The 144179-nt window shown below is 44.4% G+C and overlaps 2 protein-coding genes and 2 long non-coding RNA genes across 13 annotated transcripts; 3 read left to right on the top strand and 1 right to left on the bottom strand.

The window, feature by feature from the left end:
- Positions 1–41668: 41668 nt before the first annotated feature.
- KLF9 (KLF transcription factor 9) lies at positions 41669–66743 on the bottom strand. Its single transcript, XM_058695721.1, has 2 exons — positions 66239–66743; positions 41669–45190 (listed from the first exon to the last, which is right to left on the bottom strand). Exons 1-2 carry the CDS (start codon positions 66741–66743, stop codon positions 44961–44963), a joined length of 735 nt encoding a protein of 244 aa, XP_058551704.1. The 3' UTR covers positions 41669–44960.
- LOC131492086 (serine/arginine repetitive matrix protein 3-like) lies at positions 66742–98744 on the top strand. 10 transcript variants are annotated; one of them, XR_009251837.1, is made up of 5 exons: positions 67679–67793; positions 88638–88751; positions 93374–93704; positions 95024–95302; positions 98542–98744. XR_009251837.1 is itself a non-coding variant. In XM_058695724.1 (2 exons), the coding sequence occupies exon 1, from the start codon at positions 66742–66744 to the stop codon at positions 67102–67104; it is 363 nt and encodes a 120-aa protein (XP_058551707.1). In that variant the 3' UTR covers positions 67105–67793; positions 98542–98744. The 10 variants fall into 10 exon arrangements, 3 of the variants coding, with proteins under 3 accessions (XP_058551707.1, XP_058551705.1, XP_058551706.1); XR_009251838.1 differs by lacking the exon at positions 98542–98744 and adding an exon at positions 97016–97571; XR_009251840.1 differs by lacking the exon at positions 93374–93704 and having other exon boundaries at positions 67622–67793.
- Positions 98745–104873: 6129 nt separating this feature from the next.
- On the top strand, positions 104874–106792 carry LOC131490902 (uncharacterized). The gene is made up of 2 exons (XR_009251256.1): positions 104874–106277; positions 106559–106792. It is a non-coding gene; the product is annotated as an uncharacterized LOC131490902 (long non-coding RNA).
- Positions 106793–114153: 7361 nt separating this feature from the next.
- Positions 114154–121399, top strand: LOC131492083 (uncharacterized). Its single transcript, XR_009251835.1, has 2 exons — positions 114154–114273; positions 121199–121399. It is a non-coding gene; the product is annotated as an uncharacterized LOC131492083 (long non-coding RNA).
- The last annotated feature ends 22780 nt before the right edge of the window (positions 121400–144179 follow it).

The raw sequence follows: 144179 nt of genomic DNA, 5'->3' as shown, positions 1-144179 counted from the left end.
CAAAGGAAACCATCATTAAAACTAAAAGGCAGCCTATTGAATGGGAGAAAATATTGGCAAATAATGTATCTGATAAAAGGTTCATATGTAAAATATATGAAAAACTCCTACAACTCAGCGTCAAAAACAAACAATCCAATTAAAAAAAGGGCAGAGGACTTGAACATTTTTCCAAAGAAGATAATATAGTTGGCCAACAAGCACATGAAAACGTGCTCAACATCACTCATCATCAGGGAAATGCAGATCAAAATCACAATGAGGTATCACCTCATACCTTTCAGAATGGCTAAAATAAAAAAGACAGTAACAAGTGTAAGCAAGGATGTGGAGAAAAAGGAACACTTGTGCACAGTTGGTGGGAAGGTAAATTGGTGCAGTCACTATAGCCTCTCTGTTTTGGAGATTCCTCAAAAATTAAAAAGAGAAATACTCTATGATCCAGTAACCTCACTACTGGAAATTGACCCAAAGAAAACAATAACACCAATTCAAAAAGATATATGCGCCCCCATCTTTATAGCAGCATTATTTATAATAGTCAAGATATGGAAGCAATCCAGGTATGCATCAATAGGTGAATTCATAAAGAAGAGGCAGTGTGTATATCTATATCTACCTATAGATATATAGATATAGATATATAGTAATATTCCAGAATGAAAATTAGTAAAATAACAACCTGCAACAATAGATAAAAGTCAATGAAACTAAAGCCGATTGGATTAGGAAAGAAAGCAATTCACCAGTTACCAATATCAGAAATGAGCAGAATGACATTACTAGAGATTCCATAGGTATTAAAAAAAATTAGAGTATTTTCAACAATTTTATGCCAATAAATTTGACAACTTAGATGAAACGAAAAATTTCTTGAAAGACTTAAATTACCAAAACTTCTCCAGGAATAAAGATAGGATCTGAAATGTCCTGTATTGATTAAAGAAATTGAATTAGTAGTTGAAAATTTTCCCACAAAGACAATCCCATGCCCATATGGCAGCACTGATAAATTCTAAGTATTTACAAATTCTTCACAAAGTCTCTCAGCGAATGGAAAAGGAGGGTATACTTCCCAACTCATTCCAGGAGTCCAAAGATGACTCACATACCAAAACCAGACAAAGATATTACAAAGAAATTGTATACCAGTATCTTTTGAAGTTTGTTTGTTTGTTTGTTTGTTTTGGCAGAGGGAAGGGCTGAGAGAAAGAGAGAGAATCCCAAGCAGGCTCTACACTGCCAGCACAGAGCCTAACATGGGGCTTGATCTCATGAACTGTGAGATCATGACCTGAGACAAAATCAAGAGCTGGATGCTTCACCAACTGAGCCACCCAGGTGCCCCTGCAGACCAGTATCATTATGTAGTAAGTATAGATAACAAAAATCCTAAATAAAATTTCTACAAATGGAATCCAATATATGTTAAAGGGATAATCTATTTTGATCAGGTGAAGTTTATCCCAAGAATGCAAGATTGTTTTGCCATTTGAAAATTCATCAGGGCAGGCCAGTGGCACAATTCATCTGAATACAAAAAATCTATCATTGTAATTTATCCTATTAACAGGCTAAAAATATGTATCTACAAATATATAAATTATATGTGATCATCTCCATAGATGCAGAAAATCATTTGAGAAAATCTAATATCCATTCCTGATTAAAAAAAAAAAAAAAAAACTCTGATAATGAACAGAAGGAAAATTCCTCAACTCAACAGAGGGCATTTACTTAAAATCCTCTAACTGGCATCCTACTTAATGGTATAAAACTAAATGATTTTGCCCTAAGATCAGGAACAAGGCAAGAGTGCCTACTCTCAACATTGAAGATTCTAGTCAATGTGATAAATCAAGCGAAAAAAAAAAAAGCATCCACATTAGCAAAGCAAAAAGTAAAACTGTCTTTTTTCACAAATGATGTAATAATCCCTTATGTAGAAAATCTGTTGAGATCTATAAAAACCCTAAGAACTGGGGCGCCTGGGTGGCGCAGTCGGTTGAGCGTCCGACTTCAGCCAGGTCACGATCTCGCGGTCCGTGAGTTCGAGCCCCGCGTCAGGCTCTGGGCTGATGGCTCGGAGCCTGGAGCCTGTTTCCGATTCTGTATCTCCCTCTCTCTCTGCCCCTCCCCCGTTCATGCTCTGTCTCTCTCTGTCGCAAAAATAAATAAAAAACGTTGAAAAAAAAAAAATTAAAAAAAAAAAAAAAAAACCCTAAGAACCAATAAATCAGCTTTCAGAATACAAGATGAGTATACAGGAATTGTGTCTACATACTAGCAATGAAGATTCAAAAATTAAAAATGATAAACACTATTGCCTACAACGGTACCAAAAAACAGGAAAACTCAGGGGCAAGTCTAACAAAAGGTATGAAAGGCTTACAAAGAAAACGATGAAACATTGCCGAGTGAAATTAAAGAGGACTGAAGTAAATGCAGACACACCTTGTTCTTAAGTTGGTAACTCAGTATTGTTTTCAGTTCTCCCAAACTGATCTCTGGTTTCAACAAAAGCTCTACCGAAATCCTAGCAGGCATTTTTTGTAGAGATTTTGACAAGCTGATTCTAAAATTCACATAAAAATTGAAAAGATTCAGAATAATCAGAACTTTGAAAAAGGAAACAAAATTTAAGGTCTAACACGGACACATTTCAAGAATTATTACAAAGCTAAAGTAATCAAGTCAGTATGCCATTAGCATACATAAATAGATTAATGGAATAAATTCATGAAATTAAAGGCACTAGAAACAGACTTTTTTTTTTAACAACTAATTTTTAACAAAATTGTCAGTACAAGTTAGTGGAGAAATGGTAGCCTTTTCATCTGACACAACCTAAGATCCTCACGTTAAAAAATAAAAATAAATAAATTAAACACAATTTTGATCCATATTTTGCAACATATAAAAAATCAACTTAAAATGGATCATAAGCCTACATAAGCTACATGTAAAACCTAGCATTTCAAAACTTCCATAAGGAAACAGGGGAAAACTTTTGTGATCTTGGGTTAGGCAAAGATTTCTTAGATAGGACACCAAAAACACAATTCATATAATAACAAATTGTTCAACTAGACTTCCTTAGAATAAAAAAAACCTTTTGCACAAAGATATTGGTAGAGAGTAAAAAGTAAAAACAAAAATCAAGCCACAGATGGGTAGCAAATAATTTCAGAGCATGTATCTGACCAAAGATTTGTATTCAAACTATATAAAGTACTCTCAAAACTCAGTAACTAGAAAATAATCCATTTTTTTTGTAAGAGCTAAAAGCTTCGGCAGTAAATTCGGCAAAGAAGATCTATAGATGACCAGCACGTTAAGGAGTACTCAATATCATTAGTCATTAGGGAAATGCAAATTAAAACCATAATACCATACCCCTACACACTCAGAAAGAAACCTAAAATTAAAAAGATATTAGAAACAAGTGTTGACAAGGACAGGGAGGAACTGGAGCTTCGAGGCTCACGGGAATGCAGAACGGCACCACCACTTGGGAAAACAGTTTGCCAGTTTCAAAAAAGTTAAATAGACACACAGCATATGATACAGCTGTTCTACTCCTGAGTATTTGCTCCAGAGAATTATAAGCATGCACCCATGCCAAGATTTAGAAAAAAAAAAAAAAAAAAACAATTGTAACATTTATTCATTTTTGAGAGACAGAATGTGAGAGGGGGAGGGGCAGAGAGAGAGGGAGACACAGAATCCCAAGCAGGTTCCAGGCTCGGAGCTGTCAGCACAGAGTCCAACACGGGGCTCGAACTCACAAACTGTGTGATCATGACCTGAGCCGAAGCGGATGCTTAATGGACTGAGTCACCCAGACACTCCCATGCAAAGATTTTTATAAGGTTTATAAAAGCTCTCTTTGCTAGCCTCAAACTAGCGACTACCTAAACATCCACAATAGAGAAGAGGGTAAGGAAGCTACCATATATTCATACAATGGAATTCTGCATGGATAAATCTCAAAATAATTATACTGAGCAAGAGAAGCCCCTCCCCCTCCCCCCCAATAGAACACACTGTGTTTTTCCACTCATATAAAATTCTAGGCAATTCAATTTAATTTATAGTGACAGAAAATCGATCACTGGCTGTCTGAGTGTGGCAGAGAGGGGTGGAAAGGAACAAGATATTGTAAAGAGGTATGGGCCACGTTTGGGTCTGACGGACATGTTCATGATCTTGATTATGGTTTTATAGGTGTTACACAAGTTAAAACTTCTATTGTGTACTTTAAAGATGTGCAGTTTCTTGTGTGTCAATTATGACTCACCAATGCTGTTAAAATCATTAATCTGATAAAATATGGAGAACTTAAATCAATCTTATCATTCTTATTAACAGATGGGGGCAAAGAAGACTTTCATAAGAAACTGACTCTCATTCCAGAGCAAATCATAGCATGAAGACGGTTTCTTGCAAAGGTTTGCTTGTTTGTTTTATTACTGTTGGCTGTCTTATCTTTCACCGATACCAGTTCCTGGGAACCCTGTTAAGACTTTTGATATAGGGGTGCTGGGTGACTCAGTCAGTTAAGCATCCGCCTCTTGATCACAGCTCAGGTCTTGATCTCAAGGTTGTGAGTTCAAGCACTGCACTGGGCTCCACACTGGGTGTGGAACCTACTTTAAAAAAAAAAAAAGACTGTCTTGATAGAGAGTAAGCAAAACCCATACCCCAAAACACTTGAGAATATATCCTCTCCTTTAAAATTCAACATGATCTATTTGTCATCGTTATACAGGGAGAACGGCTTCTCAGCTGATTATAACCCAAACTTGTTATCAAGTTATAGCCAACATCCAGTCTTACAAGTCACTACCTTCCAAATGTATAATAAACCAAGAAAGTAGAACGGCCAGCTTAATGAATTGATCACCATCCTGTGTCCTGAGGCAGAGGAGGCCTGTTTCTTATCTTTTTTATTCTAACGTGCAAATATAAATTCACCTCGTGTAAGGTTGGATTCAGTTTACAGAATTTGGCAATGAATCTTCGGAACCTACAGAGCCCAGGTGGAGAGATTCTGTTCTTTATCTGTCCTCCTGCGTCAGCTAGCTATAGCTTGTGAATGGATGACAAGCTTTTGGAGAGGCGGTGTCCTCACCAGAGTGGACCACCTGTTGGATCTTGGTAGAAGACAAACACAGCATTGGGACAAAGGGAGAGGACTGAGTTATGCATCAGCGTGCATCACAAAAGACAGATCAAACGCAGGACTCCAAAGCCTTGCTCTCCTGGAGTTCACTCTCCGACTGTTCCTTCTACCCTTTCGAAATGATGATACACGGCTGTTTTCATTTTGACAGAGTCCCTTCACGCTTTCTTGCCGATCCGAGGTTCCAAACCTTGGGGCTCTTCAGAAACGAAATGTGGAGAAACTTCAAGCACCTTAGGAGATGGCACGGAATATTATGAACTGTTGAAAAACTGGCGTTGGGATTGGTTCCTACGGCCTAAGTGTTGTATGTGTACCCACAGAACGCCATCCTTTGAGACGGTCTTGGGCCAGTCATTTGAAAGGACTTGGAAGGCAAAACAAACAAGAAATCAACAAAACCACCAGAAAGTGGAAATGAAGTGGCGGTGAAGTGGGGTTTGGGGGATTAAAGTCATTTTTCCCATTCATCATGCACCTCCCTCTCCTTTAAAAGATTTTGGCCATAGAAACTGCCTTGGTTAGAACATTATCAAAAACCATTTCAAGAATACCCCATTTCTAGACTATCTTATTGGTGAAGTCCTTTTTATTTTGCCAAAACAATTTCCTATCTCTTGCTCACAGGTTTTAATTATAACAGCTATCTTAACCACTTACACATTTGCATACAATTTTCCCAGTCACTTGGCCAAGAATTTTTCCATACACACTGCATATTTTTCCCACACCATATCCATATGGACATTATTTTTTCCTCTGTGGGTTTTTTTATCCTCAAATGTATTTTCCATTCTGCTTCCATTCTTCTGACTCACACACATTTGCAGACTTCTACATTTCTATTCTTTCTAAGACCCACTGCTCTTCCTCTCTCCTCCCACTTGAAAAATATCCATTAAAGAGTAGCAAAAAAAAAAAAAAAAATCATCTTGGTACAGGACCGCCCAGAGGCTCTGGAACCATGCAGACCCTTGGATGATGGCTCCAGGTATTAATATGTTAATACCAACAATAGTTGAACTTTTAGGCCCTGTGTTCAGTAGGTCATACAAAGCTATATATACTATCTCATTGAACCATTATCATCACTGTATCAGTCCTGGTAATACCCCAGCTTGCGGAGGAGGTGACTTAAACTTACAGAAGTGACGTCACTCAGTTACCCAAGGTGCACTCTGAGCCTGAGCTCTGGTCTTCTGACCTCCTTCTTGTGTTCCTGTTTCAGACCTCCATAACTTTCTTTTGAAGAGATCCTATTTTCTTTCTTTTTCTTTTCTAAATGTATCTTCTAACTTTGATTTTATATTGGTCTTATCACCTAAAATATTTTGCCAAGCAAAATAGATATGAAGAAAAAATTTAATACTGTTATTTTTAATGGGGCTTGAGCCTGTGAACCCAGAGATCATGACCTGAGCTGCAGTCAGATGCTTGACCGACTGAGCCACCCAGGAGCCCCTGATGTTTGACTTTGTTTTTTTTTTTTTAATGTTTATTTTTGAGAGAGACAGAGCATGATTGGGGGAGGAGCAGAGAGAGGGAGACACAAAATCTCAAGCAGGCCCCAGGTTGTCAGCACAGAGCCTGACGCAGAGCTCAAACCCACAAACCACGAGATCATGACCTAAGCCAAAGTCTAACACTTAACTGACTGAGCCACCCAGTCACCCCTCATGTTTCACCTCAGAAGTTTTAAGCCTCTTCCCCTGGTGCCCCACATGTGAACAAGCTGATAGAAAGCAGGAGAGCTCCCTCCTTGGATGGCAGCTTTGTCCTTTGAGGATGTTCAAACGTTACAGGTCCCTGGCCACCTGCAGGAGCCCTCACCGTGGCCTGACCCCTTCTCCACATCGGTCTACTCTCCCTGTCCTCTCAAGCCATTCTGGATAAACCTGGGAAGCCTGCCCTCATCGTCTCAAAAAGACTTGTTATGTGAGGAATAAGCCTCTTCGTACCTCTTGGTGTGTGTATATGTGGGATCATTAGTTTTGACATCTGAACCAAATTGGGGGTGGGGGGAGGCCCATCCTGTTCCTGAAGAGCGTCCCCAACACCCGGCGTTGAAGGAAGTCTTGTTCTCTTCCCTCTCGAGGGGCTGAGTTTGCTAGCAAACTAATGGCTACTGCTAATGGCCCCCACACACCGCTTGGCCCACCTCACCACTGTTCTAACCCTCCCTTTGAGCTCAGTACCTGTCCTGATTTTCTATTTTCCTTTTCCATTTTCTATTTTCCAACTCTCACCAGCCCACCCTTTATTCATATTTACTTAAAATTATTGTAGTGTCCTGTTTCTCCTATGTTTATTCTCTTCCATTATGGGTTCTCTATTGCTTCCATTTCTATAGCATATTCTTTATTCAACTCAACGAGACTTACTGATCAGTCATGGGTCAAACAAAAGGTTTGTTGGAAAATGAGTATTTCCTGTCATGTTTTTGCAACTTTTCAGCCAGCAAGGAATTCTTAAACAGTGCTTCTACATTGACAGTGAAGATTATAAATACTACTTATAACTATTGGAATGTTCATTTTGAAAGTAATATGTTTTCTTTCTTAAAAAAATTTTTTTAATGTTTATTTTTGAGAGAGACAGGATGAGTGGGGGAGTGGCAGAGAGAGAGGGAGATACAGAATCTGAAGCAGCCTCCAGGCTCCCAGCTGTCAGCACAGAGCCTGATGTGGGGCTCGAACTCATGAACTGTGAGATCATGACAATCCAAAGTCAGATGCTTAGCCAACTGAGCTACCTAGGTGCTGCCAAGCATCAACACTTTTTAAAAAACCTCACACATGGGGGTGCCTGGCTGGCTCAGTCAGACGAATGAGCAACTCCTGATCTTGTGGTTGTGAGTTTGGGTCCCGTGTCAGGTGTAGAAATTCCAAAATAAATAAATAAACAAACTTAATTTTTTAAAAGCCTTACAAATAGAAATAGGATATATCGAAGTAGGCACGTGAATTAGAGGCCTTGTCTGCCTTCAATTCAGGGTCTCCAATGCTCAGACAATAATAAATAGCTTTTCAATCAAGGTAGGAATACCATTCACAGAATTTATCTTGAAAAGTGCCCCTTATTACCTATGTTCTACCTCATTCTTTTTAAGAGCAAATTTTATTCCATTTTCCTACATTTGTTATTAATTTATTTAACTGAGGCCCTATGCTGGGCATTGAGGTTGTTTCTAGTCTTTTCCACTTAAAAGATTAATGAGAAGTAACCTACCCAAGATCTCTCACATACTCCTTCCCACTCTGATGTTTATAAAAAGTTCTTCCATCTTTTCAGGAGTAGGTCGTAAAAATGGATCATCCTGATAGAGGTTTTAGGCTTTTCTGGGGTTGGGGGGGGGGGGACTATGAAAGCTTCCTAAATATAAGAGAAATACTCAATTGAAAATGTAGAAAGTGTTGAGGTGCCTGGGTGGATCAGCTGGCTACACATCTGACCCTTCATCTCAGCTCAGGTCTTGATCTCAGGGTCATAAGTTCAAGTCTCTCCTTCAGCTTCACACTGGGTTTGAAGCCTACTTAAAAGAAAAAGTACAAAGTGTTGACAAACAGGCCAGTGGCATCTCTGACTGAAACAAGTATTTCAAGTAACTTACAAAAAAACTGGCTGCTTAAAAAAACAAAAAAACAAAAAAAACTTCTAGAAAATTTCCAAGAGTTTCCTGGGGTAAACAGATGTTATCTACCTTTGAATTAATTGTAGCAAACATTGTTCCTAACAGTGTGCTTGTGGGCAATTTACTAGGAATTGGTGATTAAAAACTTTAAACAATGTTAGTATTGCTCAAGTAGGAGAGTATAAGCAATTTAAGACAACTCAAATATTTCAGACACAAAAACAAAAATGTCTAGGTCAGGGGGAACCCTTGGTTTAATTAAAATTACCACCTACGTTCTCTACCATCTTATTCCAGAAGAATAGTCCCAAAAAGGACTATTGGTCAATGAAACATTGCAATGCTGTTTGACTTATAATAAACTACATATAGGCACACCTCATTTTATTGTGTGTTGCTTTATTGCACTTTGCAGATAATGCCTTCAATTCCCAAATCGAAGGCTTTTGAGTGGCAAGTCTACTGGCACCATTTTTCCAACAGCATTTGCTCATTTTATGTCTCTATCATTTTTGTGTAATTCTTGGAATATTTCAAACTTTTTCATTATTGTATGTATTGTGGTGATCTGTGATTAGCAACATTTGATGTTACTATTTTAATTGTTTTGGGGTGCCTTGAACCATGCCCATATAAGACAAAGAACTTAATTGGTAATTATATGCATTCTGACTGCTCTACAATGGGCCATACCTCATCTCTCCCAGTATCTCTATTCCCCGAGAGAAAACAATATTGAAACTAGGCCAATTAATAATTGGCCAGTAACTACAAGGGCCTCTAAGTGTTCCAGTGAAACGAAGAGTCATACACCACTCACTTGGAATGAAAAGCTAGAAATGATGAAGCTTAGTGAGGAAGGCATGTCCAAACCTTGGCCTCTTGTGCCAAACAGTCAAGTTGTAAAATGCGAAGGAAAACCTCTCGAAGGAAATTTAAGTGCTATTCCAGTGAACACACAAGTGATAACAAAGTCAAGCAGGCTTATTGCTGATATGGAGAAAGTTCTAGTGGTCTGGACAGAAGAGAAAACCAACCCCAACATTCCCTTAAGCCCAAGCCTAATCCAGAGCAAGGCCCTGACTCTCTCCAACTTTATGAAGGCCCGGAGATGGGAGGAAGCTGAAGATGAGAAGTCTGAAGCTAGCAGGCATTGGTTCATGAGGTTTAAGGAAGGAAGGCACCTCCGCGACATACAAGGGCAAGGTGAGGCAGCAAGTGCTGATGTAGAAGCTGCAGCGAGCTCTCTGGAAGATGGAGCTGAGATAATGAGGGTAGCCACACTAAACAAATTTTCATCGTAGATAAAACAGCCTTCTCTTGGAAGAAGATGCCATCTAGGACTTTCACAGGGAGAGGGGACAATTCAATGCCTGGCTTCAAAGTTTCCAAGGACAAGCAGACTCTCTTGTTAGGGGCTAATGCAGCTGGTGACTTTAAGTTGAAGCTGATGCTCATTTTATCATTCCAAAAATACTAGGGCCCTTAACAATGATGGTAATTCTACTCTGCTTGTGCTCTATAAATGGAACAACAGAGCCTAGGTGAAAGTGTGTCCATTTACAATATGGTTTACTGATTATTTTAAGCCCACTATTAAGACCTATTGCTAGAGGGTTTTGTGTTTTTTTTAAGATTACTGCTCATTGACAATGCACCTGGTTACGCAAGAGATCTGATGGAGATACACAAGAGATTAATGTTTTTTTTTCATGTCTGTTAACCCAACTTCCTGTCTGCCACCCACAGAACAAAGAATAATTCTGACTTGCAACTTTTATGATTTAAGAAATACATTTCATAAAGCTATAGCTGCTCTGGATAGTGATTCCTCTGACTGATCTGGGCGAAGTACATTGACATCTTCTGGAAAGGATTTGGCATTCTAGATGCCATGAAGAACATTCACGACTCATTCGGAGAGGTCAAACAAATGAACAAGAGTTTGGAAGAGTTTCATTCCAACCTTCATGGATGATTTTGAGGGGCTCAAGACTTCAGGGGAGGAAGTAACTGCACATGTGGTAGAAATAGCATGAGAACCAAGATTACAAGCAGAGCCTGAAGAATTGAGTGACTTGTGGCAACCGCATGATAAAGCGTTAGTGGAGGAGCAAAGAAGGTGGTTTCTTGAGAGCTCATCTACTGGTGAAGATGCCGTCAAGATTGTTGACCTGACAACATAGAATTGAGGCTATTACATAAACTTAGTTGATAATGCAGGGGCAGCATTTCAAAGGATTGACTCCAATTTCGAGAGAAGTTCTCCTGTGGGTAAAATGCTAACCAAGAGCATTGCACATTCAAGAGAAATCATTCATGAAAGGAAGAGTCCGCGGACTTGGAACACTTCATTTTTGTTTTTGTTTGTTTGTCCTTTACGGAATCACCATAGCCACCCCAACTTTCAGCAACTACCACTCTGATCAATTGGCAGCCCTCAGAAAAGAGATTAAGACTCACCAAAGGCCCAAATGATTGTGAGCATTTATTTTTAGCGGAAGTGTATTTTTCATTTTTTTTTTTTGGAATGCATATGGCTGTGTTCCAATAAAACTTTATTTACAAAATGAGCAGTGGGCAGATTTGCCAACCCCTGGCGTGGTGCCTCCCCCTTCGCCCTCAGCCACCCCGGAGTCCTTGAGAGCAGAGGCTCCCTGAACCAGTTTCTCCGGTGTGGGTGTGGGTGTGTTTGGCGAGTAGGTGCCAGTACACACAAGCTGAGGGAGGAGAGCCAGGAGTTCCTGTTAACACCCAGGCTGCTTCTTCCAGACGGTGCCTCCAGATCTTAAGTTCATGCACCAGCCTGCTCTGCCGACTCCCATTCAGCAGACTTAGCGTAAGCTTCCTCTAATCACCAAGCCATGTGCCACTCACCCGTCTACTTTCCTTCCCCCCAAATTCTATCATCACTTTATGGGGTCTATTTTCTATTTTCTTAGAGGAGTTTGTAACCGTTTTTTTTTTCTCTTCTGGTCTTTTTTTTTTTTTTTTTTTTTGGGCATGAAGAAAGCTATTTATTGCTCTTGATGTAGCAAGGATATATAAATATTCGATTTTTTTCTTTTTTTTCTTTCGCCAAGTTTATTCAACATTATGTTGGAGGTTGTCGTCAGTACATTAAACAAGAAAAAGAAAGGCATATGACTGGAAAGAAATACAACTTTTTGAAGATGACATATGAAAAGAATCTAATAATAACTATTGAATTAACAATTAGCTATGTCCCCGGATCCCAAGTCGGAGTATCAGCTTTGAGTATATGGGCTTAAAAAAATGTATATATACCTTCCTCTTAAAAGGAAGGTATATATACATTTTTTTAAGCCCATATACCTGCACACGTAATAGACTGGAATATAGTGTGAACATCACTTTCATAGGCACTGGGAAACCAAAAATTTCATTTGGCTCCTTATTATGATATTCGCTTTATTGTGGTGGTCTGCTACTAAACCTCCAACATCTTGGGGGTATGCCTGTCACTGTCCTTAAAAAATGTGAAATTAGAAATTTGAAAACTCTTCTTTATTGATTACTTTGTCGCTTTACAACTATTTTTTCGCGATGTTGTGCTGGAAAGTTTGACCAGGTCTATGGAAGAGTTCTTGGTTTAAAGTCATGAAAGGATTTCAAGTTAAAAAGGGAACTGGCGAATAGGAAGTGGAAAATCTCACACATGCACCCACAGAAGAACAGACCGTAAGGACTGAGAGACCGATTTCCTGTAAATGTCTCATTTACAGAAAACCAAGACTTGCCTCCTGACCAATGAACATCCACCAAGAACTTCTCCTCATCCTCAAGCCAATGAGCTTACTGCTTGAACTCTGTCTGGCTTCCCCTCTTGGAACACCTTGGCCCATAAGTACAGTCTGCTTCAAACCCTTCCTTCCTCCTTCTTTGAGTTGACACTCTCTAGTATAAGAGGAATCTGAAGGAGACAACTCCCAGAAGGACAGGGACCCTGAATTCAGGTACACTTGGGTTGGATTAAACCTATGGATTTTCCTCAGGGTAAAACTGTAAGTGCTAGACAGAGGTTGAGCACCTAAATACAGCTAAGAGCCCTTGCCACCTTCACGATAGAGACAACGGTCTCTGAGGCCCAAGAATCCCACAGAAGGAGATGGGCATGAACAAGTTTCACAATTGGTTGCTTGTCACCTACAAGAAAATTCCATGCAACGAGGGATATCTGGTCAAATCACACAAGGGGCGCCTAGGTGGCTCTGACTTTGGCTCAGGTCATGATCTCACAGTTCATGGGCTTGAGCCCCACATGGGGCTCTGTGCTGACAGCTCAGAGCCTGGAGCCTGCTTCAGATTCTGTGTCTTCTACTCTCTCTGTCCCTTCCCCACTCATGCTCTGCCTCTCTCCGTCCCAAAAATAAATTTAAAAAAAACATTAAAAAAAGTCAGACAATTTGGGCATGGACTGTCAGTCAGGAAAAACTGACTGACAGAAAAAACTTTAAGTATCCCTTAAAAGGCACACCATCAAACAAAACCCAAGTCCCAACCCTCAGGCTATCTAGGATTTTTCTTTCCCCTTGAGCAAAGTCCAGATGCAGGACCCTAGTCATTGAAATGCTCACAGTGAGCCACCCACCCCAACCCTTCAGGAAACCCAGCTGGTTTTATGTTAGACATTATGGTCTCTCTGCATGTACACTTTTTACAAAATGGATCGGTCTGATGAAGACAACCTAGAATTACAACAGCCATTATGAAAAACATCCCAATTAGACAAGATCCTTCCTTTATCAAGTACACTTGAACAGAAGGGTTCTCCCCCAAACCAGAATGGGATACCTATTTTAATTGGCCTGCAATTCAAGGCTTCAAGATTTCATGATAGCTCCATTGGAAGATTCATTGCAAAAGGGTAATGAAAAATTATAACATAAGAGGTACCTAAAACAAAGACTGTAAGACTCAAGTGACTGCCACTGCTTTCTCCTAGCCTCCTTTACTTGAGTATTCAGTCTACTAATCCTCTAAATCATCTTTCTACTATGAAGAGACTATAGGATCATAAACAAATGTCTGCCAAGTTTGTGGCCTTCAGGACCTATCTACCCTCAAAGGAGGGCCCCCTATGAGCCTCTCCTGGAGTTGACGGGACTCTGAGGTGTTCTCCTGTAAGTGCTACCCATTGTTCCCTTAAACAGCCAAGGGAAAAAAAATTAACAGAAAGTCTTGCCAGATTCTGGTAGATCCTGGAGCTGCACCTTCTACTTGAAACCCCACTCACTCCAGAGCCTGTGGATGGGATCCTGGGAAAACCAGAGACGTTGGTCAAGACTTAGCTTTCCCAAATCTGTCTCAAGTGCCCAGTTGAAAGAGGAAAATCAGTTTTTATGTTGTCCCTTCCTTTCCAAATCCAAACCTATTGGTTTCTTATCCTTTATCTCCCAGGAACAGATGTTGCCTTCTTGATTGCCTCATTTTGGGCCAGAGAACTCTCCTTGGCAACCACCAGGTTGGGGGTGCCAAAATACTTCCAGACAGTAATGTGGGTAGAACTCCATTTTGGGGTAGGGTCCTACTGACTACTGCCTGCCCTCCGGAGAATTGTCCAAGTCTTCTTTCCTTTGGCTATCTTTGGAAGTTGCTCTGGATCTTGGGAGTGTAGTATCATTTGCACCCTCTTTGGGAATGCTTGTGTCCAAGGGGTTGTTCAGTATTACCAGAAATATTTACTCTTTGTCTTGGCTGAACCCTGACAAGATAGTTGAAAGGATTTTTCTTAGGTAGCTCTATGGTCAGAAGTCAGCATAATTGAAAGCAGTTATTTTTTTTCAAGGCCTTCTCTCCTAATTTAAAATGAAATTATGTACCCAGAGGCAAAACAAACAAACAAACAAACAAACAAACAAACAAAAACATTCCAAAGACAACCAGCTCCAAATCTAGAACACAGGCATCTTTTGATGTCCATCTTGGTTGGGTATCTTCTCCCTGATCTAAAAAAGAAAACTGAAGGTCATGTCATAGGATAACATCAGCCCATGATGGCATTCAAGTTGCAACCCAATTCCACGAAGAATTAAAAGAACCATCCTGGTCTTATAAAATGTCATCTTTATAAGAACAAGAATGCAGCTCTAGAAGCAGTTCCAATCTCACCTTTTTTTTTGTTTTGTTTTTTAACCCATCCCCAAACTTCACCTTTTCATCCTGAAAGGCCTGCCGATACCATAAAAGATCTAGTCTTACTTAGGAAACAAAGGACCCTCTTGGGGGAACTTGCATCACTTCCCTGTGCCTCTGAGATTTCAGTGTCCAGTTTTCCCCTAGAAACTATGAGGCTTATCTCTTTCAAGTTCAAATTTCAGGGGTGTCATTCTTACCCAAAGAAAAAATGGCAGGGGGCGGGTGTAGCGGAAAGTTTATTTGGAACTTTGGTGAATTTTCTCAAGTGTCTTGTCCACAAGTATCAGTTAAAAGCTTTAGCCTTCTGAGCAGCTAAAATTTATTCCAATGTCCAGAAACACAATTTGGATTCAACTGTGCTTTCATAAACTAGTGAGTTTTATATTGTATCTGATTCATGGCTAAAATTTTAACAACAAACACTGGAAAATCTCTGTTGTGTCTGCCTATATTTTTATATACATCTATGCATGTATCTATGTAGCAGATAAATGTGTGAACTTTTTCTACCTCTGGATGGTATTGCTAAAATTAATCTTTTTTTTTTTAATTTTTTAAACATTTATTCTTGAGAGAGAGAGACAGAGAGAGAGTGCACAAGAGCTGGGGAGGGGCAGAAAGAGAGAGAGAGAGAGAGAGAGAGAGAGAGACACAAACTCCAGGCTGAGCTGTCAGCACAGAGCCCAATGTGGGGCTCGAACTCACAAGCTGTGAGATCATGACCTGAGCCAAAGTCAGACGCTCAACCCACTGAGCCACCTGTGCACCCCTAAAATTAATCTTTATAAGAGCTCTATTTATTTGGCTTAAAGAAAAATAAACACTACCAAAGTATTCCTAAAACTCTCAGAAGTATGAAAATGAACCCAAACATTTTTCAAGTTCACATGACCTAAGATAAATCTTTAGTAAATAAAAGCTAGTTTAGGTTTGTTGGTTAAATCAAAACAGACCTGTCTTCAGAGTTGTCAGCATTAAATGTTAAAATTTTGTTCTTCCTGGGATTACTGAAAGCTGCATGCCCTCATGTTATCCCTATTACAGAATTTCTCAGCAAGAAAGAGTATTTGAGATGATGGCCACCTGTTTAAGGTCTCATGAAATTTTCAAGAGTAATCTAAGCCTAATTGTTAAGAACAAGTGAGTAGGACAGATGTAATAAAAGTTGATAAATGAACTTTTCAACAATAATTTCACTTAATGGTAGGTGCATTTCAAAATAGTTTCCTAGGGGTGCCTGGGTGGCTCAATTAAGTGTCAGACATCAGCTCAGGTCATGATCTCATGGTTTGCGGGCTCAAGCCCTGCATGGGGCTCTGAGCAGAGCCTGGAGCATGCTTGGGAATCCATGTCTTCTCTCTCTCTCTCTCTCTCTCTCTCTCTCTCTCTCTCTCTGTCCCATTCCTGCTTGTGCGCCCCCTCTCCCCCTCCCTCCCCCTCTCCCCCTCCCTTCCCCTGTCCTTCTCTCTCAAAAATAAATAACCTTAATAGTTTCCAAAATCTTTTCGATTACTTGAAACCTTAAAGTTATATTGAGAGAAGTTAAATGATGGGTATTCATTCAATATTTAAATGATTTCCAAATGAAATAAGATATTGGAAACAATTGTTGAACGCGGGTTTTTCTCCTTCAGGCTTCCCATTTACAGAGGAACTAATGATACTTGTCCCATGTTGGTCAACATGCTATACATTTCAAGAAGTGTATACTTCTAGGGATTATGAGATGTTTTTATACATTTGCAAGTGATACACAGTTCACAATTGTTTACCTAAGTTTTGCTAGAAATTCACATTTAAAAAATCTGAATTTCTAGCAAAAATTAGGTAAACATCTATGTATGCCAGGAAAGTAGGACTTATATTTTCAGCAAGAAAAAAAGTGTCAGGGATGGAGGTACATTTCTGTTAAGGGAAAACAAAATAATTTTGTCCCAGAGTAAATTTGGTTATTTCAGAACAGGGAAAAGATGAATACAGGGCAAACTGAATGGATTTAGAAAGTTGGGAAGAAAGAGAGGGGAATGGGCAGGGTAGTGAATTTCTTATTGAGTGAATTTCTTTTAATTAAAAAAAAAAAAAAAAACCCGAAAAGCTCTAATACGAATAGTACACTTATGTAAAACTCAACCTTAATTTTCTTTCATCTGCTGAAAAGAAAATTTTTCTTGGGCTATTGGTCTGCTCCTGGGAAGAGATTGTGAAGGGTTTTTCTTTACCTTTTAGGTTACCTGCCTGGACAGCAAAGATTTTGTATCTTAAATTAAGTAAGCGTGCTTTATGTTGTCCTTATGAGGTCTTCGTTTACTCCAGGAAAGCCATCCTTCTCAATATCAAAAGAGCTAAATTTTGTTCACAGCTATATCAGCTTCCATGTTTGCCTTTACGATTTTGTATTTTACTTCGGTTAAATAATGAAGTATTATTTCACAACCATCTGTGATCCTATTTAGTCAAATGTTCAAACCTTTTGACATTTTGGTAACTTCCCAAGGTCAAATTCTAAATGGAGTCTTTTTTTTTTTTTTTTTTTTTTTAAATCTCAGAGTAACTTTGAAATTTCCCACAGGGTCACACACACACGCACACACACACAAAGTCTCAAAGGACTGTGTCTCATTTGGTAAAAGGTTAAACTAATTAGGTTTATTGGACATGTTAAGGTACACAGTAAGTGTTCTCAAGTAAGAAGTGATGCTAAACCTTCTTAGTTTATATTTATATGGATACATGTTATTAATACAAGTCTCTTGGAAATTTGTGGAATTCCTAGAAACCTGCTTGCTATGTTCTGGTATAATTTTATCAGTCATAATTCTAGTTATCTTAAAATGTGGGGACAATTTGCCACCCAAAGTTAAGTCTTTGGTAAAATATTGTTTTAGGCTAGTTATTTTTAAGAAGTAACAGACCTAGGGGCACCTGGGTGGCTCAGTCAGTTAAGAGTCTGACTTTGGCTCAGGTCATGATCTTGCAGTTCATGGGTTCAAGCCCTGTGCTGACAGCTCAGAGCCTGGAGCTTGCTTCAGATCCTATGTCTCGCTCTCTCTCTGCCCCTCCCCTGCTCACGCTCCCTCTCTCTCAAAAATGAACAAATGTTAAAAAAAAATTAAAAAGAAAAAGAAGTAACAGACCTAGAAAAATCTTTGAAAACTGAGTAGACCTTCTCCTTTTCTAAGAAACATTTACATTTATAGGGAACATCTCCATTTGTAAGGGGGTTTCCCATTTTGTAGCAGAAGAGTAGGAGGAGGTCTCTAAATCTCTACAAACTCTCATCAATGGAGAAGGCAAAGTTAAATCTGCCTAACTACCTACCCTTGTTTCCGTGCTTTTCCTGGTAACCTCCCACAACTTGACCCTCCCCAGCATTTTCTCTTGTCTTTAGCTGGAGATGCTATTTAAGGTGGTGGTGTATGCCACTTCAGGGAGTTAGTCGGTTTTCCTGTCTTCCATGAAGAAGGGAGGTATACAAAGTGGTTATTAAAATTGTTTTTTCTTCTGTCAATCTGTCTCTTTAAAAAAATTTTTTTTAAGTTTATCTATTTTGAGAGAGAGAGAGAGAGAGAGAGAGAGAGAGAGAGAACACAAACAGGGGAGGGGCAGAGAGAGGGAGAGACAGAGAATCCCAAGAAAGCTCCACACTATCAGCACAGATCTGATGCGGGACTGAAACTCAAACCATGAGATCATGACCTGAGCTGAAACCAAGAGTTGGACACCTAACTGACTGAGCCACCCAGGCTGCCCATCTGTCTCTTATCATAGGGTAATCTCAGCAAAGATCCTAGAAGGGTAAAGGGCAAATTATGTTCCCTCTCCCTCAGTGATGTGTCACAGAAATAACCAAATTTCCTTGTTAATTACATTTCAACAGACTGTCATCAGATCCATAACCACAGACATTTCAAAATCTTTGGTCATTACAGGCACTGTTTTATGGTTTTTGCAAAAGTGAGATTCATAGAAAGGACCTTTCCAAGTACTCTTGACCCTGACTCTACTGGTAAATCACAAAGGTATCAAACCTTGGGTGCCTATTTCACAAATGTAGAAGCCTCCAACACACATCTAGTCCTGTGCAAAACTCTGAGACCTCAAAATCGAAATGACTAATAAAATATCAAACTAGACTGCTTCCTTCCAAGTCATTGGACCAAGGGCATTTCTCTCCATTTCTCCTTTCCTCTTTGACCACGCTTTTCCTGATTCATACACCATGAAGATCTTTATGATTCTTTTGTGTGTCTGTCATCTTGCTCTGGACTGGAAATGCCATTGTTCACAAATCTCAGGCCATTGCAAAAAGGGGTAATCCAACCTCCAAGTGACTGTTGGATCTGCCCCAATGCTAGTGATCCTGTGGTTCTGTCTGTCACAAACTTTTCCCTCATTTCCAAAGCCTCAGTTTCTCTTGGAGCAAACTCAGCCCCATCTTGATCATGTCTGACTCCCTAACACTAGGGGTCCATTTCCCTGTCCTCAGTTAATAACCTCTCATCTGAAGAAACTTGCATCCAGACTCTGTACAAAGATAGGGAGGGACACAAGGGAAGGGTAACAGTAATGAAACCACCTGTGTGGTCCACAGACTTGTACATTTTATTGATCTGCCAAGTCCTGAGCCACAGACTCAAATGAATTACCAGGAGGCATTCATTATTCAAAACTCACTTCTTTTGGCAGACCCCTACTCCTTTGCCTAGGAGTATGAACAAATGATGCTATAATTGGGAATCTTTCCTCAACTCTTGAAGGTACTGAAGAATCTGCTTCTCAAGAAATGGCTGCCCAACAAAAATTCCTACACTCTGGCCAAAGCTTTTCTTTTAAAAAAATTTTGTTAACTTGTTTTTTGAGATGGAGAAAGACCAAGCACAAGCAGGAGAGGGGCAGAGAGAGAAGAAGCACAGAGTATGTAGCAGGCTCCAGGCTTTGAACTGTCAGCACAGAGCCTGACGTGGGGCTCAAACTCACAAACCATGAGATCATGACCTGAGCTGAAGTCGAATGCCGAACAGACTGAGCCACCCAGGCATCCCAGCTGTTCTTTGTAATTCGATAGATTTTGATTATCTTTCAGCAGAGCAAGGAGATGTATGGTCCTGCCAATACAACTTGATGCACTTAGATGGATACTTTTGGCAAAGTTGAGACTCAACTGCACAAGATCACTGAACAAACCAGTTGTCTTAAAATGACTCCTTCAATGAGGAGCTGTCTTTCACTTATTTGATTCTGATTGGTTTGGGTCTTGGAGACCATGGTCCCAAAGTACACTCTAGACAGTGGGGATTATCTTGGTGAGCTGTATTAACAATACGGTTTTTAGGAGCTCCTTGTGGCTCAGTTAAGCATCCAACTCTTGATTTCAGCTCAGGTCATGATTTCTTGGTTGTGAGATTGAGCCCTGCATCGGGCTCCACACAGGGTGTGGAGTCTTCTTAAGATTCTCTCTCCCTCTCCCTTTGTCCTCCTGGCTCACACTCTCCCTCTATCAAAAAAAAAAAAAAAAAAAAAAAAAAGAATATGGTTTTTAGGCTTATGAATTGACCATGGAAATTGAGCTAACCATCCTAGAAGAATACGACTGAGATTTTTTCATTTCTTATTCCTTGTGTTGTTCAAATGAAAACAATGATAGCCACTTGCCCTTTCCCTCCCACATGTGACAAGACTCCTACTTGAGGATGGTTATCCTCAGCTCCAAGGGACATGCACTCCATCTAACAATGTTTTTGATTGAGGAAAATAAAAAAGGAAAACAATGCCCACATGACATGGTTGATCAGTCATGCTTTCTGTGGAAGATCTTGAATGAGAGAGGTAAACATGAAAGGATTTCAATCTAAAATGGAACCAGAAGATATGAAATGAGTAATATCACATATGTATCCTCTTAAGTATGAAGCTTAAGAACTGAGAGACTGATTTCCTGTCTATTCCTCATTAATAGAAGACCAAGACTTATCTCCTGACCAATGAACAGCCACCAAAAACTCTCCCCTCAACCAATGAGCTTCTTGCTTAGAGTGTGGCTGGACTTGCCCCTCTTTGCACTCCTTGCCCATAAATACAGCATGCCCTACTCTCAGTGGATTAGCCTGTAGCTTTCTACAGCATGCATTTCTCAAGAAGCAATTCCTCTGCTCTTCTGAAAAAACTCAATTTCTGTTAATTTGAGCTTGCCTCAGTGCACCTCTTTATGGAGGGTGATGATGTAATAGAAGTCAAATTCAAAATAGCTTCAACAAAATACAAAATTCACTTATACACATAACTGGGAAGTACAGGCATGGAACTAGGATTCAGGTCTCCAAATACTGATTTTCAGGACTCACTGGTTCCAAAGCTCAACTTGCCTCCCCGTTACGTTTTCCCCTCCTGTACACATACTTCTTTCAGGTAGCCAGGAGAAAATGGTCTTTTGTGGTGCCAGACTCATGCAGTCCAACTTGGCAAATGTAGCAGACAAAAGCACTTCTCTTCCCAACATTGGTTTGGCCAGTGGGAGAGACAGGGTGTCGGAGTCCCCAAAGGATGGAGTGTGAGCATGCTACCCCAAGGTAAGTAACAGTAAAAAAACAAACAAACAAAAAACAAAAAAAACAAAAACAAAAAAACAAACAAAACAAACAAACAAACAAACAAACAAAAAACTAAGAGTCTAGTAGAAAAGTTAAGCGTGAATCCATTGGTAAAATTTCACAATGTTGTATGCTATTGGAGCCCCAAAGAATGAGTGACCCAATCTTTCTTTTAAAAAAGACAACCAACCTTCCATGATTAATATCAGTGTTGCTTCTGAGTAAATGCACAGAATCCTTCGACCTTTGTGTCTCATTTGTCTTCAGTGCAGCATTTCCTCATCAATAGCCTACAGCTTATTCAGCCCTCTACTCCCCCTTCACTCCCAATAGCCACTCCATCTTGAGAAGAGTGACTTATTCCAACTTTAAAATGAGCAACACTTTTTACTTACAATATTTTCCCCGAATACGTTGAGCTTATTTTTCAATTGTGTTCTTAGATGCATTATCATCATTAAGATTTCAAATGGGAGTGAGGTGGGGTAGGTGAGAAGAACCTGGAAAATTAAATGCCAGTTTCAAAAGTAAACTTCAGGCATCCTCATTCTGAAATTCCTTTTAGAGTACATATAAAATTTCAGATACTTAAATTGGAGGATACTTAAAAATATTTGAATGTTGAGACGTTCCTTCATTGAATCCTTAAGAGGAAAAAATGTAAGTGATAAGCCCTGATATTAAAAATAAACATAACTGAAACATGCATAAGTGTTGACTCATTCAGGTAAATTCCCCAGAGGCCAATTGGCATTTCCATGGGTAGGGATAACAGAAAAAACTATTTTGCAATCCCTATCAAAGTAACACCAGCATTCTTCACAGCGCTAGAACAATCCTAAAATTTGTATGGAACCAGAAAAGACCCGGAATAGCCAAAGCAATCTTGAAAAAGACAACCAAAGCTGGAGACATCACAATCCTGGACTTCAAGCTGTATTACAAAGCTGCAATCGTCCAGACAGTATGGTACTGGCATAAGAACAGACACTCAGATGAATGGAACAGAATAGAGAACCCGTTAATGGACCCACAAATGTATGGCCAACTAATCTTTGACAAAGCAGGAAAGAATATCCAATGGAATAAAGACAGGCTCTTCAGGAAATGGTGCTGGGAAAACTGGACAGCAATGTGCAGAACAATGAACCTGGACCACTTTCTTACACCATACACAAAAATAAACTCAAAATGGATTAAAGACCTCAATGTAATAAGCAGGAAGCCATCAAAATCCTCGAGGAGAAAGCAGGCCAAAACCTCTTTTACCTTGGCCACAGCAACTTCCTACTCAACAGATCTCTGGAGGCACAGGAAACAAAAGCAAAAATGAACTATTGGGACCTCATCAAAATAAAAAGCTTCTGCACAGTGAAGGAAACAATCAGCAAAACTAAAAGGCAACCAATGGAATGGGAGAAGATATTTGCAAACGACCTATCAGATAAAGGGTTAGTATCCAAAATCTATAAAGAACTTATCAAACTCAACACCCCCCCCCAAAAAATAATCCAGTGAAGAAATGGGCAAAAGACATGAATAGATGCTTCTCCAAAGAAGACATCCAGATGGCCAACTGCACATGAAAAGATGCTCAACATCACTCATCATCAGGGAAATACAAATCACAACCACAATGAGATACCATCTTATACCTGTCAGAATGGCTAACATTAACAACTCAGGCAACAACAGATGTTGGCAAGGATGTGGAGAAAAAGGATCTTCTTTCCACTGCTGCTGGGAATGCAAACTGGGGCAGCCACTCTGGAAAACAGTATGGAGGTTCCTCAAAAAATTAAAAATTCAACTACCTTACAACCCAGCAATTGTATTAGTAGGTATTTATCCAATACCAATCCTAGGTATTTATCCAAAACAGATGTGCTGTTTCTAAGGGGCACATGCACCCCAATGTTTATAGCAGTGCTATCAACAATAGCCAAAGTATGGAAAGAGTTCAAATGTCCATCAACAGATGAATGGATAAAGAAGATGTGGTATATATATATATATATATATATATATATATATATATATATGGTATATATATATATATATATACACACACACACACATATATATACATACATACAATGGAGTATTACTCAGCAATCAAAAAAATGAAATCTTGCCATTTGCAACTATGTGGATGGAACTAGAGGGTATAATGTTAAGTGAAATTAGTCAAAGACAAATATCCTATGACTTCACTCATATGAGGACTTTAAGATACAAAATAGATGAACCCAAGGAAGGGAGAAAAAATAATATTAAAACAGTGAGGGGGACAAAACATAAGAGACTCTTAAATATACAGAACAAACAGGGTTGCTGGAGGGGTTGTGGGAAGGGGGATGGGCTAAATACCCATTTAGGGGGTTTAAGCAATCTACTCCTGAAATCATTGTTTTATAATTTATTTTTTAATTTACATCCAAGCTAGTTAGCATATAGTACAACAAACAAACAAAAAACCCAAAAACTATTCTTGAGGATGCCCAAAGCTGATTACCTATGACCAGCACCAAAGCATAGAAGGTGAACATATGCTTTTCAAAAGGGACTTTGGTTTCTAAGGAAAACCTATTTTTAGTCAGTATCAGAAGTATTTAGGAACAGTAGATTGCACATCAATGCTGATCTCAACTCAGAAAGAGAAATACATCATTTACAATGTACTTATTCATGGCTCCCTTAAAAATGGGGGAAGATACTGAGGAAGGAGGGGTTTAAGCCCCACATCGGTACCCATTGCCTTGGGAATCTGCACCAGGAAGATGAGCTCTCATAACATCTATGAAAAAGATTTGTTGACTCTCTTTAGGTTGTGGGCTGGGAGGGGCAGGGATACATAGAAGCTTTCTCTAGGAATGGAAGCACTGCCAAGTGCCATTTTTCTTGTCCCCCTTCAGCCTAGCTCGATCTAATGCTGGCAGGTACCAGTTCTGACATTCTCCGTCTACATTGCTATCACTGTTCACCCAGCCCCAGTGTTCCCCTGCTGACCTGTCACACCCAACCCATCTGCCCCAGCAAGGCCCCTCCGAAGCAGCTCCCACCCCACCACAACCAGCCAACACCCTCAGTTGGGGCCAGTGTCCCTTCAAACTGTCACCTGTCCAGCCCCACCACCAGCATGTCCACAGCAGCTGCAGCCAAGTTTTGCAGCCAGGCACACCAGGGGCTAACCCCACCCACCAGTATGGCTGCAGCAGCTGTAGCTAAGCCTCTCAGCCAGCTGTGATGGGGGTTAGCCCCAGCCACCAGTGCACCCACAGCAGTCATGGCCCAGTCACAACAGGAGAGCACATGCAGCCTCTACAGTGGACACTCCTGGAGCATCTGGTTCTGGTGACTGGGGAGATTGCATGTCTTGGGACCCACAGGATTTCTCCTACCTAAGACCACTGCCTTCAAGACCAGGAGATATAATTGACTTACTTAATAGATAGCAACAGAGAGAATCAGACAAAATGAGGAGAGAGAAATATGCTCCAAATGAAAGAACAAGACAAAAACCTCAGAAAAAGAATGGAATGAAGTGGAGATGAGCAGTAAGGAGTTTTTAAAAATGGCCATTAAGGATGCTCACCCAACTTGGGAGAAGAGTGCATGAGCTCAGGGAGAAATTCTACGGAGATAGAAAATATTGAGAAGAACCAATCATAACTGAAGAATAACAAATGAAAAATAAACTCTCTGGACTCTCTAGCAGATTAAAGAACTCAGAACAGACCGATGATCTGGAAGACAGAGTGTGGAAATCATCCAAGCTGAACTGAAAACAAAAATTAAAAAACAAATTTTTAATGTTTATTTTTAAGAGAGAGAGAGAGAGAGAGAGAGAGAGAGAGAGAGAACACACACAAGATGGGGAGGGGCAGAGAGAGGAGACACAGAATCCAAAGCAGGCTCCAGGCTCTGAGCTGTCAGCACAGAGCCCGACGTGGGGCTTGAACTCATAAACCGTGAGATCATGACCTGAGCTGAAGTCAGACGTTTAACCAACATAGCTACCCAGGCACCCACCCCCCAAATTTTTTTTAAATGAGGATAGGTTAAGAGACCTTAGGGACAACATCAAGCATACCAACATATGCATTACATAGGGATACTGGAAGGAAAAGACAGAAAGGGGAAGAAAGCTTATTTTAGGGAAGCTTTCAGCTACTATTTCTTAACTTTGAGAAAGAAGCACACATCAAGGTCCACAAACAGAGCTCAAAAAAGGATAAACCCAAAAAATTCCACACCAAGACACCTAACAACAATGTCAAATTAAAGATGGAGAATCTTAAAAGAAGCAAGAGAAAAGCCACTAGTTACATACAAATTAACACCTTTAAGTCTATCAGCTGATTTTTCAGCAGAAACTTGCAGCCAGAAGGGACTGGCAGGATATATTCGAAGTGCTGAATGGAAAAAACCTACAACCTATATTCTACCCAGCAAAGTTATCACTTGAAATTGAAGGAGAGAGTTTCCCAGACCAAGAAAAATTAAATTCATCACCACTAAATCGGCCTTACAAGAAATGTTAAGGGAACTTCCTTAAGAAAAAAAAGGAAAAAAGGCCATAAGTAACAAAATTATTTAAGAAAAAATTTCACTATAAAAACAAACGTATATTAACGGGCAATCACTTATAAATCTAGTAAGCAGTAGGTCAACTAGATCTATGATAATTAGGTAAGGGACACACAAAATATGTAAAATGCAGATGTGAAATAGGACAGTAAATACATAAATCATGGGGGTGAGGATGTAAAAGTGTAGTGCTTTTGGAACATTTTGAAATCAACTTCAAGACTATTATATTCATACTATATATGAATCTCATGGTAACCACAAACCAAAAACCTGTAATAGATACATAAAAAATAAAGAGAAAGGAATCCAAGCACAACACTCAAGAAAAACAAAAGAAAAAAGCGAGGTTAGGACAGAGAACTACAAAAATGGCCAGGAAATAATTAAGAAAATGGCAATAAGTACATATCTATCAACAATTACTTTAATGTAATTGGACTAAATTCTTCAACCAAAAGATAGAGGTTGGCTAAATGGATAAAAACAAACACATGCACCCAAAACCAGCAATAACTCATCTCTATGCTACCTGATACTCACTTCAGACCCAAACACACATATAAGACTGAAAGTGAAGGAATGGAAAAGATATTCCAAGCAAATGAAAATGGGGGAAAAGGGATAGCAACACTTTTATGAGACAAAATGGACTTTAAAATAAAGACTGTAACAAGCAGAAAGGGGCATTGCATAACGACCAACTGATCAATCCAACTAGAGCATGGAACAGTTGCAAATTTGTATGCACTCAACAGAGGAGCACCTCAATACAGAATACACTTTCTTTTCAGGTGCACATGGGATTCTCCAAAACAGTTAACATGTTAGGCTATAAAACAAGTCTCAACAAATTAAGATGCTGATATCATATCAGTCATCTTCTTCAACCACAACACTATGAAACTAGAAATAAGGGAAAATACTACAAAAAATACCAACACACAAAGCTAAACAACATGCTACTAAACAACCAATGGGTCTATGAAGAAATCAAAGAGGCAATATTAAAAATACCTGAAGACAAACGAAAATGTAAACACAAGGTTCCAAAAGCTTTGGGACAGAGCAAAAGCAGTTCAAAGAGGGAAGTTTATAGCAATATAGACCTACCTCAAGAAACAAGAAAAATCTCAAACAACTTGATTGTACACATGCAGGAGCTAGAAAAAGGACAAGCCCAAAATTAGTAAAAAGAAATGAAAAATATCAGAGCAGAAATTAAAGAAATGGAGACTAAAAAACAATCAAATTATCAATGTAACTAAAAGTTGGTTCTCTGAAACCAACCTTTAGTTAAATGCATCAAAACCCCCCAAAAACCTCACACAAATAAAGAGAACTCAAAACCAGAAATGAAAGAGAAGTTACAGCCTAAGAAGTACAAACTACAGAAATACAAAGGATCCCATGAGACTACTACGAAAAATTATACACCAACAAACTGGACAACCTAGAAGAAATGGATAAATCCCTAGAAACTTAATTTTCCAAGGCTTAATCAGAAAGAAATAGAAGGCACATTGGTGGCTCAGTCAGTTAAGCGGCAGACTCTGGATTTTGGCTCAAGTTACAATCTCACGGTCAGTGACCTCAAGCCCCACATTGGGCTCCTCGCTGACAGTGCAGAGCCTGTTTGGGATTCTCTATCCTCTCTCTCTGCCCTTCCCACTTTCTCTTTTTCTCGCTCTAAAAATAAATAAACCTAAAAAAAAAAAAAAAAAGAAAAATAGAAAATCTGAACAGACTAATCAGCAGTAATGAAATTGTATAACAAAAACAAAATCCAACAAATAAAAGCCAAAGACCAGAAGTCTTCACAGTTAGATTCTACCAAACATTTAAAGAGTTATTGTCATCTAGACTTCTCCAAGTATTCCAAAATATTGAAGGAACACTTCCAAATTTCATTACCCTGATACTAAAACCAGACAAAAGCACTACAAAATAATTACATACCAACATCCCTGATGAGCATAGATGCAAAAATCCTCAACAAAGCAATAGCAAACCAAATTCAACATTATACTGAAAGATTCATTCACTACAATCCAGTGGAGTTTATTTCAGGGATGTAAGAATGATTCAATATTTGCCCATTAATCAAGGTGATACATCACATTCACAAAATGAAGAATCAAAATATGCTGTCATCTCAGTAGGTTCAGAAAAAACATTTGACACAATTCGACACTCATTTATGACAAAAACTCTCAACCAAATGGGTATAGAGGAAGTATACCTCAATATAAGGAAGACCATCATGACAAACCCATAGCTAACATCATACTCAATGGGGAAAAGCTGAAAGCTTTTCCTCTTAGATCAGGAACAAGACAAGGATGTTCATTCTCACCACTTTTATTCAACATAGTGCTGGAAGCCCTAACCACATCAGTCAGACAACAAGAAGAAAAAGCTTCCAAATTGTTAAGAAAGTAGTACAATTTTAACCATTTGTGTTTAACATGATACTTTACATAGTAAATTGTCAAGACTCCACCAAAAAAAAATTATTAGAATAAATGAACTTCATAAACTTGCAGGATACAAAATTAATCTACAGAAATTTGTTGCATTTCTATACACTAATAATAAAAGGGAAATTAAGAAAACAATCCTATTTATAATTGCATCAAAAAGAATCAAATACCTTGGAAGACCTTTAATCAAGGAAGTCAAAGACTTGTATTCTGAAAATTCTAAGACAATTATGAAAGAAATTAAATATGACATAAACAGGGTTGCCTGGGTGGCTCAGTGAGTGGCCCTTTGGCTCAGGTCACAGTTTGTGAGTTCCGGCCCCACATTGGGCTCTGTGCTGATGGTGCAGAGGCTGCATGGGATTTTCCCTTTCCTTCTCTCTCTGCCCCTCATTCACTCTTGCTCTCTCTCAAAATAAATACATAAACTTAAAAAAATATAAAGATGACATAAATAGAAAGATATCCCATGCTTGTAGGTTTGAAAAATATTGTTAAAATGGAGTATTATCTAAAGTAATCAACAGGTCCAGTGCAATCTCTATTGAAATACTAATAGCATTTTTCACAAAACTAGACTAATCCTAAAATTTGTGTGCAATTATATAAGACCTGTAATAGCCAAAGCAATCTTGAGAAACAAGAAGAAAACTGGAGGTATCACATATCCAGAGTTCCAACCATACCACAAAACAGTATGGTACTGGCACAAAAATAGACAACATAGATCAATGGGACAGAATTCAGAGTTCAGAAATAAACCCATCCTTACATGGTCAATTAATCTAGGACCAAAGGAGGCAAGAAGATACAATGGGGAAAAAACCATCTTTTTAATAAATGATGATGAGAAAACTGGACAGTACATGCCAAAGAATGAATCTGGACCCCTTTCTCACACTGTACACAAAAATAAATCCAAAATTTAAAGACCTAAATGTGAGACTTGAAACCATAAAACTCCTAAAAGAAGCCATAGGCAGAAAACTCTTGGACAACCATCTTAGCAACTTATGTATTTTTCATCTGTCTCCATAGGCAAGGACAACAAAAGCCAAAATAAACAATTGGGACTGCATCAAACTCGAAAGCTTTTGCGCAGTGAAGGAAAACAACAACCTGAAAGGTGACCCCTGAATAGGAGAATATATTTGTAAATGACATACCTGATGAGGGTTAATATTCAAACTATAGAAAGAAATCGTACAACTCAAATTAAAATTTGATTAAAAATGGGCAGATGACCGGAATTGGCAATATTTTCTCAGGGAGGAGATACAGATGGCCAAGAGACACACAAAAAGATGCTCAACATCACTGATCATCAGGGAAACGCAAATCAATTAGAATTTGATTAACAATGGGCAGATGACCGAATCGGAAATATTTTTTCAGGGAAGAGATACAGATGGCCAAGAGACACACAAAAAGATGCTTAACATCACTGATCATCAGGAAAACGCAAATCAAACCCATAGCAAGATACTACCTCACGCCTGCCAGAGGCTAGTGTCAAAAAGACAGGCAGTAACAAGTGTTGGTTAAGATGTGGAGAAAAGGGAATCCTTGTACACAGTTAGTGGGAATGTAAATTGGTGCATCCAGTATGGAAAACAGCATGAAGTTTTCTCAAAAAATTACAAATAGAAATACCCTATGATTCAGCAATTCCAGTTCTGGTTATTTACTCGAAGAAAATGAAAACACATTCATTTGAAAGGATGTATGCACCCCTATGTCCATGGCAGCATTATTTACAATAGTCAAGGTATGAGAGCAAACTATGTGTCCATCAGTTGACGAATGGAATACTACTTAGCCATAAAAAAAATGAAATCTTGTTATTTGTGACTACATAGATGGACCTAGAGGGGATTACACTAAGTAAACTAAGTCAGGTAGAGGAATATAAATACCATACGATTTCACTTCTGTGTGGAATCTAACAAAACAAAACCAATGCACAAACACAAAAAATAAACAGACTCATAAATACAGAGAAAAAACTGGTGGTTGCTGGAGGAGGCAGTGGTGAGAGAATGGGGATATAAAGTATAGCGCAGGGAATATAGTCAATAATATTGTAATAACTGTGTGTGGGGATAGATGGTAACCACACATCGTGGTGAGCATTTTGCCATGTATACAAATGTCAAATCACTACTTGCACACCTTAACAGCAGGGTATTATGTCAGCTATCATTCAATTGAAATAAATAACCCTGAAAGAATCCATTTACTCATTAGTCTCAGAAGAAAAAAAAAAAACAAAAAACAAAAAAAACGGAGGAACTTAGCTGACAGCTTGGCCAACGTAAACACAATATAATGAAATTATATAATGAACATATCCTAGAACATACTACAAGCTTAGCAAAGCTTAGAAAAGCTGTAAAACTTGGCACTTCCTCTAGAAGAGACCCCTGTCGGTTTTTGAGTTGTCTTGGTTTGTCAAGCAGGTGTTTAAATATGCAGAAGGGTAAAGAGATTGACCTAGGCAGCAGTCTAAAATCTGCCCGAACAGCTAGGGAAAGACCCCAATGCAATCGAGGCTCCAAACCCTTTGGGAGACTGAGCAGGAGGCAGTATAGGAGGGCTGGTATCCTGCTGCTTTAGGAAAATGGAGAAACTCTGCAAACATTTGACAGTTCACAGCTTAAAAATGCAAAGGAGGCCTAAGACCCTAAGGTTTTTCCTAGGATTAACAGAAAGCAAGCATAGTTCCTTGGGTAAATAGGATTGTTTTGAGCTGGTATCAGAATAAAACCTGCATGCTATGGGTCTCCAGAGGGTGTGGGGTTTCTGCCTGAGAACAACATCAAGGTGTTTTTTAGAATAAGCAGAACTGAGTTTGGTTTGGTGTGTTTATCCTCATTCTGAGGGCTGTGGACCTTTAAATCCCTGCTCTTGCACGTACGGCTTTTAGTCTGAGTTTCGCTTAATAAAGATTTTTACTTTTACAGAAAACCTGTAGAAGAATGGTGTGCTAGATCACCCTCCAATTACTTATTACAGTGTAGCCATAATTTAACGCTGCCAGTTTTGACTGCATACTGATCATCTCCACCAAAATACCCATTATCTGAGAGGAAAGGAGGGGAAAAAAAAAAAAAAAAACCAAAAACACCCTATCTTTCTGCAGAGGCTCTACCAGAGACACGCTACTGTCCGGCTCAGGGAATTGCCTTTTGCAGGATAAAACAGATTTTTTACCATTCGTGTCTGATCATCTCTCATCTCACCTACACAGCAATGAGAAGGTCAGAGGCATCACACTGCACATGAATCTTCCCATTATAAAGGGATTTCGGGGTCCCTTTCAAGTAGCATCTCCTCAGATGCTTGTTTATAAATTAAATAACAAGGGAGGCTGATGAGGAAGGAAGGCATTGCTGGTCAAGTATCAGTTAGAATGTATGATAAACACAAATCTAAGATAATATTTTAAAATAGATCTACAACCTAACAGTTTACCCGAAAAGCTTGTCTAGACCACTAAGTTGGTAGCTTCTAACCAACAGGTTGAGTATCTGGAAAGAAACTTGCAGTCTTAGCTGTGCCAGGCTGGCAAACCCAAATCTATCACAGACTTTATTGAGCTTAAGAAAATGGATGGACATTTAAAAAATTAAGCCTTCAAATTACATTTATTTTAATGTTTACAAATGCAGTCCAATGAGCAACACCTCTCATATTTAATGCTTGCCTTCAAGAAATACGTAGATAGGAAGAAGCCTGGAGCAGAGGGCAGCCAACACTTAACATAGAGAGCCAGATAGCAAATATTTCAGGCTTTTTAGGCTGTACAGTCTCTGCCACAAATACTTATCTGTCATTGTGTGAGAGCAGCCATAGATAGTATGTAAATAAGTGAGTGGCTGTGTCCCAATAAAGTTTTTTTTTTTTTTTAATTTTTTTTTCAACGTTTTTAATTTATTTTTGGGACAGAGAGAGACAGAGCATGAACGGGGGAGGGGCAAAGAGAGAGGGAGACACAGAATCAGAAACAGGCTCCAGGCTCCGAGCCATCAGCCCAGAGCCTGACACGGGGCTCGAACTCACGGACCGCGAGATTGTGACCTGGCTGAAGTCGGACGCTTAACCGACTGCGCCACCCAGGCGCCCCATAAAGTTTTATTTATAACCACTGAAATGTGAATTTCAGGTAAGTTTCATGTGACTGGTGTAACATCCTTTTTGATTTGTTCAACCATTTAAAATTATAGTAACCATTCTTACCTTGCTGGATCTATAAAAAACAGGCGGTGGGTCAGGTTTGACCAGGGACCAGAGTTTGCCCCCACCCCCCAACACACACACACACACACACACACACACACACACACACACACACTCTCTCTCTCTCTCTCTCTCTCTCTCTCTCTCTCTCTCTCTTCAGGCTCTTTCTATAAACAAAGGCTAACATAAGAAAACTGTACCTGCCCATGAGGGAGAAATGGGGCTGGAACTCCTTTTATTAATTGAAAGCTATTTTAACTCTAGGGGTGGGAGGGGGGGTGTGGAAGGAACAAGTATTTGTTGAAAACCTAGTACTGTGCCAGGTACTATCCTGAAGGGTTGCTGATTTCATTCAAACAATACTAGGAGATGTTATACATGCACACTTTTCACAGATGAGGAAAGAGACTCAGAGAATAAACAGCTTTGCCTAGACCTGGTTCCCGGTGAGGATCTGAACACGGGTCAGTCTTCAGAAAACCCGTAATTTTTAATGTGGTATTTCGATGAGGGAAGAGCAGAGTTCATAGTAAAACCAGGAGGAGCATTAGCTGCACTGAGAAGAAACTCAAGAAGCAGGAGCTTAGGGGCACCTGGGTGGCTCAGTCGGTTAAGTGTCTGACTCTTGATTTCAGCTGAGGTCATGATCTTGAGGTTCGTGGGCTCTAGCCTCACCTGGGGCTCTGCATGGACAGAGGGGAGCCTGCTTGGGATTCTCTCTCCTTATGTCTCTGCCCCTCTCCCATGTGGGCACACGTACACTTTCTCTCAAAAATAAATAAACTTAAAAAAAAAAGCAGGAACTTCAGAGCTTCAGGGAACAGGTGGCTTGAGCTGGAGCACAGATCAGAGAGTGAGAGTTTGCTGTTCTGCTAATAGAGCAGACCCACAGGCCACCCTATACCAATCCAAACTGACCGGACAGTGTGCCCCCCAGACTGGCCTGTTGTGTGGGACAAGCACTCCAGAAGTGCACTGTTAAAACACTTAATTTAATTAACGCCAGACTTTATAGCAAGTCAACTCTCACACGAGAGCGGGGGGTTTACCACTGCTGTTCTAAGAGACGGGTATTTAGATCGACTTCTGGTGTTTCTTTTTCTCCCCTTTTAACAAATGTAATACATAGCCACTTTGTAGAGACTTTAGAGAAATATAGATAATAGGAACTAAAAATTATCCATCAGAATAATCACAGTTAATACTTCTGTGTAATGTTCTTTAAATCTTCCTGGTCTTTTTTCGAGCAGGGACTACGCTATTAATACTGCTTTCCGCACCAAACAGATCACAGACGTGTTTCTGTATCATTTCCCCAAGTCACATTTACCAAATGTCCCCCCGAGACAAATCCAAGCGGCCATCATCAGAAAGGCTGGTGTAGGCTTGCATTGTGTCAGTGCCTCAGGCGTTCATACCTATCACATAAGAGTGAGGTTTGCAAAGAGCACCCTGCCAGCCTATCTCAAACTTACTTAGTCATGGGATCCTTCCGTAATGTAACATTTGGAACACTACTGTTCTACAGAATGTCCTTGGTCAAAAGCTTCTACATCATTTGTAACAGGTGCATAATATTCCACTGTTATTTAAATGATCCATTGTAACCTACTATATAAACAATACCATGTACATTTTTGCAGCTAAATCTTTATGAAACATTCATGGTAACTCCCTGGACACTCAATTGCTTTGTCAGGGATGTGACCATTATTTATTTTTTCTAGAAATGGATATTATAATTAAAATTTTCTTTGTTTTACAGGAGAACTGGAATGTGACATTTCACTTTTAAATTTATTTCGTTAATAATTAACACTTGGACACTTCATCAGGCAAGTCTCTACTAGATGCTTAATATTCCACGTCTACACTAAGAGCAACATGAAAAAGCAACCGAAATTCCTATACTGCTGGTGAAAATGATACTTGGTACTTGGAAAAATGGTGGGCAGCATCTACAAAAAATGAACGCACACACACTCTGCGTATTAGTTTTCTATCGCCGTATAACAAATTACCACAAACTTAGTGACTTAAAACAAAACCATTGTTAACTCACAGTTCTGTAGAGCTGTAGTCTGACACGGGATGGTTGGGTTATCTGCTCAGGCACAGGGCTGAAATCAGGTTGGTAGGAGGACTGAATCCTCATCTGGAGCCCTTGGGGAGAAATCCACGTTCTAGCTCCGTCAGGGTGTTGGCAAATCCTGTTTCCTTGCTGGCTGCCAGCTGAGAGCCACCCTTAGCTCCTGGAAGCCACCCCCCAGTCCTTGCATGTGGACCCCAGGATGATCAAGCCACCAGTGATATGGCTAGAACCCCTGACGCTTCAAACTTCTCTGACTTCCTCTTCTGCTCTGGGCTGGAGAGGTACTCTGCTTTTTAAAGTGGCTGGTGTGATTAGAGTAGGCCCACCTGGATAGCTCCCTATCATAAAGCCCACCTGGATAACATCTCTGTCATCAGGGCATGGAAGCTCTTTTTGTATTTTGTATTTTGTATTTTGCCTGCCGCCTCCTTTGACTCAACTCCAGTCCTCGATGTATACCCAACAGAAATGCATGCATAACGTTTTCCAAAATACATGCATCGAATCCTAATAGAAACACGATTCAGTAGCGAAAAGCTGGAGAAAGTATTTAACGACAATAATGGTATATTTTTATAATTGTATATAGAAACGAGAATGAACAGACCACAGCTACTTACTTACACAAATGAACCTCACGCACACAATGAAGAGTCGTGAGGCCAGTGTTTTACAGGACCAAGTTGGGGGGAACCTAACCCAGCCTAGAAAGTCACAGAAAGCTTTCTGGGGAAGGTACACCTTTTACTGCAAAGAATTAGAGCGAATGATGAGCGAAGGGAGGGCAGGACTGATTTTTCTATTGAAGGATTAATGGGAACGGAAGTAACATACTGTAAAAATTATAAGCAGCTGGGTATTATGAATGGATGGCAAAATGGGGGCGGGTGGAAATGGAGGCGGGTGGAAAATGGGGGCGGGTGGAAAATGGGGTGCCTAGAGAACTGGATGAGGATCAGAAGGTTGGAGAACTTTGCAGGCCATACTGAGAAGACTGACCTTAATCCTGTTGGTGATGGTGACAGAAGAGGTCCTTGCAAGGGGATGGGCATGGACATATTTATAGTGGGGATCAGTGATACTGCAAAGTGGAAGGTGAAATTTCAAGAGGAAAATGAGGACACTGGATTAGTTAGGAGGTTGTTTAAGGAGCCCAGGTGAGAGCTGATGGGAACCTGACTTAGCTGGAGGGAAGAGGGGAAGGGACAGTTTTAGAAGCCTGGATGCCTTGTATCCACTGCCCTTCCCCAAATCCCCTCTTAAAGCCCTACCAACATTTTTGTAGTTTTGAATCCTATTAGCTCTCAGAAGGTGCGTCTGGAATCCAGTCTGGATTTCCACCAGCAATATGCCCATCGCCCCTCAAGTCCTGCTAGAATGGGAGATTTTTAGACATTTTCTGTATAGGCAAATAACTGTACCTCATTATTTTACATTGTATTTCTGACTGAAAGCATTAACATTTTTAAAATGTTCACTGATTGTCATTTTGTAAAGTGTCAATTCATATTGTTTGCCAGATTTTTCTAAATGTGTTCATTTCTTCATATTGACTTGTAAGAAGTTATGTATGAAAGATGCTAACCCTTTTGATATGCATTTTTCTGTAGCCACACCTTTTAATTTTGTTTAGTCTAATTTTTCATTGATAACAGTCTCACATTATTGAATAGTTAAATCCACTGGGGTGCCTGGGTGGCTCAGTCAGTTAAGCGTCTGACTTTGGCTCAGGTCATGATCTCATGGATTGTGAGTTCAAATCCCACATGGGGCTCTGTGCTGACAGCTCAGAGCCTGGAGACTGCTTCAGATTTCATGTCTCCCTCTGTCTCTGCCCCTTCCCTACTTGTGTTTTCTCTCTCTCTTTCTCTCTGTCAAAAGAAAAAAAGAATGAAACATTAAAAAATTTCAAATAATTAAATCTATTAATCTATTATTTGTTTCTACCTTTAGAGTTAATGCATTTAGTGTTCTTCTCTAATCATGATTTGTGAATATTTGCCTATATTTTCTTTGGGTGCTTTACTGATTTTATTTAAATCTTTAATTGACAGGGGCTCCCGGGTGGCTAAGTTGGTTGAGTGTCTAACTCTTGGCTTCAGCTCAGGTCATGACCTCCCGGTTAGTGGGTTCGAGCCCCACATTGGGCTCTGTGCTGACAGTGTGGGATGCGCTTGGGATTCTCTCTCCCTCTCTCCCTGCCCTTCCTCCCCAAAAAGAAATAAACTTAAAAAAATCTTTAACATAGGATTTATTTTGGTATATAGTATTCTGTATCTTAATGTTTTTCCAGATAATCAGTTGGCTAAACCAACTGGATAATTCATTCTTTCCCTATTAGTTTGGAATGCCACTCATAAAATATATTAAATTCTCATGTCTTCAAAACAGGCTGTAATTCGTGGTAGGCCAAATTCCCCTACATTAATTTTCTTTTACAAAATATTCTCAACTATTCTTGCAAGTAAGAATTAAATTAGCTTCTCAGAGTGAATTGAAATGTTTCCCATTCTTTTCTATGCTCTATATTCTTTTGTTTTTAAAATTTTAAAAATGTTTTATTTATTTTTGAGATCGAGAAAGACAGAGCATGAGCAGGGGAGAGGCAGAGAGAGAGGGAGACCCAGAATCCGAGGCAGCACCAGGCTCTGAGCTGTCAGCACAGATCCCGACGCAGGGCTGGAGCTCACAAACCGCGAGATCATGACCTGAGCCGAAGTCGGTCACTCAACTGACTGAGCCACCCAGGCACCCTGCTCTATATTCTTACAGTTTAAAATCTAAAGGAGATATTGGTTCCTTAAAAGTTTGAGAGATTTTGCTTAGAAAATTTTCCGGGTACTGAAGTTGTCTGACATTTGTCAACTTCTTTTATAGTTTTTGGTCCATATAACTGTACCACCCATCGGAACTGTTCTCTGGGGAGCCTGGCTGGCTCAGTCGGTAGACCATGTGACCCGTGACCTCAGGGTTGTGAGTTTGAGTCCCAAATTGGGTGTAGAGAGTACTTAGAAATAAAATCTTAAAAAAAAAAACAAAAAACAACCCTGTTCTTTTACTAAAAGAGCATTTAATCAAAATGTCCAAAATATTAATGTATTCTACCTACAGTTAATTTATCTTTTTATTCATAATATGCATTCAGATTTTCTTTTTCTTGTCTGGCTGTGTCAAAATTGTTTTATTGGTCTTTTCAAAGATCCACCTCTTGTCCACTTCTTGGGTTAATCCCAATTTTATTCTTTCCTCATGCATTTCCTAGATTTTTTTTTTTCTTCAGTTTTTGGCTTCTTGAATTGATTGCTTGGTTTATTTTTATTTGTTCATGGATATAAGCATGCAAGGCTCTAAGTTTTACTCAAGGTACAGCTTTGGGGTTTATTTTGGTTGAATAATTTTTCCTAGTGTCACAGCTCTGACTCTAATTTGTATTTTCTGTGATCTATGAATTATTTGACAGTATTTTAATTTCTAGTATTTAAAAAAATTATCCTTTTGTTATGAATTGCTCACTCTACTGCCTGGTGGTCAGAAAACGTGGTCTACAATATGTTACTTATAGTCTTACTATATCCTATATTTTTGTCCAGATTCCATGGATATTTGAAAAGAAGATGCATATTATTAAAATATTTTTTTTGAGTAAGACTGGGGTTTTCATGACATTGCCTTTTTTGCATTTTTGCTTTGCATATTTTGATGGACTATTACTAGGTACTGTTACCTTTTTAATATAGAATGTGCCCATACAGAGCAATTTTTTCCTTATATCCTATTCTTTTCTGACATCAATATGATTACTCCTGAATTGTTTTGGAGTTAACGCTTTGCCTTGTCTTTACCACTCTGTTTAACCTGTGTCATTTCATTTCAGGTGAGCCTCTAGTGAAATGCATGCATGCTTTTGGGGAGTGTAGCTGGCTCCGTTGGTAGACCAAACTGATCAAGAGGGGGTAGACCCTCTTGATCTCAGGGTTGTGAGTTCAAGCCCCATATTGGGTGTAGAGATTACTTTAAGTCATCTTAAGTAATGACTTAATGACTTCATTTCTTTGATCCAAATTGAAAACCGAGCTTTAAACATTCTTTTTCATGTTTTATTTTTGAGAGAGTGCAAGGGGGGAGGGGCCGAGAGATGTCAAAAGAGGATTCCAAGTGGCTCCTAGACAGCAGGGAGCCCCATGCAGGGTTTGAACTTGGGACCTGTGAGATCATGACCTGAGCTGAGGTCAGAAACTCAACCAACTGAGCCTCCCAGGTGCCCCACAAATCTAACTTTAAATAAGGATGTTTAGGTGACACGTGGATTCTATTTTCCTTCTTATTGTGTCTGTTTCTTGTGTCTCCCTTCTTTGGCTGTACATTGATTGATCAAGGCTGTTTTCCTAACTTGTCTTCACTTTCTACAAACCGTGCAAGAATTGATTATACTTCCCTTTTGTTTTCTACTTCCTGATTGCTCCTCCCCTCCCCAACCAGCTGGCTATTTTTGCTATTCTAATGTAAAGGCTCCAATAAGCCACCAAGAACTTCAGATTCCTAAATACAGCGGACATGTTACTTTTCACCAAGCACCAGTCTTACTAAGCCCTCCAGTGACGTTCAACACGACTGATTATTCTGCCTCCCCCACTGCCCCTTATTCTATGACCCTGCACTTTTCTAGACTTTTTTAATTTTTAATTTTAGAGAGAGAGAGAGAGCTTGAGCAGGGAAGTGGGGCAGAGAGAGTCTTAAGCAGGCTCTGCACTCAGCGTGGAGCCCGATGCAGGGCTCCATCCCACGACCCTGGGATCATGACCTGAGCCAAAAATTAAGAGTCGGTTGCTCAACAAACAACCACTCAGGCGCCCCAGGACTTCTCTAGATTTTGTCTTGATTTTTGTTATCTTTCTGTCTCTCTCGTCTCTCTCTTCCCTCCCTCCCCCTCCTGTCTGTGATCTCATCCACTTGTGGCTTCGCTTACCATGACTGACTTCCAAATCTCCAGTCCTTTTTGAGCTCTAAACTCATACCATCGCTCTCTTGACATTTCCACGTGATGTCTGACAGGCACATCAACCCTGACATGTCCAGACACGAGTGCAGGACTTTTCCCTCGTGACAACGCTCTCCTTCCCTCCATCTTCTCAAATGCACTGACAGTAACCTGCTTGTTGCCCACGCCATAACTCGAGTGTCGTTACTGGACCTTTTTATCCTCTACCCCTGACCCCTCACATCACTAAGTCCAAATGATTCTACCTCCAATGTGTTTTTTGGAATTATTTGCTTCTTCCTACCTCCACTGCTAACAACCTGGTCCAAATGACCGTCACCTCCTGCCTGGACCATACAACAGTTTTCTTGCTACTTGCCCAGCTCCATGCGAGCCTCTCTAAAACCCATTTTCCACCCGGCACCAGAAACAGCTTGCTGAAATACCTATCTGAAAAGAGCATTCTTCCACTTTAAACCTTCCCAAAGATTCCTTTGGTCTTCGAATCAAAGTCAAACACTGTACTACACTGCAGTACAAGCTCCCCACCCCCATGATCCGACCAATGCCAACCACCCCAGCTTCCCATCCCTTCTCCTGTTTATATTCCAGACGCCTCCCCTTCCTTGGGTTCCTCCAAAATGAACTCATTCCATGGGCTCTCCTCACTCCTTCCACACTTTTGCAGGCCCGGCTCATCCCTGTCATCCAGGTCCCAGCTCAAAGGTTTAAGTCCCCTCCAAGAGACTCATTCTGATGTAGCCTTTCCTCCACACCCAAGTCACGTGACTCTATTTTCATCGTGCTTATCACTATCTCAAATTATACAGAAATGTTGTTTCTGTGTTTCCATCCATGGACATATAAACCCCTTGAACGCTTTTATTTTTCCACCTTTGTGTCCTCAGTGATGATCATGCCTGGCATTAAATAGGTGCTCAATAAAATGGGTCAAATGAAAATGACTCTCAGTAAATCCCACTACCCTGATGCAGGCATAGAATGATGGAGAATTGGATTCAGCAGATCCAATACTGTCTATACCACTTACTACGTGTGTCTTTTAGCAAGTTATCTGACCCTCAATTTCCTCATCTGAAATATGTGGACAACAACAGTATTGACTCTAAGGAGCTGTACAGAGCTACTATCTGGATTAAATGAGAAAAAACACCTAAGCACTTGGCATTATGACCACCAGATGATAAGAGCTTAATAAATTATAGTGAGCTAGTATACGTTTATAAATAACTCTCTCTCTCTCTCTCTCACACACACACACACACACACACTTTGGTGTTCATCTTCGTTTGCCTTAATGGTTCTACTGTCCCACCTTTGAGACCCCGTCTTGTGTGTTCTCATCAATATAACCTCTCAGGAGCAGAATCTGAGTCACTAACATTCTCTGACCAGTTCCTAGCCCACCCCAGCATGGTTGTGAGCTTTTATAAGCCTCTTTAAGTGATTTACCTAAAAACATAAACATTCTCCCTCCAGTATAATACAGCGAGTTCAAGCAGCCTACATTCTGTGTACTTCCTCAGAGGTCCGTGAATAGTAAATATACCCAGGTCTATATAAATATCACGCAAGTTGGAAGACATAGAGTAAAATCATCTTTGCACTTACCATAAAAATCCTGTGAGTGCACGTTAAAGGGGTAACCTGCATTAGAACAAGATACGCCCCTTTTACAACAGGTACTGGCCGGGACAATTCAGTCTTTGTCATTTATTACTTTTATTTGGACAACATATATACATATGTACAAAATACCAACTGTCAGAATCCTCTTTTATAATTTCATTTGATTTACAAAAACGGGACAGCAAAATAACTTAGGTCACTAATACTGTACAAAAATAAAACTGATTAAACAGTTGTAAAGATCAGTATCTTACAGTGTTACAGATCATTCATCTGTTGTGAAAGAACATCTCAATCTATCCAGAGTGATGGGCGCTGTGCGAAATCTACCTGCAAACTGACAACTAATCAATTCCTGTAATATGACTACCAAATGTAATTCTCAAAAGAAGCATGATGTAGAGTTAGACCTTAAAGCTGGGGCATCATTCCACAGTGGTGAAGGGCTTTCTTCTTTTCTAACCAAGGAGAGGAGTTATCGTAACTCTAAAACTATTAAATTTTCCAAAATATGACAATTACTTACAGTATTAGATAAAACGACGTTTCTTTCTTTTTAAACACCTGCAACAGTCTTTCGAAAAATTCAGTTTGGTTAAAAAAGTAAACAAAAATTACTATCCTGCATTTGGATTTTTATACGTTAAATCCATGGTCTTTTTAATATAAAAAGTAATTCCTTCATAGTTTGAGTGTTCAATGAACTGTAGTAGTCCTATTTGAACCATATCTTGACATAGTAAATCTAATTAGAATGCTGGTTCCTGTTTTGTGGCATGTTAAAACAGGATTTATCACGAAGAATAAAAAGCCTTGAGTTTATACGTTACATTACTATAACATGTAAGAGAATATCAAATGTGTGTTCTTCAACAACTTGAAAAGGCAAGTAACAACTTTTTTTGGGAAGTAAATTGTGCAATTTTTTTTTTTTTTTAAAACAAGTTGCTGCATTTATATCCGCCTAAGTAAGTGCTGGACGAAAGCCACATATAGATTTACTCCTGAAACTACAAAGATTGTCTTTCACTGACTTTGCTTGGTTTTCCTTCATTTCTTTCTGCGAGGGGGAAGATGAGTTTGTCCAAGTTAGCAGGTTGCTAGGCAACCCCAAACTCCTCACTCACTAAAAGGCAGCCTGTAGAGGGTCACAGGCAGAAACATTCCATGAGCTCAGTTAAGAAAGAGACAGCCTAACCTATTTCATATGGGAGAACAGATGTCCTTAAAACTCATTTTGGACACAGAAATTAAAATTTGGTTTAAAATAAGCGTTTCAAAAATCTGAAACAGAGGTAGAAAGTGTTCTTTATTTTTCCTGACATGTTTTCCCGTGAGAAAACACTTTCCTTTTTATCTCAATGGACCGTTCCCAGTCCCTAATGTTAAAAGCAGTTCTCTTTACAGAACTACTAATACGACTACATTGGTGAAACAAACAAAAATAAAACACACCATGCTAGTGATGGCTATTGGATTGGACGTCGGAGTCAGCCGTGACCCACGCCGGCTGTAGGAACCCACACTGGTTCTAAACTGTCAGGTGAAGTAACAAGTTCGCGGACAGGGAGGCACCGTGCGTTTGCGTGACACATCTCATAGCACACGTATCCACGAGAGTGCACCGGAGCTCCGTTTGAAATATCAGATAAAATTGCCAGAAAAGCACGATTTCTGACAAAAGAAAATGTAAACATTTCTCCCACGATCACAGCTGACTCCCCTACTTGAGGTTTCTTCTTAGCTATGAAAACAGTTCATTTTTCTGGCCACGTGACGGCCAAAATTAAGTTTGCAGGTAAATGGCGGATTACGGATGCAGTGGTTTAGGCCATTGTAGACACCTGGATACAAGACATATATAGTGGTGAGGCTTCTGATGGAAAAGATACAGTGATGTGTTTTCCTTCGTACGTATGGAAGTGTGCCTTTCGTTCTCCAAAAGGGACAGTTGTGAAGTCACCTTGGAAATCATCAGGGTATTTTCCCTCGGGACTCATTCCTCACAGGGATGTGCTTTTCTTTTCACAGGTCAGCTCCCTTTTCCTTTCACACAACTCTTGCACCTGTTAATGGGAGTTTGTGGGAACATGGGAAGGAGACTGACAAATCTTTTCTCCACAAAATAGGTGTTTCCAGAGCAACTTAAGGTCATGCACCCACTCAAATAAAACCCAACAGAGTCAAAACCCTCTCCCTTCGTGGCATTAGAACAATAAGATGACGTTAACTAAAAGGATCAGAAAATTTGGAAAAGTTAATAGAGTTAAAATTCTGTTTGTTCTTTTTGAAATTAAAAAAACAAAAATACTACCCTCCTTCTCCTTCAGCATCTGTTGTATATATTCTGCCCTCACATCTCTGCCATGATTTCATAGGGAAATGTGTATACTGTAAAAAAAAATAATAATAAAAAATAAAAAATAAAAAAAAAGCAGATTATAACGTGGTTCCAAACAGAATGTCTGCTTCTATCCTTAAAGCATGTACTGAACTTCTTCATACTCTGCATTAAGAAAATAAAAGTGCAGCTTATGTTCAAAAAGTACGAGTCATACAAAGCAAGGTTTCAAAGTTCTGTACTTAGTGTAACCTTTTGAAGGTTTGTCTTGATTAGTATGAATTCAGACTGCTTACCCATTGACTACAAGTAACTTTTTTTTGTTTTGTTTTGTTTTCGAGTCTTTAGATGACAGATCATGCTGGAATAGGTGCGCTCTTGCTTGCGTAAAGACAGCTGTGCTATGGCGTGGTGGGTGGGTGGGTGGGCGGCTGGTTGTTCTTTGTCTCAAAGGTTAACGTGATTCAAGAGAGTGGTTTTGCTAAAGAAACCGAAGCACACTCGTCATTACATCGAAGAGGGTAAGAAAACAACTCTGAGAGACAGCAAGCAGGAAGGGCCCAGGATCACTGTGTGATGCCACAGGTCAGCTCACCCAGTCCGACATATGTACACCAGTGTTGAATCTTTAAAAGTCTACCCCGCTCCTGGCCTTATCCCCCCCTCCCCCCGCCCCCCTCCGCCCCCCACCCCACCCCCCCAAAAAATAAAGGAGAGAGAGAGAGAGAGAGAGAGAGAGAGAGAGAGAGAGAGAGAGAGAGAAAGCATTTGCCTTCCCTCCAACAGAGACGGTCAGAGTGCCTCTGCTTGGGGACCAAGTGTGGACTTTGATCTCAGGCTACGCTGTGCTTTTTAGAAAACCAGGCGGGGGACAGGGGGCGGAGGGTGTGACCGCGGGGCGGTGACTGGGGGGGGGGGGCGGGCGCGCCCCTCCCGGGGTGGAAGGGGGGGGTGGTGGTGGCGGGGTTGGGAGGGTGCTGGGGGGAGGGGAGGTGACAGTCCTGTCCGGCGGGCGCGCCCGACCCTCACAAGGGGTTGGCCAGCGCCTTTTTGGAGCGCTTGATCATACTGGGGTGGAACTCGGTGTGGCGCCGGGCGTGCTTGGTGAGGTGGTCGCTCCTCATGAAGCGCTTCTCGCACAGGGGACAGCGGAACTGCTTCTCGCCCGTGTGCGTCCGGTAGTGGCGCGTCAGCTCGTCCGAGCGCGAGAACTTTTTAAGGCAGTCTGGCCACGTGCAGGGGAAGGGCCGCTCACCTGCGAGAAGGGAGGCAAGACAGGGCGCGGTGACACAGCACATCCCAGGAGTGCGCGCTCCCAGCCGCCCCTCCCCACCCCCGGGACGCGCAGGGGGGACCCCGGGACCTCAGACAGTGACTGCCTTGGGACGGGCATTAAGCCGCCCGCCCCGGGGGGCACCGAGCAGACGGTTCCGAGAAGGTTCCGAGAAGCGTCTTCTCGGAGCACGTGAACTTGCTATTTTATGCCCCAGGGATCCCTGAGAGCCTTGGACATTCTTATTCGGTTGCTCAGTTTCTCTCCCAGAATCAAAACCCTCAGCTCTTGGCACTGTGCCAAGCACTATGGACCTCAGGCCGCACGTCCAACCAGCCCCCCACCCGGAGCTGCGACCCCCCTCCAGCTGCTAAGTGCCCTGGCCACCCAGCATCTATGTCCCCAAGCCTGGTGACAGCCCCCTCCCTGCCCCCAACAGGAAAGCTGGCTTGCTCCTGAGCACCTCGGCCAGGAACACTTTCAGGGACATGAAATCTGCTTCCGTGCAAAAGGCCTCGCTTTAAGTCCTATTGCCTTAACACAAAACAGCTGTGTGTTCCCTCCTTTGGGTGTCCGAAGACAGCTATCGTGTCTTTTTCTGATCTCTTGTTTAGACTCAACAATCCCAGTTTCTTCCATAGAACAATGAACCTCATTCTAAACTGTTAAAAGAGAAGGGCTCTGCGTGAGTTAACTCACTGAATGCTCACAGGACTCCCCGTGCAGGTGGCCCATTTCACAGATGGGGAAACAGGCTTTTAACACCTGCCAGGTGTTTCCAGGGCGCCCCTCCCACCCCCCTTGTGGTCGCTTTCCTCAGATTCAGCATATTGTCTGCACGTCGCACCAAAAATGCAGCGAAGCCTCACCCTCCAGACGTGAGCAGGCCACCTCCTGGCCCCGGAATGGCAGGAGAGGGCCTGTGCCCACATTTGCCCGGGTTGCGCGCAAGCACAAAGGCGGAATGAGCTGTTTAAGACGAGAGTGTTGTGTGCTCCTCTTGTGAGCGCGCCTGCCTGCCTGCTTCTCACCTCCTTCTAGCAGAGCCCAAAGTGGATGCTTCACAGACCCAGGGCTACAGGCTCCTGCCCTCCACAGAACTCTCCAGAAGAGTACATGTTTTCTCACTCCCGTCCCCACCTTCCTGGCTGAGAGCTGTCCAGAGTGGTGCATCTGAGTCATCCAAATATTATTCATCCTTCCCCTCCCCCCGGGCCAGCTTCTCCTACCCGGTGCCAGAGATGTAGACATACTGATAATAACCACAAAACCAAACCTCTGTCAGCTTTGTGACAATTTCCACATGGCTAAGGTTTTATTTGCTAGTCTCTCCGCAGAACAATGGTCCTCACACCCTGTGCGACCTCCTTGTTCTTATGGGAAGCCCGGCATGGGCACAATGAATCTGTGTAAGTAGATTCATTATATGTGGGTCTGTGTGTAAATCCCCACGGAGACGGGGGCTGAAAAGCCACAGCAGCACAAGGCAAGAGCAAACCAGCGAATGCCGAACCAAGGTGGACACAGGTGCTGGGGTGAATGAGGCATGAGGATGCTCGAAGTCTCCAGGAGGGCCCCCAACCCCCCAAAACAAAACAAAAAGAAACCTCGCTTCAAACCCAAACCCTGTGAAACACTCAACGACGTGGAATCCAAAACTACACTTTCACGTCTTCTGCTGGACCCAACGGCATCCTACCCGGTTCAGAACTTTGGAACAAAAGGTGGAATGCAGTTTGCCACAGCCCAGCAAGGTTGAGCCTCCTAGGACAAGGACAACATCATGTGTGGTCGTGTGCTGTTTATACTGCCGTGCATTGAGTAACTGCCCATGCGCATGCTACGTATGTGTGTGCATGTGTGTGTGCAGAGCTGAGTCTGTTCCTCCTCCAGATCGCTCACATGACCAAAGCCTGCTCAGAAGTTCCCGGATCGCTGGGGGGAGACAACTTCTGCCTGTTGCAGAATGAGACGGCCACCAAGTCCTCTTAATCCCGTGAGGAGTCTATGGGAGAGATGTTCTCTTAAATATGTTCTGTTAACATATACAACAAAGGGTCAGAATTCACACAGCAATGAATTTTATAACTATAAAAGCAAACCAACCGAGACCGAAGTGAACAACCCTCTCTTATCTCTCCGTCCGGGAGCTGTTCTCTCCACTGCTTTATGATTTGGTGGTGAGGGAAGCGACCGAAAGGAAAAGCTCAGTGTTTTCTCAGTGCTTGTTAGGACAAAAACTCATTGGAGGGATTTTCTCGGAGGAGTGGTAATGTGGGTTAGCTTACTCACTGGCACATGTTTCTTTCAAGTGAGTCAGGAGAGGTTAATTTATTGGAAAGGATCTGTGTCCACTGTGGGGAAAAATGGATCAGAAGACATCTCTGCTGTGGGCTGGATTGGAAAAGAAAGAAGGCACTCCTCCTGTTTTAGGAAGATGGCTTTGTGGAAGCGATACTCAACGGAAAATTGTCATGAAGCCTGAATCGGCTGTAAGTACAGAACTTACAAGCATTTATGCTTACAATTCACAATTCACGTATGTTTCAAGTGTAATCAGAGTCCCTTCCCATTGAATTCACCTTTGGTCTAGCTTATGCCTACCCTGTCTTCACTGCCCTCCATGGTTGTCACCACATGACTGCTCTCTTCCTTCTAACCCAGATGCTGCCATTGACCTAGCATCTTTATCCCTGTTGCAGAGAAGAGGGGACCACCTAGTGAGCCCAGAGCAAATCAGAGCCAACAGCAGCGTTTGTTAGACTCATATTACTTGTATAATTCAACCTTACAGTTTCTAAGCATTTAAAAAAAGATCTACTTGTCAGTGACTTCCTAGTGTAAAGGCTCCAGGATCATTTTGATTCTTCTTGGATCCCTTGGAAAAACATTAGGAGATTTTTGGTCAGCGATCTAAATCAGGGGTTTAGCAAACTACAGCCCACAGGCCAAATCTGACCTGCCATCTATTTTTGTAAAATTCCATGAGCTAAAAATGGTATAAACACCATTCTTTTATTTGGTTTTTACCGAATAGTTGGGAGGAAAAAATCAAAAGAATAATAATATTCTGGGATAGGAGAAACCTTGATGGGATTCAAATTTTCACGTCCATATACAAAGTTTATTGGGCCAGAACCATGCTCATTTGTTTCTGTATTATTATCCCCGGCTGCTTTTTCACTATAACAGCAGTCTCACATGGTTGCAACCGAGACTGTATGGCCCATGAAGTCTAAAATATTTGCTATCTGGTCACTCATAGACAGTGGGCGGACACATGATCTCTGTCTGAAAATCTGAACTTGTAGCTGGTGTGCACCAGAGTTTGCAAATCCAAACATCTTCAGGAGTCAGACACATAATAAAAATGGGTGTGGCGCGCGCCTGGGTGGCTCAGTCGGTTAAGCGTCTGACTTCAGCTCAGGGCATGATCTCATGGTTCATGAGTTCGAGCCCGGCGTCGGGCTCTGTGCTGACAGCTCAGAGTCTGGAGCCTGCTTTGGATTCTGTATCTCCCTCTCTCTCTGCCCCTCCTCTGCTCATACTCTGTCTCTCTCAAGAATAAATAAACATTTTTAAAAAATTAAAAAAATAAAAATGGGTGAAATGCCAGGTGTATTAGAACATGGATTGTAGTGGAATCCATGGCCGACTGGACGGCTCTTTGTCCCCTCAAAGGCATTCACATTCAACACTTTATAAAACACTGTGCCAGTCAAACAATGCGTGCGTGCAGGAAGCCTGGATTCTTCTTGGAGACTTACAATTTGTATCCCTTTGAAACCACCTACCTCTTTAACCCAGTGAAGAGTTTGCACACAACCTACTTTGGGATACATTTCAGCCTGTTAGCTAATAATAGACACATAATAAGGTATCATCCAGAAAATGATACACGTTTTGCACCTAAGAAAGTACGGAATGGAGAAATCGTAGGTAGAGAAGGAACAGAATTTAAGGCTGCATGGGACCAGAGATGGAGGGCAGAGAAGAGAGGCCTGCCTGTCATCTTGCAGCCAAGAGGAAATCAAATCAGGCCTTTCTTTCAGCTCAGCGCTAAGGCCCACAAAGAACAGGTAGCCTTCTTCACACAGAACGAATCATATGGCAAAGCAACTATCAATTAAAGAATCTTTAAACTTGTCTTTAGTATTAATGAGCGAGCTACCATCCTCCAGGGGGGTTGGGGAAAAGGAACAGACATGTACTAGTGTTTTATTTCTGGCCTTTACAGGAAAACATAGCCAGAGGCAGTGACACAATAAACTCTGGCTTTACTGGAGCAGAGCTGTTAACAGCACAAGTTCCTCTGCGTTCTCATTATTTATACACCACTCCCCTCCCCTTTCAGCAACGCGCTAAGCACCTCTCGCTGACAGACTCCGCTCAGAGTATAAAATAAACTTGATCAGAACGGCTACTGAATACTGCACCTGGTGTGTAAAAGACTTCCTTTGCAGAGGCAGGTCAGGCCTCCAGAAGGTTCCTGGGCCTCCAATGGGTTCAAGAGAAGTGGAGTAGAGCCTGCTGGCTACGTGCTTGCCTGCTTAGCACAAAGGACGGAGCCTCCACCCCGCTTCGTGATTAGTCGACAAGCCAAGTGGGGAGTTCTCCATACAGAGGGAGAAAGACTACAGTGGGAGGACTGCTAACTGGCTATACTCAACCCCCCTCCAGGCTCCCCTGAGTTCAGACAGGCTGCCCCTGGGGTACTGGCCTGGGGTCCAGGAGACCCCTGCGCTCAATGCACTGCTTTCCCACCTGGTTCTCCTTCCCTTCCACAATGCCACAGAAGGACCTAAAATGGGCTAAAGCAGGAAGGTTAAAAGTACAAACTCTGAACCTCCCAATTGCTTCTGACAAACGTAACTCCATCTAGTAAAACCAGAAGGGATCTCTAAAAATGCCAATGAAGAAACACAGCTTCTCGCGGATATACAAAATCAGGGCCACTTCTTCAGGAAAAAGTAGTGTTTTTTGATCGAAAAAAGCAAGTAGGATTCCAGAGATAAAAGGATAATTTGATATTAGAAAATCATATTGATATGGTTCCCTGTTTGAACGGACTAATACATCCGCTCCTACCCTCACACACAGAATCTCTTGAAAAATGCAAAATGGCGTTTGATAAAATTCAACATCCATCCCTAATAAAAAGCTTTTAGGAAAATAGAATGATTCCTTAACAGGATAAAAAATATAGATCTGAAACCTTTTCCTAGCAAGGTCAATAGTAAAATAAAGGTAGCATTCTATTAAAGTCAAGCTCAAGGCATGGATGGACACTGCCCCCATCATTATAGCTACTTAATGTTGTTTAGGAAAAGTGAGTGAGCACAATTAGATAACAAAATAAGACGTAAATCACTGGAAAGAGAAGGTCGAATCAGAATTATTTACAGCTGATACAACTTTCTATCTGGGAAGTCTCAGAACAATAACCAAAAAACTAATATAAATTAAAAATGCATTCACAGGTGTAAGTATACGAAAGAACAATGGTTTTCTTACATGCTAACCACAGCCAATCAGGATAAGCCTACGCTAAAAGTTCAGGACCTGCATGAAGAAAATCATAAAACTCTGATACAAAGGAAAATGAATATTGGAACATTTCTCATGTTCTTCGATGGTAGGACTCAATGGCGTGAATGTGGCAATTCTGTGCAGATTCATCTATGAATGTAACACGTACCATAGAAATTCTTTTTTCGTGAACCTGACAAAATTATTCTAAAGTTAATTTGGAAGACTAAATACACTCAACTCGCCAAGAAAATTTTGCAATAGAACAACAATAAGTGAGCACTTGCAATACCAGTGATTAAAATGTATGATTAAAGCTGCAATAATTGAGATAGCACGAGACCAGCACAGGAAAAGACGAATCAGTGGAACAGAGTCAAGTCTGAAAATAAACCCAAGACTCGACAGGGATGGGGGTCTTTCAAATTAATGGAGAAATGAATGTTTAATTCAATAAATGGAATAGACATCTGGTTAAAAACATTAAATCTGGATCCCTGCCTCATACCTTTCCCTTCAATAAATTCCAAATGAGCTCTATACATAAATGTAAAAAATAAAACTGCAGAGGTGAGAGAAAATATAGGCGACTATTTTTAGAATCCTGAAGTGGGGAGAAGACTGTATAAATATGAAACCAAAGGCAAAATCCTATTTGAAGCATAGTTTTGAGATACAATAAAAAATTTTAAACTTCTGCATAGTAAAAATATATATAGGTGAAAAATTTTAAGAGCCAGAACACTGAACTAGTAAAGGAAATTCCAGCATAAGACAAAAAGTTAGAATCCGTAATATGAAATGGACACTGAGAAATCAAAATTAATAACCCAATTTAATAAAATTGGGCAAAGATGCAAACAAGTAATTAATAAAATAAGAACTACCAATGGCCAATAAGTAAATATATGGCAATATATTCAATCTCACAAGTAACCAAAACATGCCAATTAAGACTCCAATGAAATACACATCAGGCTGGTGAAAATGTAAAGAAGTGTGTTCACAGACCTATTGCTGATGGAGGCATCAGGAAACTGACCTTTTACTGCATGAGTGGGACTTATAACTGATCTAGTGCTATCTGGCAATGTATTCATCTAGGAATTATTTTTGGTAATAATAAAGAACACGTAAGTATACAGGGATACCAGCATTGTTCATAAAAGCTAAAACTTGGTAACAACTTAAATGTCTGACAATAAAGAACGGGTTTGATACATTATAGTGTATCCATAAGGTGGGATAATATGTACTTGTTACAAAGATACTAGATCATTACAGAATGAAATGGAAAAATGTTAGCAATACACCACTAAGTGAAAAGGACAGAGTATTATCTGCTGTATAGGTATATGGAACATCTATGGAGAGAAAAAATCCTCGAAGACTATACACAAAATAGGAGCAGTAGCTATCTACAGGTGGGGCGGGGGGGGGGGGGGGCGGGGAGGGGAGGATAAAGAATAACATTTTCTTTCTGTAATTTTCCAGTATTTTCTGATTATTTTTGTAAACAGTTAAGTACAAATTTATGAGACAAAGTCAGAAAAAAGTCAACAGAAAACAAAGGAAGCATGCATTTGAGTTTAAATGTTTCCACAAATGGGTGGATCTTTGATCAAGAATATATTCTACCTGGAGAAGTGGGGGCCGGGTATTTATTTTCTATTGAGAAATTAACACTCCCGTGTCCGAGACCAAAGTAAGAAGGATCATTCTGTTTCCTTCTCAAATTGTTAGAAAGTGAGAAACTTTCAGAACGTACTTCGTGTGTTTTTTCTCACTCTTCCTTCATCCCCTCCTCTCCTCCCTTTTCTATATATGAAGGGAAAACTGCCCTCCAAGGACAGACGAGAAGGCCCCTCCAGATGCAGTGTTAATAGGACAGTAATGGTAAGGCTGCCCCACGGACGGGTGAGTTTGTTGGGAAGCAGGGCAGTGAGCGTGTGCAGAGGTACAAAGCCCGGGGTCCAATACAGGGTTCATGGGTGAGACTGGCTGGCCGCATACCCACACAGACCTGCCCAGATCCCAGGCCTTCGGCACCCCCATCCAGTTGTCCACTATCATCTGTCCTCATTCCCCACGGGAGAGTCAAGTTGACTTGTGGGTATAAGATGGGAGCCTTTGCTCTATTGTTTTTCTTGTGTGCTACCACCAAGGGTGGAAGTGCCCATGGATTTGACAGAGGAGGTATGTAGGCCATCTTTGGGAGTAGACAATTCTATGCTTCCCTGCGTAAATCGTTCCAATTAATTATGACCTCAAAAATCAAGAAACCAAAAGCCTCTTGTTTGCTCCAGAAAATATTGCTACCTACATATGCATATGTAGATGTTCTGAAAACACAAAAGCACTTGACCAGGCCTAGAAGCATGATCCTGCCCGAATGCCATCCCATCATACTGCCATTTGCTCTCGGCCCCTCTTTGAATCCCTCTTGTGATCTGGTTTCTTTTTATATTTTATTTGTTGCTACCACAGAGTCATTTTAGAGTCTGAATGTGAGATTTTACTTCCCGGCCCCTGTGTTTTTCTGTGGAGGGAAGCTTGCCTCATTCTTTAGGTTCTGAACTGGGAAGTGTGTCTGTAACATCTGTCACATGGCACTTCTTCAATGCAATGTGTTGGCGTCCAGGAAGCAAGCCCATCCGAATATTGTGTGTGTGTCCCCAGCCTCAACTGATCTGTCAGACAGCTCATGCGCTGGGACCTCAGACGTGGAGACGGCACACAACAGATTCGGGACTCTAGGCAAAAGGTATGTCCCGGCATCTCGGTGATACAGTCCCGATCTCAGCAACTCTGCATCGGCACAGGTGGAGTGACCTCCCCACAACCACACACACCGAGGTCCAGGCCCAGATCTGCTGGTTCCCATGCCCACATCCTTCCTGCCATCCCAGAGCACACCGCTTCTGCCCAGTTGTTTGTGGGAAAGAGAACTAATAAATGAACCCACTAAACATCGAACAGGATGTAAGTGTTTAATGGCAAAACTATCCTGAGAACACAGATCCTTGAATCTTTGCATTCTGGGTGACTTTTGTAACCATCGAATTCAAACCTGTCATGTTTCAGATCACACTGACTCAGGACAGATTACTTGTCCAGAGATGAGAACCGGTTTTCTTTTTCTTTTTTTCTTTTCTTTTCTTTTCTTTTCTTTTCTTTTCTTTTCTTTTTCTTTTCTTCCCTTTCCTTTCCTTTCTTTTTTAAATGTTTATTTTTATTTTTGACAGAGAGAGAGACAGAGCATGAGTAGGGGAGGGGCAGAGAGAGACGGAGACACAGAACCCGAAGCAGGCTCCAGGCTCTGAGCTGTCAGCACAGAGCATGACATGGGGCTCGAACTCACAGACCGTGAGATCATGACCCGAGCCGAAGTTGGACGCTCAACTGACTGAACCACCCAGGGGCCCTGAGAACCGGTTTTCAAATTCCTCCTTCGGTTTGGAGCACAAGACAAGATTGGATGCAACACAAGAGCAAAGGCGCTAACTCAAGGCAGAGAGAGCCTTCTAGTACGTGATTCTCTCATTCTCTTATTCCCGGGCTCTTCCTTCCAGCTGGATTGGCTTGAGGGGCAGGGGTGGGGGGGGGGGGCAGGCATTTACGGGTTTAAAACAAGTAAGTGCTGCTGAGCTTTAAGTTTCAAAATAGGGTCTGAAAAATGGAAAGCAGACCTTGAAGTCCTTAAATTTAAAGTCTCTTGATTGGCCAGTGCTTCCTACCAAGACCTGAGCTATACAGAGAGGCTGGAGGGGCTGAGTTTGGAGAACAGACGTAGAGGTCTCTAAGAAGTGCCCCGCATTCTCTATTCTGCTAATAACAGGGGTGGGCAGTCCCAAGGGGGCCGATCACTGCTGCCCGCACCAGCCCCTCTGGAAGGTCCCCACAGGCCAGGACACCTGAGGGATCAGGCCCACGACCCCACGGTTGGGAGAAGGCCACAGGGGTCCTTAGTCACAGAATGCAAGGATCTATCACCTGCAGCCATTGTACAGCGATCCTCTTCAGCAGAGGAGGCCAGTGCATGAGGACCAAGACCCAAGCTAGAGCATGACACCCCAGGGGAGACCAGGACGGTGCTCAGCGGACGGTGTGCAACATCGACAGCCCTTTCCTGATGCCAAGATGCCAAAAAAAGAGGTGGGCCTCTTACCGACCAAATGCTAGATCACTCCCAGGAGAAAGAAAGGCAAAGGGAGAGGGAGAGACAACTTTGATTTTGCAAACACTTACCCAAAGAAGAACACCATTCAATAGAGAAGTGATGGAGACACGCTGAATAGGATCAAGAGGAAATTTCTCAACCAACAGCACAGATGGGTGGGGGTGAGGGTGGGGCTCGAGAACCCAGTTCTGACTGCGGACAGTTACACTGTGCACACCCCGGGTTTTAGTGGGGAATTCGTGCCCAGTGCACACAGGCGCTTTGGAAGGGCCCCTGAGACTTTCGGCATCCTTAGCGGACACAAAGATAACCTTTCTGTTTGTGCACTTAGGTGAAATCATGTGGCATCCACCGCTTCCGGTCTGGAGTGGCCGCTATCCAGAGGGCCGGATCTCTGAGAATACCATGGGCCGGCGACAAAAAATACAGGAGATGAGACTGCCGTCTTGTTAGAAAACTGTCTGGTCTACCTGCCAGCCAGGCTGTGGCACTCGCCACGACTCAGGGGGCCTAGTGATGCTGTGGCACTGTTGTCAGCCTCTTGTCCCTGGGCTCAACCACTGTAGGACACTGCTGGCCCCACAGGAGGGCTGCGATGACCACAGGCCATGTGGGCCACTGTCAAATCATTTTTCAAGCTTTAATGGAGTGAGCCATTAATTCATATTGCCTGGGCCCCTGGGTGGCTCAGTCAGTTAAGAGTCTGACACTTGAATGTGGCTCAGGTCATAATCTCACGGTTCTGTGGGTTCGAGCCCTCCACTGGGCTCTGTGCTGACAGCATGAAGCCTGCCTGGGATTCTCTCTCTCTCCCTCTCTCTCTGCCCCTCCCCTGCTCATGCTCAGTCTCTCTCTCTCTCAAAATAAAAAAAATTCATATTGCTTGGTGTTTGGTGACCACAAAGCTTGGAGGGACTCAGCCATCCGAACTTCCCCAAGGAGTCCCCCTGCCCGGCTCCCCCCACATCTTCCTCGGGAAGAAATAACTCAGGTTAGAGGGGGAGAGCCCACGTTTCTGTATGCTGGGGACCCCCTCCTGCCCCCCACCACCCTGCCTTCAGAGGGATAATGCACACCAGACAAGCCTCTGGTGGCTGGCCACTGGTAAGATTTATGACATGAAAGAGAGGAAGCCAGCTCTTTCTGCTTATTTTCGTTAGAACAGCAGTGGTACAAAACTACCGTAGAATTATGGCAGCATAGGGATTTAAGTCATTTTTATGTGTTTTTTGTAAGTTATTTTTAAGAGCTAATTTTTGCCTCTTACAATTTATTATGGTGTTTTTGTTGGGCATCACACGCTGAATAGACTCCTGAATCCCAACGGGAACTGTCGTATAAACAGCCCATCTTTGTAAAGATGGGGCCTTTATCTATTAACACACAGGGTGACAAACGTTCACGTAAGCACAACTCATTTCTCTGGGCATTAAAACAGACAGACGGCTGGAATTCAGACCAAGCAAATGGCTCTGCTTTTCACACTGCTGCTGTTAACCTTATTCCACGAGAGGCTTTGGGTACTGGCTTCTAGAATATCCAGAGAAGAGGACATACAGGTATGAGCCTGAGCACGTGAAATAACATGTTGAAATAACCTATTTCCTGCAAAGACCATTTAGTACATGCACTGGTGGCCTATCTTTTAGGATGAATTCCAGAGATAGTTCAGAGTCCTTTCTGTTCAAAGAGGAGGGGAAAAAAGTGCTGTCATACTAATCTGTCCCTCATTTTGTCAAACTTCTGCTCTTTGGACCATCCTGTCTATAGTTCTACGTGGGCAGACAGAGTGGGTATCTGTTGGTTTTGCCTGTCTGGCATGCATTGCCTCTTTTGGGTACTAAATAGCACACCTTGAATTTCCTTTTGGAAACCATCCCTTCCCCACTCTAAGTCTATGTGATTTCGGGGTGGGGAGTAACCCCACACCCCAAAGCTTGATTGAGTTCAGGGACAGACACAAGGTTCTGACTCCACTGTGAAGACTGAAGCCTGTGACTTTTGCTGGAATCATTTGGGAAGGAGAACTTTCCTTCCACAGGGCTTGCTGAATTGGCAGGATGGGAGTCTGCTGATGGCCACCTTACCGCCGTCCAGAGACAGGCTGCACACGGATGAAGCCAAAGCAGAGGACAGCAGGGCTGAGCCAGGGAGGGAGCTAGACACTGAGTAGTCGAATCCAGAGATACCAGAAACTAGAGCTACCCCAGATGTGTTGGCAATTTGAACCCGTCAAGTTTTATTTTTTATCGAGCCAGACCAAGATTGGATTCTGTTGTTTGTGACCAAGAGTCCTAAGACAGCTGCAGACCCAGGACGAGGTTCTTTTTCCACTGGAAGGAAGAAGGCTCTGAATAACTACTGGAAAGTATAGGATAGGTCTGGTCAGAGTCCAAGACTTCTACAGAGATTTCTAACCAACGTTCACAAATATCATCCATGAGCCAGAGTCAGAACACGAGAGTAGAGAGCTAACCACTGGTAGCTTTGGAGCCAAGTTCAGGAGAGCCATGCAAAACACAGGGTTGCTTCCCACCGGTGGAAGGAAGCCCCAGGGGTCCAAGTGAACAATTCGGGCGTGACTCCAGCAGCTAGAAACATGCTAGGAAAATTCCAGAGTAACCTTGGGGCTAAGGTAACTAACTCCAACTCTAATTCCTCCTATAAAATGGGAGTAAGAGTACTTTCCTATCTCATAGGACTTCTGTGAGTTTATACAGGACAATGCATGTAAACTATTTGGCTTAGAAGTTGGTATATAATAAATGCTGGATGTTACTGCTATTACTGATATTATTACTAATAGGACTACTACTAATATTAATAATTTTCTACTATTGCTGTTATTCACAACATTGGCAGTGCCTGCTTTCTGCATGTAGCCCAGCTCTACGGGTGGAGTGGTCGCTCAAGAAATAAGTATTATTCAAATAAATGACCTGCTGCTGGACAGATCTGGAATTGTAAACAAAAATTCTAGGAACATCCAGGGCTTCTGGGCAATACCTGTAACTTATTTTTTTACTTTTTCAATACATTTTATTTTTATTAAGTTTATTTTGAGAGAGGGGGAGTGAGAGAGAAAGCATGTGCGGGGAGGGTTGAGAGGGGCAGAGAGAGAGGGAGACAGAGAGAATGCCAAAGAATCCCAAAGAATCTGTGCAGTCAGCACGGAGCCTCCCACGGGGTTAGATCTCACAAACCACAATATTATGGCCAGAGCTGAAACCAAAGGTCAGACACTTAACTGACTGAGCCACCCAGGTGCCCCCTAAATTATTTTTTAATTATAATTCTTGATGTGTGGAGACAGTGTCTGAAATGTTTTAAATACCTCATGTGATTTAACTTGCAGAGCAATTTCATGAGGATAGAATCACTGAAACCCATTTTACAGATGGGAAAACTGAGGCTCAGAGAGTTTTCGCTGTACCAGAGTGGCAGAGGCGGGACTCAAGCCCAGGTCTAAAGGCCCCGAAGCCCATGCTCTGCTCTCCCTACTGCAGGAGAGCCCCCTCCTGGAGCTGCCCTGCATGCTAACTCTCTAGGATGGACTGGTCTCCCACCTACTCTTCTGACTACCTTCATCCCATCGGAGCTGGCCCCCTGAAGGGAGGGGGTGAAACCTTCTTTTCTCTTTCTTTGAACCAAGATGATCCATACAGTTCTTTCTAGTTCTGAAATGTCCATAAAGCTTTTTTTTTTTTTTTTTTTTTTGTCCGTTGCCTGCCCCTGGGACTCTGGGAGGCACTCACTTCCAAAACAACAGAGACTTGCCTTGGAAAAATGTTCACACTTTGTTTCAAACAAAACACTGCTGCCTGCATTTCAAATCTCTGTCATTAATTTTGCATGGCTTAAGCTCCTGTCTCTTTATTTTCATCTATGTAAAGAATGTCCTCACTTTTTAAAAAGGCTCAATCAGAGACGAATTCCATTCTCCTGTTCAAATCTGTGATCATTCTCAATTTTATATTAAAAAAAAAAAACAAAAAAAACAAGCAAAGACCCACTGGCCCCAGGCATAGATAGCTAGTGAGCTAGCTGGGTCTTGCAGTTCTAGAATCTTTAGATTTCAGATTCAGACGTTCATTTCCAGGATCCCAGAGGCTCACATACCTCACGATGAACCGAGACCCAAAGGGAAGCCTGTAGGTAGACCCTCGTGGACATGGGTTCTGAGCACAAATGGAAATGAACGGCTGGTAAGATCCCACGCCTAAAAAATGGATGCACCTGACTCCCTTAGAGGGGAAAGCATTCTCTATGAATAATAATGCGAGTCCTATTATTTGCTGAGGGGACTGCTTGAGGCCAGGATAAGACAAATGTTTACTCTTGGCCTTAATGCACCAAAAAGGTATTAAAGTTTCAGGAGGGCTCCGGGAAGGGCGGAGTAGGAAATCTCACTGGCACTTGGCCGTAAGCTGGTTCACACTGTGCGGCTCCCATAATAAAAGGGCAGAGGTCCCCAGGCTGACTCCACCTCTGCCCTTTCGCTGGGTTAATTTGGCTAATGCGAAGCAGCTCTTTAAACCAAGATTTAAAAAATGTTAACCGCAGATTGAAATTCTCAGGAGACCGTGGTGGGGGTGGGGGTGGGAAGAATCAAATCAAAGAACTGCAAAGAATTCACAGCGAGGGAAGGTCTCCACGTGGGCCATGCTCGGGCCTTCCGCACTCGTCTTAAACAGCCCTTCAGAGTACGTGGCGCCCTCTTGTGTTGCTGAGGAAACCGAGGTTCCCGGAGACCTGGCCGGCCGTGAGCCCAAAGTCACGTGCCTGTCAAGGCAGCCGGCTAGCCTCCCAACAACCGTGGGCTGAGCTTCCAACCCCCTCAAGGTCCCCAACATGCTGGCATGGAACAATCCCCGTATCTGAGAGGGTGGCCATACCCTCTTACACAGGCCACACGATGGATGTGATGCCCTCTCAAGGTCACTTCCAACCTCCAAGTTCTATTCTTTTGATACAGACAACTGCTGCCGTCAAGTGCTCTGAGCTAGGCCTGGGCCTGTGACTAACTTCCCAGCAAAGAGTGGGGCGGAGCCAGAGAAAGGACTGCTCAGAGACCACTGCAGAAGATCCCATTTCTTTTCTTTTAACCATCTGTGGGTTTTTTTTTTTTTTAATTTCCCCTTCCTGTTGCCCCTCCTTTTTGCCTGTGTTGCATGGAAACAGAAAGTGCCTTTGTACCAATTACTAGGCACTAATTTACGTTGTTCAGTGGGCGCTGGGCTTGCTGGAGAAACACTAGGATAAGGTGGGAGGGTCGGATGTGGGGGAGGACGGAAGCAGCAGAGGCCTGGAATGTTGCTAGCTTTCCCTCCGAGCTGGAGAACCGGCAAGGGGAGGGGGGGAAAAAAAAAAACCCTGAAAATTTGGAAGTCAGGACTAACGAAAATGATAAAGCTGTTTTTTTGTGGGTTTTTGTTGTTTTTTAAATCAAGGACGCTAGTGATCATAAGGCATTCAGAAGTCCAAATAGAGGGGCTAGAAAGCCAACTCTAAGCAGGGCTCACCAGCTTGCTTCAGGGGCTCTTGGAAACGTGAATACTGGAACCCACCCGCCCACTTTTCTTCTCCATGGACTTATTAAGGAAGACCACGGTCAGCCACTTTCCCAGTGTCATAGATGGTTGTCCCTGGGAAGTTGCATCTGGGAATTTCCCACAGACGTTGGCAGGATGAGTAGTTCTTGGGATACGCAGCGACAACTGAGACAAGAGTGTTAAATCTGACCCATAGGTTCAGAATCCAAGGATTCACTTCCCTCAGGTCTTTACATCTGAAGGTAATGGGGTGTGGCCATCCAAACGTCTCTGGGCTTGCTCTGCTGTCTTCCCCCGACCAGCTCAGCTGCTTGTCCCCTCCCCTCTCCTCCCTGCTCATGGAAGATCCCACAGGAAAATAGGAAAACAGGGGAATGGGGTTTTCACCCTGTAATTGTACTCCATGTGTATTTGCTGTGGTGAAACAGTAACCCTGCCAGCAGCAGCAGGTTTTTAAGGCAACCCCACTTTGCTTTGGTTAGGACAGCTAGAGGAGGGTGCCTGAGGACATGGGGTGTGAGGAGGAACAGCCTCTGGTCCTTCCCAGTTCGGGGACTGGCAAGGAAGAGCTGTTGGGTCCCCCAAAAGGCCTCAGTCCCCAGGGTGAGGTCTCAGCAGCGGGCTGGGGTTTGGGCAGCCTTCCGGGCCATCCTTCCTTGGAATCTAGGAAGTTTCAGCCTCTCATCTGCAAAACCCAGAAGCAAAGTCTCTACTGCCTCCTAGTAATCCTCAGAAATCTATCAGCCTCTGCAGCTAGAGGCCATTTGCAGCTTTTTGCCCTCTTCTCGAATGTGGACTGTCACTTTTTTCCCCGACAGGATACATGAGATTGTGTCTAGACCGTCTCACTGGGAAGCAGGGTGGATATCGCCCCAAGGGGGCAAAAATTGGATCTTTGGCAGGTGAAAAAAGTCTTAGCTATGACAGTGGTTTGTGGCCTTCTAAAGGGGCACGGTACGCGGACAGCTCTGTAGTACACCTGAGGCGCTAAAATGTCACGGGAGGGGAGGACAGTTATGGGGGAAAAATGTCTAAAGCTCCTTAGGAGAGAGAAAATGGTGGTGGGGGGGGGGCGGGTAGAAAAACAATGACCTGCAAGCTCCCACTCAGGCGAAGCTGTGGAAGTATTTTGGATGCAGCATGTCAGGTTGTGAAATACCAACAATCCACATCACTGGGGGAGCCCTGTGGAAAGAACGTGACCGAGAGAATGTCCCCTCAAGGACCAACACACACAGGGCCTCCCTTCTATTTATGAAGAGAAGAGCAAGAGGCAAAGACTGGACAGGGGCTCAAATTAACAGCTGGGCTGGCCCGGCCCAGAGGCCACTTCTGAGCTAAGGCCCCTAGTCTAGGGCCTGTGGGGCCTGTGGCCAAAGCGAGACCTTGCCCTGTCCCTGAACGCCTGCCTGTCTCCTGGGTCACGGAAATAGGTCCTTTCTCATACCTCTGATGGCATTAGACTCTCCTGAACCAAACAGTTGACTCTAAACCTTTTGCAGTAATTATAGGAGAAGCTCCAAGCGGGCTCAGAACAGGCCAGGGCACCTGTATAAGCACAATTTTAAAACTTTGGTCTCAGGGAAGGAACACCCTGGCTCAAGGAAGGGACATTCCTAAAGAGGCCAGAAAATCTATTTCCAGTGTTGGAGGAGACCTTCTACAGTGGGGCTCTTCGGATGCCTTCTGCCAGATATTCTCAAGTATCCTGGGAAGACGTTCAAACGGGATAAGGAGAAAGAGAAGCAACCACTCTTGGGAAAAGTTTTGTTAAGTCTCGTGTCTCGTTGTTATACATGAATGTCGTTATGCTCTATTAAAAAAAAATAAAAAAGTACTGATTTTAAAACTCTTTCTGTAGAACCAAAGTGTGATGATTGGAACTTTGGCCCTTCTGGTTTTCAGAATCCCATAAACAGTGTCCTCAAGTCAACCCACTGTCACCATTTGGGGAGAGTCGACTTAAGTCTTTCCAAAAAGAAAGTAAAATTGCGCTTGGTGTGAAGTAAATAGAACCTAAGGTTTCTATCACTGAGATGTCAACCGAGCATGAGTCTGATTACATCAGCTGGTTCTAAAGACTTTGATCTGGAATTTGGATGTGGTTGTTTCCTTCCCCCAAAGATATCCCACCGTCCATAACTGTTCAAGGTGACCGAAAAGTCAGGAAACTTAGGATAAACTTATTTTTTTGTTTTTTGTTTTTAGTGTTCATGGAAGGGTTGGGGACATGTGGGTGTGGCAAGAGTGTCTGGGGGGTCAGTGGGTATTTGTGGAGCCAGTTGGGGGGTGTGTGCTCAGAGGTGGTGGGAGTGTTGGTGTGAGGGCTGTAAGGGGACATTCGTGTGTGTGCCTGTGCACGTAGGGGAGGGCAGTGATGTGGGTGTGGGTCTGTGGGGGGTGTGCCAGGACAAACTTAAAATTGGTTGTATTAAAAAAAAAAATGCTCCATACATTTTCAGGCCAAGAACTCTAATGGATCTAATTGTTAAGCTGAAACATGACCATAAATACCTTCTAAAGTGTATTTAGACCCAAAAGTCTTGAAACCAAAAGGAATGTATTTGTGGCATTTTCCAGATTAACCATGGAGGTACTGCTTACACTTTAGAGGCACACTGCGTGAGAAGGATATCAGATCTAAAGACTGAAGAAAAGCAAATTGAGCAGAGTATCATAAAATGGGAACTGAAATGTGAACTGACTGACATACTACTTAAAAATATGTTTATTCTGGGTTCCTGATTTTTGAGGATGCCCTGTCTGTTACACACAAACAATAAGAGCCAGAATTTCTTGAGGGCTTTCTGTACATGGAATCCTATTAGCTGCTTTGTCTATGTTATTTAATCTTTGTTCAAGAACCTCTGGGTTCAGAGGTAATACCCTAGCCAGTGGATTAAGAAACTGAGGGTCACAGAAGGGGTAGTAAACTCGAATGCCAACAGAGATGATGTAAATGATTAAAATAAAGGCCACTGCCCTCTAAAGAATGATCAGTTCAAGCCAGTTGTTGCTGGGTAGGAATTCAGGCCTAGTTTTGCCAGATTGATCCATTTTTCCAGAGAAGCCAGAACTCTGGATTTGTGCCGAATCTTCTGATTTTTAGATGTTAGTAACTGATTCCATTTTTATTAACTCTGTGTTGGCCAAGCCAAACAGATCTGCAAAGCACATTCGGCAGCAGGCCTCTAGTTTGAAAAATTTTGAATTCCAGTAACCTACTGAAGTTTCATTTCTTTCTTTCTTTCTTTCTTTCTTTCTTTCTTTCTTTCTTTCTTTTCTTTCTTTCTCTCTCTCTCTCTCTTTCTCTCTTTCTTTCTTTTTTTGGTAACTTGCTGAAGTTTCTCCCACCTGGGAAACAATCGGACAAGTGAGAACCCAACTCCAAATCGAGTTCCTCTCTTAGGGCCCTACGGAGGTAGCAGCCCTGGATCAAATGCAATTTCCTTTAAATGATTCAACTTCTCAAGCCCCTGGTTCTATGGAAGTCGTGGCCCTGGGAGGGGAGCAAGCAGCAAGCAGGAAGGACTCTTACTGGGCCACGCTGAGCAAGGGGGTGTGGCCGGAATTTTAGCTGTTAAAACCTTCACAGAATGCAGACTTTCCAAGGGCTACCTCCTGTCCACCTCCTGGACTGAATACCAGCCAAAGCAAACCAGGTAGGTCCTTCCCTCATTTATCCCCCCTCCCCGAGACAATCTAACTCGAAGCCGTATCAGAAACTTCCAAATGCGCAAGACCTACACATCTCTTAGTTAGAGTATCCTTTCCACATGCCTTCTTTCGTGGGAGTATGCTTCCCACCATATTTACAGAGGCCGAGGTTTTTGTTCGACCGTGTCCTGGTATTACAGAGCCCCCAAAACATAAATAAGACACCTGCTATCACCATATCACTAGTTCCAAAGGACTGACTGTAGCATTTAAAATGGGATTAACATTTCACTTGGTTTTCCACTCCTGACCGTGTAAAAGGTTCTCCTGGAACAGCTGAGCCAACGTGCCTTATGGAGAATTAAAGAGCACCACGCATGCACGCACACGTAAGCAGCCATTTCTATAAATGCCTGACAAGATCACTCAGCTGAATGGTTCAGAACTCCGGAATTCTTTTTTTCTAAGTCGCAGAGTCGGGTAGCTCACACAGAAACACTGCAGGTTCCCCAGCTACCCGCCTGGGCAGCTCCCTGAAGGAGAAAGTGCCTTTGCTCAAGGTGGCAGGCAGTGAGTGTCCCTGTGAACAACTTAACTCTGGGAACATGGCTGACGAGGCCAGGCCCGCCCAACAGCTGTTGGTGAGTAACACCCTCGGGTTAATATACCCCTACTTGACCCTGGGGAAGTCACGCTAAAGGTCGCATCCCCCAGCTCAGGCACACATCTGCCTCTCAACAACCTTACAGATACAAACTTGAAACTGCTGTTTTGTGGCAACTTGGGGATGACAACCCCAAACAAAGCCTGATTTTGCATTAACCATGGAGGAAATTCAGCTTTACTCCTTTGCCAGCAGCCACCTCCACAAGAAACACGTCCAGAGGAAATAAAATCTGAAATGCAGTTACGTGGCCTTTCTTTTAAGAAGCAAAACCAAAGCAGACCAACCAAGGATCATTTTAAAACCACAGGCCCAGGGCCTCATCTTAAAAGTACCAACAATTACACCCCAAAATGACAATACTTTTCTAAATAACTCCAACAGCCTCTTAAATATGGTGTCCTAGGATAGAAGGAAAAGAAGTTCCACGGAACGAATGAAGCCCTGTGCTTCCTTATCAGAACAGCAGTTGTAAAAAGAACCTTACTAAAGATGGTGAGATAGCAAGGCCCAACCCTTCCCAACTTTTTCCGAGTGTGTTAAACAGAACCAGCAGAATCGGCTGACCGAGGTTCCCCCCTTAAGCCTCCAAGCCCCGTTCCGTACTGCATATGGCTTTCTGGCCACATTCCTTGGGTCAGCCCTTGCCTTCTGCTGTCCCTGGGAGACACCCTTGCACGAGGCCTCCAGGCGTGTTCTTTACAGAGCCTTGACCTCAGACAAGGGCCACACCTCCTCCCTAACTATTCAGGGGAAGGGTGCCACCAATCATGTGGAAACGAAAAATCAGCCCTCAAACCTCATTACAAAGGCCAACTAATCATGAAGTTAACCCACCGACCCATCACTTGATCAAACTCCGGTGCTGCCTGAAGCGGTGTTATTTTAAACCTCCCCGGGGACTCTTGGCCAAATTTAAAACCACCTTGGCAAGCCCTGAAAAGTAGCAAGCATACGGCTAAATGAGTCCTTAGTCATCCCTAAAAGGCTCCATGTAAAGTGTGCCCTTCTCCCCAGGTTTTGGCCATTCCGCTGCAATCCCTCCACAGAACCAAATAAGAGATACGCCACTTGACCTCCCCAGTGCCAGCGTCTGCCCGGGTGGGGGTGGCCCCATCGTCGCGGGGTGCGGGAGTCCTGGGGGGGCGGGGCGGGAAGGGCGGCACCACACTCCCCGCGAAGCCACGCACAGGGGCTGGCCCTCGACACTCACTCTGCCCGCCAGGTTAATGCCCTCCATGGCTTCCAGAGGCTGGAGACAATTAAGGAGAGAGCGAGCTTTCCGTCTCTCTACACGGTTCAATTATTTAAAGAGTTAAACAGCATCTCATCCAAAATGTTGGCACCCTTGAGGCCGAGCGTGGTGTCCTTAACGCCCAGGAAGGCCGCCCGGCCAAAGGTTAACTAACCCCAGAGCTGGGTGGGAGAGAGAGGGAGACGCCGCTAACCTGTATGCACTCTGTAATGGGCTTTGAGATGGGAGGATTTTCCATAGACTTTCCCACAGCCACTGTAGGGGCACTTGTGCCTCTTTTCGGAGGCGTGTTTCCCCTTCGCAGCCACTCCAGGGTGGAGGAGGGAGAGCGGGCTGGGCGCGCTGCCAGGATCCTGTCTCTCCTCCGGGCTGTGAGAAGGACTCGACCCAGATTCGGTGGTCACGTCGCTGTCGGATCCCATATCCTCATCCGGACTCTCCAGACTGTCGCTGCACACCGAGGGGGTCTGGATGGGTCGGTACTTGTTCAGGTCCAACAAGCTCTTGGCGATGGTGACCAGCGTGCAGTAATCCTTCCAGGTGTCCCCCGGGTCACCGTGCTCCTTGGTCACCTCGCGCTCAGGTAGTCGCAGTCGCTCGGCGTCCGGAGCGCCCCCATGCTCTGGCACCGCAGCGCGGTTCGAAATGGAAACCAGACACTGGGCAGCCACGAAGTCCATGTAGGCGGCCGCGGACATGGTGCGGGCGACAGCAGCCCCGGCGGCGCAGCCGAACTTGGCGGTGGCTGCGGAGGTTCGGCTCGCCCTGCCCTGGCCTCGGACGACGAGCGCGGCGCGGCGCGGCGGCCAAGGGGGCGGGGGCGCGGGGCGCTTCCGACTCGCAGGAGCGCGAGGCGACCTCAGCCCCTCATCTTTACGTAACCGGCAGCGCCTCCGCACGCAGCATCCACGGCCCCGGGCTCCGCCGCGCTGCCGCCGCTCGCTCGCCGCCGCCCGCGCCCCGCGCCCGGCGCGATCCCCCCGACGGGCGCGCCGGCCGCTCCGAGCCGGCTCCCTTGGAAAGGTGCCACACGTGGCGGCCGCAAGTTTATGCGCTTGAAAACGCCCCCGAGGCGCTGGGAGAGGAAACTGCAAGAGAGGTACACGCCCTCGGCCGCCTCTACGTCGAACCGAAGCCGCGGGACATTCAGCCGACCACCCGGGCGCGCGCGGCGAGGGCCGGACCGAGCGCGGGGTCTAAGAGACACTTTTCCCCCAGTCCGCGGACGCCTTCTGAGCCCCTGCTCTGGCCGGTCCGCACCGTTCCGGCATTCTCTTGCTCAGTAACAATTTCGCAGAATCCCATCACGTCACAATCCAAACCCCCTCCAATTGGCCAGCGGGGAGGGTGATTCAACTCTGTTTACTTTCTCCCCCTGCCAGTCAGAACGGCCTTTCGGTGGAGAGGTGCGTCTAGAACTGAGGCGTGCGGCCAATCCGACTGTTCCGTTCCGCTGCCTCGTGCTACCCCTCCAGCCTCGAACGCTGACATTTAAAAGGGTAACAGCCGGGAGGCTGGAAGGGGGCCGCCGCTCCTCCTCGGGAGCGCCTCTCAATCCCGGTGGCCTCCCCGGGCCTCCCGGCTCGAGGTCCAGCTGGCGGGGCCGGGGCCGTGGCGCACACCTTCCCTAGTCACTGGCGCTCGTCCTCGTGACAAAAGAAAACTTCAGGCTCGGTTTTCCAGCTCGCAAACAGTTAAGTGACTTCCTGCAAACGCTAGAGTCCCAGCAACCAGCCTTCCAATCAAAAGTAAGTTGGTTGATGTCACTGACATGGGCCCAGCCAATCAGAAGGGCGTTCCGAAAGCTAGCGCTCCACACTTGTGAACGCGGGAGCCGTAGTGGAAGTGGACAACATCCCTGTTATTTTGTGCTGCTGGTAGTAAAAGTGTGATATGTATGGGAAGGCAGGGGTGACGAATAAATGCAATGTGAATCAATATATTTTTTTAAATCTAAGTATGTCAGGACAAGTTGCCCAAGAAGAAACGCAAATGAGAAAGGATCATTTCTCTTTTATCTTTTCTTTTCTTTTTTTTTTTTTTCAGTTTTGAGATGCAGCATACTTTTGGGCAGAATTTTTAATAATCCTTCTATCCAGTGCATTAATGATGACTAATTCATTTTTAAAATGCTGAGCTGACAAAGGTTCCGTTTAAACCAGTCTTTTTCCATCTCACTATTCTTACACTGAAACACCCCCAACTTTGCTTTTGTGATACCTACCGTAATTCCTCTCCTTCCCTAGCGCAATTTATTCTAGGTGAGCTATTTTGGTTTGTTTTGAAGCTACTGTAACCCACCTTCAATTAAATGGAGACCAAAACAAAACAAAAAAATCCTTCATTTGTATAATTTTTAAAAACATCATTCTTAGCTCATTTTCTTTCCTCAGACCCCTGAACGGTTTTCGGGGCTTCTCTCTCTTTCCTCACTTTACAAATGTGGAGACGGAAACACAGAGAAGTGACCTGTCTACCTTATCAGGTAGATAGTGACAGAGCTCAACTGAAACAATAAATCTAATAATTCCAAGCCCTTTGGGCTTTCCAACATCTGAGCTCTTCGATTTTGTGAAATATTAACTGTGCTAAACAGATTCTTAAGAACTGGAACAAGCCAGAGATCCTTAGCCATTGAAAACTGTGGCATTACTTGATCAATGATTAGCATGGGTCTTGGAGTCTGATTAACTCAGTTTGCCTCTTCCTCTGAATGGTTGACAGTTGTTTTCCATCTTGATAGGTGAGAAAGGAATCTAGGACTCATGGCTCTTCAGGAGGCTTGCCATCAGCACAACTGGTTAAAAACACATTGATTGTCCTCACTGGGTGTGAAAGGTGCCTGCCTCTCTGTGATGCAGATCCACTGAAGTCCAACCATGGCCCCACTGTCTGGTAGCCTTGGTGAAGGGTTGGGAAAAACTAACACCAGTTTTGTGGTCTCTAAAGGCAGAGTCCCAAATTAACCCTCCCAGCTTGAAGGCCAGTGTAGTTTACTTTGACTTTGCTTTTGAAGCGGTACAGGAAGATATTGGTTGACTATATGGAAAAGGAAGTATGGAAAGGGGGTGGCGGTCAACCAAGACTATCATCATCACCATCTTGGCAAAGTAGGTGCATCATGGTGTGTAAAAGTGAAGCCGTCTTAGAGTTCTTGAATTCTAATTCCCTTAATTTTAGAAAAGAATTCACTGAAGCACAGGGGAGTTTGCCTACTTCATAATTTTTCTGGGACAAACTCTGTCCCCAAGGATACATGATCATTTAGTAATTGCACCTTTGCTTGCTTCTTTAAGGTCCGGCACAAATACCAGTGGGATCTCTCCACGGTCTCCATGATGACTGCCTGTACAGTCTCTTGGATTTGCATGAACTGACATTGCACTGGGCACCTTCAGATAGCCCTAGAGTTAACACTGGGATTATTCTAGATACGAAGGAAAACCTGCATCTTTCCTTGGACATTGTAATCAAGGAACTTGAATGAATCAACCATCATAGTTTTTTTAAAAATACAAACCTTCCCCTCCCTTACTTCTGGTCTTCTTCTCTTTAATTAATTATCTTTAATTTAATTTTGTTTGGACTGGACATAACCCCTGAATTCTTCCAACTCAGTCATTTCAGAGTTATAAAAGAAAGTAATGAAAGAAAATCGAGATTTCGCACACATGACTTTCTCTCAGATATTTATAAGTGTATCTGCTGCTTTGCTTTAGAATAGCTTTTTTAACCCAGAAATTCTAGAATTATAGAATGCTTTCCCCTTTATCTCTTTTCCCACTCATTTCTGCTCCAGATCCCTATGTTTCTTTCAGGGAGCTAGGTATGGAGGAATACAGATATGAAAAGACAGTCTAGCCTCACTGAGGCTTATATGTTAAAAACAAACACATATATATCACAAAATAATATATATTACAGGTAATAATTCCAACATCAGGATGTGTGTGTGTGTGTAATTTAACAACAAGGTCTCCTTGCCGTATTGGGATGTGTATTATAATAGTTTTATGATTAAAATCAGCTTACACGGTTTTGCCAGCATGTGGTTGTCCCAATTAAATTCTGGGAAAGTAAATTATCCCAAATTAATATGAATCATTCCTAATTACAATGAATAATTTACCAGGAAAATATATATTATGCCACATAAATACGAGAGGTCTGTTTTCCCCCAATTTAATCTTTGTAAATACACATTTCAAATCCACACAAACCAATGGGGAGGAGCACGGGAATTCAAAGACTGTAACTGTGCTTCTAGTTTATAAGTATGTGTTTTCCTCTCTATATTCTGTCTAAGGCTTGGATTTATTATTCAAGTTCTTGAGAACAGTGGTTTATGGGCCTGTAGCTCAAAGTCTTTATTTTCTGTGCATCCTGAAATAATTATCATTATCACCTCTAGAAGAGATAGTGCCTACAGAGAACTGATTATTTGAGCACGTGTTTAGGCCAGTTTGGGGCAGAGAACCCACCTCCCAGGGCCTGAGATGAGCTGTGTGACCCCAGGCAACCTCTTAGAGCTCTTTCCTCATCTGTGAATTCACGGGATTAGATGCATACATCTCCATAGTCCCTTACAAACTCCAAATTCTGTAGGGACCCCCCCCCCCCCCCAAATAATGAGAAAAGCTGGGCAAGACTTGGGTTCTTTAAACAGCGTTTCTGCTGTGCATCTACAAACAGGTCTTTATAGCAATCAATATTTAAATTAAATCAATATTTAATGGGATAGCAGGCACAAATATAAATTTGTCCGAATCCCTTATAGTCTTTATTCCTTAATTGCATAGTCTCTCCTTTTCTTTCTGCAAGCTGGTTTGTGCAAATTTTCCACCCTAGAGCCAACTGAGGTATTTCCAGGGGGAACACAGCCCATTCCGTCACCTCCCCAGGAGATTTTTAATCCAAACTGAGCCCTGGGTAGAGTTCCCCCCCCCTCCCCGCTCACCGGGTGGAGCTAATCACCTGGGGCTTAATCTAAAATTCATTCTGCCTAGTCTCATCTCTGTCCAAGGCCCAGGGAGGTTTAGGTTAAAGAACTGTACTCGGTATGTAGTGGGTTCCGCCAACTCTGGCTTTTCTCACTCTTTCCTGCTGGGAGGCGTGGAAGGTGCTGGGCAGAGCTGCCTGCCTCCAGGCGGGGAGGAAGGAGAACAGATGGCCCGCTGGGGGTAGGGGATCACGTGTCGGACCTCACTCTGGGCTGGATCCAGACATCTTTCAGGACCCAGGCCCTTAGGCTTTCAGCGACTCCACCTAGGCACACGGCACGGCACGTATCTGGGGCAAAGCCGTGTTCATTTTAGTGAAAGCTGGGGAATCAGGGGAAGGCGGCTGAAGGTTTGGGGAGGGGGAGACGGTTTGGGGAGGGGGAGGCGGGGCTGAAGGGATGTGGCTTCGAGCAAAGGCAGTGTTCTGAAATTGAAATACAATTAGGTGAAGACCTGTCTGCCCAGACGCCTGAGGCCCTAACGTGGGTTAACTCCCAGGGGCTGGAGAGGGAGGCGGGGGTGGGGGGTGGAGGGGGCTCAGGCCCGCGCGAAAACTTGCACGACGTCCTACTTTGCTCTCGCTCCACTTAGCAGCCTTCCGCAGAACTCCAGGCCTCTCCTTTGCCGAGCAGAAAGGCCACACGTTCATACATATGCAGGAGGATAAGTTTAGCTTGCAGCCCCCCGCGCGCCGAGAGGCCCTGCGCGGCGCACCGTGCATCACCCGCGCTCGGGGGCGGGCTCTCGGCTCCGGCCGCAGACTGGCGGGCGGCTCAGCCACTTGCGGGCTGCGCGCCCCGGCCTGGCATCGCCCTTTTAAAAAGTCTTCCGCAGGCGGCCGCCGCAGCGGCAGCCGGAGGAGCCGAGTTCATCTGAGGACAGCCCCAGTTCTCAGAAATCCCTTCCCTGCTGGAACATCAAGCTCCCTTTACTGCAGTTGAACAAACTGCCCTAGATTGGGGGATGAGGAACCCGCCCCAAACTCGTGCAAGGAGCTCCGGGCGCCCGCGCCCACGTGAGCTAACCTTGAAATTAGCCCCCGCACCCAGGCGGGAGGTGGGGAAGGCTGGAGGGGGCGGGGGCCGGCTGTCGGCCCCTCGAGGCCCAAGCCCTTGGGTTTGCGCCCTCCGCTGGCGCGCACCGCCCCCACCACCCTGTTTCATAACTTATGGGGTTGCATTTTTTCTTTTTAACTCTTCGGGGTTGAGTAGGTGCGTATGTGTGTGTGTTGGCGGGGGTGGGGCGGGTAGAGGCACCTTCCCCATCCCCCACGCCCGCGAAGAAGAGGAAAACCTGCCCTGCGGGCTCCCCTGGGAGCACTGCAGAGTAGGGTGTCGGGATGACATAAGCTTCTAAACATAGCCGCACCGCACCCCAACTCTGCGCGCCGCGAGCAGGGCTGGGGCGGGAGCGAGGGGAGAGCAGGGAGGCGGGTGCTGCTGTCCGCGGGCGGGGCGGGCCGGCCCGCCTGGCTGTGCGGGAGGAGATGACTTTGCAGGAATCGTGTTCGTAGAGTTTGCAGGCAGTCTCTCCCGCGACGGTCGGGCCACGGGGTTAGGAAGCATTCTTGCCATTCCGCGCTCTCTCCTGCCTCACAAAAGCCACACACACACACACACACACACACACACACACACGTGCGCACGCACGCACGCAACCCTGGGATCTAAGGTGTCTTTTTTATGTAAATCAACCCAAACCCCCAGCCTTAGCGCCCGGGTGGATTTGCCCGGGGGCATCCGCGCCCTCCAGCCTCCCAGCCTCGCGCCTGCCTCGGGGCTAAGCCCGCGAGGGGGTCGGAGCGGCCCTCCCGGTGAGTCAGATGGGCTGTGTTTCCTGTGGTTGTTGTGGAACAGTTTGTCCTTTTTACCAACCCCCCCCCCCCCCGCCCGGTCTCCACCCCCTTGGTAAATATAGCGCTCACGTTTCATCATCTCTTTGTCCAACGAGCGCCAGACACCCCGGCCCGCGGCCCCCGCCGCCTCCCTCCTCCTCCCAGCTCGCAGTTACCTCGTGTAACCCCGCGCGGGCAGGAGGCGGGCAGCAGCTCGCCCCGCGCCGGCTCTGCACCCCCTCGCTTCCCGCGGCCGTACACTCCTGTCCCCTCCCCTGCTGCCAATTCCAGCTCAAGTTGTGCCCCCAAGCCACCGTCCCACCCCCTCTGGCCCGGTGTCCCGGGGGCCGAGTCGGGATGTGTGCAGGTGCTGGTGGAGGTAGCCCTTCTTCCCAGCCCCGGGCGTCACCCGGCGCTCAGGCCAGTAGTGGCTCTTCCACTTACCCAACCTCCCCTCTCCCAAGTCCCAAGGCCGCCCCCCTGTTCCCCTCCTGAGCGCAGGTGACGAGCTGCTGAGACAGTGTCTGATTCACAGAATGCTGAACCAGCGACGCGCACTTGGGGGTGGGCGCTCCGTGAACGTCCCCCTCCCACCCCCTCACCCCAGAGGGGAGTGGGCTGGAGGGGCGGGAAAAAGCGAGGTGGGTGGATAACAGCTTACCCTTCCCTCTCTCCCTTCCCCTCCCGGTTTCATTTCCACACATACAACCACCCACCGGGGACCGGAGGCGGCTGGTGTTCTCTGAACACAGGGAACTGGCTCTCTCTCTAGTCGCCTGTTTACTTCCCTGCTCCTCTTCGCCCTCCCTCCTCCTCGCCCCCACCGCCCCACGCTGCCTCCCGCCCCGGAGCAGCTGGGAAACCTGCAGGAAAACACTGCAGTCATGAGACTTCCCTGGACCTGCCGAGCTGTGGCCTGGGTTTGCCCTGCCTGGCCCTGCCTTGCCTTGCCTTGACCTGGGTCCACTTGGGGCACTTGGCCCTGGAAAGAAAGGCTTTTGGGGCTCCCCATCCAGGAATGTGGAAGAGGTGACAGCCTCTATCCTTGCCGCCCTTTTCCTCTCTCCTCTTGGCACCAGATATCATCCTGTGGGGGCCCTGCCTGGCTGCCCTTTTGGCTAGGGCTCTGGGCCACCCCCATGAGTGGCCACCTGTCCAGAGATGGCTAGTGAGAGAACTGACAGTGTGTAAGAACTCGGCATCCAGGATGCTGCGGGGCTGTCTTATCTGCCATCACAGCCTGTCCTGGTCAGAACGGGGCACCCAAAGTTCCCTGCTGACCAAGGTTTTCAGGCAGAGCCCCTAAAGCCCGCTCCCAGGGACACACCCTCTCTTTATGGAGTCCAGGCCAACAAAACCTTCTCTTTCCCAGCAGCGAAGAATTCATCCTGTCTTCCTAAGTGAGCTGAGTGAACAAAGAGCTCCAGGAGGCCATGAGGGTGAGCTGTGGGTGCCGCCTGCCTGAAGTTCACCCCCCCTCCGTTTAAAAGCCACCTCTTCACCACAGCTCTCTGCTTCACTGCCATGGTTACCAGCTCCCTGTCCTCCGCAGCACCAACGTTGTACAGAGGCAGAAACAAACATGGGCATTTTAAATGTTCTTTTAAATATCCAAAACACAGCTTTGGTATTTTGGTAGAAGGGAAGGGGGAATGCACGCCCTGGAGGTTTGGTGGTTTCCTTCCGACCCCATGACCCTGAATAAATCTCTCACCCTGACTGGCCTCTCAGCTGCTCAAGGAGGGAAAGAGGCTTACTGAGATACTAGAGAGTGGAATTCACAACAGAACAGGTGCACCCACGCTGGCGAATCTTACTCAAGGCAGACTAGCTCTCCCCTGTCCACACAGCCTCAACCCCCAGCTGCCGGGACTATCCCACCCATCAGACTACACCATCTGCTGCTTATTCTGTACCTGACTCAGGGCAGTCACCCTCCACCCCACCCCTGTTAACATTTTTGGGGAATTTAGCAGCCTCGTGGAATAAGGACCTGAGACCCCAGTACATACACTGTAACCATTTGCCCCCTCCGCCCTGCCTTGGGCCTTTGTCCTACGGGTTCCCTGGACCTTTTTCACCTCTAAGTAACAGCACCACCGCTGCTATTTTCATTTCACGTGTCATGTTCCCTGACCAACACGTCTTTCCTTGCCACCTTATTTAGTCTAATAACCCCATTTAAGCCATTCTTTCACCTTAGTTTGACCTTCAACCTACTTTTTCACCGTTCTTCATTGCCCTTAGATTCTCACATCCCTCCTATCCAGCTTAGATCTCATGGTCTATCCTCTATCACTGTATCATCCACACCCCTCAATTTCTTCTTCCTGGGGCCACCCACCCGGCAAAACCCTGAGTCTGTCCGGCTTAACACACTGGACAAAGACAACTGTGCTGTCTGTTGTCACTAGCTCTCTGATCCTAAATCTCAGGTGGGCTCTCAACACTGCCCTTCTGCATTTCCCTAGTCGGCTTCCTGTCCCACACTCTGAAATGACACCTTCTATCCTCAAACACCCCCCCCCCCACCTCTCCCCTTCCTCACCCGGAGCTGAAAACCTTGCTTCTTAATCACTGGGAAAATAAAAAATACAAGCAATTTCACAAGAACTGCCTCATCTTCCCACGGCCATGGCTTCCACCCTACCTGCCTCTGACTCTGCCTTCCTTCCTGTCACATGAGAGGAGTGTCCCTGCCCTTCTACTTGGCACCATGATCCCTTCCCCTCTTGACTATTTAAGTGGTCTCTCCTGAAATTATCTCCTCATCTTCTCCTCATTGGTTGTCCCCCTCTCCTAAATAATTCACGTTGATACAGAAACATAATATACTCCTTCCTTCATTTTTATATCTAGAAGTATGTAAATATATGTATCTCCTTAGCCCCCAGTTCCCCTTCCAATATTACCCTTTTGCCATTTTTTTCTTGGCAACAAACATCTCAAAGTTGCCTGTATGTCTATGCTTCTTATTCTCTCTTGATCTCATGCCAATCCAACTTTCACTGTCCTTGGGCCACCAAAATCGCTCTTGGCAAGGTCTCAAATGACCCCTATCCTACTGCATCTATTAGGTATTTCCCTTCATGCAGCTGGAAGCAAAGAAGTCTAAGGAGTGGGCCAGGAAAGTACGAGGAAAACAGAAAAATATGGCATCTGAGAAGCAAAGAGAAGAAACTGTTTAAGGAGGGGAAAGGAGTTTAATTCTCTCTTCATCTCCTTTGCTGTTTTCAGTTCTTCTCCTGGCTCTCTAAACATTGGGGTGCCCCACGGCCCTGTTCTTTGGCTCTTGTCTCCACCTATGCTCATTCTCTTGATGATGGAATCCCTAACTTCTGTCTGCCAATAACTTCCATTTTTGTTTGCTTAAGTAGGCTTCACACCCTGCATGGGGCTCGAGCTCATGACCCTGAGATCAAGGCCTGAGCTGAGATCAAGAGTTGGAGGCTTAATTGACTGAGCCACCCGGGCCTCCATGACTTCAAATTTTTATCTTCTGTCCAAACCTCGCTCTTGAATCCCACACTTGACTCTCCAGCCGTCTACTCATCATTTCCACTTGAGTTATCTAACAGGCATTTCAAACTTAACATATTAGGATTGGACTATTGATTATTTCTCCCCTCAAGGGCTCCATAACAAAGCCCTCCTATCTTAGAGAAGGGCATTCCAGTGCTTCTGCTTGCTCAGGCCAAAAACCGAAGAGTAATCCTTAATTATGCTCTTTATGTATACCCCACAGCTAATCCATCAGGAACTCCCCTCAGCTATATTTTCCAGACGTATCCAGAATCTGGCCCCTGTCATCACTTCCTCCACCACCTTCCTCTCTTGTGTTGCTAACTGCAGTAGCCTTCTAGCTCCCACCTTGCCCTCCTTCTTTTCTCAGCACAACTGCTAGAGTGCTCTTCCTGCTGTACATATCAAGTCACATCACTGCTCTGCTCAAAACTCCCCAGAGACCCCCGTCTCCCTAGGAGTAACTGTCCAAGTGCTTGCAATGGGGATGGGGACGAGGCCCATTCCATCTGCCTGAAAAGTGACTCTCTGATTTCCTCTCTTGTTTGCACCGCACCCCTGCTCTGCTGCGGCCACTCTGCCCACCTTGCTTATTAGGGAACTTACGAGCCACACTTCCACTTTATTTGTCACGGCTCTTTCTTCTACCTGGAACCTCTTCTCCAAGAGGGGTCTGCATGGTTCACTCCCTCACCTGCTCCAAGCCTTTGCTCAGCTCTCCCCCTCTAAAAGTGGTCCGCACTGGGCATCTGGGTGGCTCACTCAGTTGAGCGAGCGACTCTTGATTTCGGCTCCAGCCGTGAGCTCATGCTTCATGGGTTCGAGCCTCATGAGGGGTCTCTGTGCTGACAGTGGTAAGCCTGCTTGTGATTTTCTCTCTCTCTCTCTTTCTCTGATCCTCCCCGACTTGTGCGTACACACACTCTCTCTGAAAATAAATAAACATTAAAAAAAAAAGTGACCTGCCCTGGCTCTTCTACTACTCCTGTGATTGCCTTTGTCTACATTTTCTTTTTTTTCTGTGTCACTTATCATATGCTGATCTGCTACACATTTTGCTTATTTATTATATTTGCTGTTTCTTCCCTGTCTCCTGCTAAATACAAACTGTTTTGCTGGCTGATGTATTCTGTTTTAAATTTTTATTCTTTTTTATTTTTTGGCCGGAGTATTCTTAGTGTCTAGAACAGGGCCTGGCAGTTAATACGCTTTCAGTAAAATTTGCTGAGTGTTGACTAAACAGAGGATAAGCAGCCCAAAAAAATTTGTTTTGAACTCTGGCTAACTATATGTCAGGTACCCCAAAATGCACTGTGTGGTCTTAGCACTCCTGGTTTATAGGTGAGGAAGTTAACGTTCAGAGAGGGTAAGTGGAAAAGCCAAGCTCCCACCGTGGCAAAGCTAGGATTTGAGCTCAGGACTCTTGAGTCCAGAGCTCGTGTTCCTACTCTCTCCATTACTGTGTCCCTGTAAATAAGCTGTCAGGCCAAGAGTGAGTTCTTTCTGCTGTGGCGGCAGGTAAGCTGTGGAGATGCACGGTGGCTTGTGACATCTCCAGATGGCACCTGAGTTTGTGTGTGGGAGTAAGAGGGGACACATAGGTCCCTTCCCCTACTCTAGACTGGTGCTGAAGAAAGGGTGAGGGTGATAGGCAAGGACATAGTCAAGGCTTGCCCCGGGGTATTTTGGCCACTTGTGAAGATGCTGGGCATATTTGTATAAAAGAGGCAGCATGGTGCGATAGATTTGTTTCTTGCATTTTAAATTCAATGCATTTTAAACAAGGATTGGCTGGGGTCTCTATTAATTTGGGACCCAGGTTGATGGCACAGCCACCCTTTGGAACACTCAAGTCATAATTTCTACTTACATCTCATGTCACCATCCCAGCTGTAAGGGGAGCCGGAAGCACGCTCTTCCCAGGCACCCAGAAAGTAGAGAGCCAGCAATCTTTCTTGGGCCCACGTCCAGTGGGAAGCTTGAGGAAGCTCTTGCTGCAGCAATCCTTATAGATGGCAGCAATAGACTCTGGACAAAATATAAACAATCACCTGAGGCCCCTGAAGGGTGAACCAAAGCACACAGATAGTTGGCATTTGGAAGATGGGAATGACCTGAGAATTTCCTGTCTATTATGGATTTTGACGTGGGGGTCCTAATTTGACGTCCTAATTTGTGCCATTTAAAATAGTTAAAAATATTCATAGAAAGCCGACAGCATTATTGGCTTGAAGGGCCACAGGATACGTTTTAGAGTGACCACAAGGGCTGGAAAGTAAGGGAAGAACCTCGAGAAAAGAGCGCGGGAGGAAAAGTCCCAAATTCTGGGAGTAAAGTCTGTCCACATCTCAGGCGGATCCCAAATGGATGCCTAAGACGGCATAAGTGAACTCAAGTACACACATCTCTACATTTTATTTTGTCTATTTATGTTTTTAATGTTTTATTTATTTTTGAAAGAGATAGATGGAGTGTGAGTGAGGGAGGGGCAGAGAGAGAGACAGACAGACAGACAGACATAGAATCCCCAGCAGGCTCCAGGCTTCAAGCTGTCCACACAGAGTCCGATGTGGTGCTTAAACCCATGAACCATTAGATCATGAACTGAACCGGTTGGATGCTTCACCAACTGAGCCACCAGGCACCTCCACACATCTCTACATTTTAAACAAATAAAAGTGAGATCAGGCTCTACTTTTTAAATCTCATTTTCAGCTAGCAATTTTCTGTGGATGTTTTCCATATTCCTCATTATGTTCTTCTACGGTATTGAAAACGAGAATATATCTTTTGAATAAGTAAGCATTCACGTGGTTCAATTAAAAAAATATAAAAGGCTATATAATGAAAAATCTCTTTCCCAACCCTGTCCCTTAGCTATCAGAAACAACTATGTATTACTCCCCACCTTTTTTTAGGGGGGGGTAAATCCTTCCTATTTTATGTATATCCAAGCAAATACATATATCTTGCTCACATTGTACACAAATGGTTAATATCCTAACAGTGCTCTGTACCTTATTAGCTTAATATGTCTGGAGGATCACTACAAATCAATACATATAGGTTCTTCATGTTTAAGGGCTGCCATAGAATTCTAATATAAATGTACCTTTATTTAACAAGTTCCCTGCTGCTCAGTTTTTTGGTTACTTTGAGTCTTTTGGAATTCAAAAACTTATTACCATAAATAACCCTCTTTTGCATTGGGGCAATGCAGCTGTGGCATGAGGTTCTTGAAATGAAATGCCGGATTAAAAGATAACCTGTTCTTGTAATTCTGAAAGATGTCAAATTGCTGTCCCCAACGTTTGTACCAACTTCTACATGCCTATGAGTGAGTGCATAGAAGTACCCGTTTCCCCACATTCTCATCAATGAGTGGGTTAAAAACGTTTCTGATCTTTTATCAATCAATCTGATTGATAAAAATAATACTTCAGGGTGCTTTTTTTTATTATTCTTTTGAGAAAGAGAGAGTGTGAGTGGGGGAGGGGCAGAGAGAGAAGGGGAGAGAGAATCTCAAGCAGGTTCTATGCCATCAGTGCAGAGCCCAACGAGGGGCTCAAACCCATGAAACTGTGAGATCATGACCTGAGCCGAAATTTAGAGTCAGACGCTCAACTGACTGAGCCACCCAGGAGTCCCTTTCAGGGTGCTTTTAATTTTCAACCTCTCTCATTATAGGTGAGGTTGAATATCTTTTCATATGTTTGATAGCTTTTGCTATTTCTATTTTTAATCCATAGCCATTACCCTTTTTCATTCAGACTGTAAGCTTTTCCCCTATAGAGTCTTTCTATATTAGGACATTAGCCTTTTATCTGTGAGTAAGGATCCAAATATTTTCCCCAACCCATCATCTGCTTTTTAACTTTGCTTATTGTTTGTGCTATGCAGAAATTTTTTTTGTGGTTGTTGTATTTTTCAGTTTTCTATACTTCTAGATGTCATTTTCATAATTAGAAAGGCCTTCCATATTCTTATTATTAATTATCTAACGGCTTTCTCTAGAGCCCTTTATGATTTTATTGATCTATTTAAAATTTTTTCCTGGTGTAATTTGTGAAGTGTGTACCCCATTTAACTTTTCTCCGAGTGATATTCAGTTATTCCCACCCCAGGTGTTGATCTCATTTTTTTACATGTGTAGTCATGTTATCTCTGAATAATGACAGGTTTTTTTCTTCTTTTCTGAGCTTTATGCCTTCTCTTTCTTCTTCTTACCTCACTGTACTAAGCAAAAGTTCTAGTAAAATGTTGTCTAAAGTAGGGGTGGTCATGGGGGGTGCCTGGTGGCTCAGCTGGTTAAGTGTCCGACTTCGGCTCAGGTCATGATCTCGCGGTTTGTGAGTTCGAGCCCGCATGGGGCTCTGCGCTGACAGCTCAGCGCCTGGAGCCTGATTCTGACAGATTCTGTGTCTCCCTCTCTCTCCGCCCCTCCCCTGCTCGTGCTCTGTCTCTCTCTCAAAAATAAGTAAACATTAAAAAAGATTTAAAGTAGGGGCTGTGGGCATCTCTTTGCCTTGTTCTTAATCTTACCCACCAGCAAATGGGTAAACAATCAGCTGGCTGTGCCTTCCCACTTTCCTCTCCACAAAGTTGATGCCAATTTGAACTACTCTGTAGTGCATGGAGTTGCCTAGGAAACTATAACCATTAAGTCTGATATTAGCTGTAGGTTGTAGATGCCCATTATCACATTTAGAAAGTACCCTTCTATTCCTAGTGGGGTGAGACTTTTTATCCTAAATTTTGACAAATGCTTTTTCTATATCTACGGGGATGGTCATATGCTTCTTTAGGGCCTTTATTCTATTAATGTAGTGAATTACATTAATTTATTTTTGAACGTGAAATCAACCTTGCATTTCTGGAGTCCACCGCCCTTGGTCGTGATTTATTATCGTTTTTATATATCTCTTGATTCTATTTGCTAATACTTCATAAAGAAATTTTACATTATGTTCATGAGGGATATTGGTCTGTAACTATCTTTCTTGTACTGCCCTTGCTATGTATTGATTTGAGATACCACTTTAGCCATACACGAAATTTCTGTTTATATTTGAGTCCTTTTTTGGATTTTATATTACATTCTGCTCCATTAATATTTGTCTTTCTTATTTCATTATTGTTAATGGGCGCATTGTTGGCTATTTCGGAATTAGGTTATTTCCGGCTTCTTGCCACCACAGACAACACTGTAATAAACAGTATTTTGGCTAGATCTTTTCCAACTCCTTGGTTATACCCTGAGTATAAATCCTTAGAAGCTGAATAACTGGGTCAATGGGTAGACGTAATTTTTAGAATTTGGCTACTCTGTTAACTGGTATCCCATCGGGAGAATAGAAACCATGCTAATTGTTTCAATCAGGGGACCTAATTTAGGGAATGATTATTATTGTTGGAAGGGCTAAAGGAACAGAAAGGGGAAGTTGAGATAACCCCTAGATTAGTAACTGTAGGAAGCCACTACCAACCTTCGGATTGTGGAGCAAAGAGGAGAAGGTGGGGGTGTTGCCAGAGCCCAGGACACATTCACTGCTGACAGTGCTGATGACTGTGCTTGCGGTTGAGAGCACTGAGGTCACTACCGGAGTCCCTGCAGAACGGTGGAACCATAGTCACCCCGCTGTTGCAACTTCTGGAGAAAACAAAGGGTGCCCCACTGCTTCAGCAGATGTAGCTGGAAGCAAGAGAAGTATACAAATGCTTTCTTCCTTCCTGCCTTCCAGTCGCCCCTCCCATCCACCAATGCCTCCCAGACTGAACCTAATCAGAACTAAGATGCCAAAGAAGTCTGGAAAAGTGGTTTGCAGAATCCAGCTCCAACTGAGAGAAGCAAGGCCAGTATCAGGGACACTGGATCTGTATGGTTGCACAAAGCCCCATCCCTCGAAAAACCCCGTGCTGTCACTGTCTTGAAATTCTTCATACTTTCCGAGCAAGGGGTCTTGCATTTTTATTTTTGCATTGGCCCTGCAAATTATGTGGTTGGGCCTGCCCAGCCGAGCTTCAAGGGAGGAGAATGGAGCTGAGAGCGAAGAGGAAAATGCCAGGGCCGCTATGTTGCCAGAATGCTCTACCACAAAGTTTACAACAGTTTGAATTACTTACCAATGAGGGAGTTGCCTGGGAAACCACAAATTAGTTATGGTGCTGATAGGGAAGTTCTTAAGAGTTCCCCTAAACAGCCCAGTGGTTCCAAAAGCAAGAGCAGAGAAATCAACAAATTGGTGTTCTGCTCTCCCAACTTAGGGAGTCTGATTAGAAATCCCCCACCCCCGCCTGGCCCTGAGCTCAGATTTGTAATGTCCCTCCCTCACTCCTAAAGGGGGAAACAGATCTGACCGGTGAGTGTATTGGTTGTCATAAAATTGACATATTATTGCTTTGCTTTTGTACATCTGGCCTATCCATCATTAAATTAATCTTCCATTGTTCTTTCTAGAACTTATTGGTGCAGGGGAAATTTACTCAGCATTAGGTGGGTCAGGCTCCTGGATCTATCTGCTCCTGGAAGCAGACACCGGTCCTCACATTGGCCCTGAAGAGCCCAGCAACACAAAGGGAATGGAGAAGATGTTCAGAGAAGGGCCTTCAGATTTGGGGAGGGTAGTTATATTATAGCCAGGATCAGAATGTGGCCCTGTCATTGCAGGAGTTAGGGTGGCCATGTGGAGAGGAAGCAGAGGGACCTCAGAGGGAGCCCAGACTTGTGCTCCAGCCCTTTAGGGACCAAGAAGGGCCCACTTTCGGATGAGGCACTTTCAGATATACCTCCCCACCTGCCTGCCACTGTTGTCTACAATGTCCTTCTTAAGGATCCATTTCCTGAGTAAAGTTACCCGTAGGTAACTTCCTATAGTTATTCATAAAGGAAGTCATTCATTCATTCATTCATTCACTCGTTCATTCTTCAATAGACTGGGCCTCCACCCTATGCTAGCACTGGACTTGGCAGCAGGGTTATAGTGATGAGTAGGACACCCATGACACCTGCCTCCCCAGTCCTATGGTCTAAAAGGGGAGGAAACTAATCAGTTGCAATACCCTGTGATCTAAGCTCTGACAGGAGAATTAAAAGGTGCTTCAAAAGCAAATGAAACAGGGGTCCCTCACCCTGTCGGAGCATCAGGGAGAGATAGAACAAAGCTGAGGAGAAGTGAGGTAAGCAAGGAGGGGAAAAGGGTGGAGGGATGTTCCAGGAAGGGGGGATAACAAGTACCAAGTCCAGAGGTGCGAGAACAAGCTCCTGTAAGAAACTGAAAGAAGAGCAGCTTGGGGAAGAGCTGAGGTCATGTCGGAAAGGGCTGTGGATATCCATATGGCCTTGATCCTGAGGGCAGTGGCAAGCCCTTCAGATTTTTAGCCTGGAAGGAGACAGAGATTTATACTTTAGGATACCACTCTGTCTGCTTTCTGAAGAATGAACGGAAGGGAGTCATGCTTAGAGGAAGAGGAGAAGAGCCCAGGGGAAGAAGGGAAGAAAGTAGCTTGGAATAGGATGGTCGTAAAAGGATGGAGAGAAGTAGGCAGATTCTGAAAAGTTTAAGATGAAAAACTGACAGGGCTTGGGAATCAGATTGGGTGGAGAAGGGCAAAGGAGGGGCTAAGCAGGTCCCCTAGGTTTCTGGCTCGGACAACCGTGGGACAGACCTGTAGGCGAGGACAAAGAATTGGCTTTTGGGTGAGCTGAGCTGAGGTGTCCGTGGAGCTGCCTAGCAGACAGTTAGTTGGATGGCTCCTCACCTTGAATTACTTTATTATAGATTAACAACCAACCTTGCAAAGTACTAAGGGGATAAGACACAAGAATCTTTGTTTTGCTGAAGGAAGGAAGACTAAGCAAAAGCCCTGAACTGTCTCCCACCTTGAAATCATAGATCCACTGAGAGCTCCCCCTCTCCTCCTGGTTGCACTAAATATCCTGCACTTCTGCTAGAACATTCCTCTTACTGCTCAGTTGCCTGCTTACCCATCAGTATCTCTTATTAGATTATGAGCTGGTGGCAGGATGTGGGTTCAATTCATCTTTGGCTTTCCAGTGCCTTCTAGAATGCCCTGAACATAGTATACTCATATCCCAATAAGTGACTTCAAAATGTACTGAAAATTCTGCAATTAACTGAAAAGCTGTTACATGGAAAAAACCCAAACAAACCTCTATTCATTTTAGTGGGAAAAACCATGTTGTGTGCCATCCCAAGATACCAAACAACTTTCACAGATAGAACACTGTATCAATTGAATAATGGCAACAAATGAAGTTAAAGAATAAGCACAATTTGGGGCACCTGGCTGCCTCAGTCCATAGAGCATGTGACTCTTGATCTCGGGGTCGTGAGTTCAAGCCCCATGTTGGGCATAGAGATTACCTAATTAAAAAAAAAAAAAGAATAAGCACAATTTCAAAGTTAAATCAATACAGTGTATACAGAAAAGGTAATGTAGTACAACTTTATTGTACTTACTCTTTTTTCTTCTTGCTCAGTATTTTAACCTTTTGATGACTTCTGTATCCACACAGGGTTAAAAATAAATTCATAGCCCAGAACAACATTTCTAGGGTAAAATAAATTTAAACATGGGAGTGCTTGGAAATAGTTCAGGCGCACAACAGGTCACAGAGTCACAGATGCTGTTGTTTTTCAATCCTCTCATGGGGCATATGTATACAAAACAAAATGTTTTGGGTTTACACAAACATGGCTTATGATTTAAATTTGTTCCAAATAAGGGGCGCCTGGGTGGCTCAGTCGGTGAAGCGGCCGACTTCGGCTCAGGTCACGATCTCGCGGTCCGTGAGTTCGAGCCCCGCGTCGGGCTCTGTGCTGACTGCTCAGAGCCTGGAGCCTGTTTCAGATTCTGTGTCTCCCTCTCTCTCTGCCCCTCCCCTGTTCATGCTCTGTCTCTCTCTGTCTCAAAAATAAATAAACGTTAAAAATATAATTAAAAAAAATAAATTTGTTCCAAATAATATTCTCTACAATAAACTGCTGTGTCAAGAAAGTTGGTGAATGGTCTTTGTTTGAAACCCCGATGAAGAAATACGACTTCTTGTTTATTATCTCTGTGGTGAGTTTTTGAGTCCAAGAGTTGTCATTTATATTTATATTTATAAAGAAAGAAGTCACAAAGTGGTATAACTTTCAAGAGGTGTAATGGTGCAAAGTTGCTAATGCATCAAAGGAAGATGAATGAAGAATGGATGGATGGATGAATGAATGAACGAATGGATACCCAGCAAGGCCCTCTGGTAAGGTCAGAAGGAACCCTTGTTGTATGACAGAGGTCTAAGAACACTGAGGAGCATACAGTGATGGAGAAAGTGATGAGAAACCCAAGGAGGAGCCGAGGCAGAAAACAGAATATGGAAGAATTCTAGCTACCCCTTCGTGATCATTCAGTATGTGCTATGTGTAATGACGAAATTATCTCTGCTGGACACTTGGGCTCTGTAGGGAGCCAAGCATACAGTCTAATTTTCCCATCCTGAGGACCTTGCCCTGCATACCAGCCCTGAAGGCCTTCATTTCGTCTGAGTTGCAAACTTGAGGGTGGCTCCTTCAAGTTTCTAGTCCACTCGGTGGAAAGACCCTCACTTGTTTTGCCCAGGGGGCATTCTCTCTCCTCCTACAAACTGGCCTGGGTTCTGCCATCACCTGTATTCCCTATGGACTTGGAAACTAGGATGTCAGATACTTTGTGTGCAGCTGGGCCGCCATGTTGAAGCTAGTCTGTCAGGTTGGCCTGACTTCACCTGGGCCTGGAGCCTTGTTGGTCCAGGGTTGTGTTGGGCAGTTAGCACACGGCAGTCATGACTTTACTCTTCCTCCCAGTCAGCAAAAGCGTCACCCCTCACCTCCACTCCTACTGCCTCAACTTAAAACAATCTGGAATGGAGAACTGTTTCTTGCATTTACCATCTACCTGGCATATGCATTCTTTGACATGTAGGTATCTTCTTCCCCATCCCTTCTCCATCCCCATTGTCTATTTTTGCATTTGTTTCTCTGGTTTCCATACACGACTTTATTGTTTTACTGTGTGTCCACTTTGCTCCTTCTGCTCTGTCCCAGTGCTCCATTTTTTCCTGATCTCTCTTTCTTTCCCCTATATTTCTGCATACTTGTTCTGTCTGTGGCTTCGCACTAATGTATGTGAAGATCAGTGAGAGCTTTTCATCCCACAGACCAATGGAAAAACTGGAGAGAGCTCCGAGTGTGAGCATTACGTGGATAGAAGCGGAAGAACATACTACATTGCAAAAACAACTTCAACATGATTGGATCTTAAGTCTCAGGAGATGGTAGCCATTGAAATCCTGTACATCTACGTTAAGTTTTATCCAAGGTTTTCTTAAGCTTTCAGTTCTACTGCAAGGCATTCTACTAAACAAGCCTGTGTTTCCCATTAGCTCATAGATGAGCAGGGGTTTGGGACAAAGGTGGTGTAGAAAGCTAATGCGGTGGTTCTGCAAGGGGTCTGCAATAATTATAGGAACCTTCTTTGCATCACTAAGCAATTGTCTTCAGCCAACTCTCAGTTTCCAGCTTCTTGCATCTGGTGTTTATAGTTGAAAAGGTCTGTGACTTTTCCCACGGAGGCACCTGCCATGTTGGAAGGTCTATAATGGAGTTTTGGCTTTGACTGGAGACGGAGAGAAATGAACTGACATGAGAAAGTCGTATCTTGGTGTTAGGCTGATTTCAATAAATTATAAATTGAAGTGGCCACACTGAGTGAGGCCACCCATTCAGCCCAAGTTATATGAACAGGGGTTTAAGATGTCAGTGCTCTCATAGTTCATATTACCATGCTGGATCTAGATGGAAATTTTACTCGACACAACCACTTAAGGGGGAATATCGTGTCTGAGTTATTTTAAAAAGGCAGTCTGTCTTCTCTTAACACTTTTATACTTTCAGTGTTTTATAAGCATCTCTGTCACCTGAAATGGAGGCAAAGCATTATCGCTCTCATGTCATGGGCGAAGAGATGATGCACAGACATTAATCGACTTTCACCTTGCAGGGCAATGGCTGAGTCATTCAGGGTCACAGGTCTCCTTTTTGCTGCTTATTCTATAGGACAGCATCACCTCGTGGTCAGCAAGTTAAAAGTCCTGCTCTCCTACTGATGGAGGCAGTCTGTTGGTGACCTTGAGTGACTTTCATATTCTCTCTGGATGCCTGTTTTCTTGCTGGAAGTCTAGATAACACACCCACACTTCTGACTGTATCTTTTTTTTTTTTTAATTTTAACTAGGAATGATGGAATCACACATGAGGGATTTCATATTATACATAAGCAGAGAATCTCCAGGTTAGAAAGGACCTAGAAAGGGCAGCTGGCGTAGGGGTCCTAAAAATTTGCCTTACAAGAAATAGTGAAAGAGTTTAAAAACTACAGTTTCTCAAGGCCCATCCTACTGAAATGGAAAACCTCAATATGAGGACCAGGATTCTGTGTTTTAAAAAAATCACTCCAGGGGTGCCTGGGTGGCTCAGTCGGTTGAGCGTCCGACTTAGGCTCAGGTCATGATCTCAAGATTCGTGTGTTCGAGCCCCACATCAGGCTCTGTGCTGACAGCTCAGAGCCTGGAGCCTGCTTCTGATTCTGTGTCTCCCTCTCTCTCTGCCCCTCCCCCGCTCATATTCTGTCTCTCTCTGTCTCAAATATAAACATTTTAAAAAAAGAATCACTCCAGGTAGTCTGGCGCAGGTTTAGAAATCATGGCTTAAGTGGAACCACTCCATGGGCATGGGGGCAGGACACATGCTCCTTAGGTCTGGTAAGGGGTGAGATGTGCACTTTAAATACGTAGGCCACAGGATCAGAATCCAACCCCCTTAAAAGCAAGGGGACTGAGAGGGGATGGGAGGTGAGTTGGGAGGAGGTGTTGGGGAACCCTGGACTCTGCTTTTGCCACTAAATCCTTGAGCTTAAATATGGAAGCTGGTAAAATCCCTGAGTGGAGCCAGCCTCGGCATTATGCAGCTGTGTGACCTTGGACAAGCCGCTCCCCATCTCTGGGCCCTGGTTTCCTGTCTGTAAAATGGGAGTGTGGGCTTATTGATCTCTAAGTTGCTCCTATGACACTTTGACACTAACCTACTATCCTTTTTGATGTGGGCATGCTATGATAATAAATGCTCTCCATTATCTTAATTTTTTAATAGAATGCCTTATGGACCCAGCACTTGTCCCACTGAATCTGTTTTCAGTCACAGGCTCCCCTGAACAGTATGAATGCCGTGCCCGGTCCCTGAGACGGTGCGACTAAAGCATTCCAAGATGTTTCTTTGCCCTCTTCGGCTGGAAAAGCGACCTCCAAGAAGGTGAGATCTAGAGAAGGGAGACAGAAATCTAGATTGCAAAGGTATATGGAAGAAAATATGATTTGGTCTGCAGGGAGGTAAGTATCCTAGCAGACAGCTCTGCGGCAGGTGAGGGTAATTCTACCTGCTGTGTGCTGCTTCAGAAGGTGACCAGAGAAGGCTCCATCAACTGGCAACGACTGAATGTTCTCCAGTGACCATGCTCACCTTGCCCCGGGTCATGGCCGCTGTTGGCGGGAGATGCGCTTAATGGTTATAGTAGCTGGCACCAGCATTGGCTCCTCAGGCTCAAGTCTGGCCAACTGCAGAAGCTCAGCAAGGAAGGCTGTGGAAGCAGCAGCGTCTTGCAGGCCAGAAATGATCAAGTGTTCACCACGACTGGAAAGGAACCAAAGGAGAACAGTTTTGGTGAGAGAGCCAAAGCCAAGGAGCCAAGTAGTAGGTTTTATTGGGCTTTTGTTAGAGTCAAGGAAATTCAACGGAGGGACATTTATTGAGTACCTCCTGTGTGTCAGAAACTGTACAGGGCTTTAGGAATTCACAGACAGGCAAGGCACAGTACCTTTCTTTAGGGGTTTATAATCTGGGGAAGTAGTTCTCCCTAAGAACAAATATCATGTCATTCTAGTGGTGACAGCATCGTGGGGGAGGGGCTTACAGGGTCTTGGGCAGCAGGAGAGGAAGGCAGGTGAGGTGACATCTGAGTAGGAGTTTGCCAGGAGAAGGGGGTAGATAGGCCAGCAAGGCAGAGAAGACAAAATTAGCAAAGACAAGCATGGTGCCCTTGGGAAGGGAGAGCAGGTTGGAGGTGTGGGGGCGATAGTGACACACAGGGGAGAGGAGAATGGGGAGGTACAGCTTTGGACTGAGCTATAGAGTTAGGCTTAGTGTGTGTGTGCGTGTGAGTGCGTGCGTGCGTGTGTGTGTGTGTGTGTGTGTTTGCATAAGGGCTTTAGCAAAGGGAGTCTCTTGTTAAATAGTTGCACTGGTGTTTAAAAATATTGAAAAATATTGAAAAGAATATGGAGGATGAATGGGTGGAGAGCAAGGTGGAGCCAGGGGCCATATTCAGAAGTGAGCTGGGAGAAAGACAGTGGGGCACTGGGTCCTGTTGTGTCTGGGTGTGAGCAGTATGTGAAAGAAAGGTTCAAAGAACCCTTCTTGGTTTCCTGGCTTGGTCCAGGGCTCCAGAGATGCCACCTCCCTGTCCCCACTCCCTCCTGCTCCAAGTCTGTATCAGTTGGGGTGGTGGCCTCCTGCTCTCTGTTTCTAGAACAGTCTTGCCAATCTTCCTCATTTTCCTATTTCCAGTTTCAGTTAATCTTTCTTCATCTGCACCTGATTGACTTTAGGGGTCCTGAAATCATCACGTGGTTCGATACCTACAGTAGTAACAAAACTGCAATCTGGGCTGCCCCTTTCTCCGTGTCTATATAAGCTAAGTTGCCGCCTTCATCCATTAATCACCTCTGTAACTTTTTGTAGCTTATACAGCTGTGAGCTTACAGAAAGTCCATTCATCTTGACAGAGGCATTTGCTCTTGTGTAAACAGTGGTGAATACAGCCGGCACCATTTAAAGGAAGGGAGGAGAAGAAAATAGGATGAGTTGTTGTGTGCCTGGAATCTTAACATTTACTTATTTTAGGTTCTGGGTGTCTTTTATGGGCTCGAGGAGCTATATCCAACCCCCTTTCTAGAGCTGCTGTTTCTTCCACAGGCTGTTAGGTTTGCACGCTCCAGGCACCTCGTTATATACGTATATACGCTTCCATTCACGGCAGGAGGGAGTTTTGTGTGGGAGGAAGGTCTACCTAGAGAAAGGAGCGGATGGCCCAGATGTTTCATCCACTGGGGTGAGTCCCTTCAGGACAGGCGTGGGCAATGGGGCAAGGCGCTAGGGACACCTGGAAAGACCTGAGAACTGGCCAGGAGGCAAGAGCCTCCCTCCCTCCTTTGCCATTCTGAAGGCAGGGTGGGCCAACCTCTCTCCAAGTTCACCTCAAGGTTTACAAGGGTCAGCGTGTTTGTGCTGGCCTTGACATTTTCACAAATTGCTCTGTAGTTGTTTTCATTAGTTTTATTCCAGCTGCTGCTCCAGGGTCCTTCTGGCAGCCTGGCCGTCCAAGCCGGCTTGGAATCCCTCCTTAATTGACTCAAGTCACAAAAAGGTGCCATCTGCTTCGAACTCTTGCCTGTTCCAATGCCGGACAAATCCCAGGCATGCACCATAGGAAAAGCAGTAATGAGGTTCACACCTCCAAGTTTACAGTGCCTAACTCTGTCTGGTCAGGTGTTAAGTGCAGAGGTGAAGTGCAAGCCCGGGGGAGGGGGGGGGGGTGGCGGGGGAGGGTCTAAAGAGTAAACAGGCCTGGAGAATGTGCTTCCTCCTGGGTCCTAAGTGACGCCAGCTTGGGGAGGAGATTTCACAGCCATCCTGTCAAAACCCTGTGGTTAATAACATCATGATGACCTAAATAAATTCACAGATATCAGTTACTCCCTGTGTTTTCACTTCACACCAGCCCTCCACAGATGCGCCTCAGCTTGGGAAATACTGGGGAAAAGGCCTTAGGGAGAACTGCCCTGTGAAGCTATTAGTTTTATCCCACTTCATAGAAAGAAAATAAGAAACTTAAGGAGGTTTAGGAAGAAGAGCCACTGTCGCCATGATGCAGCCGATGAGTGTTGCCATCCAAACACTTTCTCGTTTCATATTTATTATTTAAAAGAGATACCAAGGGCAGTGTCAGTGGAGCAAAATATTTATTGACTTTCGTGGAACATCCCCCAATAGCGACTTTTTTTTAAAAAGTTGTTATACCAACTGTAGTGTGAAATTGACTTCTATCTCCTTCAGTACAGTGTGCAGTCAGAGTGCCTTTCTTTGATACATTCCGAGACATTAATATGGACCCAAGTTCAAGCATGCCTCAGAAAGTTACATGCTAAAGAGGGGCTCCAGTACACTGCTGTTTGTTTATCAGGAGAGATGAGTCCCTACTGGAAATCAGGAAGCAGCAGGATGGTCTAAAATGTACTGCTAGTGTAGGGCATGGGAGGTCGGGGCCAGTGGCAGAAGGGGAAGCAGTAAATTAAAACCAATTTAAGATCTGGATCAACCAAAAGCTACGTGTAGACCTTGTTTGGATACTGACTTGAACACACAGAGTAACTATAAAACAAACAAACAAACAAAACCTGAGGGGTGCCTGGGTGGCTCAGTTGGTTATCTGTTGGACTTAAGGTCAGGTCATGATCTCATGGTTCATGGTTCCTGAGTTTGAGCTCTGCATCAGGCTTTCTGCTCTTAGCCCAGAGCTGGCTTCAAATCCTCTGTCCCCTCTTGTCTGCCCTGCCCCCACTCATGCACACATGCTTTCTCTCTCAAAAATAAATACACATTGAAAAAACCTGAGATGATGGTGGGGGGGAGGGGGGGTAAGATACTGATTGGATATTTGGTGACATTAAGAGTGTATTTTTTTTATGTCATTGTGATTATGTTTTTTTAAAAAGAATTCTCATCTTCCTATCTTTTGGAGCTATGTACTGAAGTATTTACAGATGAAATGATATAATGTCTGAAAATTGTTTCAAAATAACCCAAAGGGTCAGGGTGGGGGTTAAGTGTATGGCAAGGGAGGGGGGGCAGGAGATGAAAAAAAAGAAACTGGCCTTGAACTGGTAATTGTTGAAGATAAGAGATGCTTACAAGAGTTATGGGTTTTGCATATTATTTTCTCTACTTTTCTATGATGAACATTTCCATGATGCAAAGTTAAAAATGAAAGCCCTCAATGGCTCTGATCTCTGCTAGCTTTTCTTTGGAGGGGAGGGAAAAGGTATTAAGGATCCCATCTCCAACCCAGCATGGAATTCTTACTTTTTTGAAATTTATAATCAAAGAAATCTCAATGGGCTCTTCCTAATGTTATGAATCTTTGATTATATGATTCTGTAAAACTCTGTTCAATTGATATAGTAGTCACAGCAATCATCAGTGCTGTCCCCCACTGGGGTTGGGGAGAGGCAGAAAAGAAAGGGACTGCTTCCCACTGGGACGTGGTTGATTTTTTTTTTTTTAATGTTTATTTTTAACAGAGAGAGAGAGAGAAAGAGAGAGACAGAGAGAGAGAGAGAGAGAGAGAGAGAGAGAGAGAGAGTGAGTGTGTGTGTGTGCACGAGTGGAGGAGGGACAGAGGGAGACAGGGACAGAGGGTCTGAAGCAAGCTCTGTGCTAACAGCCGAGAGCCGGATGTGGGGCTCAAACTCACGAACTGTATCGTGAGATCAGGACCTAAGTCAAAGTTGGACACTTAAACCGACTGAGCCACCCAGGTGTCCTAGAAGTGTTGGTTTTTTGCTTCCACAAAGTCAGGACCTGGTCTGAATGGCCATGATGGGGTGGGGTGATGTGGGCTATGCTTTTGGGCACTCATATAAATGATGTAGGGAGAATAGTTATGGTTTAGGTGATAAAGCTCATTTTAAAGAAACTACATCCTAGGTTCAAAAATAACGTATACCTTAGCCTGGATTTCTGATGCCATCACACCTGTATTAGTTATCTGTGCTGTGTAACAAATTCCCCCCAAACCATTAACCTTTATTATCTTACAGTTTCTTTGCAAGGTGGTTCTGGCTCAGAGTCTCTCTCTCTGTCAAAGCTGCAGTCAGGCATTGTCTGGGGCTGTAGTCATCTGAAGGCCGAAGGGAGGATCTGCTTCTGATTCATGCACGTGGCTGTCGGCACACTTCAAATCTGTTTCCAGATTCACGCCCGTTGGCCTGTCTGCAAGGCTGCCCCATGACATGGCGGCTGGCTTCTCCTAGAGCAAGTGAACCGAGAGAGCACGAGAGAGAGCATGTGACAAGGAAGCCACAGTCTTTGTATATCATAATCTTGGAACCAATCACTCATCCTTTCTGCTGTATTCTATTTTTTTTTTAAGTGAGTCACTAAATCCATCGAGGGGGAGTGATTCATCCTCATTTGCCCAGGACTTTCCTACGTTAACGCTGAAAGTCCTGCATCTTGGGAATCCCCTCAGTCCGGGGCAAACCACAGTGACTGGTCACCCTGAATCAAGGCTACACTCAAGGGGAGGGAATTACACAAGGGTGTGAATACCGAGTGTGGGGGATCGCTGAGGGTCACCTTGGAGGCTGCCTGCCACAGCAACCTTTCTAAGATTTGCTTTTCTTCATTACTGAAAAAATCAGGCCTGTGAGCCACTTTGTGATTTATAAAATACACGTCTCAGTTTTTAAACGATATAATGAATCATGTTAAAGTGATTGAATAAATAGACAAAGCAACTTTAGAAACAGAATTTTATTTGAGGTGGGTTCATGAGATTTATTATATCCATTGTATTTTTTATTCTCCTATCTAGTCATTATTTCAAAGCAAATATTGAAGTTGGCAAACCAGTTCTGTCTTTTGCTTTGATTTCCAGAATTTCTGGTTAGATTTATGACCTAATTTTTAAGAAAAGTTAACTTCTGAACTATAAAAGTATCATGTTTCATTATAGGCTGCATGGAATCTAGAGGAGTGATATGAAGCAAAAAGAAAAACATCTGAAGATTTTTGCTAATTTCTGTACTTTGTGTGTAACCTGAATAGTACATTTTCTATCTTTTCAAAAATTCTTCATCCATGTGCTCCTTAGGGTTCATATTTTTCCAATTAAGAGGATGTACCCTGATTTTCTTCACATTTTCTCTGTGGCTAGATATTTTAATAATTATTATTTTTTGATAGTTTAATTATTTTGAATTTCAGAACATGTTTTAAAAATTTTAACCCACGTTTGACCATTCTGACTCTGACGTAGAAGTCAATTCATTCATTCATTCATTCATTCAGTCAGTGATCCTTATTTGTGAAGCTCTGTGCCTCCGGGAGAGGAGTGGTTGCATAATAGAATGAGGAATTTGAAAGAGGGGATTGAGTTCTGGCTCAGTTTTTCCCTCTTTCGGGACTGACCTGCCAGCAGAGAGCTCCCGTTCTGCTCTCCCAAGGCATCCTCTATATAGGGCAGACTTTGCCTCTGTTGAGGGCCTTGTAATCATTCAGTGCTGCCCATCAATGGGTGGGTAAGTTGGCCTAATTCTGGAATCCGGCATTAGAAAGCTCATTTTTCTACATCCCTAAGCCACATCTTCCCACCCAACCTTTTGGGTGATGTCTTAGTCAGTGAAGGCTTCTATAACAAAAATATCATAAACTGGATGGCTTAAACAACAAACATTTACTTCTTACAGGTCTGGAGGCTGGGAAAGCCCAAAATCAGGGTCCAGCATGGTTGGCTTCTGATGGGGTCCCTCTTCCTGGCTTGTAGATGGCCGTCTGCTCGCTGTTTCGTCACATAGTGGAGGGCAGAGAGCTCTCTTGTGTCTCTTCTTAGAAAAGCACCAACCAACCCATCATGAGGGCTCCGCCTCACCTCCCAAAGGCCTCATCTCCAAATACCATCACGCCGGGGATAAGAGTTTCAACATGTGAATTTGGGGGAAACACATTCACTTTACAGAAGCAATAAGGTTGTTACCTTCATCTCCTTCTGTCTGACTCCTGTGACTTTCTCTCAGTCGGTTCCAAACTTGGGTGAGAAAGGGACACCCTCAAATATCAACAGCTGAGGTCTAGTGTTTGGGTGTGTGTGGGGGGGGGGTGGGAGGGGGGAGTGGGGCTGATTTGGCTGAAAGGCCAAAGCACTAGGCCATGTCTGAATACATATATGCCTATATATAATATATACATATGTATATAAAATATATACATACATATATAAAATATATACACATATATGCATATCTATGCCAAATAAATAAATGCAACAATGCTATATATAATATAGATAATAATATACAATAATGCTGTGCGCACTCGCCTTAGGATTTAATGCTACAGAGGGATACATATATGCACATAGAAACGTGTGTATACACATACATTTGCTACATATAATAGAACAAATTTTCCCCAGTAGCCTTTAAATTCAAAGTCAGTAAAGACAAGGAAGGGACTGTTTCCATATTTCTGCTGTCCTCACTCAAGGTTAGCTCTTTTTTTTAAATTTTTATTTATTTTGAGAGAGAGATAGAGAGTGTGCTCATGTGGGTGTGGGGGAGGGCAGAGAAAGAGGGAAAGAGAGAATCTCAAGCTGGCAAGCAGGCTCCGTGCTATAAGCCCTGAGCCCCAGGTGGGGCTCGATCTCATGAACTGAACCGTGAGATCATGACCTGAGCCCAAACCAAGAGTTGGACGCTGAAACGACTGAGCTACCCAGGAGTCCCAAGGTTAGCTCTTTGAATCACGCCTCTCTTCCAACTGGGGATTTAAATTCCTTGGAAAGACAGTATGTGGATGGCAAGAAGTTTAGGACCTGGTCCTCCTTCTGACCACATCACTGGCTGTGTGACCTGGAATGGTGTGGTCCTGCTTCACTGCCTGAGTTTCACCGCAGCTAGTAGGTTAGAGGCTGTGCTGTACTGGCTCTCTCAGTCCTTCCATAGGTGTGTGCTCTGAACAAACAGCCTATGATGTGTAGGTAGCCAGAGGGAGATATGATGGGAGGGAGAAGGTGGGAACGTTTGAAGACACAGGAGATAGGGTAGTCCCCACCCCCTGGAGAGTGGTAAACTATGCAACTGGCAAAGGATAGAGATCCAGACATTTCAACTGAATGCATTGCCTACCTCATCAAATAAAAAAATGATAGCGGTAACTGCAGTCGATTTTTGCATCCTTTAAAAGAAAGGTAGCTATAGGTGTAACCATGCTTGGCACTCCCATTGGGTGATGTGACGGACACACACAGTGGTGCACCAGCCACGGACCCTTCTCCATGGCTTGCCAGCTTTGGCAAGAGAATTCACCTGTGAGCTCCAGAGAAACTGCTGCCTAAGGGTGGGACAGGTCAAATGCTATGGAACTGGATAAGCCAGAAAATGACATCTGAGCCTTTCTGTTTAAGTTGTCAAGTATTTACCAGATGAATTCCATCTGGAGAGCTCCCCTATGATTCATGTTTGGTTCTCTCACCTGGCCTCTCCTACAGAAGGCATGATAAATATTTATTGAATGTACTGGCACATATTATTTATAAACCCCTGTGCTTGGGTTGTGGTTAGGTAGGGACACATTTAGAGAAGATTTTGTGTTCGCTACAACTCTGTGCTAGAAAGATCTGACTCAAGATGCTTAATCTGGGTTGCTTAAGTATTTACCTTGTTCCCTTTTCTGCTTTTCAGTTGCTACTCATTCAAGCACTTCCCCTCCCTTCCCTCCACCCCCACCTGTAGGCTGTCACCTGCTTTGGAGGACAATTTTCCTTTTTTAAGCTTATTTATCTATTTCGAGAGAGAGTGAGCAAGTATGGGTGTATGAATAGGGGAGGGAGAGAGAGGATCCAAAGCAGGCTCTGCAGTCAGCGTGGAGCACAGTGTGGGGCTTGATCTCATGAACTCTGAGATCATGACCTGAGCTGCAATCAAGAGTCGGACGCTTAACCACTGAGGCAGGCTTAACGGATAGAGCTTACCAGGCGCCCCTGGAGGACAACTCTTTTGGAGAGTTCCTAAAGCCTTGGATTTTCCAGACTGTTCCATTGCCTCTCAGACATCAGCTCACCAGAGTTTGCCCTGAAACGCACACAGTGATTTCTGTGCTAGATACTGACTTTTTGGTATTTCCTGCTGGAGCTTTGTTTGGGTGGAGTCCCCTTTGGAAGTGCCAGGGTTTTCCTGTTTGTGCAGTTGCTTTGCAAAACCTTAAATAAACTCTGTTGTGGTGTGTTCAGAATCATAACCACTCAACAACTATTTATTAAGTAAGCACCTACTAGGAGACTGGGCACTGTTCAAGCAGCTGGGTATACAGTGGTGACCTCAGGGGACACCGCTTTCAAAGAGCTTTCAGTCAGGCCCAGGACACAGACTGGTAAACAGGCATTTGCCCTCTCCACGTGGTGAGAGCCGCGAAGGATAAAGTCCAGGGTGCGGGAGGAGAGGCGAGGTGCAGAGAGCAGAGACAGCGGACCCAGGGTCGGGACGGGCAGGGCTTGGGAGTGTGGGTGTGTCAGCACAGGCTTCCTGGGGCCAAATCCAGCTAGGCTGCACCCCAAATCCAAGAAACTAATTTTCATAGAACCTTTTCTCATTTATCTGCGAGGAGGTGACTCAGCTTGATTTGCAAGAACACTTTTTCAAGTCTTTTTTTTATTAACTTGTTTTATTTTCTATTTTTTAAAATTTACATCCAAATTAGTTAGCGTGTAGTGCAACAATGATTTCAGGAGTAGATTCCTTAGTGCCCCTTACCCATTTAGCCCATCCCCCCTGCCACCATCCCTCCCTTGACCCTCAGTTTGTTCTCCCTATTTACGAGTCTTTTTTTCAATAGCTTGAGTATCTCAACTCCCTCTGTTTACGCTGAGCTGCTTGTTAGCACAGAGGCACCAAATCTCCTAGGGGCAGAAGCAGGGACCAAGACCACCCGCTGGAGGGAAGGTCTGGGACAGGGGAAGCATTGCATTTCCTGTTTGGAAGGAGAAGGGAGAGGTGGGGTCAGGTGGGGGCGGGTGTGGGGTTGTGGGGAGGGAAGTGAAGTGCTCCCAAGATTCCAACAATTCAGGTCTTTGTAGGGAACTTCATGATTTCATTTGTAGTGAATTGTAGGGATGTCAAGCAGGCACATCTCTCTTCAAATACCAGATAGGCAACCAAACCCTGTTCCAGAGCCCCCGGATGTAAATGACTTGTGCATTTTCTCTTTTTAGATCATCCAGACCATTGTTCCCCTCCATTCGTGCAAATGATAAAGACCAACTTCTTGCCAAAAGAAAAAAAAAAATAGGGTGTGTGAGATGCGGAACAGTACAAAGGATTCTGTGCGTCTCGCCAGAGGGACGGAGTGGCCTGCGATTAGTCTTGGATCTGCTTTTGATCTCTTGGTTGGGCAATAAAATGCCTATTTGCTTAATTTTAAAATGTGTTTCTTCAGGAATGATTTACACGCGATAAAATGCACTCGTTTTAAGCGTACCATTCTACGAGTTCTGACAACTGTGTATACGGATGCCACTACCTACCCATCCAAGACACGAACATTTGCAACCCCCAAAGCTCCCTTAGGGCTTTTTGTAGTTACCCCAGCCTCAGCCCCAGGCAACCACTGACCCACTTTCTGTCACCAGAGATTCAGGTTGCCTGTTTCAGAATTTCCAATAAATGGAATCACACCATAGTGTTCTTCTGTGTCTGGCTATCTCACCCAGGATAATGCTTTTGAGATTCAGTCTTGTTCATATGTCCTTAGCTCATTCCTTTTTTATTTAAAATGCCGATTTTTGGAGCAGCAAGCAATCGTGCGGCATATCACTCAGTGAGATGAGCAGATCGCGGAAGTCCCTCTGGTCTAAAAATTCTATCAACGTGCCCAGGAAGGGTAGGCCTGGGAACTGCATCAGGTTAGTCCAGATCACGTTGGAGAAGCAGCCAGGCACACGAATTTCTGAGCGGCAGGAGCCCAGGAGAATGGGGAGTAAAGCCCTCGGTGAACGACAAGACGTATTAACACAGGATGGCAGGGCTATTTGTTCGGTTCTGTTATGAGCTCAGCAAAATGTGACAATCCCGGGAAACATAAACATCTATTGCTGTGTTTCTATGTGTGCTCGCCTCAGGAGACCCAGCAGGGAGTGGCAGGTGGCAGGACTGGAGTCAGGCAGAGATTACCGGGTAAAGTGGAATCGCTACTAAGCTATGTCAGTTGCGTAGCCTATAAATACGAATTATAATGAGAGTTAATATTTATTGAGCTCTCACTATGCACTCACTATAAGCTCCGTTCCTTATACCCACCATATCCTATGAAGCAAACGCCTTTAGTCTCTGCCCGCATCCATTCCGTCCCTTTTCCATATCCCTGCACACTTATCACTGCAAGCTGTGTGTCCCCAGCAGCCGGTGTGGCGGTGGCTCCACGTTGGGCAATAGCCCTCGAGCTACGCAAACCACTTTGCATCCCAGCCCGGAGAGCAGAAGTGCCTGGGACTTCCAGGTAACCAAACAGGGCAGGGACAAGCGCCCCAGATTCCCATGTCACCTGCTTTGTCTCCCCAGTTCACGGTATTTTGCGTGACTCAGTGTTGCTGGGCCTCCCTCCCTTCACCGTCCCACACTCCTCAGCTTCTGGAGCTGTGCTTTCTGGGCCACTTCCTAATACATCATGTCCACCTGAGTCTGTTTCTGAGGACCCCAAACTTAGACAAAGCACTGTTACTACAGTTGTTTTACAAATAAGGAAACTGAGTGTCTCTCTCTCTCTCTCTCTCTCTCTCTCTCTCTCCCCCTTCTCTCTCTCTCTGTCTCTCTCTCTCTCACACACACACATGCACACATGCACACACACACACACACACACACACAAACACAAACACACACACACACCTCCAGTTAGCTCCTACTCATCCTTCAGATGAGAACCTGAACTTCACGATCTCAGGCAGCCTTTCTGGACTCCCCAGCCATGGGAAGTCCTCTGCTAATGTTCTCAGAATCATCCTATACAGTACAAATCTCCATGGTCACTTTGTTTGACTATTTCACCAACGACCATCTCCTCTGCTGCCTCCAGGAGGTCAGGGGCCCCATCTCTTAGCGCCCTCACCTGTATCCCCAGCACTCGAGCAAAGTTTCTAGAACATAGTAATTGCTCAATAAATTTTTTCTGAACGAATGATTTGAAGTTCCTTCAATTTTCTCACAGGCGCTCACTGGCCTTCCAGATATGTCTCAGCCTCTGCATGGGCAAGAAATGCATAATGTATAACCCCCAGGGGTGATACAAGACCTCTCACCCACATCTGTTCTTCTGGGTATTTAGGGAAGCACAATATCCAGGGCAAGGTGACATTACTTTGCTCCGGGGGACCGAAATTTAGCATCAACTGTAGAGTTGAATCCAGAGGTGAGCCTCGAAGCCTGGGTAAAATTTGAATGGATTATTAGGAGGAAATTTGAATACTATTTTAATGAACTATAATGCCATTTAAATACACACACATTGTGAATAAAATACACATTCTTGGATCCCTGTACTTCTCCTCCAAAGTACACTTAGTCCCAAGTCCTCATTAGGAAGCTGATAAGGTTCTATTTCCCTTCTATTCCAGCAATGCTGATTCGCCAGCTATATAAAATTTACAAACTGCTTTGGAAGCATTTGTGGAGAAAGGTGCTATATGAATGTATGAGATTATTGAAATGAATGCTGATTTAGAGATGTCCCAGGTGGATAGTTAAAATATACCTGGGCACACACATACACTCATACCCACGCTCAGGGTACTTTCTGCTCTGATCAGCGAGGATAGATTTTCCTACCTGACAGGTGACTGTAAGTCAAGAAGTGTGTTTTAATAGTTGCCAGCTTTCTGCTGCTGTGGGCTGCTGTCTCAGGCAATCCTTCACCTCCCAGGACACAGGACCTGAAGGATCTTGACACGTTCTGTCCAGTGTGCCTGGAGAGGTGGTGTTCAGCAGAAAGGTAAATATTGGCATGCTGTACATGAGTGATGAGTATAAATAAGGCAGGATATCCTTGGACAAGTTCACCACTGGACCCGTCAGGTTTCTTATCAATAGGCAATAAAATAAGAAATCACGAGTTTCCCAGGTTTTGCCAAATCAGAACAAGTTACTTTTGTAAAAGCTGGCAGGTATTTGAGAGTCAGTAAATGCTGAGTAAATAATTCTGAAGGTAAACACATGTCCTTATTTCTACAAACCCTGATTACTGGATTAGATTACTGAACTTGCTCCTTTTGACTTTATCCCTCATAATCCTGCCCATCAGTGTTTGCTCAGAGGAGCTCAAATAAACCAGGCTGCTCTATACCCCAGTGCCTTTACACGTGCTTTCCTTCGTGCTTGGCCTGCAATGCTTTCCATTAATCCAGGTGGGCTGGGGGCACTTTCAGATATTTTAATACCCAGTACTAGGAAAACTTGTAATTTCCTTTATGAAGCTTTTCTCGACAAATTGTCCTTCTCCTAAAACTGCCATTTTTGGGCCCATACAAATGCAACTGCACATATCTATTTAACATAAACAGGTCTGGGCTCTCTTGGGAAGTCCCTGCTCACACTCTGTACCCTCTGAGGCCATAATCAATACTTCATTGCCATCCAGTTGCCCCCTTGTGACCTCTCAAGTCTCTTCCCAGAGCATTTTGAGTAATGTGTATTTTACTCAAATGTTCAAAAGGGAGAAAAGGAGACATTGAACAGAATGCGGCCAAACTTCATAAAAATCGCCACCATTCCCAAAGCCTTTCTCGTTTTTTTTTTAATGTTTACTTATTTTTGAGAGAGAGAGAGCGAGCGTACGTGCATTGGGGAGAAGCAGAGAGAGAGGGAGAGAGAATCCCAAGTAGTCTCTGTGCTGTCAGCATAGAGCCCGACACAGGGCTCAATCTCACAAACAGTGAGATCATGACCTAAGTCAAAGTCAAGAATCAGATGCTTAACCCACTGAGCCATCAGGTGCCTCCAAAGCCTTTCCTCTTATTACCAGTGGCCTTCTCTCCTCTCTCTCCTCCATTCTCCACTGTCTTCTGACCTCCTTCCACCCTGGATGCCTCACTGTCACCTCTATTCCATTTAGCAATTTAGCCCTTATAACCCTTTCTCCTGCATAAAGGAGGAATCCTCAAAATCCTTTGCATCCTTGAAATTTTAGTTCCTCTCAACAGACTAGCTCTTCGAGATCTCTCTTAAAAGGTAAAGGTAAAAAAATATATATATTTCTTCTCTTTCTGCTAAAACCTGGCACAACTTGATGGTAGGAATCGAGCCGTATACACTTCTGTGTCTCCCATGTAAAGTATTTAAAGTATTTTGTGAATGAAAGAATAAAAGAATATAGCCACAGATTAAAATCCCTCAAGATCCATTGTGATCATGACTTTCTTCTGCTCAAACTTTCTTCTACTTTCTCAACTCATGCTCTGGCCAACTGTCACTTCTCTCTGACTCTAGAACTCCGCTCAGCTGGATGGGCCCTCTCTCCTCAAGGCCCCCATGGATACACAATAACCTTGCCTTCAGGTGTTCATTTGGGTTGTGTCTCCAAGGCCTGGAATAGCCTATGTCATTGATGAGAGCGGTTGGTGGTGGGGTACCTTCACCATATTGAAGGCCAAGGTGAATGCAGTTGGTCTAGTCTTGTAGGTCCATTCAAGTCCTTCCTACTCGTAAAGGCTCAATACCCAGCCTTCCTCAGGACATCTCACTGATGTCTTCCGGCCAGGTATAATTCACTCTTTTGAGTCCTCAGGATATAAACCTTGAATGCATCCACTCTGATGCACTTAATCATCCAGATGTACATTATTGTGGAATTTTGAAGTAGGAGGTTTTGAGATCATTCTTCCTCCCAGAATGTGGTCATGATTAGATCTATTTACTAAAATTTCAAGGGTTTCCTCCCCTGCCCCCAGTTCCAGGCTTGGGGTAGGTGTGTGCTTATCTAACCCCTTCAAGTTATGTGGTTATGTGAGCGTATTTAATTTGCTTTGCCCAATGAAATGTAAGCAGAATTGACATGAGCCCCCTTTGTGGAGGAAGCTTTCAGAGGAAGAAGTGTTAAGAGCTGGTGAGTGATCAATCACTCTGTCTTTCTCCTGACATAGTGACTGGCAGTGTTAGAAATATCTGGTGGATTGTTTATCAGCCTGGGTTCTTGAGTAAGGAAGCGTCCAGCAGATTCATAATGGAAACACGATGTGAGCGAGAAGTAGACCTTTGTTGTGTTATATCACAACATTAGCTTTAGAGGTGATTTGAATAATTAATAACATAAAGTATTATTATAGCACAACCCACCCTATCCAGACAGACTGTAAGTTCCTTGAAGGCAGCACCCATGCATAACTGACCCTTCTATCCCCCAGAGAACATAGCACAATGTCCCCTGGAAGCTCAATAACCATTGCTGATTGAGTATACATAATGAGAGGAGGTAAATACATGAGACTGGAAGGTGAGGCTTGATGTCAAGACTTCTACTTGAGACTTTGCCCTCTGTAAATCCTAAATAAACGTGCAACATGATTCCAACAGTATTCTAATAAGATCCTTACACACGAGGAGGCAGAATAGCGCAATGATAGGAACCTGGGCTCCTATGCTGGAGAGGCTTGGGTTTAAGTACTCTGCCAGGTACTTGGCTGCATGACGGTGGGCTCATTACTGAAGCTGTGTGAGTCCGAAATAACACCACTAGCTGCTGTATAGAATTATTGTGGGGATTAAATGAGAGAATGTATGTAAAGTGCCTGGCACATAATGAATGGGCGACCAACGTCATTCTCTTAGGCTCTTCTCCCATCAAATGTGTGTGGGTTGTATGAAATCTTGCCTAATTCTCTGGGAACAACTTCCCTTCATTTCCTCCCTCTGAGATCTTGGTCAATTGCCTAGTCCTCGAATTTATTTAGCTTGGTCTACCTCAGATCCCTAGGGTTTTGCTTTTACTGCCCCATGCACACTCTGGTATTCTGAGAAATTCCATTTGCAACTGGCTAGAGTTGGCAGTTGCTTTTGGCAAAGGACTCCAATGGAGGCGGGGAGGGGGGGCGTGGGTAGCACTTTTGCGACAGGTTGCCAGCTGCCGAAATTTTAAACAGGGCCCTCCATGTGGTGGGTCTAGTCAGGGAGGTGATCTTCATGGGGGAGAAAGAATGTAGGATGTCACGGTGACCAGCTCCAGGAGAGCCCCGCCTCAGCCTGGGCCCTGGCTCTAAAGGCAGATGATTCTTCCACTGAACTCTGGGATCGTATCTGTGATGGTAGCAGGGATGTCTGTGAATTTATCAATGGCTGACTCCTTCCACAGGTTGGGGCTTGGTGTGGTACCTGAGGGCTTGTGTTTCCTGAACTCCTAGCCTGGCGAGTCTTGTGTTTTTAGGTTTATGTATTGCCCCTGAGTTCCATGGGGCTACCTCTGTCTACACTGTCTACACTACACCCCCCTCCCCCCGCCTCCCCACATAGCAGCCGCTGTGATGTAGCATGTCCAACCTCTCCAAAGGTGCTTGTGTAACTTGTTTTTCAAAGTCTTGGCAGGAGCTCCAGTCCTGAAGTGAGAAAGGCTGTTTACATTCTAGAAGGGCAGTCCCGAGAAATGTCTTGCATCAGGGCTGTTCCCGGCCAATCCCTACTCCCCAGAAGCTTCTTTCTCTCTGGGATGGCTTGGGACAGCCAGAGAGATGGTGTGGAACCCAAGGAAGGCGCTTGAGCATGAAAAAGGGAGGCTACGAGGAAGCATTCATCGAGCCCCAGGGCTCTGCCACAGCCCTGTGTAAACTGTGCTCCATTGAAAGGTGGGCAAGTATCTCCAAGGCTCTTGTTGCCTCATTGTCTGGTGCAGTGCCTCGCACAGAGCACAGTGCTAAGTGTTGGTGCTCAACGGACGTTACTAAGTCAATAACTGTGCAAACGCGTGAGCAAGAAAGTCCGAGAGGGCACACTGGTGGAAGTTCTCAGCTGACACCAGTTAATAGCTTTCTCTCAACAGGACTTGCATTAAGAATCACAATCATTGCTATCTATTATCTAGTCTATGCCATGCAAAGGCATAGATAGTTTCCTTAAATTCTACAGTAGGCAGTAGTTCTACAAAGCCGGTGGTCCTGGTTCTAGTTAATAGCTGAGGAGGGCGCAGAGACTCGTGGGCACAAGGTCAGGGGATCTTGCCTGAGGTTTCCCAGGATTCAAAGCCTCTGGCAAGCACCGGAGTCCGGGTTTTTCTACTTGTCATCTCTCTACCCTGCCGCTCAGCCCTGCTGGTCTCTGCATCCTGTAACAGCACAGAAGGGGACCTCAAGGGGCACAGAGGCCACACTTTCCTGCCCTGCTGTGGGCAGCTACGCATTCTCGTTGTCATTCCTTCCTCCAGCAGCTGGGCCTGGATTCAGCAGGAAAGAACACTGGGAAGCAGTTTCATTCCAGGCTTCTGTGTTTCGTACTGAAAAACACCCACCTGTATTCAGGCCTTCTGGTACCTCAGTCTCCAGACCTTCCCCAGAAAACATCCTATCCCTCTCCCTGACACCTTCCCTCTTCTGATGGGCCTCATGGCCAGGTTTTCTCTTCACTAGAAAAAAATCTTGCCATGAATATTATTCTACGGACAGTGCCTGACACCATATATACCCTCCATAAATATTTACCGAACTGCACGCTAACCTCCAGACAAAAGAAGAAAAAACAAAACAAAACAGGGATCCAGAAGGAAATGGAAAAGCTTAGAGGGTGGGTGAGGGGGCCCAGCAAGCAGCCAGCTCTCCTCTTTCCCGGCCTCTCCCTGCCTGAGTAAAGAAGCGGGGGCAGATTCAGAGTTAATGCTGTCGTTTGATTACAGTAACATCAAAACCGGCAGCAAAGCTCCACTCAACGCCAGAGCACAAGCGAACACGCAGGGGCTTGTTTCCTTGGAAATGTTTCAGCGGTAATTACTCTCCCCAAAGAAAGACCCAAACGACTTCCTTGACCCGCTGGGGAGAAGAAGTAACAATGGGGCAGAAAGTCGTTTCTGCGGCCTCTGGCTCCGGGCGGGTGTGAATGTGCGCGCGGGGAGCCTGCGGTGCGCATGTGCGCACGGCTGCACCTCCGGGGACCGTCTGCGGGGCGCCTTTGACAGCCGCTCTATTCAAACGCCGGGCCGTGGGTTGGCGGCGCGGTGCCTGCCGCCGCCGCGGCTGAGATCATGCTGTTGATTTTGTTTTACAGAGAGCAGCCCAGCCTGTTGTGCAGAGTACAGAATGTTCTCTTCTGTGAACTGAGCTTGAACTTCTCCAACCCACTTTGTCTGAGGAATCACACAGACACAGAGGGGAAAAGGCAGGGAAGATAACCCCCAAATTGTTGAAATCCTTGTGTTCTCTCTGGTTTTGGCTCACATCGTTGGCTTTGCACTGTGCAAAATGACAAATCCCAAGCATTGCAGCTCTTGGATGAACAAAATGCCTGTGATGTCCTTTGTCTTAAGTCAGGACTCTGGGCTTCAACTCTGGAAATTAACAAGTCTGTCATTATCTCTCCTTGACGTTTTTCTTTCTTTTTTCCTTCTTTTTCTCTTCCTCCATCCCTCCCTTTTTTCCTTCCTTCTCTCTCTTCCCTTCCCCTCTGCACCCTCCCTCCTTCTCACCATCTCCCCCCTACCCTTTCTTTCTTCCCTTTAAGGCATTAAAGGGACAAGGACAACAAAAGCCATTTTCCTGTAAGGGAAAGAAAGACTCTCCCCCCCCCCCCCCGCCACCCCCCCCCCCCATGATGCCTGTGACTTCTCTTTCAGTTGTTCAGTTATCATGTTGTTACAAATAGTGCTCCCTAATGTGTTGTATGGCCTGAGAAAATTGATAGCGAAGGCTTTGGGTTGACGGCCTTCATTAAATCACCAGCTTGAGAAGCTGCCAGTGGTTGGTAAGGTGCTTTGAAATTTCTCTTTGATACAATCTTTGCCTGGTCTTTAGGGCTGAGTCTCCAGTTGTGGGGCACACCGATAAATGGTTTAGGGGGTCCACTTGGAGGATCTGAGCATGAGACCTCTGTGGGACAGGCAGCAGTACTTCCCAAAATATTGTTATTTTTAGTAGCAGGGGATTCCTCTCTCTATACTAAAATTTACCCCAAACTCATTGGTGAGGCAAAAGCACAACTTTATGTGAGTCATGGATTTGAAGTGTGAGTCTCCTACTTGTGAGCGCACATATGATATTGGGTAAGTCGTATCTTCTACAACTCAGATGGTGAAAGGGGCACAAAGCTTGTCTTGTGGGCACGTGCAGTCTTTTGTAAGTGTTGAGTGCCATACCGCTACCCCACAGAAAGAGATTCTTCTCTTGAATTTGCAGCTGTACCGCCTACCTCAGAGCCAGGGGGCTGCTGTCTTCTGGATCACTGATGGAAACTGGGAGATTCCCACAAGAGTGTCTATTTCTGAGAGGATTCCAGTTCCCTGGATATTCCATGTGACTTTCTGACTATTACGCCATCAGAATATTAGTTAATTAATTCTTAGTTAATCAGTTCTTATATCCCCTAAAATGCTATTGAATATTTGCGATGTCTAAGTTAGTGGACGGGATCTAGGGGTTGGGAGATAAGTAAGATATGTTCATTGCCTTCAAAGAGTTTCTCGTCCAGTGGGAAAGGCAGAAATACACGCATACAGATACACACATACATAGACACACATATAATACTTATGTGTTACTATAATACAAATGAGGTTGATACATATTCAATGGAGGGATAAGTTATAAAATGTGAAGGTAGAGTATTACAGGAATAAGGTGAGGATTCTAATGAGTGGAAGTTGAGCCAAGTGAAGTCTAGACAGCAGAAGATAGGAATCATGAAAATAGATGGTCTTCGTGGTTAATAGGATTAGATAGTGTATTTGAGTATCAATAAGTAGTTTTTTTTGACTGAGCAGTTGATGCTAGAGGATGTAGGAAAAAGCAAAAAAAGTGCATTGAGCCTAGATTGAAGATGTCTACTTCCCCCTCTTATGCCCATTGCTAACCTTTCTTCCTGAGTTTGTATGAGGTCTCAGAATACTGCTCAACACAATTCTCTAAGAAGCCACCACTGATCAGGTGGTGTTGACCCTTGAAATAAAACCATTTGCCAGAGTCAGGGAAGATGGTGGAGTAGGAGGATCCTGAGCTTATGACCTCTTGTAGATACACTGAGCCAATAACTACATGTATTAGAACTCATTCTAAAAACCACCTGAAGACGAGAAGAACATATCTTCTACAGCTAAAGTCATATAAAGAGAAGGTCACATTGAAAAGGTCAGTAGGGAAAAGATGCAGTTGGAAACCAAACACCCAGCATGACTACCTACCAGTGGGAGTGAGATCACAAACATGGAGGAGTGAGTGAGGGGACCAAGCCCCACACTGGGCACCCGCAGCTCTGGGGTCCTGGACTAGGAAGATGAGAACCCATAACATCTGGCTTTGAAAATCAGTAGGGCTAAACTCTGGGAAGACAGAGGACTATGGGAAACTGAGTCCCTATCCTTAAAGAGCCAGCAGGCTTTATCACGCAGCCTGGGATGCAGCACGGAAGCAACAGTTTGAAAAGTGCCTGGGTTATACATGAAACAGGTTTGTTGACTAATTTAAGGATGTGTGCCAGAGGGGCAGGGATCTGTAGAGCTTTCTACAGGAACACAAGTGTTGGTGAGAGCCATTTTCTTGCCCTCCTTCAGTATAGATAGCTGAAAATTTGCATGAGCCAGTCCTGACACTCTCCATCTACCTCACTAGCATTGTTTCCCCAGCCCTGGTGTTCCCCGGCAGACCCACCCTGGCAGGCTCCCCTCCAAAGAAGCTCCCACCTTGCCATATCTGGTGGGCAGCGTCAGTGGGGTCTGATGGCCTCTCCAAAGCAGAATACACATTCCTTTCAAGTGCATCCTGGAACATTCTCCAGGATAGATCACATGTCAGGCCACAGAACAAGTCTCAATACATTTAAGAAGACTGAAATCATGTCAAGCATCTTTCCTGACTGCAACAGTATGAAACTAGAAATCAGTTACAAGAAAAAAACTGGAAATGCACAAACACGTGGGTGTTCAACAACACAGTTACTAAACAACCAGTGTGTCAACAGAGAAATCAAAGAGGAAACAAGTAATACCAGGAGACAAATCACAATGCAAACACTGCAGTTCAAAATCTTTGGGACACAGCAAAAGCAGTTCTAAGAGGGAAGTTTATAGTGATAGAAGCCTACCTCAAGAAACAAGAAAAGTCTGAAATAAATAATCTAATAATATACCTAAAGAAACAACAAAACAACAAAAGAATAAACAAAGCCCAAAGTTAGTAGAAGGAAGGAAAAGTAGAGGTGAGAGGGGAAATAAACCAAATAGAGGGTAAAAAAAAAAATAATAAAAATAAATGAAACTAAGAGCTGGTTCCTGGAAAAGATAATAAAATTGATAAACCTTCAGACATATTCGTCAAGAAAAAAAGAGAGGGCTCAAATGAAGAAAATCACGAATGAAAGAGAAGTTACAACTGACCCAAAGAAATACAAATATAATATATTGTATAATATATATAATATATAATATAACATAATATAATACAAGGATTATAAGAGACTACTACAGAAAATAATATGCCCAAAAATTGGACAATTTGAAGAAATAGAAATTTCTAAAAGCATATAATCTTCCAAGACTGAATTTTGAAGAAACAAAATCTGAACAGACAAAATTGAATCAGTAAATAAAAAACTCCCAACAAACAGATATCCAGGACCAAATGGTTTCAAGGGTAAATTCTGTTTTTAAAGTTTAATTATTTATTTTGAGAGAGAGGGTGGGGAGTGGAGGGGAAGAGAGAAAGAGGGAGAGAGAAAATCCCAAGTAGGCTCTGCACCATTGGTGCAGAACCCTATGTGGGTCTTGAACTCATAAACTGTGAGATCATGACCTGAGCCGAAATCAAGAGTTGGACACTTAACCAAGTGAGCCACCCAGGCACCCCTCTACCAAACATTTAAAGGAAAGTTAGCATCTATCTTTCTCAAACTATTCCAAAAATAGAAGTAGAAGAATACTTTTGAAGTCATTCCATGGGGCCAGCATTACCCTGATACTGATATCCAAGGCACTCCAAAATTAAAAAAAAAAGAAAAGAAAAAAAAGAAAAGAAAAAAGAAAAGAAAAAAGAAAAGAAAATCACAGACCAACATCCCTAATGAATAAACATACAAAAATCCTCAACAAAATATTAGCAAGCCAAATTAGAATGTACATTAAAAAGATTATTCACCATGATCAAATGGGATTATTCCAGGAATACAAGGATGGTTCGTACCCACAAACCAATCAATGCGATACACCACATTAACAAAATGAAGGATAAAAATCATACGATAATCTCAACAGGTGCAGAAAAATCATTTGAAAAAATTCAACATCCATGAGTTTTTATTCATGATAAAAACTCTCAACAAAGTGGTACAGAAGGAACACGCCCCAACATAATAAAGGCCATATATGACAAACCCACATCTGGCATCATACTCAATGGTGAAAAGCTGAACTCTTTTCTTTTAAGATCAGGAAGAAGACCTAGATATCCACTCTTGCTACTTTTATTTAACAGAGAGTATGGAGGTCCTAGCCACAGCAATGAAACAAACAAAGAGAAATAAAAGTTACCCAGATGGGTAAGGAAGAAGTAAACTGACACTATTTGCAGATGAAAAATGGTTCTAGATATACTTGGAAAACCCTAAAGACTCCACCAAAAAGTATTAGAACTAATAAATGAATTCAGTAAATTATAGGATATAAAATTAATATACAGAAACCTGTTTTGTTTCTATGCACTAGCAATGAAATAGCAGAAAGGGAAACGAGAAAACAAGCATCAAAAAGAATAAAATACTCGACATAAATTTAACCAAAGAGGTGAAAGATCTCTACTCTGAAAACTATAAGGCATTGATGAAAGACATTAAATATGACACAAATACATGGAAAGATACACCATGCTTATGGATTGGAAGAATTAATATTGTTAAAATGTCCATACTACCCAAAGGAACCTACAGATTCAGTGCAATCCTGGTTGGGTTTGCACCAGAACAAACAAACAAACAAAAACATCTAAAATCTCTATGGAACCACAAAAGAGCTTGGATAGCTGATGCAATCTTGAGAAAGAAGAACAAAGCTGGAGGCAGCACGCTTCCAGATTTCAAGCCACACTACAAAGCTATGGTAATCAAAACAGCATGGTATGGGCACAAAAAGACACACAGATCAATGGGACAGAGCTGAGAGCCCAGAAACAAACCCGTGTTTATCTGGTCAATTAATCTCTGACAAAGGAGGCAAGAACACACAATGGGGAAAAGACAGTCTCTTCAACAAATGATGTTGGGACAACTGGACAGCTATATGGAAAAGCATGACATTGGATCACTTTCTTACACCAGACACAAAAATAACCTCAAATAATAAGAATAATAATAATCCTCAAAATGGATTATATAATCCTCAAAATGGATTAAAGACCTAACGGTGAGACCTGAAACCATAAACCTCCTAAAAGAAAACACAGAGAGTAAGCTCATGGACATTGGCTTTAGCAATATTTTTCTGACTATGTCTCCTCAGAAAGGGAAACAAAAGCCAAAATTAATAACTGGGAGTACATGAAAATAAAAGGCTTTTGAGGGGCGCCTGGGTGGCTCAGTCAGTTAAGCATCTTGCTCTTGATTTTGGCTCAGGTCATGATATCGAGGCTTGTGAGTTTGAGCCCTGCATTGGGCTCAGTGCTAACAGTACAGAGCCTGCTTGGGATTCTCTTTCTCTCCCTCTCTGCTGTTCCCATGTGCACTCTTCCTCCAAATAAATAAACTTAAAAAAAAAAAAAAGAAGAATATGTTAAAAAAAAAAGTCTTTTGAACAGTGAAGGAAACCATCAACAAAATGAAAAGACAGCCAGTGAATGGGAGAAGATATTTGCAAATGATATATCCAATAAGGGGTTAATATCCAAAATATATATTTAAAAAACCTCATGCAACTCAACACCAAAAAAACCCCAAATAATCTGATTGAAAATGGGCAGAGGACCTGAATAGACATCTTTCCAAACAAGACATGCAGATAGCCAGGAGATACATGAAAAGATGCCCAGCATCAGCAATCATGCGGGAAATGTAAGTCAAAATCACAGTGAAGTATCACCTCACCCCAGCAGAATGGCTAAAAATAAAAAGACAAACAAAATAACAAATGTTGGTAAGGATGCGGAGAAAAGAGAACACTTGTGCACCGTTGGTGGGAATGTAAATTGGTGCAGCCACTGTGGAAAACAGTAGGGAGGTTCCCCCAAAAAACTAAAAATAGTACTACCATATGCTCCAGTAATTCTACTTCTGGGTATTTACCCAAAGAAAATGCAAACACTAACTCGAAAGGATATCTGCACTCCTATGCTCACCGCGGCATTATTTACAATAGCCATGATATGGCAGCAACCTACGTGTCCATCTGTAGATGGATGGATAAAGAAAGAAGATGTGGTTTATATATACAACGGAATGCTGCTCAGCCGTAAAAAAAAAAAAAAAAAAAAGGAGTGAGATTTTCCTGTTCATGACAACATGGATGGAGCGTGAGGGTATTATGCTAACTGAAATCAGTCAGAGAACGACAAATACCCTATGGTCTCACTTATGTGTGGCCTCTAAAAAACAAAAGAAACAAACCGCAACAAAATACAAACACACTCAAAAATACAGAGAACAAAGTGGTGGTTGCAAGAGGGGAGGTGGGCAAAGGAGTAGGCAGAATAGCTAAAGAGGATTAGGGGGGATAGACTTCCAGGTATTGACAATTAAGTCACAGACATGAAAAGTACAGCATAGAGAACAGAGTCAATAATATTATAATAACTGTGTATGGTAATGTGGCAATTACACATATTGTGGTGGGCCTATCGTATGTAATGTATGTAACTGTTGAATCACTGTGTTGTACACCTGAAACTAATATAATATTACATGTCAACTATACTTCAACTAAAAAAAAAAAAGATTAAAAAAAAAGACAAAAAGCCACTTGTCATTCTGTGCTTGGGCTTTAAGTCTCACGCTTACAATTTTTTAATGTTTATTTATTTATTTTTGAGAGAGGGGCGGGGAGGGAGGAGAGCAGGACGAGGAAGTGGCAGAGAGAGAGGGAGGCAAAGAATCCAAAGCGGGCTGCACACTGTCGGTACAGAGCCCGATGTGGGGCTCAAACTCACGAACTGTGAGATCATGACCTGAGCCGAAATCAGACGCTTAACCAAATGAGCCACCCAGGCGCCCCTTGTGCTTACAAATGTCATTTGCATGTTCTTGGGGGGAGTTATTGCATGTTTTTAAGAATGGGATGATGTGAGTCAATGCTATGATTCAACCGGTGCTTCTGTAAGGTTGCTGCTGGCCAGGAGAGGGGTCCCTGGGAAAGGTGGGAGACTGGGGACAGAGAGAGAAGATGACTACACAAATCACCCTGAACAGTGTGAGTAGGAGGGACAAATGTGTTGGACAGATGGGGCACTGGGGAGGTAGGTTACGTGATCATAGAGGAGGGTAAGGACACTTGATTTAACTGAGTTTTCTCATCTGGGTTTTACCGAGAGGCAAGAAGGGCTGCTCTCGTCTGAATGTGTCCCTCCCAAATTCATATACTGAGAAATCCTAACCCTCAAAAATGATGGCATTAGGGGGTGGAGCCTTTAGGGGGTGGAGCCTTCACAATGGAATTATTTCCTTATATAATAAGAGACTCCACAGAGCTCCCCAACCCCTTCCACCTGTAAGGACACAGCAAGAAGTCTCAGACCTGGAAGAGGTCCCTCATCCGACCATGCTGGCACCATGATCTTGGACTTCCAGCTCCCAGAACTGTGAGAAATATATTTCTATGGTTTATTAGCTACCCAGTCCGTGCTATTTAAAAAAATTTTTTTTTAATACTTAGTTTTTTGAAAGACAGAGCGAGAGTGAGCAGGGGAGGGGCAGAAAGAGAGGGAGACACCAAATCTGAAGCAGGCTCTGAACAATCAGTGCAAAGTCCGACGTGGGGCTCAAACCCACAAACTGTGAGATCATGACCTGAGCCGAAATTGGATGCTTAACCGACTGTGCCACCCGGGTGCCCCCAGTCTGTGATATTTTATTATAGCAGCCTGCATAGATGAAGACAGGCCAAGAGAAGGAACACAGGAAGAGATTTTAACTTTTCTCTTTATAAAGGGAAGATTGTGCACTGAGTTTCAAACAGACTGAATTTTAAGGGAAAGAGAATGGAAAGAATTCCAGCCATCATTTGGAAATACAGATATGGAGGTAAGAGCTAAAAAAGTAATTCAGAATCAGCCACACAGAGGAACCAATAAACGCCCTGAGAGTGGATGTTATCACCTGGAAAGAGCTACGCAGGTCATTCATAGGCCTGTGAGAAAAAGGGGCCGAGTTAGACCTTGAGAGGTGCTTATATTAGTGAACACCAGAGGAAGAGCATTCTAGAAATAATTCAAATTCCTAACAATATGGGGCACCATCTAGTCCTCCACTCCTGTATCTGATTTTTCTTTAATAGAGAACAATGACTGGGGCACCTGGCTGGCTCAGTGGAGCACGTGACTCTTCACCTTGGGCTCATGAGTTCGAGCCTCACATTGGGCATAGAGTTTACTCAAAAAAAAAAAAAAGAATAATGACTCATCTGTTTTTTAAAATTCTTTAAATGTTTATTCTTGAGAGAGAGACAGAGTGTGAGCGGGGAGGGGCAGAGAGAGAGAGAAGGAGACACAGAATCTGAAGCAGCTTTCAGACTCTGAGCTGTCAGCACAGAGTCCAATGTGGGGCTCCAACTCACGAGCCATAATCATGACCTGAGCTGAAGTCAGACGCTTAATTGACTGAGCCACCCAGGGCCGGGACTCATCTTCTTTAATACAGAATCTGTTTGGTGCCTGTCTGAGAATTAAAGACAATAGGTAGCTTTTTCCTGCATAAGGATACTTCTTTGCAAAGGCAGTATTTTGCAAACTCTTTGCTGGTTGACCGTGACCCAGAGTGAGAAATTCAAGTTATATATGCATAGATATGTATGCATAAAGACAAAAGGCTTTATGAAACAATATCTACCTGTAGCTTCTACAATTAATGCTATTTTCTATTTTATTCTATTCCTGTAAGGAAAACAAAACAAAACAAAACAAAACCATGACTGCTGGGTCCCAGTGAGTTGACATCACAAAAGACAGTGGGATTTAGGGCTGTGGTTTCTGGAAGTCTACTCTCCCTCTAGTGGTTGACATCTTTCAGGAGAGATCAGAGCTTGAGGCTCAAGCTGGAGACCCACGGAGAAGAGCATCACTCCATCTCCAAAGGCCCCCCGCCCCCTTTCCTGGAGGAATTTTTAGCTTTGGGAGGAAGTCTAGGCAGGTTTGACCCGCAGTTGCTCGGATTGTTTCCAGATGCAAATAATAATGACAGGCATTGAATCAGGCACTTTCTGTACATTATTAACAATTCTCATAATAAGCCTCTGAGGGAAATGTAATTATTACCTCCATGTTACAGAGGGGAAACATAAGGCTAAGAGAGAATTTGCCCATGATTGTACTGCCCGCGAACAGTGACACTCAGATCCAAGCTCAGTCGGCTTGCAGGACAGTGATGGTGAGCTGCAGCTTCTTGGCTTTACTGTGCCTCATCCCCATTAGTCCCCTAGCAAGTGTCCCTCAGCAAGACTTGGTCTTGACTCAGAGCAGTCTTTATTCCTTCTCTTACGGAGACTCTGTGCATTTACAAGTTTCTTGAATATAATCGAGGATCTGAAATGTGTTCTGGAAGCGCAGGCGGAAAGAGAAGGAGCAGGAGAGAAAGAGAAAGGGTGGGGTAGGTCGAGGAAGGCCCTTTTGAGGCTGGGCTGGAAAAGGCGATCTGGAGAGGGAGAGGCCGGGTTCTCATCACCTTGACCTCCCTGCCTCTGTCTTTGCCCTGACGATCAGCCACCTCCACGTCTCCACCAGGCTTATCTCTCCAAAACAGCTCTGTCCTCATCACTTTCCTACCTCGTGCTTCTTGCTGACATGGCCCACGCACCTGTCCAGAACTGAAAGCCTCCTTCTCTCCCTTCAATGCCAACTCAGTGTCTCCTCCTCAGACGGCCATTCCAGACTTGTAACTGGCCCTGCCCGACCATCCCCAATCTTCGCCCACTCGATCACGACGTCTGCACATGAAGCCTGGCAGGCTTTCCCTGTCCCTGAATGCACGCGGCTTGTCTGATCTTAGTGCCTGCGCTCATGTTGGGCCCTTGCCTGGAATGCCCTGCTTCCTCTCTCCCTGTCTATACCCACCCATCCTTTAAGACTCCGTTTGGGCCTTGCCTCTTCTTTAATGCCTTCCCCTGATTCTTCTGTTACCTTTGCATCTCTGCTCTTGTATCATCCACGGAGGGATATTACCAAATACTGTAGAATATTTATGTATTTTTTAAAATTTGTTTAATGTTTATTTTTGAGAGACAGAGCATGAGTGGGGGTGGGGCAGACACACACACACACACACACACACACACACACACACACACAGAATCAGAAGCAGGCTCCAGGCTCTGAGCTGTCTGTCAGCCCAGAGCTGGACGTGAGATCATGACCCGAGCCGAAATCGGGCGCTTAACCGATGGAGCCACCCAGGCGCCCCCAAATACTGTAGAATATTTAAATGGTTCATGTTTATGCCTTCAGCCAGATACACTTATTCATTAATTTTAAAGTTATTGATCGAATTGCCTATTATTCAGACACGGGAAATTCTAGGACAAGGAAGGTAAGAGGAGCTCTCAAGACGCCAGGATTCGCAGACAGGGGCCGGCACGGTGCAGCACAGAGCTGCTGCTTTTTTTTCTTACTTCTGGGAAAGTACCCCAATTTTCTTCTGGGCAGCCCCTGAAATCTAAGGCTGTGTTGCAGGAGCAGGGCCAGACTCCACACCTTAAAAGAGGAGCGGGCATGTGACAGAGGTCTGGCCACTGAGAACTGCACTCCCCTGGTCGCAGAGATGGGGTGCGATGGGCTAGGCCAGTGGGAAATTAGTCCCAGGTGCCCGCTAGAACTAAGGGGGGATGTTCAGCTGGCGGAACACGAGCCCGGAGCCACTGGCAATTATTACTGCCACCACTTTGAGGGGGTCTGTCTGAAGGGGAAGCCAACATGGGGGACATCAGAGTTGGGGGATTCTGGAGAACACCGTTTAAGCACCTGGATCCAGCCTCTACCATACCAGAAAGCCACTGCATTCTTTCCTGCTCAGGCCGGTTTCTGTTAAGATTCCGTAACGTGCAACTAAACGAGCCCTCACCATTGTGGTGCATCCGTTGCGATCCGTGCTGTGGTTACCTGTAAGCAGATAACAGCTCAAGGCACAGCCCCCTGGCATCCGGCCTGGAACTGCTCACCAGCCCTAAGTAGCCTAGCTAGGTTCCCAATCCAGCTCAGGTTGGTCCGATTAAAGCGAGTCAATTGATTTCTCATGGCTCTGGTCACGGAGGAGCACTGCCTTTTCCCCTGAATGAAATCCTTCCCGTGGCACCTTGCCCGGCACTGCTATGCTTTAACTGCTCAGTGTGTTCCTGGAGCTTCTGTGCTGCCTCACGTCGGCCCACAGGTGCATACAGTTGGTTCTGTGTCTCTGCAAATGGTCTACACGATCCTCTATCATTTGATAAGATAGGCATATCTCAAAATGAGATGGGGTCCTCATGTTGAGCAAGCGTTAGAGGAATGAGTTTATAAGTCTACAGTGGGCTTATCAAACTGTAAGTGGTGGTGATGTAGTGAGAACAGGGCAAGAAAGAGAGTAGTCACCACAGTAATGCCTGTGGGTGAGTGGTGGCTACTGAGTGTGTGCTTTGTCCATTCTCTGGTAAGTTCTTATCAATCAATTGGCATGTATTTAATAAGTGCCGGCTAGAAATTAGAGTCAAACCCTTTCAGTCGTGTTCCACAGCCCTAAGCCAGTACCCGCCTAATAATTACCTTTGGTGATTGATAATGCTTTACACCCTTGACGTTAGTTAGAGACAAAGTCTGAATGCAAAGAGAACAAATTCTTGGTTCCCAATACAGTGCTCATCTCCAACCCTGGGTCAAGCAATGACCAAATATTCCTGAGCTCGTTATCAGAAGTAGTTTCCTTTCCTCTAACGTTTCGCTCTGGATTCTTGGAAGACTGTCACTCCCCAAAGTCAGAGGCGGCGGAACATTTGAAAATGCTTTTAACAGAATAGGTTATGCCTTGAACTAAATCGCTGCCTTACCTTCAAAGTCCTGAGGCTGTCCGAGTGGACTTCCTGTGCCTGTGTCTAGTCTCCAGCCAAGGCCACATGCGGACACACCCTTGGCTTGGGCCCGAGTTGGAGCTTCTCCAGCTGAAGGTGTCCCTCTTGCTTCCGTGCTTCTGCCTGGCAAATATTTGGAATATTTGAATATTTGGAACATTCCAGGTACCCTCTCTGGCCCCTTTTAGTTAAATCCTTTGTAAAGTCACAATAAAATAATTACAGTGACCTTCTACTAGGGAGCCCAGTAAATAGCTCCTGTTAGAAGTTCATCCAGAAGTAAGACTGGCCTCTGGTCTGCGTGGGAGATGGTGGGTCATGGGCAATCCTACAGAGCATGATTTAATTAGAACCTGTTGGGAGCCAGACTTTCAATGGAGCTAGTTCCTATTAAGAAAGCTCAGAACCCTTTCTGAGAGACAACAACACTCCCCTCCTCCAAATATCCCAGGAACCAGTAGACTGTAAAGATCTGGTAACAAGTTTATTTTTCCCTGTAGCCAAGAGTTGGGAAGTACATAACTTACCTTTCTTCCTTCACTGAAGTTGGGTGGCCATTGCTAAGACCAATGGCAGACACTAAGGCAGTGTCTCCTGGGCAGTGGTTCTCAGCTTTGAGGGCACGTTAGAAAGCTGGGGATTTTAGGGGCGCCTGGCTAGCTCGATCAGTAGAGCATGCGACTCTTGACCTCAGGGTTCTAAGTTCAAACCCCACCTTGGTTGTAGAGATTATTTAAAAATAAAATCTTAAAAAAGAGAAGAAACCTGAGGATTTTAACAACTGTTGATGTGTGCTGTGCTACCCACTGCCCCCCCTCCCAGGGTCTGAGTTATGTGGTCGGGGGTACACCTGGCATCAGGATTGAAAAATCATGCCAGCTATTTATAATAGTGCTATAGTTGTATGATTTGACCGGGCCTAGAAGAAAAAAGAAAAGGCAAAACCCAGCCTTTGTTTATAAAGGTTATCGTTGCTTAGAATTTATTGTTATATGCCACAGAATATGACTTTGTACTAAAGAAGTTTGGAAAAACCTTTTTTTTTTTTTTTTTTTTTTTGTAGTCGGGAGGAGTAAGTCTCCACCTTGCGGGCTCCACGGGACTGACTATCCCAAAGCCTAAATGAGATTAGGCAGTAACGGGACACGTGTGTGTGTGTGTGTGGGGGGGGGGGGACAGTACTTAGTAAACCAGGATTTGCACACCTGCCCGGGGTGGGGTGGGGATGGGTGAGGCCAGGAAATGCTGGAGGAGATGAACAGGGCATAGGACCATGAGGAGTGATAGGCCTGCAGTGAGGCAGGAGTCTCATTTCAAGGTGAGACATTGACTCAGCTGGGGCCGATCCTTTTTTTTTTCTTTTAAAGACATACGTTAAAATTTGTATATCAAATCTCTCAATTTTGAGAACACTCAGTGCCAAAAAGCGCATTTGGGAAGTAGACACATGGATCCCACACTTTCTTTGAAAGTCACCTTAGTTCCCTTCCATACTCATTTATAAGACAGCTTGCAATGCTCTCTCAAGTGTGGGGACACATTGGACTTCTTCAAATACAAAGCAAACATCAAAAAATTCGAGGAGTGGGGCGCCTGGGTGGCGCAGTGGGTTAAGCGTCCGACTTCAGCCAGGTCACGATCTCGCGGTCCGTGAGTTCGAGCCCTGCGTCAGGCTCTGGGCTGATGGCTCGGAGCCTGGAGCCTGTTTCCGATTCTGTGTCTCCCTCTCTCTCTGCCCCTCCCCCATTCATGCTATGTCTCTCTCTGTCCCAAAAATAAATAAAAACCGTTGGAAAAAAAAAATTAAAAAAAAAAAATTCAAGGAGTAATCAGTGTCCTGATTCTGTTCCCTTCAGTTTGCAGACAAGCACACAGAGGCTCAAAGAGTTGGAGGCATATGCCCAGGGTCACAAGGTCAAGTAGTGGCTATAATGACATTCTTGATCTAACCCAAACATCTAGTCTGTACTTACTTTTCAACAGAATTCCAGTTTGGGGATCTATCCCTCCCAGAGTGACTCAAGGATACCCAGTGCAACACCATTTCCAGCTCTAGGGTAGATCCTGGTCAGTCTAAGCCAATCAATGCATGGCATTCTCCTGGTAACTGCTTTGATCCAGTGGTGGGTACATGACCAAAGGTGGCCCAGGCAGATTGAAGGAGAGGACTTATGTCCCATGCTGGAGGGAGAAGACTCCCTTTCCTGCCTGTAGCCTCCATTACCAATGGGAGCCATTTTTTCACCATTAGGGATCTATCCTATGCAGGTGTCCAAGCACAGAGCACAGCTGAACCTCTACTAAGTGAAGTGTACTTCTCATTATACCAGGCAATTGCCTCACAATTCCCAGTAGGCTAGGCTGCTCCAGTGGGTATCTGGGCAACGGGAACACTTTTAGCTTTTCCAGGCTGCTGCATAGAGCTGGTGAGTAGCCACAGAATGGAACTGAGAGAATTTCTGTGGCTCTGTCTTTAGCAGGTGAACCTTGGCTGGTCCCCACTGCTGTGAATGACGTTGCCTGTATCTGCACATGGCTGTTGAGACTGAAGAGGAAGAAACTACCTAAATCAGCCAAGATATTTTAATGGTAAGAAATAGATGATGCAATTCAAGCTGCCTAAATAATAAAAGAAATGTATATTCTCAAGTAAATAAAAAGTACTTCGGTGTGTGTGACTCAATCTATAGGCTCAAGTGGTATCACTAGGACCCTGCCTCTGGTCATCTCTTGGCTGTCCTATCACCCACTTTGTCTTTATTTATTTTTATATTCCACCTGGGCTGAGTTGACAGCTAGAAACTCTAGACACACCTTCTTTCCTGCTCAAGACCAATGGAAAGCAGGTGGGTGTCCTTCCTGTGTCAGGCAAGGCAAAGGTCTTTCTTGCTTCTCATTGGCTCTGGTGGATCACATGGCCATTCCTGCACCAATCACTGTGCCACGGCCCAAAGGGTGGGGCCTGAGCTGCATGTCTCTCCCTAGAAAGAAGAATGTCTACTGAGAATGGCAGCAGATCCTCAGAGGAAAATTACTGTTCTGTCACCCAGGAGACTGGCAAATTGGTGCTGGCTGTCCAACTCAATAACTAGAAGCTTTTCCAAATGTGTAGGTTTTTTTTGGGGGGGGGGCGTTTATATTGTGCAAAGAGCAGAGAATGTGAAATCAAAGGAGATTTCAGTCCTGGATCTCTGAGCCTCATCTCAGTCCACAGATGTTCAGTGGGGAAGAACACCTTCCTGTGGCTTGACTCCAGTGTCATTCTGAAGATTGAATGCGATCCTGTGTGGCAAAGCACTTTTTAAAGTGTTAAAGGCTAAACCCAAATGAGGGACTGTTGTTGTTTGTCATTACTATTATCGTCTTTTCTGAATTTCTCCCACTCATGCTCTGATTATAATTCAGTGCTATTTCAGGCAAGATCTGAGTTGTAAATGCATCAGTAGCAGCTAGAATGAATTTGGCCAAGGTGGCCATAAGCATACATGGCTTTTTTGTGAGAATCAAAAATAGACCCGTCCTGCCTCCTCTGGGTGGTGCAGTTCCCAGGGAACATGGCTTGGCAAGTGGAAAGCATACTGGATTTCAGCTGTTGTTGCCCCCTTGGCAGGAAGGGGAGCAGGCAGGGGTGGAGGGTTCTGTGCAGTGCACAACCTGCACGGCTTTACTTTGTGGCCCTGACTTTGATGATGAACCACCGAGCAGGATGAACTCTGGAAGCCCAACTCCTCCTTTTCCTGGCAAAGTTCATTTAAGCCTCTAAGATCATTTATCTTTTTCCTCTCTTCTGAGCATTTTCACTCAGACTGAATGCAGCAGCCTGTGCTGTCTCTTTTAGTTAACTGCCCACTGGTGATCCAGATTCTGCTGGCCTTTTCAGAGGCTCATTGCACACCGTTCCAACTGCAAGGAAGAGAAGCCTTCCTTTTTAGCGACGCTGATGAGTGATGTCGCAGACAGTGGCTAACCCTTTAAAATGAACACAACACATTGGTGGCCCACAGCGGGCTGTTGCTGGAAAGTCAGATGCTGATTTCCCCGAAATGCCCAGGAAGGAAGGTTGAAAGACACAGGCAGCTTCACCTAGATTGACCACCACTGTTTGCTGTTCTAAATCCTCCTGGCAACAGCAACTCCGGAAAGAAATTATTTGAATTGGATCCAGCCAGCCTCTAGGGAGCCAGGGATGCAATACAGTAGCCTTTGTGTTACTGTGACTGAAAGTCTTCCTCCTCTTAAAAGATTATCCTTCTCTTGTGTGACAGATGGATAGTTGGAGCCAACAGGAACTCGCAGTGTTGTTGAGTTGTGAATGTGTTGCCCCATTCACTGCATCCTTGGTATCTTCTGGGGCACCTGAAATGGCAGAGCCTTTTCAGCGTGTTGTGAGCCAGGATTAACCCATCGCCATGACACCAGTGGTGTGGTGTAGGTGAACTGAGTCTCAGCGTAAAGCATGCCCAGGTCTCTTTTGTCTAGAATGCTCCCTTGATTGACACCACTGCTCTTCCCTCATCCCTCTCTTGGGACCTAGAGAAAAGTCTGCCACCTTCGCTACAGTTTCCTCACTGCCTCCCTGTTTTACTTCCTCCTTCCTCCAAGATGGCGGCTTTTCTGTTTGTTCTCCTCTCCCCATACATGCATTCTCTGCCCTTTCCTGCCCCTGCTGAGCTCTTTACCCCCAGGTTTCTAGTTGGTTCACCCAGTGGGAGGCACGGCAGGAGACTAGAAGGTGTGAGGGACGTGTCATGAGGTGTTGGCTGGCCCCACCTCTCCATTGAAGCATGAGGCTCTCCTGTCCCTTGAGGCACAGGGATGCAAACAGCTTCCAGCAATCGTGAGTCTCCAGGTGCCTTATTAACTACAGGCGTTTCTGGCTCCTTTCATCCTGCCTACACCTTACAGAGTCCCTTCATTAAATTCTTTTTTTTTGAAAACTGTATCTTTATTTTTTTAATTTTATTTTTTATTTTTAAAAATTTACATCCAAATTAGTTAGCATATAGTGCAACAATGATTTCAGGAGTAGATTCCTTAGTGCCCCTTACCCAATTAGCCCATCTGCCCTCCCACAACCCCTCCGGTAACCCTCAGTTTGTTCTCCATATTTACGAGTCTTTTCTGTTTTGTCTCCCTCCCTGTTTTTATTTTATTTTTGTTTCCCTTCCCTTATGTTCATCTGTTTTGTCTCTTAAAGTCCTCTTATGAGTGAAGTCATATGATTTTTGTCTTTCTCTGACTAATTTCATTTAGCATAATACCCTCCAGTTCCATCCACATAGTTGCAAACGGCAAGATTTCATTCTTTTTGATTGCTGAGTAATACTCCATTGTATATGTATATACCACATTTTCTTTATCCATTCATCCATCGATGGACATTTGGGCTCTTTCCGTACTTTGGCTATTGTTGATAGTGCTGCTATAAACATGGGGGTGCATGTGTCCCTTCGAAACAGCACACCTGTATCCCATGGGTAAATGCCTAGTAGTGCAATTGCTGGGTCGTAGGGTAGTTCTATTTTTAGTTTTTTGAGGAACCTCCAAACTGTTTTCCAGAGTGGCTGCACCAGCTTGCATTCCCACCCTTCATTAAATTCTTTACAGTGCAGGGGTGCTTGGGTGGCTCAGTCAGTCCGACTTTGGCTCTAGTCATGATCTCATGGTTCATGAGTTTGAGCCCCATGTTGGGCTCCTCCTGGGCTCCTCCCCGCCCCCTACCCCCCCCCCCCCCCCGCAACGTTCTCTGCCTCTCCTCTGCTTGCACTTGGTCTCTTTCCTTCAAAAACAAACATTAAAAAAAAATAAGTTCTTTACAATTCAACCCTTTGAGTGTCCATCCATTTCCTGCAGGGATGCTAACCAATTCAGACTTCATCCTTGCCACTCTTCTGGGGTATCTCCCTGGATGGTCACCAGGGACACCAAGAAAATTCCCAGCCCTTCTCTTCAGCCACCTGTACTTGGGTTAATTCTTCTTCTTGATCCTCTTCTTTGGTCTCCTGGATGCTATTCCACCCTCCTTTCCTTCTACCTTTCCATTCACTGTCTGACAAGAACCATCATAGTTGTTTCTTAAGTGGTCCTCTTATGTCCATTCCATCCTGCCCCATCTGGAACATCGGTGATAAAAAATAATCTCCCTAGATACGGGCCTCCAGTTATGATGCGAATAACTCATGGGGGTGAAAGGTACAGCTTAGGAAGTACAGACAGTGGTATTGTGATCCCGTTATGTGGTGACAGACCGTAGCTATACTTGTGGTGAGCATAGCATGACACCTGGATATACAGTACTGGCTTACACCCGAAACTAATGTAACATTGTGTTACATTAGTAACATACAACTACACACACACACACACATATATATGTATATATATATATATATATATATATATATATATATTTTGAGAGAGAGAGAGAGAGGGAGCAAGCACATGTGTACAAGCAAGGGAGGGGCAGAGAGACAGGGAGAGAGAGAGGGAGAGGGGGAGAATCCCAAGCAGGCTCCATGCTGTCAGTGCAGAGCTTGATGTGGGACTTGAACTCATTAACAGTGAGATCATGACCCGAGTCAAAATCAAGAGTTGGATGCTTAACCGACTGAGCCACCCAGGCATCCCAACATACAGCTATATTAAAAAAAAAAAAAAAAAAAAAAATCTCTCCCAAACACCTAGAACGAATTTAGTGAGCACTTTCACTCAGGATATGGAACTTCTTGATAGCCTCTGTTTTCCCCTTTCGATTAATCCCCACCCTGCTCCCTCCTGCTTTGAGCCTGGAGACAATCTGTCACGGATGTGTCAAAGGGCTCCCTTGACCGCTAGTGTCTTGTTGGGTTCAGCCAGTTAGAAAGCGCTGGCAGGAGACCAGAGGGCAGGAGGAAGACGAGGTTGGGGTATTTATCTCCCGGACTGCCTCCCAAATGGGTAGAGGGTTGCAAGTGGCTGTGTATCTCTCACATAAATCACAGCTGCTGTCATATGACCCCTCACTAAGTTCCAGATACATCCTCCCTTTAGGGCTTAGGGAGGATCACATCTCCCTAGGCTGCTAGCCTTAACCTGTGCACCACTTTGTACATAGTCCTGTCCCGTTAAACTGTCCTAGATGACCTCCATTTGAGGGTGCCTTCTGCTTCCTGCTGGGACCCTGACTGGCGGGTCCTGGGAGCCCAATCACTGCCTTCAGTCAAGTTCTGTAGACTCTCCCTTTCTTGTCCCATAGGGCGCTCGCCCTGTGTTCTGATCGTTCCAGTTTATCACAGCTTAGTCCAGCCTGGCTCAAAATTTCATCTCCTGATTGAGTTCTCATTTCTTCTTCTCCCCTCAAGGATAGGGATGTGAGGAGGAAGGCATGGTCTAGTCTTTCACATCTTGTCCTTCTATCAGGCAACTTGTGTGTGTTGGGGGAAGAGGGAAAGGGACAAATGTCTCTTTTCCCATCCAGCTACTGAGACAGTATTGTATTTCTTGTCCACGAATGTCTCTGGCTGACACCGAGGGCCTGGTGAAGGGGCAGGAGTCCCAATGCCAATTCCGCCAGGATGGACAAGGTTATGCTGCGGTAACAAACCACCTCTGGATTTGAATAACTCGGATCAGCAAAGCCTTACTTCTCTTTAGGCTACATATCCACTGCAGGTCAGCAGAAGCTCTGCTCACCAGGTCAGTCAGGGACTCAGGCTGATGGGACAGCCCCAGTCTCCATCATTGCTACTCTACCGGGAGGACGAGCGCTCACAGATCTCGCATCAGGGCTGAAATGTCGTCACCAGGAAAGACTTACCCTTGCATGCATTTCATTGGCCAGAACTAGTCACCTGGCTCCACTCAGTTGGAAAGGGGCCAGGAAGTACAATCTTTCCATGTGCCCAGAGGGAATGGCCTGAAATATTTGGGAACAGGACAGGGCACATGTGTGTGAGTTCTTCAGAAGATTCCACATGGCCTTACTCTTTGGACGGGGAGAGCAGACTCCAGCCTGAAAATCACTGATGCTCCCACTGCCCCTGCCCTGCGCCACCCCTCTTCCTCCACTCCCCACCACTGTCTCTTATCACTGAAAGTCTACTCCGTGGCACATTGCTTCTGGGTCCTACTCCTCACAGGGAGTCCCTGGGTGTGATAACTGACAAGATGTTTGAAGCTCAGATGCCATTTTTTTTTTTTTTAAATTTTTTTTTTCAACGTTTTTTATTTATTTTTGGGACAGAGAGAGACAGAGCATGAACGGGGGAGGGGCACAGAGAGAGGGAGACACAGAATCGGAAACAGGCTCCAGGCTCCGAGCCATCAGCCCAGAGCCTGATGCGGGGCTCGAACTCACGGACCGCGAGATCGTGACCTGGCTGAAGTCGGACGCTTAACCGACTGCGCCACCCAGGCGCCCCGATGCCATTTTTTTTTAAAAGAAGATTATTGTGGTCAGATGCACTTAACACGAAATTTACCAATTCAATCCTTTTAAAGTGTACAATTTAGTGGTACTTATTACATTCACAGTGTCATGCAACCGTCACCACTGCCTAGTTCCAGAACATTTCCTATCACCCCCAAAAGAAACCCCAGACCCAGTAAGGAGTTACTCCCCATTTCTACCCCCCTCTTCAGGTCCTGGCAACCACTAGTCTATCAAACTGCCTCTTCTGGATATTACCTATAAATGGAACCATATGATATAGGTCTTTGAGCACATCTACTGTCTGAGGTGTCCTTGTGGCCCACGGGAGGCTCACTCACTGTCGTACAAAACGCTGGCCAAACAGGTGCTCCACAGATGCCTTCTCTCTCCACCTGCTGTCAGGCCAATTTCCTTCTTCCTGGCTCAGAGAGGGAGAAGCACCCTGCTGTCTAAGCAGGGAATGGATCGCCCACCTTTCCTCAGCCTCTGTGGGTGCATCACTATGGGAATCCCCCCACCCCCACCCTGAGGTTGGGGTGGGCTGGAGAAGAAGGTGCATCCCTGATGCACAGAGAAAAAGCCACTGTCTTCCCTGGCCAGCTCTCCTGATTCCCACCGCCTCCCTGGCAGAAATGCTTACATGGCTTGAAGTGGGCTGATTGCAGTGGAACCGCAGCTAATAAGCCCTGGGGGAGTGTGGCATCTGGTCCCGTTTTCCCCCCGTATTCTTTACCATGTGTGTTATTTAGCTGGTGTTGTTTTCAGCCGCGGGCCCCACTGCCAACCTGCCACAAGAAAGGTCCTATTTGACGTCTTCTGAGACACCGTTTTGATAATGTTCCTTCCCCACCCAGCAACTTGCCACATCTCTGGCTCACGAATGGATAAATTCCAAACTCTCGACTTTGCGTTCAAAACCCGCTCCGAACTAGCTCCAACGTAGCTTTTTTGCTCACTGCGCCCCGCACAAACTCTCTGTTCCTTTCAGGCTGGCCTGCTCAACTCACTGCCCGCCTCCCCCCCCCCCCCCCCCAGATGGCCATGCTCGGTTTGGGGTGGGGCCCTTTACTCTGCCGGTCCCACCTGGAATGTGCTGTCTCTCTTCCTGGATGGGAGGCTCTTTGCCACCACCTCCTTGTGGTCCTCCTGGGCCTCCAGTCTCTTCTTTCCGAACTCCTGTCACCTGCTCAGCAGCTCAGCACCTGCTGGGCGAGTGTGCTGCTGCTTTGTGTGGCTAGTGACCTCCTATGCGTTTACGTCTCCTTCTGTGCTGGGGGCGGGGTGAGTCGAATGACCACCTGATTGCAGGCAGCACCCATCCCCTCACCCCATGTGTCTTCAATAAGGAAAACTAGCAGAGCCAGACAGAAGGGGGTTGGCCAAGGCCACGGGACCCAATCCTTTTCCAGGCTGGCTAGTGGGAGGTTAGGAATGCGTGAGGAAGGTGGCTCTGGATAGCTTTGCCATCTTCCAGGGACACCTGCCCGGGTCACGCTGGGACTGGGCATCGGGAGGCGATGGCCATACATGTTCTGCTTGGGGTACTTGCGGGTTGAGCCAGAAGTACATGCCGTTGTGGCCAGGTTTAGGTGGAGGGATGAGAAAAAGGGAGAGCAGAGAGGCAGCAAGAAAGGCAAATTGGGGAGGGGCGATGAGGCAGAAACAGAGAGAAAGGGCAAGTCAATGTTGGGGAGGAGGGGGAGAGGGGAGGGGAATCGATTTAGGACCCCCAAACCTTGGCGGGAAGAAGCGGGATCTTTCTGATCTTGCCAGAGCGAGGAAGCCCTGCTCAGTGGCTCCTACTGTTTTTATGCTTTTCCCCACTCCTCCCCCTCCCGTCTCCTCCCCCCATGATGTACCATCATTCCATTATCCTCAAGTCACCTGCCTCAACAGTCAAGAGCAGCCCCAGCCTGGAGTGTGTGCCTCCTTGGCAAACCTCCTCTCTGTGCTGTGCCCAGCTTTGTTTTTGTGTTTCTGGTTTAGCTCATTTCAGTGGGGGAAGCTGACTTGTGCCTTGGAGGAATGATTCCGAGACCTGGAGGAAAGCCCAGAGAGATGGAGCCAGGCTGCATCCTCAGTGCAGCCTGACCTTTGTCAGGATGGCCTCGAGCCACCCAGATACCACAAGGTTCCCTCTGCCTTGCGGGCGCCGGGAAGTGGGCATATGCCCAGTGCCCGCTGCTCTAGGCTCGCTGGTTATTCCTCTCTTCCTTTTAGGGTCCCCAGCCAGGCCTTCCCTAGCCCAGGCCCCACTGGCGGTACTCTGTTTTGAGGCACCCTGACTTTTGCAAATCCTTGCTTCCTTCAAAGCGAAGGCAGAGGCTATAGGCACGGAGAGTTATCAAGAAAGTTTGTCCTAGTCGGGCTTCTGCGAGGCCTGTGGCGTGGCGAGCAGTCAGGGGAGGGTGGCCTTAGGCTCTCTTCTGTTGTCTCAGTATCACGCCTGCATTCATGCCCACTCGTGCAGGCTTCTCACACGGACTGCCACAGCAACTCTGGAAAGACGCCTCCGTCTGTGGCTGCTGGATTCGTCTTGTTAAAGGCCCTCTCCTATGTTGTCATTCTCCGCTCAAACACCATCAGTGGCTCCCACTGACCACGGAATAAATAACCAATTTGCTCCATAAGACTTTGTGGGCTTACTCCAGAGGGCGCAGATCCAGAAGGTCCACCACTCTCCCCGAGGGCAGGTCTGGGAGCTGGGGGAACAGTGAGGACCACTGTGCTGGGGTCCTATAACCTGTCTGTCTCTGAGTCCCAGGCCCTGGCGATGCCACTTGGAATGTTGGTCCTGGGATGATCCTGCCTCTTCGCCAAACATCCTTTATACTTGGGCTTTCTGTCAGGCCTTCTGATAACATTTGCTTATCCAATCTGGAAGAGGAAGGTTCCAGAGGAATCTCCAAGTTTGCAGATGACAAGAAGTGATGGCTAGTTCTTGGCATTCCTGCTCTCCCATTTTTCCTCCCTCACCCAAGGCAGATGCAACTAACCCACTTTTGGCTAGCAAGCCCAGATGAGGCTTTAGAACATCTCTGAACATGATTTGGGCCACCATTACCAATCAATTGAACTTGGCAAAGGAGATGAAACCTATTTGTAACCCTACGCACAGTTCTGCTGCTGAATGAAAATTTAAACCTTGTCAGGACTGGATATAAGAAACCACGAAAGTGGACCCACAAGTGGTATGGGGGGAGGGGCCTCACTGTTGTGGGGTAAGTACATTTTGAGATTTCACCAAAGATTTTTTCCTCATTCTCCTGTCCCCCTAGCCCTTCCCTGAATTCAGGCTAAGACCTTCTGCTTTTATTCTCTTAGTGAGTGAATGACTCAGCAAAAATGCAGAGAGAAAGCTAAGAGTCTAAACAGACTTTTGAAACTCCTGGCAGAGATAGTAATTCGAGGTGGGGTGGGGGAGAAAAGAAAAAGAAAAGCATTTGGTGTTCAAAAGCTTAAGTTTTGGAGTTTCAAAAGGATGGCTCCAAAGGGGAGCTCAGGGCATAGGGAATACAGGATGAGTAGAAAAAGAAATGAGAGCAGGCAAACAGGAAAAAGAGGTCCTAGAGTGGAGGCTGGGGGCAGGGGAGGAGAAATTCTGGGGACGAATGAGTCTTTGAGAAGGATTCCTGTTCCCCTCCAAGTTCCTGGGTCAAGTCTGGGTGAGGAATGATGGCTGTCCAGGTAGATTTGGGAAACTGAGGCAAGAGGGGACCTGTACCTCTCTTTCCTGGGGTGAGCCCAAGAGGGGGCCCAGCATGGTGTGGAATATGGAGATCCTCAGACAAACCCTCTGGGGTTCTTGAAGGCCACGGTGGTGTCAGAGGCACAGGCATCAGAGAGGCAAGGATGTGGCACAGAGAGACAGTGGACACAAGAAAGAACCAGAACAGCATGGCAGAAGGCAGTGAGGGTGGGGGCCCCTCTGATACCAGCACGGTAGATGATGACGGGGGCGGGGTGGGGTGAGTGCTGGCCCGGGGACCCCTTCCCCTGACATCTTGGGAGACCTGAGGAAATGATAATCTATAGTTTATGGAGTTTATGGAGATAAAATTTCTGCCATTGAGCAGAAGGGGAGCCGAAAAGGAAACTTAAATTGAATCACAGAAAAGGGGAGAAAGTTACATCGTGGGCACGTTTTAGCTGACATTTGCATGCACTACACACACAAAGGTGTTCCCCAGATAATTCGGAAGTGACATTTTCTGGCTCTTGACTAGCCTGGGAAGTGTACTGGTCATCTCTCTTCGGAAGCATCCAGTTCCCTGCCAGGCTCCCCCATATTTGGGGTATTGGGTGGGGATGTGGTCACTGCACTCCAGGAAGGACCTACTGTCTGCAAGAAGATTCAGGATGGTCCTGAGAAGAGGAAGTTGGCAGGGACAGTGCTGACATGCATTGTAGCTGTGTGATTATGACTGAGGCCTGGAAGGCATATGGCTCATGGGAGATTTCACCAGAGTCGTCGAGGGTGAGGGCTGAGCCCCCTGGATTGTGTGTTAAGTCCTGGAGCACCACACAGTTTAAGCCAGGCCAGGTACACGGAACTGGAGGGAAGAAACTGTGGAATCACAGAAGGGAGTTTATCTCTGGGCCTGTTAACCCTGTGAGAATATAAATAATAAAAAAATTTCAAAGAAGGATTAGTTAGGGCTTAGTTTCTTAACCTCAGCATTACTGGCATTTGGGTCGGGTAAGTCTTCGAAGTCCTGTGTATTATAAGATGCCTAGCAGCATCTCTACCCCTAGATGACAGGACCACCTTGATCCCTGCCCCACCACCAGTCGAGATAATCAATAGTATGTTCAGACGTTGCCATAGGTCTTGGGGCAAAATCACCCCCCGCCGCCATTGAGAACACTGGGTTAGTTGGTTTTCTGTTTTTCTTTTTTTTAGTTTTTCTATTACATTTATTTATTTTTGCGAGACAGAGTGAGACAAAGTGAGAGTGGGGGAGGGGCAGAGAGAGAGGGAGACACAGAACACGAAGCAGGCTCCAGACTCTGAGCTGTCAGCACAGACCCCGACGCGGAACTCGAACCCACAAACTGTGAGATCATGACCTGAGCCGAAGTCGGACGCCTAACCGACTGAGCCACCCAGGCACCCTGAGAACACTGGGTTGGTTTAATGTTTCCAAAAGATGCATTGTAGATTGGGGTCACGCAAAAGGGAAGTGAGGTCATAAGTAGTCAAATAAGTCTGGAAATGCTGAGTGAAAATGAGCTAAAAAGAACATTTTGTTTGTAGGACTTCCCGGGCCTGCAATAGGCCAGTGGACACATTAGAGCTCCAAGAGGGAACACGTAAGATTAGCATGTATCTGTACACGTTGGGCATTGCTATGTTAGACACATTCGTGACCTGTAAAACATGAGGGTTAATAACAAACACATCATTAGTGCTTTACAGATGAAGTGTCTGCCCAATAGATTGTTTTCCTCTTCACAATCGTCCGAGGTCAGTCTAATTATTCCTTCTTACCAGGACTCAGAATTAAAATACTTGCCCATGGCCACACGATCAACACATGGGGAGACTGAGACTCGAACGGATTTTAGATTCTCAGTTCTGTGTTCTTAATAGGGTTCCATGTTGCCTCATGGGCTCTGCTCTAAGCTTCTGAAATTCATGTCCTGCCACAAAGTTTATCCTCACTCTCAGGGACACTGACCACCTTAGTTCTCTCCAGAGACATTGTCCACTGGATCCACATTTACATAGGAAAATGGAAGGCTCAATGGAAAAACATTAGCGCGATGCAGTTTCTTTTAATTGCAATTCTTTTTTGAAGTTTATTTATTTATTTTGAGAGAGAAAGAGAGAGAGAGAGAGAGCCAGGGCACAAGCGGGGGAGAAACAGAGAGAGAGGGAGAGAGAGAATCAGAGAATTCTAAGCAGACTCCATGCCATCAGTGCAGAGCCTGATGCGGGGCTCAATCTCACAAATTGTGAGACCATGACCTGAGTCAAAATCAAGCATCAGACGTTTAACCGACGGAGCCACCCAGGCTCCCCTTGGTTACAATTTTTAAGTAATGTTTCTTTCTGAAAATGAAAATTATGTAATTGCATTGTTTCATGTTTTCCTGGGTTGCCAGGAAGCTCAGATTTAAAATTTCTATCTTGTCTGACAGTGCTCTTTCCTCTTGGTTCTATTATTATTTATTGCATATACTTTTATACAGTTTGTATGTAGCCTCCAGCCCTTGGTGGATAAGAGGAAATATATAAACACATACAATTAATAAATGGCAACTCTGCAATATATTCATCCCTTAAAAAAGCCCCACAGTGCTTCAAAAACCGTTCCATCTGATTTCATTTCCTAATCACAGTGAAATGGCCATGTGTGGATTGCAGCCAGGAGTGGTTACATTAGGGTGAAAGATACGCAGTCATCTATACAGGTTTCATCCGGGTGATGTGCCATCCAACTGATGTTTGGGTTTACAAAGCCTTTGCATAATCATTATCTCATTTGAGCTCATCGAATGGCCTCTCAGAGCTGGAGCAGGTATCACTAATGACTATTCTCATTAGACTGCTGCACGGTAAACCCAGGCTCAAATAATTTTAGAGGACTAATTTTTTTGCTTTCTAATGTTTCTGACGCAGACTAGCTAGTGGGAGAATTTAGAGGTAGAGCTGGGTCTTCAGCCCCCACACGGGATGTTGAACCTGAGCGGGGGTGGGGGGGTGCACATCAGCCATACCTGTAACTGACACATCCCCTCCCTTGCCCCCCTCCTCCCACCCTGCCCCACAAGCTCCAAGGTCCCAGAGGGGCAGTAGAGCCCTGACTGATCTACGCTCTCTTCCCAGTGAGCTCAACCTTTGCCAGAGTCATCCACACAATGCCCCAGACATGCATTGCCAGTGACACAACCCAAGATTGCCCAAGACTGGATATTTTTAAGAATTCTGTTAAACTCAGGAATCCTCACATTGTATGACTGCGTACAAGATTAGAAACCTGAGGTTAGAACACATGATGGATTTAGTCCGTAGCGTCTGCACGGCAATTTTATTTTATATAGTTTTTTAATGTTCATTTATTTTTGAGACAGAGACAGAGCAGGAACCGAGGAGGGGCAGAGAAAGAGGGAGACTGAAGACAGAATCTGAAGCAGGCTCCAGGCTGTCAGCACAGAGCCCGATGCGGGGCTTGAACTCATGGACCGTGAGATCATGACCTGAGCCAAAGTTGGATGCTTAACCGACTGAGCCACCCAGGCGCCCCATGCACGGCAATTTTAAACGTAGCAGTACACGAGTCAGCTCCGGCTGCATAATAAAATACCACACACTCAGCGGTTTGAACAACAGAAACTTAATTCTCACCATTCTGGAGGCCAAATGTCCAAGTTCAAGTTGCTGACTGGTTAGGTTTCTGGTGAGGACCCTCTTCCTGGCTTGCAGATGGGTCACCTTGCTGTGTCCTCACATGGCCTTTCCTCCGTGTGTGCCCCAAGAGCACGAGAAAGTGAGGACGCGAGAATGAGAAAGCAAGAGGCCTCTTTTCCTCTTTTGTAACGCCACAGTCCTCCTGAATTAGGGTCCTATCTTTATGAGCTAATTTAGCCTTAATTACCTCCTCAAGGCCCTATGTCCAAATACAGCCACAAAAGGGGTTAGGCCGTTAGCATGTGAATTTTGTGAGGGGATACACTTCAGTCTACAGCAAGCAGATATGGCATTTGGGAGTGAACTTTATTCCCAAGGGTTATTCCAGTTCGGATGGTGTGAACTTTTTTTTTTTAAAGTTTATTTATTTTGAGAGAGAGAGAGAGAGAGAGAGAAAGAGACAGAGCATGAGTTGGGGAGGGGCAGGGAGAGAGGGAGAGAGGTAGAGAGAGAAAAATCCCAAGCAGGCTCCGCACTATCAGCACAGAGCCCGATGCGGGCTCGAACCCAAGACTTGTGAGATCGTGACCTGAGCTGAAACCAGGGGGTGGGACGCTTCACCGACTGAGTCACCCAGGCACCCTTGGATGGTGCTAACTTCTAAATCAGCCATTACTAAAGGGCTAAAAATAGCATACACAGAACACCTGGAGCAAATACTCTACCTTTAAAAAGGTTTGGTGGCTTCAGCTCTATTCCCTCCTTAGCTGATGTTTGGGATCCTGCACTCACGGTCATTTCAAATCATGCTCTAGGTCCCCAATTTTAACATGGGCCAGCACCACAGGACAGTAGGTACAGGTAGCTGCTTCAGGGAAGAGGGGAAAGGGTCTTCCTTCAGTTTTCGAGAAAGGCTCATGCAGAGCCCGCTTCCCTATCTTGATGGACACCATGATCTCAGGGCCTTTGGTTTAAAACAATCATTACTTTCTCTGAAGTGTTGTTGCCTTGTGTCTGACTTGCAGTATAAATTCAGGGGAATTAAAATCAACGTCACGCTCCTTGCAGGGTATTGTTTATCAGTAAATTTGCTTCCCTTGCTATCTGGTCACAGATGACGTGAGATCTCTGTCATCATGGGTGAGTTAAGATGGTGGCATGGCCGTCTGGCATTCTTCCTCTAAGTGTTCTGTGTAATTTGAGGTCATGCTCCTATTCTTTCTGATTGCATTTCCTTAATTTCATACGCACGTGCTAGAAAAATGGCCCAACGATCAAGGACTCTTTGGACCATCGATCGACAGTCATGGACCACCCTACTTGCCATCTCTCTCCCTCTCTCAAGTCTAAGGGATCCTGAGCCTGGCATGATAAAGCCACAAAAGGAATCAAATTATGCTGAGCCAAAATAAATTCTTTTACTGAGAATTTCCCAGGAGTTTTGGTATTTTTGACTCTTGCTCGCTAAATATGGAAAGATTGAGACACCATGAGAAGCAGGGGAGCTGTTCTGCTTTTTTTAGTCTTCTGTCAAGAAATCATTTCATCTCTTTCATGCTATGTTTACAACATATCAGAAGTCCCCTCTCTGTAGAAAAGTCACAGCCCTCTGCATGGTAACAGTCTCTGGAGATGTTCTCTAGCTTTTATTTTTGTATAAAGAACAAAGCTCTGTGAATCCTAATTTATATTTCCTGGTGGTCTGATTGCTGCCCAACCTATGGGAACGGGGAAAATGGCCATTCCACAGCATCTTTTATCTTGAAGGAATCTTCTCTTTGTCCTCCATTCAACACAGGACCACAGCATTCTCCAAATTCCGTGGGCATGTCCGTGGTACTGTGGTGTGAACTTGTGTACAAGCACGGGGGAAGGGAGCTTGTACTTCCTTCTGAATGCGTAGGATGCCTTTTTATGAAGGAACGGATGTGATCAGGAACTTCAGTGAATGGGGTTTATTTGAAGGTTATCACTGTGGAAATCAAGAGAGGTGGAATAATCCGAGCAGTCTGGTGGCTCAGGTTCCCCGGAAGTGAGCGCATTATTCCACGATCATTAAGATTCATTAAGAGCGTTAGTACATTGATAGTGGTATTGGTCCAAGAGCAACCTGCTAACTTGCAATACTGCTGACTCTGTCTTACACCTTTGCCTGCTGCCATTTAATGTATTTCTCTCTCTCTCTCTCTTTCTTTCTTTTCTTTTCTTTTTTCTTTTTTTTTTTTTTGGTGGCACGTGCAAATTGGTATTTAGAAGTAGGGGTTTGGTCAGATTCTTCTTTTTTGTTAAGAGCTCAGAAGTGGTATTGTATGTTCTGTCTGGGTATCTCTCCCTGAGGACTGCTTGCAGCCACTGCTATTCATTGCCCGGATACGTTAATTCACTGCTGTTGAAAAATGGTGGTCTTCTGATTCCATCATCCTTTATTGGCTGGAAGACAGCTACGAAGAGAAACTTTCCATGTCAACTATTTGCTTGCCTTGACATACAGTTCCTTTGGAAAGCAGAAGAGATGCTGGTTTCTTTTGTTGCCTGGTTTTCAAGATAATGAGGTGGTTCTCTGAGTAGCATTTGGAGATTTTCTGCGTTCCTATAAAGTCATATTTTTAACTGTGTTCACGGGCTATCCAGACCTTAACAGTGTTCAGGACAGCCCAGGGCAACACAAGACCGTTTTATTTATTTATTTATTTATTCATTTATTTTTATAGTTTTTTAAGTTTATTTATTTATTTTGAGAGCTAGAGCAGGGGAAGGACAGAGAGAGAGAGAGAGAGAGAGAGAAATAGAGACAGAGAGGGAATCCCAAGCAGGCTCCGCACTGTGAGCACAGAGCCTGATGTAGGGCTCGAGCTCAAGAAATGCAAAATCATGACCTGAGCTGAAAGCAAGAGTTTGACGCTTAACAAACTAAGCCACCCAGCTGCCCTCAAATAAGACCATTTTAGAAGAACTTCTCATGCACTGTTAGCAGAAATATCAATTGCTGCAACCACTTTGAAAGGCAGTTTGGCAAAATCTAGAAAAGATAAGAGTGTCTTCTACAACCCAGCAACTCTTTTTCTAGAGGAAATCTTACTGTTGAAGGCATACAATATCAGTTATAATAGTGGGAATAAAAAATCAACCCAAAATGTCCATCGAAAGGAGCATGGCTAAATTAAATCGTTATATGTTGAAGTGATAGTGTTCTACACAGCTGTTAAAAGGAATGAATTCGATCCATATATAGCATCGATTTCAAAATAATAATATCGAGTAAAAAACAAACCATAGAATGAATATAGTAACATCATTTATGTAAAATGAAAATCTATCAAATGGTGTTGGGTGCTGTTTATGGCTACGTAAATAAGACAGTAGTTAAAACATGAACAGAATGTTCCTTTCTAAGGAGCTCCCTAGGAAGAGAGAATTGTACTGTGTAAATGGAAGTGTTTCTGTAGTTATTTTCCTCTGTTTCCCTACCCATTGCTCTGCCTTGCCTTCCGGTTTTCCTCTAGGATTTAGGTTTGATTGACTGACCGATTGATATTTCTACTTGGACTTCTCCTTGCCAAGGCATCCTGAGGAAAAGGCATTGTCCATGTTGGGTCCCCACCTTAGGGGACCAGGGTAGAGGAAGCAACGGTACTGCAGCAAGAGACAACCCCAACATTATACTTACTTGGTGATCCCTGAAACCTTCCAGAAGGAGGAATATTATTGTGTAGACACGTCAGATCTGTAAAAAAGCACAGGAAATCAGCTCCTGAGATTGCGAAATATTAGTTATAGGGCTGCGTGGTCTGTGGCAGTGTGAAGTGCAGATTTGCATCATCAGAGAAGACAAAAACAAAGAAAAACTGAGCCCTGGGCAACGTGAGGCGGGACCCACAGTGTCCGGGGTTGGCAGAAACAGTCTTGCACTATGAGCAATGAGACCGTGGCTTACAGGACCCAAACTGGCAGCCCACAGACATTTTTGTTGAAATTGTTTTGGAAAAATTGTCCTGTTGAATTTTTTGTTGGAAAAAAATTCAATTGTTTAAAAATGTGGAAACATTTAAGGGGCGCCTGGGTGGCTCAGTCAGTTAAGCGACCGGCTTTGGCTCAGGTCATGGTCACGTTCGTGAGTTTGAGCCCGGAGTCAGGCTCTCGGCTGTCAACAGGGAACCTGCTTTGGATCCTCTGTCCCCCTCTCTCTCTGCCCCTCCCCAGCTTGCTCTCCCTCAAAATAAATAAATTAAAAAAATTTTTTTTAAAATAAAGATGTGTAAACATTTAAATATTGGGAGATTTCACATTAAAAAAAAAAAAAATCCAGATTCTGGATTCCCTGGAAAAATCAGAAGCTTTGGCATGGCTGGGCTCACCGTGTAGTGCGGAAGGCAGCAGTCAGCTGGAGGTGCTGCCTCCTATAGGTGGAGCATGTGCTCTGCCACAGAGTCCCCACCTGACAGGCCCCTTGACCGTCCCTGCCTGCTCCATTATCAGATTGGTAATGCCTGCCGGAGGGCAGGGTAATACAGATAATGGCATCTGTTTTCCTTCCCTTGCCGCATTTCCCTCCCTGCAAACATTTTAGTCACGTCTTTCCAACTATATTCAAATCGAAACTAAGAGCACTTGAAAATCAGGCCTGCTAGGGCCACACCGGCCTTCCTCAGAGCTTCCTTTTATTTGGGGGTGGGGCAATGTGATTCAATTAAAGTGCAAGTCCTGGAAAGCCTGGTTCCTCACTGGCAGGACTATGACCTTAGTGCTCGTTCTTGGTCCTACGTGGCTGTGAAAGATGGCAGAGTGCACCAGGCAGCCAAAAATAAATCTTACAGTTCTGAATGCAGACCATTCTCTATTATTTATAACACCCACAGCAACAATTCCCAAAGAACTAAGTCTAATTAAGAATTCCTGCTCATTATCTCGTGAGAAAATAGATTGAGATGGGTCCCAGACTCCATGCATGCCTGTGGGTTGGGGTGGGGGTGGGAGGGCAAGGGCTCCCCAGACGGGGAGAAAGAAAGGCCCAGGTTCAAATCAAAACGTCATTCAATCAAAGGACTCATCTCCAGGGGGCAGCCTCCCACAAGACTTCCTGTTCAGGGCGGTGGGCAGAGGTGGTTACAGATGAGTCAGTGTGGATTGAGACTCAGATACAATAGCTTCTGCTGGACGAAATAGAACAATATGGCCATAGCTCAAATTTTTCCATAAAGTGGGCACATGCATGAGCCCAGGACCAGGGGATGTCGGGAACAGGTGACCTAAGCGATACCCACCACCACCACCACCACTTTCCAAAATTCACTCTATCTCTGCTTCCTTACCTGTCTGATAGTCCACCATTAGAGGGTTGTTCCTTTGTATTCAGACACCATCCCTAGGCATGATCTCTTTTTTTAAATTTTTTTTTCAACGTTTTTAATTTATTTTTGGGACAGAGAGAGACAGAGCATGAACGGGGGAGGGGCAGAGAGAGAGGGAGACACAGAATCGGAAACAGGCTCCAGGCTCCGAGCCATCAGCCCAGAGCCTGACGCGGGGCTCGAACTCATGGACCGCGAGATCGTGACCTGGCTGAAGTCGGACGCTTAACCGACTGCGCCACCCAGGCGCCCCATGATCTCTTTTCATATCAATATCTTTGGGAGAAGCTTAAAAAAAAAAAAGCTTTTTAAAGTCCATTTGCTGTCTGTGTCAGGCTCTTTCTTATGCATGAATTCATCCCCAAGGTCACATAGTTAGTAAGTGGTCACAGGAATGGGGCTCCTCTCAAGCGCCAAGTTTATTGCTCCGTGTAGTTTTCAGTGTATGTTCCCGGGACACCTGCGGGTCCTGAGGTCGGTCTGTGAAGTCAGAACTATTTTCATAGTAATACTAAGAGAGTATTTGCCTTTTTAACTCTCGTTCCCTCCTGGACGTATGGTGGTTTTCCAGACGCTTCACGACGTGTGATATCACAACAGATTAAATGCAGAAGCAGATATGAGAACCCAGCTGTCTTCTAATAAGCCCGACACTAAAGAGGTTTGCAAACACAAAACAATGTTGTCTTACTCGCTAATTTTGTCTGTGTGTTTATTTTGGAGCTTTTTGGAATTGTCAATAATTTGAGGAGTGGAAAGCCTTCTGAGATCAAAATATTTGAGAACCACTGTTCTGTGAGTTCTAGCGGGGTGCCTAGCCATCTTCATCTGAGTGTGGGCCGAGTTGCTTTTTCTCTGAGATAGCTAGTTAAGAAAGGCAGTGGGGCAGGGGCGCCTGGGTGACTTTGTCGGTTGAGCACCTGACTCTTGATTTCAGCTCAGGTCGTCATCTCACAGTTCCTGGGGTCGAGCCCCGCATCGGGCTCTGTGCTGACAGTGTGGAGCCTGCTTGGGATTCTCTCTTTCCCACTCTCTCTCTGCCCCTCCCCTGCTCACATTCTCTTTCTCAAAATAAAAAATAAATAAATAAAATAAAATAAGAAAAGAAAGAAAGGCAACAGGGCACGGAAGTCAGGGGAGGAGAAAGTTGGATTCTACCCAAGGAGGACAGACTTAGACCTGAGAAGGTAGCAGGAGGGTCTTCAGGGAGAGAAGAGGGCATGGAGAGGGGAGCCTGGAAGCGCCAGGAACAAGACTGTCCATGCCCAGGGACTGGTAGTCAGCAATTATGGTGTAGTGGTAGGAAGCAAGACCTGGTTCAGAAGACTTGTTTTGGCCAAACCAGTTAGAAATGGTGTGACCTGGGCAGATCACTTCACAGAGCTTTACTCTCCTTGGCTGTTGGTTGGATTAAATCAAGATTTTCAACCCAGTATTGAGACAAAATGACAGATAATAAAACATATGGCAGTAATGAAAGATAACAGCCAAAATATCAGAGTTTGTAAATATTGATTTTATAAAAAATTAAGGCATAGTTAGCATTGTCTCCTAACATAATGCTGCTCTACGTATTTGAGTTCTGATGTGTTTTCTTGAATGGGACCCCAGCTAGCGCAGAATGGCTTTGCCCAGGAAGCATAAGTCACCATGGCAGAGGAGAGAGGCTAGGGGCCATTGAAAATAGATGACTTAGGGACGCCTGGTGGCTCAGTGGGTTAAGTGTCTGACTTCAGCTCAGGTCATGATCTAGAGGTCCGTGGGTTTGAGCCCTGCATCAGATTCTGTGCTGACGGCTAAGAGCCTGGAGCCTACTTTACATTCTGTGTCTCCCTCTCTGTCTGCCCCTCTCCTGCTCATGCTCTGTCTGTCTGTCTCTCTCAAAAATAAATAAACATTAAAAAATTTATGAAGATTGATGACTTAGTAAGGTTCTCTTTCAGCTCAAAATCTAGAGGTCTAAAACAGTGTTTGGTGCCTATCCTGTTGACATGTGTCCTCAGAGAACAGAAGAGAGAACCCGTGGAAGAAGAATCAAGAGTTACTAGACTTTCTGGCCACATGGACCTGGGATTTCTCAACTCTGTCACCTGGTATTTGTGTATTCTTTTTTTTATTAATTTTTTACAAATGTTTTATTTATTCTTGAGAGAGAGTCAGAGCATGAGCGAGGGAGGGGCAGAGAGAGAGCGAGACACAGAATCCAAAGCAGGCTCCAGGCTCTGAGCTGTCAGCACAGAGCCCAACGCAAGCCAGTGAGATCATGACCTGAGCTGAAGTCGGATGCTCAACTGGTTGAGCCATGTAGGCGTCCCATATTTGTGTATTCTTGAGTAAGACATAGAATCTCTTTGTAAAAATGTAAAAATTTGTGTATTCTTGAGTAAGACATAGAATCTCTTTGTAAAAAAAAAATCTCTTTGTAAAAATGTAAAAAATGTATTCTTGAGTAAGACATAGAATCTCTTTGTAAAAATCTCTTGAGTAAGACATAGAATCTCTTTGTAAAAAATAATAAAGCTCACCTTCTAGGGCTGTTGTAGCTGTTCAATGAAAAAACATATCAAATTGGCTGGCTCAGAGCCAGCAGTGGATAAACATTGGCTTTCTTCTCTTTTCTCAAAGTGCATAAACAGAGAGAACTGAGAGACGACACGGATGGTTGGTCTTTTTTGGATGGCTCTTGATGACAGACAGGGAGGGCTGCTTCAGAGGAGTGAATTTCAAGCACTTAGATGTTGAATAACAGGAAGCAATTTGGTAATTGTGTACATGAAGCTGAGAAGATGCCATCTTGGTTTCCTGTTCCTTCCTGGTGGCCACAGGGAATGTGTATCTTCATTCATGTCTCCTCCTCTGGTCCTACTTCCTGGGAGCCATGATGGATGAACCACAGCCAGTGAAGATTTTGCTCCCCATTTATCATGTTCTGGCTTGTTCTTGGAGCCATTTGCTTTTCAACAGGTGAGTTGGAAGATATGGATTACATGTTGTTAATATAGTAGGTAGTGGGATGTTGTGGTCATTTTCTTTGGGATGTACAAGTGGGACTTAGCATAACAAAAGCTCAGGAAACAGAAATTTATGCTTCCCAATCATCCCTCCTTGATTCTACTTACTGACTTTAAAACTCCCACAAAAAGTACCTTATTTAGATTAAAAAAAAAACCACCTATTTCCTTGGTGCAAATGTATTTGCAAAAGATAAATGCCGGTTAGAATTAAACACTGTTTGACAGTACTTTGCACAAATAAATATGATAGGCAGACATCTGAGAAGATGTCAAGACTCATCGGTTAGCGCCATCAAATGAGCTCCAGTAGAAGAACTTCTCTTTAGCATCCAGGAACATGAAGAGTTATAGAAATCCAAGCACATGGTTTGCACACAATCTGAGGAGTAAGGGAATGGAAAAAGCACAGGCCTTGGAGTCTGAAAGATCTGGGTTTGAAGTAGGGCTCCCTATCTCCTAGGTGTGTGACTTTGGAAATATCTTTTAACCATACTGAACCTCAATCTTCTTATCCGTAAGTTGGACATAATAAAATCTACCTTGTAGAGCTGTTTTGAAGATTAGACATAAAGCATCTTATAATAACAGATGTCTAATAAATAGTAGCTCTGATGACAATGTTGTCTTTAGCGTGTGCTGATAAACCTAGGACACCTACTTTAACCAGAGCTATTTGCTCCATAGAGTTGCCTCCAAACATCCCTTTATATACCACATACTTTACAGTTCTGCCTGACAGTTTGGCTGCAAATGACTAGGTGTTGAGAGAGGTTAATTCATCAATGGCCTGGCTTCACATATATAGTTATAAGCTGTAAAAATAACCTTATGAAGGAAGCACATTGACTTCTATAAAAGCACACGAATATATGTACATTGTGTAAGTACACAATCAATTGCAGGTACTTGTGGATAGAGAGTAGGTAGGAGGCATCATCAGGTCCACTCTTTATAGAGTGGAAGAACCATTTGCTTCCTAGTGGGGGTCTTTGGGAAAGGAACGGAGCCAGTTCCATCACGGGGTCGGTGAGGGGGAGGGTGACAGAATCATTTGTGAATCAGCCATCCTGGGGTGGGCTGACGTGCCGAAGTGAGACTGTGTGTGGACCCCAGAACTGGAGGCCTACGGAGAGGAGCACCCATAACTTCATTTAGCACTGATGAGCAAAGGTTGGCTTCCTCTGCAGATGCAGGAGTCTGCTCAGGGATCTGGACTGGAGTGGCACAGTCTCAGGGTGGACCCGAACCATTCGGACTGTTAGGGCCAGGCCTCAACAGTGACACTGTGTGACAGCAAGAAGCAATGGCAGTGGCAGGTTGATCAGACTTAAT

The sequence above is a fragment of the Neofelis nebulosa genome, chromosome 12 (genome assembly GCF_028018385.1).
Source record: "Neofelis nebulosa isolate mNeoNeb1 chromosome 12, mNeoNeb1.pri, whole genome shotgun sequence".
In the NCBI taxonomy this organism is placed as follows: Eukaryota; Metazoa; Chordata; class Mammalia; order Carnivora; family Felidae; genus Neofelis; species Neofelis nebulosa.
This window is presented reverse-complemented; position numbering and strand designations above follow the sequence as displayed.

Coding starts and splice junctions, on each gene's coding strand:
- LOC131492086 (XM_058695724.1), top strand. CDS start 66,742: ATGGTGCGGGCGACAGCAGCCCCGGCGGCGCAGCCGAACTTGGCGGTG.
- KLF9 (XM_058695721.1), bottom strand. CDS start 66,743: ATGTCCGCGGCCGCCTACATGGACTTCGTGGCTGCCCAGTGTCTGGTT. Junction 45,191..66,238: donor CCATTACAGAGTGCATACAG/GTTAGCGGCGTC, acceptor CCCTTCTCGCAG/GTGAGCGGCCCTTCCCCTGC.